Source organism: Strigops habroptila, chromosome 13 (genome assembly GCF_004027225.2).
Source record: "Strigops habroptila isolate Jane chromosome 13, bStrHab1.2.pri, whole genome shotgun sequence".
NCBI lineage: Eukaryota > Metazoa > Chordata > Aves > Psittaciformes > Psittacidae > Strigops > Strigops habroptila.
The window spans coordinates 14,797,542-14,932,490 of NC_044289.2; the positions used below are offsets into that span (position 1 = coordinate 14,797,542).

Consider the following 134,949-nt stretch of genomic DNA (forward strand, 5'->3'; position numbering starts at 1 on the left):
GCTGGATACGGTAGGATGGTGTCCGCTGGTCCCCGGGCTAGATCCGGGGGGATGATGCTGTAGCCCCCGGGCAGGAATCCGGGGGGATGGTCGGTGCATCCCCTGGGCAAGGATCCGGAATCATACCCGGTGTTCCCGGGCTGGATCCGGGATGATGCCCGGTGTCCCCCCGGGCTGGATGCGGGGTAATGCCCGGTGCATTCCCGGGCTAGATCCGGGGTGATGCTCGGTGTCCCACGGGCAGGGATCCCGGGTGATGCTCGGTGCATCCACGGGGCGGGCTGGCGGAGCGGCGGGCGGAGCGCCTGGGGGTTGAGGAGCGCGGCGCCGCCCCCGGCGCGGGTACCGGGGCGGGGCGGGGCGGGCCGGGAGCGCCCGGTGCCGGCGGCGGCGCTGGGGGGCGCGGGGCTCGGTCCCCGCCCGAGCGCGGCCCCGCTGCGCGGAGGATGAGCTGCGGCCGGCCCAAGGACATGGAAGGTACCGGGCGCGGGCGGGGCGGGCTCAGGTGCGCGGCGGGACGCTGCGGGCACGTCCCCGGGGTCTGCCCCTGCATCCCCCGGTGCTGTCCTCTCCATCCCGGGGGTCTTCCTTCCATCCTCCCTCCGGTGCTGTCCCCTCCATCCCCGGGATCTGCCCCCTCCACATCCCCCTTTGCTGCCCTCAACATCCCGAGGGTCTGTTCCCATTCCCTACCCTCAGTATTATGGGGTACTGGTGAAATGGATTGGGAAACGTGTCTGGAATGATGGGGTGCAAGTGTGAGGTTCTGGAGTGTGGCAGGACCCCAGGGAGAGCATGTCAAGGTGGAAAGGGGCTTGTTGCAGGCAGCGGAGTCCATGCCTGTGGGCTCCCTGCCCAGAGCCACCCCAAGGTCCTGCCTGCTGCCCTCACCTCAACCCTAAAGGCATCCCTGCCCATGGATGCTCAGGGACCTCCCGGCAGTACCCACTGCGGGCTCAGGAGCACAGACACCCCCAAACACAAGCACAGTCCCCCCAGAGGCTGTGCCCCAGGGACCCTCGGTGCAGGCAGGCAGCACCCAGGCACCCTCCCCTGGTGGGCACCCAGGGCACGGTGCTGCACGGGGAGGATGGAAAAGGGCATCTGCCTTTTGTTCCCTTCCTCCTCCTTCCTCGGAAGGCACCAGCCCTAGTGAGCAGCCACCAGCCTGAGCTCCATCCCTGTGCGGGGCTCCCGTCTCACCTCCACAAGGGAACTGCTGGGACAATGCTCATTGCATCCAGAGCCTGGGACAAGTGCCCCCAGGAGAACCTGGAGAAGCTTGAGGGGTATCAGTCATCTCTGAATATGGTCTTGGAGGCAGTAGGTCTTAGGGAATGGCTTAGGGAAGGATTTGGTCCATAAGGACATCCTATGGGTATGGCTTCAAGGATTATATGCATTGGGGGCTCCCGGAGAGCATCACTGTCTCCCTGGGGGCTCTGCCCCGCACCAGGGTGAAGCCACATGGAAGGGACAGAGGGGACCAGGACAATGGCAATGCCTCTGGGCTCGTGGGCTCATGCGGATGCCGCTAAAAGAGAGATGAATCCCTCACAAAGCTGCTCCATGAAAGGAGTGGATTCCCTGTCCTTGGAGTCCCCGGAGAGTTCTGGTCTCATCCAGCTTCCCAGGAACCCTGCTCCAGTGTAGGCAAATCTCTCGCTCCATTTGATGCTCAACGTCTCCTTCCCTCCCAGGCACCAGGAGCCCGGCAAACCAACAGAGGGATTTCGTTCTTTGTGAAGCTTGTTCCAAGCTTCTCCCAGGGTCTGTTGTTAATCCCGGGAAGCCTGGCTGATCCCAGGAAGCCTGGCTGCCCCCGTGGCAGCTGCCTGCAGACACACCGCTGGCAGGAGGGCAGGTTTATGGGATACCCATGAGTGTGATACAGGGACATCCCCAAAGCTATGCTGGGAAGCGGTGGCAGAGCAGGGATCTGGGTGCTGGGATCTGGGTCCAGGCGCTGGGCTCCCCTCTCCGTGCCCCTGCCTGCTCCTCCTGCAGCTTAGCTGCCACCGCTTCCCACAGGGCATGTCCTGGTCACCACCAAGCAGGAATGTCAGCTCAAAGCCTGCTTGTTAGTAGGGATCAGCTCCTGCCCACCTGAGGACCGACCAAGGGATGCTTTCGCTGGTTCATGCTGCCACATCCTGCCCCGAGGTCTCCATCCCTGGCAGGTTTCCATCCCTCTCCCCAGCAGCGCCTGCTGCTGCTCTGAGCCTCTCCAGAGCTCACGTTCCACCAGCCATAAAAGTGTCTGGAGAAGGAAAGGGAGCGGCGGCGAGAAAATGAGCCAGCAGCAATTCCCGAGCCCGGGAGCAGGCTTCGGGGTGTCCATCGCATGGGGCTGACAGACGAGGGGCAGGGACCATGGACCAGCTCACAGGGACCTGGAAAGATGGGGGCACAGTGGCTCTTTGGGGACCACAACCGAGTGCTTCCATCCCCGCTTCAACTCGGGCTCAGACAGCCTGAAGGCTCCTGCAGTCCCATTTCAGGGTTCAGCACAGGGTTTGTTGTGGGCACCCCTCTTCTACCCAGACCCCAAATGTGGCCATAACCATGATGTCTTTGGCTGGGTGCAGAAGCAGACCATGCTGAGCCCCAAACCCCCTGCCTGGAAGGATGCTCATCACCACGCTCCCTCCTTTCTTCTCCTCCTGCATCCCAAATGCTCCAACCCACCGGTGACCCCGGTGCTGCCACATTTGAGTTTGTCACTGCTCTGCTCAGCCCCTGGGGTGCTTTGATGCCTGGCGGTCTGGCACCCCCCGCAGCAGCCCCCCAAGCTTCCCATCCATCCTGGTGCCAGCTGGCCCTGCCGTGGGATTAAGCAGGAGCATGTGGGGAAAACACGGAGCATCCCTCCGGATCAAACGCCCACAGGGCAGCAGGGAGGGGGGTGTAATTCATCCGGCACCGGAGCCAGGGCGAGCACGGAGACGCTGTTTGTGGGCTATAGGAGGGAGATCGGGGGAGTCAGTCAGGTGAGGACGAGGTATGAGGAGAGGCAGGGATGGAGCCGCGCTCGTGACAGCCGGTGCCGAGCGCTCGCGCGCATCCTCCTCCCGCCGAGATGCAGCAGGGCCGACCATCGCTCTGCTGCATCTCCACCATCCGCAGCTCGCAGGGACCACCCGAGCCAGGTGAGGGGGGCTGCAGGGCACAGCTGGGGGGCTGTGGGGCCAGTGGGGCCAGGGGGAGATGCTCCATGTGCAGCCCTGTGCGGTGCAGGAGCAGCGGAGGGGATGGAGGGTGGTTGGGTGCTTGTGGTGTTGCTGCGGCTGCTCCTGTGCAGGGCATGGGAAGGAGAGGAGACGGGTTGGAGACCATCCCCATGTCCCTGAGTGGAGCCTGCTGTGGGGCTCCTCTGTCCCCCTCCTTCCCTCGCTCCAAAATGCTCCGTTATGCTCAGCACCCCCTACCCTCACCCATGCTGAGTGCTGCTGGGTGATGGGGAAGTTGGGACCGAAGGGCTGTAATTGGGAGAGCAGGAGGCTGTGGAGGAGCTGCCAAGGGGCTGCCGGGGGCTCTGGGCTCCAGGGCAGCAGCTGCCCATTCCTGATAGGAGCAATGCCACCAGTGCTCCGGGTCCTGCCTTTCTTCTTGGCTTGTTTTCCACTTCGCTTTTCCCTCTCTTTCCCATCTGTTCTCGCTCCGGCTCCCTCTCCCCAAGCTGTGTTTGCTGAGCACCACAGATGCCCCTGTCCTGTTGATGGTGGCAGATGCTTTATAGCCCCCTATGGATACAGGTCCTGATGATGACCAGAGCCCCTTCCCCACTGCTCCCTAACGTGAGCCTTTCTGCAGCGAGCCCTGGGGAAGCTCCGGCACAGCCAAAGGACACGGCTCTGGCACCAGCCCCTCTGGACCTGCCGGGTCCGTATCTGCCCCCAGTGCCCAGCTCAGGGGTATCCCAGCATGGCTGTGGTGGGATGGGTGCTGGGGGTGCTGGGGAGAGGACAGTCATGGACATCTCCAGCATCCATGGTTGGAGGCAGCACAACCCACCCCACAGGGTGTCTGAGGGGGTAGGAAACCATCAGAGACATCCCCATCATGAGACAGGCACAGAGACAGCCCCTGCCAGCCTCTGCTCAACCCCGAGCCTCCATGGATTTCCCTTCAGATTGTTTCCCATAAAATCCCTTCCTCATGCATCGGTCTCAGTTCCCTGCCTCAGTTTCCCCATGGCAGCGCTTGTCGCTGCGTACGTTTAAGGACCAATGTGGTGTGATGTGGTCTGGGGAACCCAGGACACATGGACACACTGACAACTGTTTCCTGCTCCAGTTTGACTTCTTTTGGCCATTTGGCCTCCTATTGCATGACGGTGTGCTCCAGAGGTCTCTGAAACCTCTTCCCTCAATTAGGACAATGATCTGGAGCAGGTTTTCTTCAGCCATTCCACTCTCCCAGGGAGGGTTATCCCCAGAGGTGGATCTCCTTTGGGTGCTGCTCTGCTTTCAGTGCTGCTTTGGGACTTGTCTGTGGTGGGAGAAGGTGAGCTGGGGGATGCTCTGGGCTTTGCTTCTGCAGATCAGCGCTGCTTGTGTCAAGCCACCAAAGGAAAGCTTTGCTCCGTCCTTGCATCCCAACTATCCCCAGTGTATTAAAACACATGGAGTGAGGGATAAAAACTACTTGTTGTGGGTAAATTGGTCTTTGTGGGTTATCACTGCTGGACCGGTGTGTGTCTGGCCATCACTGGGGTCTGCATATTTGTGCTCCTGCAGGGCAGCACCCACCCCCAAGCACCCGTTATATGTGCTGGAGGGACCAACCTGCATCCCCTTCTCCATCAGGCTGCCCATGATGGGGTTTATCTGCTCTCCATCCCTCAGTGGCAGCACCTTAATGTCAGCCTGGTCCATAGAAACCAGCTCTCCCCCTCTGCCCCATGCCGTGTCTCTCTCAGCAGAACAGGGGGTTCTAGACATGCAGAGACGATTGCTGCGGGTCCCCACGTCTGCTCTGCAGGCGGGTGTCAAAACAAGCATCGCTCCAAGGGCTTTGTGTGGGCAAACATCTTGTCGGCGTCTGCCGGTTCCCAGCTCCAGCTGGCGGGTTTGTGGGATGATGGGTTTTCTTCCTGGCAATGGGAAGGGAAGGCGGGAGAGGGAAGATTTCAGTGGTGATGGCGATGGGCAAAGCTCAGCAGGTCCCATGGGGTAGAAGAGGTGTTTATGGGTGCCCAAGCAGGGGGTTGATGGGCCCCACGACCATCTCTCACCCTCCTCATCCCTCCGCAGCCGCTGCCGCTCACTTCAGCTTCTGCCGCAGCCTCCTGGAGCACACGGTGTCGGCCGAGAACCTGAGCTACCGCCTGCAGAGGACGGCGGGCAGCAGCCTCACGTGGCACGACGGCCGGAGCCAGCGGCCTGACGGCGGCCGCACCGTCAAGCTCCTGCGGCAGCCGGGCACCGAGGGCTCGCAGGTACCCCCCAGGCTCCTCTGCACCCCCTGGACCCTGCCCTGGACCCCCGGAATCTGTTCCCATGGGGGAATGCGGCTCCTCAGGCCCCCATCCCATCAATTCCCTACAGGAGCATCTCCTCTTTCCCTGCAGGATCAGGCCTGCAGATCCCATATTGTTGGAAGCTCTCATGATTGTTGGGTATTTAATGACAGTAATATATATAAATAAAATGATTTCATTATTATTACAGTGCCAGGGATGGGGCAGCCATAGCTTCTCTGTGCCAGCGCCTCAGCACCCTCACAGGGAAGAGCTTATGCTTAAGAGCTCATCTCAGTCTCCCCTCTGGCAGGTTAAAGCCATTCCCCTTGGCCTGTCCCTACAGGCCCTTGTCCAAAGCCCCTCTCCAGGTTTCCTGGAGCCCCTTTAGGCACTGGAGCTGCTCTAAGGTCTCCCCTTCAGGAGCCTTCTCTTCTCCAGGGTGCCCCAGCCCAGCTCTCTCAGCCTGGCTCCAGAGCAGAGCTGCTCCAGCCCTCGCAGCATCTTTGTGTCCATCATGGCTCTCCCTCTTCTGCCTCTACATTGCTCCCAGGGGGATTTGGTGAGGAGAAAGGCTTTAATTGTGCCATAAGCAAGGAAAAACACCCAAGAGAAGGGAGGTGATTTGAGCTGCTCCCAGCAGTGGCTCCCACCACGCAGCCACCTCCTGCCTCCATGCAGGAGCAGCCTCTGAGCCCTCCTGCTGCTCTCCTTGACACCAGCGCTCGGTATTCACGGCTGAGAGTTTATCAGAGAGACAGTGATGCTCAGCCGGCTGGAAACTGAGCCTGGGATGCTCTACACCCCCCTGCCCACCCGGGAGCATGGGAGCTCGCTTGGGGACCCGCTGGAGGGGAGGAGGATGCGCCCCGAGCCGGCATCGCAGGGCTTAGGGATGCTGTCCTCAGGGATGCTTAGAGATGGGTCCCCAGCACGGGGCTGTGTCTGAAGGGTGAAGCACTTGCAGAGATGAGCAAGGGAAACTGCAGGTTGTTTGTCACCTCTTCTCCCGTGCCTCGGAGGGTTAGTTGGATAATAGCTGCGGGAAGCCCATGGGAAGCTCGTGGGAAGCTCGCGGGAAGCTGGCTGTTACTTCCCCCAGCCCCGCTGCCTCTCGTCATTGCTCCTTAGTGAATCCAGATCCAATCGCCTCCTCCTCCCGTCAGCACGCTCAGCCGAGTGTGAAGGAGCTGGCAGCTCCCGGGATGCTTCTGGAGGGGATGGAACTGCCGAGGGTTCCCCCAGAGGTGAGGGTTTGCTTTGGAAAACAAATCGTGTGCATTGTCTATCACGTTCCCCATCTGCTTTGGAGATGGATTCCTTGGTTGTGATTTACAATCTCCCCACTTTGCCTTCATCCCTCTCACTCAGATGATCCCAGATGTTGCAGGCAAGCTCTCCTTGAGGAAAAGTCCCATTCCAGGCCCAAATGCTCCTCTGGGCGCAGGCAGCAGCCAGGCTCCATGGGGTGACCAGAGCCCTGCATGGGACCAGAAGGGACATCCCCAACCCTGCTGCCTTCTCTCTGGCATCTTTCAGGAACGTGTCATTAGTTTCAATAACCACGGGATGTCTGGAGTCCCTGTTACACTAATTATCTCTGCTCCTCGATTAGACATGCTTAATTAGCCAGTGTTCACACACGGAGGTTGATGTTGCCACACTGCGGTCCAAGCGCTGCCGACCTTTCCCATGCTGGCGTGTCCCCGCGTTGGCTGCTCCTGCGGTGCCCCTGCCGTGTCCTGGATGTGGGTCAGGACCATGTTGGCAGAGGCCATGGCAACCCGGTCCCCCTGTGTTGTGGGGACCCCTTTTCCATCCCCATTTGCCCTTGGTCCAGCCCAGCCCAGTCCTGGCAGCTCGGGTGCAGGGAGCTGCTTTGGAGGAGCGATGTTTGCTGGTCAAGGGGGTGAAGTCCTGGCATCGCCGGCAGCAGGGAGCTCACCGGTCTCCCTTGGGTGCTAAAACAAGGAAACAGTGGATTTCCAGCCCCATTTCCAAGCCAGCTTTGAGGATTCCCCTGGGAGAAGCAGGCTCATCCCCCTGTGTTGTTACTGCTCCGTACCAAGGTAAATCCTTGGTGCCAGAGTCGCTGTTCTCTGGGTGAGGGAATGGAGGCATGGAGCAGCTTGAAGGGAGACCGGCCGCTCCAATGAGCAGCTTGGAGGTGGCTTTAGATGCCCATGAAGCTGCAGGACCTCATTGTGGCTGGTCAGCTCAGGGCTGAAGGAGGCTGAGATGGAGAGAAAGGGATAATCCCTCCTGCTCCAGGGCACCCGCTGGCTGCCGGCTGCTTCCATGGTGGGGTTCCAATGCGGATGGCTTTGCACTGGTACCCACTGCCCCCAAGGACCTCACTGGCTCCATCCCTATGGAAGCCACCAACAAGTGCCCTTCTCTGACCGGAGGGTGGGGGGGGCCTGGGGACCCCCAGGTTGTCTCCTGTGGGATCTATATAGGGAAGGACCCTCATTTCGGCCTCCCATTCCCACTCCCCCATCTTACAGACCAGTTCTGGTGCTGCTGTTTCATGGTAAATCCAGAGGCTCCAGAGGATGCAGGTCACTGCTGTCCTGTGCCACCAAGCTGCACCTCCCCATCCCCATGGGCTGAGCTCCCCTCAGTGGTTGAATCCCACTGATCCTCTCTGCTCCCGCTTCCCGCAGGGCCGTGCCTGTGACCACTATGGCATCTACCACACCAGCCCCACGCTGGGCAGCCTGGCCAAGCCGGTGGTGCTGTGGACCCAGCAGGATGTGTGCAAATGGCTGAAGAAGCACTGCCCACACAACTATCTTATCTACGTGGAGGCCTTCTCCCACCACGCCATCACAGGTACATTCATACCCTGATTAACAGCCAGGTACTAATCACCATTAGCATGTGGGAAATCGCTGTCGGGAGGTTCATGGTCCAGAAGACAGATGTACCCCCCATTTCTGTCCCTTATCCCCATGGAGATGCAGCCAGGGGAGAGCTGCCCTATGGTATCAGGCATGGGGACATCCCTCCTTGGTGGGCAGGAGGCATCTGCCACTGGGGTGAGCGCCAGGGGAGGATGGAGGATGTTTGAAATGAGCATAAATTGCTCAAGGGAGATGGTGGTTTATAAGATGGGGAAGAATCTTCTCTTATATTTAAGAATAATAATATTTTTATGGTTCTTTATATACTGAACATTTTTATGGAAGAGGAAAGATCCCTGCCTAGCTGAAATCCAAGTTCCAAATGTCTTCATCTCAATCTGAATCCAACTCCTAGCCAAATCCTTGGAGGAGGCTTACCCCTAGGACCTGCTCCCTCCCCTTTCCCCCTGGGTACAGTGGCTTTGATTTCTATATATGAACATCATCCTGGTACAACACGCATGTGGCCGGGGAGAGCTCAGCCAGGGCCAGGAGAAAGCAGCAGGAAGGGAGCACTGGAGCTGCCCGGGAGGGATGCGGAGCCCTAATGCAAGAGCTCAGGCAGCCCTCGCATGGGAAACAAAGGCAGCATTAGCAAATGTAGGCTGAGGACAGAGGACAAAAACTCTAATAGCCCCCGGAGCAGAGGAGAGTGGCCGGGGACGGTGCTGGCAACACTAATGTGTTCTGATGGGTACCCGCATTCCCCCTGCATGCCCAGAGAGTGCACTCGGAAAAGCATCCCCTGATGCAGGAGGTGGAGCGGAGAAACGGAAAGCTCCTGCCTGAGGGGATGTGTTATGTGGTTGCTGGAGCACGGACCTGTCCTGGGGCCGGGCACCTCGAGCTCTCCAAAACCAGGGCCACTTGCCCGGCTTCTCCATCCTGGCTGGTGAAGGAGCATTTTAGGATCACTTCCCTTTCCCTGCTCCTCATTCCCGCATGAAGACAGGCTCCCATTGAGCGGGTGTCCTGGCAATGCTGTGCTGGTGCTGAGCGGTGCCCGTTGGCAGGTCGGGCGCTGCTGCGGCTGAACGGGGAGAAGCTGCAGCGCATGGGCATCGCTCCCGAGGCGCAGCGCCAGGAGGTCCTGCAGCAGGTCCTGCAGCTCCAAGTGCGCGAGGAGGTCCGGAACCTGCAGCTGCTCAGCCAAGGTAGGGACGATGCGAGGACAAGAGGCTGCAAAGCCCCATCCCGGGGTGGTTGTGCCCATCCTGCTGCCATCGGGACAAGAAGAGAGGCAGAGACACCAACCTGCATGGCACTGGTGCAGATGCGGCACACGGTGCTGGGTTGGGGTGCGTGGAGAGGGGTTGTGGTGCGCAGGTTGAGGTTCACACGTGGTGAACTTGGGTGGCTTTTGGTGCACAGGTTTTGGTGCACAAGGATGGGCTATAATGTACAGGGACAGGCTGTGGTGCACAGGGAGGGTTGTGGTGTATGGGTTGTGGTGTATAGGTTGTGGTGCACAGAGATGGGCTACAGTGCATGAGGACACGCTGTGGTGCACTGGTGGTGGTGCACAGGGACAAGGTGCAGTGCACAGGTTACAATGCCCTGGAACGGGCTGTGGTGCACAACCCAAAACCCACCAGTGGTGCTTTGCACGGCAGGGCTGGGATGCTCCGTGGCCGGCAGCGGGTGCGCTGGACCGTGCCACCCCGCAGGCTGTTTATTCCTTCCTCTCCTGCCTTGTTCCAGCTTCTTTTGGAAATGTCTCCTAGCTGCTCCGTCTGTTTGGCAGATTGCACCAACACTGTGACCCAGGCGCCGCTGGGATGGGCTGTGCAGCGCCGGCACCAGACCTGAGCCACGTGCCTGGAATACCAAGAGGCAGCTTCCCACCCGCTCCGGGCCTTCTCCTCCTTCTGCTTTCTCTTTCTTTGGCACAAACACATTTCGGTGCAGAGATGGAAGGTTTCCTCCAGCAGGATGTTGGCTGGAGCAGAATCAGCCAAACTGCCATTGGGACAAACTTTTGCCCATCTGAGGTGGATGGATCACATGGAAAGAGATGGGAAAGAGGAGATGATGACAGGCAGGGCTCAGCATCATGGACAACCCGAGTATGGATGTTCCAGGCGTGGCTCAGAGCCATACACAGGACTGTGAAGCATTATGCACATATCCCAGCGCCCGGTGGCTCGTGTCCATACCTCGGAGCTTATTTAGGGAGCTTTAGTTTTCTCTTCTGGGCTGCCTTCCAGCGTCCTAGGAGGTAACTTATCAGTAGCAGATGAGATGACAGGACCAGCCACCAGCGCCCAGCTCCCCCTGGGGAGTTGGAAAGGGACCTGAGCCATCGGAGCTGGAAAACCCAGGAGCAAAAGCAGAATGGATGCCAGGAGCTCGCCCTTCATCTGGCCTCATGTGCGGGCAGATGCGGGGTGAAAATGTAGGGGTTGGGTGTTTGGGGGTGAGGTTGGGGTGCCAGGTCCCTCTGGGTCCCGATGTCCAGTCATGCTCCATCCCGCACCCTCTGTGCTTCCAACAGCTCTCTGCAGAGCTCTGCTCCTCCAGGCATTTGCAATGTTCATCCCAACACCCAGGAGCTGGTGATGGTGCCACTGAACAGGCACCATCCCAATGACCCACCTCATCATTAAGGTGAAGCAGCGTTTGCTGTTACACCCCATCACCACCCAAACCCCCATGTCCGGAGCCACAGACCGCTCGCACGGGCAGGTAAGGAACAAGGATGTGTAAATCCAAGGGTTTGGGGCAAGGTGGATGCTGCCACCTCCCCATGTTCCCCCCCCAATGCTGAAGGCAGGGCTGGGGGATCCTGAAACAGCAGCACCCCGAAGCCCCTGGGGCATGGGAGCTGGCAGGGTATCAGAGGCAGGTCACCACCCGCCTGCTGCTCTGCTGGGAATACAATAAAAGACTGTTATTTTAACTTCTGCTCTCCTGACTCTTCCCACCCCTGAACCTGATCCCTCCAGCCCTTCCCAGGGATGCTCAGGAGATGTCCACAGCCCAAAATCCCCCTGGAAAAGCACCTCCATGGGGCTAACAAGTGCTGAGTGGGATGGGAGAGCACAGAGCTGCAGGCAGAGCAGTGTTATCCCAGCATCATCCCTGTTCCATCGCTGTCCCATCACAGTGACACTGCCCCTCAGTGATGGAGCTGGGAGATTTCCTTTGGGGTGGGATCAAAAAGAAGCTGAAAATGAGTTGTTTGCCCACACTATTAAAAATTGGGGTTGTAACCAAAGGGGCTTTGTCTCCCCTTCTGAAATCCCCAAGGAGAGCTGTCCCCAGAGCCCTCCAGGTCTCATGGTATCAGTGGGGCAGGAGGAGATGCAATGCCTCAGGGATTTTCCTCCCAGATTTGAAGGGCAGGAACCCCCCAGCACTGACTGAGGCTGGATGTGAGTTTCAAGCCAGCACTGGGCTCAGGGAAGGACATGGTGGGGCCTAGGCAGGATGCAGGATGCGAGGAGCATCCTTGGGCTCCATCTGCACTGGATCCCCGCGAGAGGAGTTGTACAAGGTCCAGATGATGGAAAGGTCTCAGAAGCAAAATGTGGTTCTCAAACCCTTTCAGTTTGGGTAAGAGATTCACCAAACAGTGCTCAGATCCAAGCAGGTGGATTTTCCCTCCTGCACCAGGGTGATTCCCACAACATGGGCATTGCCCAAGTTTACAGCTCACATCTGTCACAGCAAAGGTTGGTGCTGGGCTGAAGGCAAAGCCTCCAAGTTTCCCAAATCCAAATTTCCTCCAGCTCAAGAGGAAGGCATCTCCTGGTCGATGCCTTCAATGGAGTGACCTGGACCACAGCGGCCTCCCTCTCCCATCTCTGATTATGGGTCAGCTCATCCGGACCTCACCAGCAGGTAATTCCCATCTGAGCTCTGCTGTCGTGGGGGCAAAGGGGAGCTGTGACCCCCGGCTCCATCTGCAGGGAACCAGCTTCAGGGCTTCGCTGTGTGCAGCCCCCAGGACACAGAAATCAGAGTTTCCTCTACTGCCCAAACTGACCTTCTCAAAAATGCAGCAGAATTGGCTCATCTCAGCTCATCAAAACCTCACAGGCAACAACGCAGCCAGAATTGGGTGAGTTTTAGGCTAAGAAAGAAAACAACCAGGAAAAAGCCCCATCTTCTCTGCAGCAGTGGTCAGTGGTGGTCTCAGCCATGGGTTCTGCACTGGCAGCCACAGTGGAGCCACGCACCCATCCCAACCAGTGCAAGATCCATGCCTGCTCCTTGTTAACCCTTACATGGAGAGCAGGATGAAGCCCCATCCATCCTGATGCAGCCCCATAGGAAACTATTAAACCCACAAGCCTGGATGGATCAGAGCTAAGCAAAGCCCAAGCAAGAAGATCTGTGACCAAGAGCTGGGTTAGTCCCCCACCATGGGTTTGGCATCAGCACTGATTGTGGGTGCTGGGGGGAGCAGGAGCGGTGCTGAGGGCACCCAGGCTGTGGGGTGTTCAGGGAGGGAGCAGCACCCCAAGGGCAGACGGTGGCTGCTGGTGCCCGGCTGCGGGTGAGGAGCATCGTTAGAGGGAGATGCTGAGCTTCGCTCCCGAGCCGCGGAGCCGCACAGGGCACGATCGGCTGCTCCAGGCTCCGGGGCTGCGCTCACGCTGCAGGTCGATGGTGGCTCTGATGGAAACGCTGCTGGGGTGCATGGAGGGGCGCAAGGGCTGCCCTCACACCCTGCAAAGGCAGGTCCCCCCCGGGTCCTGCCCCACAGCCCGGCTGCTCCTCACTGTGGTCCCCCCATGAGGGATGTCCACCCGTGCCCGGCTGTGCTCTGGCTCCCTCTGGCTCCTCATCCGCACAGAAGAGGCACAGAGGAAAGCAGAATCCCAGCCTTCCAGTGCCTAAAGGGGCTCCAGGAAACCTGGAGAGGGGCTTTGGACAAGGGCCTGTAGGGACAGGCCAAGGGGAATGGCTTTAACCTGCCAGAGGGGAGATTGAGATGAGCTCTGAGGCAGAAGCTCTTCCCTGTGAGGGTGCTGAGGCGCTGGCACAGGGTGCCCAGAGAAGCTGTGGCTGCCCCATCCCTGGCAGTGTTCAAGGCCAGGTTGGACACAGGGGCTTGGAGCAACCTGCTCTAGTGGAAGGTGTCCCTGCCCGTGGCAGGGGTTGGAGCTGGAGGAGCTTTAAGGTCCCCTCCAACACAAACCAGGCTGGGATGTTATGATTCTATGGACCCCACCAGTGCACTCAGCCAGAGCCCAAAGCATTGCTCCTTTTCCAGTGTCCCTCTGAGACCCACCCGGACTTGCCGAGAACCATCAGGACAGGGCTGGAGGAGCCGGGTGAAATGATGGTCATAGGGCAGGCAGGAGGGTCCCATCCTGCCCCCCAGCCCCTGCCCTGGCAGGGTCTGTGCCGGCTGCCTCTTCATCCCAGCGAGGATGGTGATGTTGAGAGCAGAGCATCCTTCCAGGCTGGCTCTGGACCAGTGTCTGGTGCCATCTAATGGCTTTGGCTTGTTCTAGGGGCACCCAGGGCATGGCTTTGCCTTCGCTGGCTCTGGGCATGCAGCAAAATCCATCTGCACATCAGCACCATGGATGCGCCATCCTCCCCTTGGGCTCCTTTGCAATCACCTTGGCTGGTGGGTGCTGCCCCAGGACCCCTGGGTGCTGGAAGGAGACGGGTGCTCAGGCTCCTCTCTGGACCAAGGGAACAGCTCGATCATTCCTCAGCTCTTCCCAAGCAAGAAAAATACCTTCTATTTATCTATCACTTATCTGCCAGTGGAATTCCAGGCACTGCCCCAAAACAAACAGCGCCAGACAATGAAAGGCAGATGAATCGGGCACAGATTCATGCAATATTAAAACTAGACAGCAATTAGACAGAAAACACCAACAAGCAGAAGCAAACCCCATGCAGCAGGCAGGAGGAGGTGGGCAGCAGCACCGGGGCGAAGGGGCAGATGATGGCAACTATCAGAGAGCATCCGATGTCGCCTCTGATCCACTTTGCTCGGGGCAATGTTTTGCAGGATGATGCTTTGCTGGCATCAGAAATAGCGTTCAGCACCTTCTGGTCTTATAAAGGGAAAACCCAGCAATGCCTTCGCAGGGTAAAGGCAGTTTGCAGAGTCTAGCAAGGTTTTCACGCAGGAAAGAAGAACGCCAACACAGTTGCACATAGAAAATGCCTGTCTAATTTGTCCAAGTAATTACTGAGCCCGGCTTGATGATACAGATACCTCCAGCTCTGAAGCACTGCTGATTGTGCCTCTGATTCAGGAAACGACCCCTGTTCCCCTGACATTGAAATTCATGCTGGGCTATGAACACAGGCTGTGATTTCCTGGCTGTCTGGGGCTCAAGGACATGACTTGCTGAGCAGAAAGGGATGGCAGCACCTGGATGGGCTCTGTTGAGCTGGAACCAGCTTGATTCTCAAGCATCAGTCCTCAGTAGATTACACACTTGATCTAATTAGGACCTTGTCCTCCCATCAGGTTACAAACCACCCCAAATCACTGCAGTTTTGGTGCTCTCAGGCAGCTCAGGATGGGTTTTATTTGCACTGGAAACCTGCAGGCACAGCAGGAATAAAGGAGAAATCCCAGTCACTGGTGGCACGTGCCATGTGTGGGGCCTCACAAGCCCCAAGGAATCATAGAATCATAGAATAGTTTGGGTTGGAAGGGACCTTCAAAGGTCATCTAGTCCAAAGCCCTGTGTGAGTGCTGGCATAAATCAGAGCATCCCAGGGGGTGCTGGGGGAGATGCCGGGATACAGCGAAACAGGCTGCTCCTGGGATGCTCCAGCAGCCACATCCCAGTGCTGGCAAACATCCGGCTGCCTTATCCCAGAGCCCTGGTCCCCATTCCTGCTGCCTGGTGCTGGAGGATAAGCCAGGACTTGGGGACATGCAGAGTCCCGCAGTGATGCCGGCAGAAGCTTCCGCCCCAGCATGCCCTCGCTGCACGCCCAGCACTAATCAATCTTGATTCATTGCTAATGAACTTGAGAGCAGTGTTGGGATGGATCAGGTGCCACTCAGGGTGAGATGGATAATATAATTAAGGTTTCCTCAAAGGTCCCGTTTTTCTTACCTTGTTAATTAAGCTGATGTGGGGCCCTCCATGCAGAATGCATAATGAGAGCCTGCCGGAGCTGGAGCTGGCTGTTAGTGGGAGGGGATGCTGGGGAAAACACTGACCTTAACCATGGGAATGGGGATGTTTTGACAACTCTTTGTGGGTTTGGTTCACCCAGAGCATCCAAGACCTGATCTCTGCTGAGAAATCACCGCATCCTTTGCACCACACATGTATTGGACAGGGCAGACCGCACAGGCACAGGGGTGCAGGTGCAGAGGGAGATGATGGGCTCATCCCTGCCCTCATAAGCACCACGGCAGAGCTTACAGCTTCCCAAAGCACCAGCCACAGTGCAGGGAGCAGGACATCGCTTCCAGAAAGCTGGAGAAGCCCCATGGCCTTGGGGAGCAGCACAGGAAAGAGGGATGCTGCTCCACTCCCATGGCCCAGGCACATCTTTGGTACTTGTGTACTCTAGTAAGTACTTTGGTACTTGCACTCTAGTGGTGACTTATGACAATGAATTAATGGCCTCTTAATAAGGGTGACAGTTCCCTTAATTAGAAAGTATCAGAGCAGGGATAATTGCTTCATTTCATTTTTTTATCCTATATTACTTCCTTCATATTCAGGTCCTCATCCTCAGCTCCTGGATGCCTGCTGGCAGCCCTGCGTCCCTGGAGCCAGAAACGCTCCTAGATCCAGTGAGCCAGGAAGGATGGAGAGGGGTACGGCTGCAGCGCTGGGTTTGCAGCAATGCCGGGCACTGGCAGCACTGGGATAGGGTCGGAGCAGGTCCCTTTGGCAGCACACAGGGTGCTGGAGGAAGGGGGAGATGGCATTTGCAGGCTGGGAGCTCCCAACCTCTTGAAGCTCAGCCCAGGGCTGAGATAAGTCATTTGTCCCAAAATGGGTATCATTTTGGTCCATCAGAGCTGTTCCCCAGCCTGGCTGCATGAGTAGCTCTGCTGCAAAACACCAACCCTGAAGAAACACGTTGAATCATCCACAGCATTTCACTTGGGCCTTTTTAGGAAGAGAAAGTTCTGGGCTTGGTTTTGACACATTCCCAAGCTGTGTGTTTGCACGGGCTGTTAGTGGGGGGCTCCAGCAGAAACCTTCAAGCCCCCGACTAAAATGAGCCTCTTCCTGTCAGAGGATGTGTGGTTTAAAACTAGGGAGGATTCGAGGGGTTGTGTGGTGGTTTTACAGCTTCATCATCAAGCCTGAGGTCCCCTGATCCTGTCCCATTCCCCGGCATCTCCATATGGCTGTGGGTGCCCCAGGGACCCAACCCAATGCCTTGGGACTGGTTCCCTGCAGGGGGTGCCCCCAGTGCCAACATACACCCCTGTAAATAACAAAGAGCAGCCTCAGGGCTGCTGGGAGCTTCACTTCTCTCTGCAGGAAGGAGCGTTTCCTCCGTTAACGTTCCCTTTTTGCACTGCAGCCATTCTGCTTTTCGCCATATCTGAAATTAAATCTGTTTGGATTTTCTCTCTTTCTCTTTTTTTTTTTTCCTCCCTTTTGCTTATATTTGCTGAGTGCATTCAAGCACAGGGAGGGGAAAGAAAGAAATAATAAACCAAGCCATCAGCATCATTCACAGCTCGCAGCCATCGCGGGCTCCGGTTTCCAATCAGAGGCCCGGGCTGCGGAGGCAGCGTGCCGGGGAGGAGGCTGGGGCTGGCCCGGATGCTGCTCCACAAACCAGCAGCGATGCTCTCTTTGTTCTGGGATCGCTCTGCTCCAGCCAAAGCAGCCACTGCTCAGCCCATCCTGGGGATGCAGGAGGGTGGAGATGGTCCAAGGGGCTTTGTCCATCCCTTACTCCGAGGATAACAAGGGATGCAGGATGCTGAGCGGGTTGCAGGCTCCAGACCTGGCTGTGATCCTTTATCCCAGGATAAAGCTCTGGGAGACATGGAAGTGCCAGGTCCCACACTCTAGCATCGTGTCGAGCCCTTCCCCTCGCCTGTCTTTGCGCCTGGTACATGAGGCTCAGCACAAACGGGATGAAGTCTGAGCTTCCAGTCTCTCCCAGTCCCTTCCAGTCCCATGCATTGGGCATCCCATCACCGTCCCAGCAGAGATGCTGGTGCTGGTCCATGGGGAAGACACTCTGCAAAGCCAGCATCCATTGTATTCTAACCCAGTTACCAGCCTGAAGGCGCTGCTGGGGCCAGCTGGGTTAATATGTGTTCTAAAGTTACTCTCTGTGTAAGTGCCCCATGGGTCTGCCCCAATCTGGGTGAGAGGCACAGTCCTGGCTTTTGGTCCCAACACCCCGGGAGATCTGCAGCCAGAAGATCGGATTTTTCCCTGCGTGTCCTGTAAGAGTATCCACACCAAGGAACCAGCCTCTGTGGGAAGCCAGGATCCATCTGATGCCGGCTGTATAATTGCTTCTCCCCCTTCTCGTCTTCTTGGGGTCCGTGTCAATTTAATTTGCATGCTCAATGGCTTGGACCGCTTCATCTCCGCTGCCAAGCACCTTCTCCAGCATTTATGGCTACGACATGTGCCGTGTGCCTCTCCTCTGCCCTCTCCTGCTCCTGCCTTGTGCAGTGGGAATGGTGGGAATGGTGGGATTAGAGACCCAGGGGCTGGAGCACTGGGAGCTCCTGCATATGTGTGCTCCTGCAGCTGCCATGGCGTCAGGCTGGTCTATGAGGATGATGCCACGATGCAAGAGGAGATGTGATGGTTTTCCATAAGCACATAAAGGCAGCACCCTTTTCCTTGCCTCTCTTCCTCTCATCTTCCCCCTCTTCCCAGCACAGCTCTTCCACATCGCCACGACTCTGCACGTGAAACAAAACACTCCTCAGCATCTGTTCAACATTTGCTGTTCTTTTCAAGTCCGTTCCTTGGCTCCCTCTGCTCAGCGTGGCCTGAAAATAGCAGCTGTGGTTGCCTTTATATTGCATTACTTCAGAGCTTCTATACCTCAACCGGCTGCCGGCTGCTCTCCAAGCCCCTGTATGACCCCACGGGTGGCCGGGCTCTGAGCATCACCCTCTCCTCCTCAAGACACCAAACTGTGCTTTGAAGATGCAGAAACACGGTGGCACTTCCACACACGTGTGTGCGCACATGCAGGGAGCATGGGGTGACCATTGGGATGCTGCAGCCGAGGCGACTGGGCACCGTTTGCAGCCCTGTAGCAAGGAGGAGACTTGGAAGGTGCTGAGGATGCTGCCAGGTCCCACATGAAGCTGCCTGACGGCCCCAGCAGGCAGCTGCCTCGCTGCCTGCTGCAGGTTAACAGCTCTCCCGGCAGGCAGCTCGTTGGCTGGGAAGCAAAACCGCCTCGGATATGCCTCATTTTATACAAAGAAGGTGGGTTGTGCCTGTCCCTCCCACCCCGCTGATCACCCTCCGTTCCACAGATAATAATACCCAGCAATTACACAAAGCTTTCCCTGCTCTCCACAGACATTAATTAAGCTCTTTCCCCACGGTGGAGACAAAGAGGGGAACCGCAGGGAAACTTCCAACTTGGATCAGGGTCGGGGTTTTTGGCTTTGCTTTTGCGTGGCTGCACCATGGGGCCTCCCAGATCCCAGCAGCACCGTATGAGCAACGCTATGGTGGTGCTGGGTGGCCCTGAGAGTAATGGTTGTGCTGGATTTTGCTCTCCCATGGCAGAATTTGTCTGGTTTTCCCTGTTTTCCGGGCTGCTCTAGGCACTCGGATGGCAGTGCTAGATCCCAGTGTTCCCAGTGATCCAGCTGAGCATTCCCGATGCCAGTAACCAAGGCTGGCTCTGCCCTGTGGCAGCTTCCCGGGTGACACCCCGAGACCAGGAGATGGGAAAACCAGACTGTTCTATGTGCACTGCATCGGCCTCGTATCCAGCCTCATTCCCAGGAGCCAAGGTAGCTCCGCAAGGAGACCTGGAGCCTCCTGGAAGCTGCCTGCACCCCGGGGTTAGAGCAGGGATGGATGGGCAGAGCATCCTTGCAGCACCCTGGGAGGCAGGATGATGGGCAGGACACCCTGGAGGGGAAGATGATGGGCAGGACACCCTGCCTGCATCCTGGAGGGCAGGAAGATGGGCAGAGCATCCTGCCAGCACCATGGGAGGCAGGATGATGGGCAGGACACCCTGCAGGGTAAGATGACAGGCACGACACCCTGCCTAGATGCTGGAGAGTGTGAAACAAGCAGGGCACCCTGGAGGAGCGGACAACAGGCAGGACACCCTGCCTGCATCCTGGATGCTGGAAAGATGGGAAGAGCATCCTGCCTGCACCCTGGATGGGCAGAGCACCCTGGATGATGACAGATGACAGGCAGGACACTCTGCTTGCACTACGGAGGGTGCGATGACAGGCGGGACGCCCTGGAGGAGCGGACAACAAGGCTGGGCATCCTGCCGGCATCCTGGAGGGCAGGATAACGGGCGGGACAGCCGGCAGGGACAGGATAACGGGCGGGATACCCGGCGGGGCAGGGTAACGGGCAGGAGAGCGCTGCTGCAGCCTGGAGGGGTGGGAAAGGCACCGGACCCGCCCCGCCTCGCCCTGCCCTGCCCTGCCCGCACCTGCCCGGGTCAGCCCGCGCCCGCCCCGCTCCGCTCCGAGCCCCGACCCCGGTGCCGGTCGCTCGTCGGAGCCACGCGAGATCGTTGCGGCGCGGGGCCGGTGCTGGGCGCGGGGCGGGCCGGGCCGGGCGGGGCGGGCCGGGGAGCGCGCATGAGCCGCGGCGGCGGCTGCGGCGGGCGGGAGCGCGGCAGCGGAGCGCGGCGCTGCCGCGGGTGTGGGCGCGCCGGGGAGCCCCGCACGGCGGCCCGCAGCCGGGGGCGGCGGGGGGTGGCACCGCCTCGCCGGCCGGCGGTCGGGGGGGCGCCCGGCCCTGCGCGCCCCGCACCGCGGCCCGCCGCCGCCGCCGCCGCCGCCGAGGTAAGCACCGAGCTGCGGCCCGGCCCGGCCCCGCCGCCGTTACCGACACCCCTCCCGCAACCCCCCGTCCCGCCGCGGCGGGGACACCACCACCACCACCACCCCCCTTCCGCCGCCCCGTCCACAGCGCCCCGCTCCGCTCCGCCCGCCGCCGCGTCGCCATTTTGCCGCTCGGCTCTTCCCCTCCCGGCGGCGCGGCCGGGCCGGGCCCTTCTCTCCCCGCTGGGCCCCGGCCCCAAGCCCGCGGAGCCCCGGCAGGCCGCGGGCAGGCGGCCCCCGCCGAGGTGACAGGCCCCGCGGCGGCCCCGCTGCACCGGGACGGGCGGGACGGGGACGGCACGGCCAGGCCCCGGGTGGGTGACAGCAGCGCCCGTGTCCGCTCGGCCCCCGGGGCTGCGGGGCAGCCGGTGCCCGCCTCGGCGCGGCGAGGTCTCATTGTCCGGCGGGTGTGTGCGGGTGCTCTTTCCCCTTTGCTTTTGTGCCCGGGGCCGGGAGAACGGGAGGGATTGGCCATAACGTGCTTCCGACAGAAACTTTACACCATCCAGAAGCCTTTCCCGAGCCCGGAGCGGGAGTTGTTCCCTCCGGGAGAGCCTCCGTCCCGGGGATGGAGAAGGGGCTGCCCGGTCGCCAGCCTGGGCACGGCTTGTAGGGCTTCAGCAGCACCTCGGTCCCTCCACGGGAAGCCTCCAGCGAGGGCAGTTCCGATCCTTCCCAAGGAAGCATCTCCCACCGCTCCATCGGCTTCATTCCCGGGAAGTTTCTCCCAGCGCATGGCCACGGCTCCGGTTTGGCAATGGAGTTCCAGAAGCAAAGGCAGCGTCCTTTGGTGTCCGTCATCTGCGTTGGCCTTGTCACATCCCTGCTTGCATCCTGCCTGGCGCAATGCTTGTTCTATGGCACCGTGGGCAGGGCCAGCAGCTCGCTCGGCTTTGGCATTGCCTGTATCTGGAGTTGTTGGTAAATTGGAGCAGGTCAATGGGTGACCAGGTCGGGTCTGGAGCATCCAGAGCAATGGGACTGGGTTGGGATACCCAGCAGGAGAATTAGTGGTCAGCACCCATGGGTGACGTTCCCCCTTGAGCCATGAGGACGTCGTGGAGCTGGGAGGGTCACGAGCATCCCTGGCTGTGTTTGCACTCCTGCGGACCCTATCCAAGGTCACAGACAGGCATTTATACATGGAATTGTCTCTCCTTTTCCACTTTATTCCCAATTTCCAGGCTGCACAGGAGGGACCCGTCACGGAGGGAAAGAGCCTGTTGGGGCTGTGAGTGGCAGGGACGTTGCTGCCCCTTGTCAAACCCAGCGGAGGAGCACGTGGCCATGCTGGTGGCTCCGGAGCGGTGCCTTTGGCATGGCAGGTTCCCAACCTTCTCTCCCTCTTTCCTGTGGCCACGGGCTTCCTTCTCACCCCTGCTCTCAGCATCACCAACTCAGCCTCCACTTACCCTGCACTGGTTCCTGTGTTGACACAGGAATTCTTTTCTGGAGCTGGAGTGGGACACTTGGAAAATGCTGCTGCAAACTTCTGACAAGTTACCTGAGAAGAGCTGGAGGCTTCACCAGTGAGGATGCTGCTATTCCCAGGCTTCCCATGTGCTCACCCTGCTCGCAGGCAGGACCTGCCGGTACCTTCTCCCTTTGCTGGCTGCAAAAGGGTTTTCACCATAACAGAAGCAGGGAAGGGCAAGGGCTGGTGCCCAGTTTCAGCACGTCTTACCCATAAAGGTGTGAGAAGTTTGGACATCACAAAGAAGGAACCAACAATGGGCTGATTTTTGCTGTCTGGCTCCAGGGCAGTTCCTCTGGGATCTCTGGGGTTGTATCAAGAGGCCAGGAAGCAGAGTTTGGCTCTAAGTGGTTTATGGGATTTTTACTTTTCATTTAGCCAAAAAAAAAGTAGGAAGGGGGTTGAAATTCAAAGTGTTTGGTATGGAAAACCAGAAGATGTTCAGAACCTCTTCAGCTGGACGGAAAGGATCCATTTGAGGGGATAGATGTGTTAAGGGGCATGAGAAGAGTCCAGTCCCAGAGCTGGGCACCTCATGGTGATGGTTTTGGGAAGGCAGCGTTGGAGGTGCTGCTGTGGCTCTGGTGCTTTGCTGTGCGCTGCCATGGGGAGTTCAGGGCACTTGGCCATCGCTGGGCTCTGCCCTGCGTGTCCCCCTTTGCAAGTGCTCCTCGAGCTGCCCGGCGAGGTGGACACGGAGGTTTCGTGGTCCAACAGCAGCCCTGCTCCGGGGTGTCTCACTGCTTGGTGTGCTGGTCACCACCACTTGGTGTGTGTGGGGTCCTGCTCAGCCTTCACCCCAGCGCTCACGAGGGGCACGGTTGCATTTCGGCACTAGCCCAGGTTGGGCAGACGTGTGGGCTGTGTGGGTTTCCGCCTGGTTTGCACCCTGTTGTACAGCACTGAGGTCTTGTTTCAGCTTTCAGCTCACTGGTCTTTCCTGCGTCTTTCTTCTTTGAGCAACTTGACTGAGGATCTCTTCAGAGGAGCCAGGAGACGGCACAGGAAGGAAGGGACTGGCATGTTCATCCATGGAGGATCAGGAATGGTCTCACGCAAGTGGGAGTGGAGCCACGATTTGGGAAGAGGCCACAGGGATCCCTCTCTGGACACCAGCATCCCCAGGAAGAAACCAGGGGCAGTCAGGCTGCAGCTCCTACCCAGGTCTCCCATCAAAAGACTCCAAATTAGCTGAATAAACACTCCCTGTGTTCACCAGCAAATGCCAGGGAACCTGTTGCCAAGGCTGGAATGTCTCACTTGATCCGATTAACCTTTGTGTCCATGCAACCACATACGTGTCACCAGCCAAACACGTGCTGGAAGCTTTTGCCAGTTCTTGGAGCATCTGGGCTGCATGTGATGTGCAGTGCCTGATCCCACATGGAAAATCCCTGGGGCACCTCAGAAAGGGCTGTTGGACCTTTGTGTCTGACATGTTGATGGCGTGGCCGATGATCTGGGATGCTCTCCTGACCTCTGCCATCCCTCTGGGCACAAGGAGAGGCAGGATGAGGCGGGATGCTCAGGGCATCCACTCCATTGAGTTAAATGTGATCTCGTTGGAGGAGTTTGGGATGAGGAGTAAAACCTCTGTGTGTGTGAGAGAGAACTGTTGAGCAGAGGTGAAGAAGACACTAGTTGGCACTTCCCATAGTTAGCGCTGCCGGTGCCTGGCTGAGCATCAGCATCACATCCCATCCGAGGTCTCAAAGCCGTGGTGGTCCAGGGAATCGCATCCCAAGGTGCTGATGCTCCCGATGCAGCCCCATCCTCAGACGTGTCTTTGCTTGTGCTGTCGGGAAGGGAGGAAGATGCTTGAATCCACACCAGGACACTGCCAAAGCAGAGGGGTGTCCTGCTGCCCGCTCCCATCGGGAGCAGGCATGGGGCCTTGTGCGATAATTCCCGATGTTCATTATTTATAGAGCAGCCAAATTGAATTATTAATACGGAAAATTCAGATAACGTTCCCAATCCTCAGTTTGTAACAGTTTCCCATTAATAAGGAAAATTGGAAATTTATCACTACATCAGCTCATTAAAACTCACTCTGGTTTTCTTTTTCTTTGGGTGTCTTAAATGAAAGCCGAGGAATAAACGACGAGGAAAAGCCATTTATTCCCTGCTTCTCGGGGCAAAGGCAGCCCAGCATTTCTAATAAAGTCTTTGCTGTTGGATGTGGAGGGGAAACCAGCCTATAATGAAGCAGCTTTTCAGCCATGTCCGTTGTGGCGTTGCTCGGCTCTAGAACAAATCCTGGGAATCACGTCCTGCTGCTTCTCTTTGTGGGACTCTTTAAGCTGTGGGGTAGATTCCGGCTTTCCCTCCCTCCCCAGCAGCTCTCCTTGCTTTCAGCATGTGTTGCTCCCGGCTCCAAGGAGTGAATTTTAATGCCTCCCCTGCTTCTTTCAGAGATGGCGGATTCCTATACCTGTAAAGGTGGAAGGAAAACTGCAGGCTCTCACAAACCCACTGCCAGCAAGGAAAGCAGGACAGAGACAAGGATAAACCCGCCGGCAGAACTGCCTAAGCTTGGTAAGGAGCTGGTTTTCCTTTCCATGGAGGTGGATGGGGCAGAGGGGATGAACCTGGGGGCAGGATTGGGGGGTGGCTGCCGACATGAGGGTGTGTGAGTGCATCTTTGCTTTAATCCGGTGGGGAGGGCTGTGCTGGTCCAGAAAAGCCCCTTGGAGCTGCAGAGAGCCGGTCCCTGGGAATGGGAGGGAGGGATGGAGCCGGTGTCTCCCTTCCTGGCTTAACGAGATGGGTGTCTCGCCGCTATTTATCGTGCTGGTAGCTAAGTGGTACATCAAAGGAGGGAAAGGCTTAAATGAGTTCAGACCATCTGCTGTCTCCTGTGTCGTGGCCCCCGGGATGGAGGTTTGTGAGTGTATGAGCCCCGGGGGAGCCACTTGCCAAGGGCTGTCACTCTGATGGATGGCTGATTGCTCTATCCAGGAATCTCCAGGCCCAAGGAGATTTGTTTCCTCCTGTCTGCTTACACTGGGCTGATCCCCTCTGTGCGCACGGAGGGGCTCTCACTGCCTTTACCTTGCAGGTTGGACACAGGGGCTTGGAGCAACCTGTTCTAGTGGAAGGTGTCCCTGCCCGTGGCAGGGGCTTGGAGCTGGATGAGCTTTAAGGTCCCTTCCAACCCAAACCACCGTGATTCTATGGTTCTGTGATGGTGAGGGTCAGATCCCAGTGATGTAGGTCAGACCAGGCACCCAAAATCAGCAGCTTCACAGGGAAATGCCTGTCCCCTAAATGGTTCCCAAATGTCCCTCTTCCCTTGAGGGGGTTGAAGCTGTAATTGCTAACAGAGGGCTGTAACTTATTACTGATGGGAATGAGCTCCAGCTGTCCTCAGTATGAGTATACCTGTGTTCAGGAGTGGTTTTCCCTGTGCCACATCTTATCAGCTCTTTAGAAGTGGAAAAGCCCTTTTTTTAGCCCTTGCTTCTGGCTTAGATGGACTGAATGTGATGAGGTGGAGTGAAGGACACTTTGTGGTAAAGATATTTCATTGCTGTCACTGGGAAAGTGCTGGAGGTGGAAATACCTGACAGGGTTCATGTCATCGGGATGAATTAAGCTTGATGCAGTCTCTTTGCTGGCCCCCTTTGGATGCAGCAGCCTGGTTGGCGCAGGAAACATCCTTTCCAAGGCAGGTCTTGGTCCAGAGAAGCCTCAAGTCCTCAGGAGGCCATCCCTGGTCCCTGTTTGTGCAGAACACAGCGTTTCCACCCGGCTGATTGACCCAAAGCAGCGGTGACCTGCTGCAGGAACACACAGCCACTGTGCCAGCCTTAACACTGAGCAGCACCAGGGTTGTGTCTCCTGTGAGTGCCTGTAAGGGTCAGGGTGTAGCACAGCCAGTCACTGGTAGCCAGGAGTGGGATTTTGGGAGAGGAGATGTGTTTTCCCCTCCTGTCTTTGCCCCCACAGCCATCCTCATCCCTGCTGCTCATCACATCCCCATGGCCAGTGTGCTCCTGAAGCGCTGGGGTTGCTCAGCCACACTGACTGTGCAGCAGGGATGGGATTTCTGTGCTCGACAGCCTGCTCAGACACAGATTTCCTTTGCTAAGTAGCATATTGTTGAAGGATTTCTTCCGATCCAAGTGGAAGGATGGATTCCAAAGCACAGCCCAGCTGTGCTGAGGCTGCTCTGTGTGAATGAAAGGAGACGGATCAGCGGATAGCAGAAGCCGCTGCCTCCTGCGCAGGTATCTGCGGGTGTAGGTGCAGAGGAGCTGGCGTTGCCTTCCAAAGGAGCATCTCCATCCCTGCCAGGGCAGGGACACTCAGCCCAGAGCCCAGGCAGGCTGTGTGGAGTGAGGGAAGCGGGATTGCCAGGGCAGCAGTGGGTGATGTGCACTGCCTCTGTTTGCAGGGAATGCAACCAGTGACAAAACCGAAGGCAGGAAGAAAGGACGACCCAAGGCTGAGAACCAGGCACTGAAAGACATCCCTGTAAGACCCCAGACCCTCAGCTCCCTCATGCCCTCCCTCACTTGCCCTCCACATCTTCCTGCACCGCATGTTCCAACCAGCCCCATTCCAAGGTTAAACCTGCCCTTCCCAGAGGCTTAATCCTCAGAGCAGCCTTGTCCTCGGCATGGCAAGATCTTGCCCTCTCCATCCTCTCCATGCAGGCATCCAGCATCCTCCAAAACCTTGGTTAGGGAACACTAACCCCCTCCAGCCTGCCCTTCCCAGGGCCATGCCCAGATGAGCTGGATTCTTTCACAGACACGTCAGGTTTGGCTGATGATCCGGCAAAGAGGTGATTTATTCCCCGTGGAGTTGTGCAGTTTAATTCCCGCACAGCAGCGTGGACAACACACAGAGCAGTTTGTCATGAGAGCATGGGCATGGGGTGATTTACTGCCTACCTGAAATATGGGGTGATTAAATCACTTAGGTGGCTTCTGGCCTGATTTATTCCCCAGCCTGGCTGGGAACGTGCTGTGCTTGGGGAGGCACATTAACCTGTAGAGCCTGCAGCATCCATCCCAGCACCTCTTGCTGGAGGGAGCATCACTGCACTGAAACACAGCCCTGGGGTCCCCTTTGTGGCTGGAAGGGTTGGACAGGAATGTTTAGAAGTCCCCTTGCCCCCTTGGGATGCAGCTGAACACATGCTCTTTGCTTACCAATGTGTCTTGCCTCTCCTGTTCCCAGCTCCCCCTGATGAACCAGTGGAAGGACGAATTCAAAGCCCACTCCAGGGTGAAATGTCCCAATGCAGGCTGCTGGCTGGAGTTCCCCAGCATTTATGGCTTGAAGTACCACTATCAGCGCTGCCAAGGGGTAAGGAGGCTGGAGAGGGCTGGCTGTGCCCTCCAGTGGCCTGCTCTTACCTTACCATCTACAGGGCAAAGCCCCTCTTGGGCCTTAAACCCCCAGGAGAAACATGACATTCAAATGGGGAGGGCATGGATGGGCCAGGGGTGGTTCATGAGGTGTGTACAAGAGGGATTGGGGTCCCTCCAGCTCAGTGTGAGGTCTGGCGTGGGGGGATCGTGGGCTGTTGGTAACCATTTGGAGGGGCAGAAGGGTGTTAAATATGATTTGTGTGCATGCCTGCATCAGAAAAAGCCTGTCCCTTTCATGGTCTAACATCCCTGCTCCTCTGTCTCTCCCTGCTCCACACAGGGTGCAATCTCAGAGAAGCTGACATACTCGTGCTCGTACTGCGAAGCTGCCTTCACCTCCAAAACCCAGCTGGAAAAGCATCGGCTCTGGAACCACTTGGACCGGCCAGTGCCAACCAGCAAAGCAGAAAACAAAGTGCCCAAGGCCATTGGGAAGAGCAGTGGCAAGAAAAGGTACCAGGCTGTGGCTGGGCTGCATGATAGTTGCATAGGGATGGCTGGGAGAAGGGGAATGTGCCCACCTCTATTCCCACGATCCGGGCTGGTGAGGGGGGAGAGGTGTCAGGACATTTGTGTAACAAGCCCTCTTTAAACAAGCCCTCTGTGCTTTGCCCTAGAGCTGCTGAGAGTTCAGCTTGCCCCACCATCCATCCCAAACAGGCAAAGACGGACAAAGCCGTGGCCCAGGACCACGCGGAGAATGGCGAGTGCCTGGCGGAGAGCCGGGAGAGCAAGGAATTCCACATCGCCGGAGCCGAGGCCATGGCAGCCGCCACCCCCACAGCCAAGTCCTCCAGTGGCAAGGACACCATGCAGCAGGGGGGCAGCCAGGCCTCGCTGCAGGAGGAAGACCCCGAGAGGATGAAGCACAGTAAGATTAGAGCCCGGGGCTACGCTGCTTCCAGAGCCTAGAGAGGGGTGTCCTGGGAGAAGGGGCTCTGCTCCGAGAATGTTCCCAAGTTTCAGCATCCTGATAACTTGCCCCCCAACACAGTTTCTTGTGGCTCCACTGGGAGTTAAAGCCTGGTGCTGGCTGTGGGAGAGGTGTGGGGGGCTCTGGGGCCACCAACATGAGAGGGATGTGGAGCTGTTGGAGTGAGGCCAGAGGAGGCCCCGGAGCTGCTGCGAGGGCTGGAGCAGCTCTGCTCTGGAGCCAGGCTGAGAGAGCTGGGCTGGGGCAGCCTGGAGAAGAGAAGGCTCCTGAAGGGGAGACCTTAGAGCAGCTCCAGTGCCTAAAGGGGCTCCAGGAAACCTGGAGAGGGGCTTTGGACAAGGGCCTGTAGGGACAGGACAAGGGGAATGGCTTTAACCTGCCAGAGGGGAGATGAGCTGCTGAGGCTGTGGAAGCCACATGGCTTTTGGCACTAGACAGAGCCACCACTTCCACTCTTTGAATTAACCCTGGATGCGCTATTTCTCCTGGGGTTTTGGGGTGGGAAGCAGCATCCTGATACTGGTTGGTGGGTGGCGTCATGCAACAGCCCCATGTTTCACAGTGGTAAAGGCCTCCTCAAGGTGACCTGCTCCTGACATGGAGTGTGTGCCCACCCCATGCCCTGGAACTGCTGAACCCCCCCTGGCAGTACAGTTATTTGACCAAATCTCTCTCTCTGTTTCTCTCTTTTGAGTCAGGAAGGAAACAGAAAACTCCTAAGAAGTTTACGGGGGAGCAGCCGTCCATCTCGGGCACATTTGGACTGAAAGGTAATAGAGGGATGACTCTGGTCAGCTATAGGGTTGTAGCTTCATCCTGGGGCAAGAGCAGGTGGAGATATGTGACAGACACCAGGAGCATGGGGACATCATGCTGGAGGAGCTGGTGCCTTTTACCATAGGAGTTTTGTAAAGGGAATTGGAGGCAGCAGCAGAGCTGGCACTGATAACAGCCCTGGCTGCTCTGCTTGGGAGCCTGTCGCTGGGAAATGAGGGAAGAGAGGAAAGGATCCGGGTATGTCCAGCTGTATCAGAAGAATAACGAGCTGCTGACACAAGCAAGGCACGAGAAACACCACCTCATCATCATCATCCCACCAGCCTGGGATGTCACAGCATTTCCAATGGCATCGAGGAGGATTTCTGTGCCTGGGAAAGCTGCGTGACGCATCCATCCCTCAGATGATGCTCCGGTGCTGGTCGCCCACAGTCAAGAAGAAGATGAATTCAAGGGAGAAGAGACGTGCTGCTGGGATGTTTTCTGAGAGGAGGCTCTGGAGTTGCTGCTTCAGCCTGACAAAGCAAGTGGGACTGTGCTCATGCTCCAGAAGTATACCCAACTGGGATGGAAAGGAGGGAGGAAACGGGAGCATCCCTGGTACGAGAGCAACTGGATTCAGATTGACTATGAAATATGCTTGATCAGGGAAACAACAAGTGGATTTCCAGGCAGGAGGCAGCACCTTCCAGCACAAGAGGCACTCGGGGGAGAGGCACTAATGGCTTTGAAGGACTTAAACACGTATTGACGAGCAGTCTGCATGTGGTCCCTGCGACTGCCTTTCCCCTGGCTCCTGGCAAGTCTGGGGTTGTTCCCCTTAACTGCCCCATAGAGGCACTGCCACAGACTGAAACATCTGCTGTGGGTTCCTCAGGAATAAGCTGGTCCCCCAGTGGCTGCCTCAGATGGAGAGTGAAGATCAGGCAGGCGTTTGCCTCCTTCCACTGGGCTCAACAGGGCAGTTCACTCCCCAAAGACAAGGGTGCCACCAGCCTGTCGTGGGTGCTGTCTGCATTCAGACCTGGGGTTTGCAGGAGTCACAACCCACGCTTACAGAGGGATGTGGACCCTCGTGGGGCAGGTGTGGATCTCACCCTGTCACTCACATTTTCCATTTGGATATGCCAAAGGAGTCTATGGACAGAGCAGGATCGGGCAGCACTGCTCCTGCTGGCGCGTTCTCGCCATGTGCTGACCCTCCTCCTGCTCACTTCACCCTGCTTGGTGCAGGGATGGTGCTTTGGTGGTTGGCAGCGATGCCTGTGGCAGGCTGAATGGGAAGGACATACTTTGCCCATGCAGCAAGGCAGGGATGAGGCACAGACAAGGTGGGAGAGTGGATGTGTTTTGGGGAAGCTGGCTGGGAGCCTGGCACCCTGTGGGCACAGAGAGCCCTGCCTTCAGTGCCGGTCACCAGCAACCCAGGGAGCTGGGCCATGTTTCCTCTTCCCCGTGTGCCTGTTGCCTGGTCATCCCTCCCTCCTCTTCTGGTCCTTCCTGAGCCTTCCCAGCACCCGTTGGGATGGGGAGAGACCTGTGCGCATCATGACAGTGCATATAGATCCGGGGGCAAAAGGTCCTGCAGGATCCGGTGTCTGGGATCCCAGAGTTTACCCAGTTTTCTAAGAGGGACCCCAATTCCTTGGCATAACCAGTTAGAGCAGTGCAGGAGCATCAGCGGGAACATTGCTTTTATATCCTGAGTTTGCTGTTTCAATTCCCCATTTCAGTTTCAAAGGGCCCTTCTGCCTCCTCCTGCCTTTCTCACAGTCTGCCTTTCCAGCAGCACCCTACCCCACTTTGCCGTGGTGTTTCCCCAGTTCATAAACTGTCTGGGTTGGGGGAAATGATTCTGTTTCTAAAACACCACAAGCTGTTATGATATTGCTTGTCATAACTATGGACCCGATCCTACACACACCTCCTTGGCAGAGCTACAGCCAGTTTGGTGTCTCTGCATTAGCAAAAGACATTTTTTACCTGCTGAATGTGACTTGGTCTGAGGGTATTAAAGCGAGTACTGAATAAAAGTCCTTTTTCTCTACAGGGCTTGTCAAAGCAGAGGACAAGGCAAAAGCTCATCGAGCCAAGAAGTTGGAGGGGAACACCAACATGGAGGAGCTGAAAAAGAAACCTCTAGGAGCTGGTGTGAAGAAGGAGACGGCTGTGCATCTACCAGCAGGTGAGGCTGGTGGAGGCAAAGCAAGGGAGCAGCTCTGTTAGCTCTTAGCTGCTTATCCTGTGCTCTGCTCCAAGCCTGCATGGTCCCCACCTTCACCCCATGGTCCCCACCTTCACCCACAGGCAGTGGTCCCACATCCCTTCTGGCCCAGCGGGCTCTTTGCTGGGGGAGTTTTACAACAGGTTTGCAAGCAGAAGCAGTGCAAAATCAGGCTATTTCCACCTGGCTTCCCTGTGGCCACACTTTGGGTCAGCGTGTGGGATAATGGCATTTTCCTGCCATCATCTCCACGAATGCTGGCAGTGCATAGCTCCAAGCATGCTTATGTCTTCTCCGAGGCGCATCCTACATCCTAGCGCAGGTTGCTGACTTGCCTGGGGAGCTGTGACAGCAGGAGGAACGCAGGATGTGCGAGATAAACACAGCTGCAGTGCCTTGCACTGCTTTCAGATTCAAACAAACCACTCGGAGATCTCAGAGCTGTGCAAAAGCATCCAAATAAACAGACTTGGTGGGTTTGATTCGGGCCGGGCTTCCCTTGCTGGAAGCCCAACACCGCTGTGCTGAGAATCAGCATCAGCTCTGGACGTGGGAGCAGGTTTTGGCCCCACGTATCTCTTGTTTTGGGTGGGTTTTAAGCCAGGCACAGACATTTATATAAACAGATGCTAGCACTCCTCTTGCTGCCTGTGTGTCTGCTGGGAAGAGGATTGCCAGGGAAGCTTCCCAGGAACACATCCAGATGGAGCCAAGATGCTCACCTTAGTTTCACTCCTGCTCGTTGTTTCATGTGGCGAGGGGCAGTTATTCCACACAGGGCAAGATCAGGTAGCCAAGGCTATCATCATGTTTTAACTCCCAGCGTGCAGGATATAGTTGGGCTGGAAAGGTGGTGAACCTCCTTGTCCCCATCAGATGCCAGCAGGTCAGATAACTCCGTGTGAAGTGGCCCAGTTGCCTCCGTTTGCTCAGGCGGCTGCAGGAGCTGTGGGGCAGGCAGAGCTGCCTGGTTTGTGTCTGGTTTTGGGCTTGATCTATGCCTGGGAGAGTGTTTCTTCTGTAACATCAGGAACTTTCCCCACTTTGGTGCTTTCAAGAGGTAAACAAGGCTTAAACAGGGTTATCCTCAGCCCAGGCAGGTTGAGGGCTCTGTGGCTGGATGTAACATCTCTCTCCTCTCCCTCACCAGCAAACCCTGAGGACCAGTGGCAACGGGAGATCAGTGAGAAGGGAGAAGTCGCCTGTCCAACCTGCAGTGTTATAACCAGGAAAACTATCGTGGGGCTCAAAAAGCACATGGATGTCTGCCAGAAAGTAAGGATTTGCTTTATCCAATCACCCACTTAGGGATTTTGGAGGGGAATGGGTGCATATGTGTGCCACTCGTAAATGTGTACTGGTGCTCTGGGCTGGGCTTGATAAAACAGGTCATTTTCAGAGAGCTGCCTGCCTCGCATTGATTTAGGGGGATTTGGACACCTCATTCCCTGGAAGTGTTCAAAAAACATGTAGATGGAGGCCCTTAGTGACATGATTTAGTGGTTTTACTGGGGTAAAGGTTGGACGTGATGATCTTAAAGGTCTTTCCCAACCCAGCTGATTCTATGATTCTCAGAGATGCTGAATCCCTTTGTGGTCTGAGGCCCTGGCCCCAGTGTCTCCAGCAGAGTTTAATATTTCTAGTAGCTAAATGAATAGTTTTAAGGCTGGAGGGATTGTTGGAGCTGTCTCTAATGTGGCCTCCTCCTGAGTCCTGGCTGTGGGATTTCACTGTCCCGTGCCTTGCATCAGGCCAGATAAATTGCGGTTGAATGAGAGCACGTCTCGGGGAGGCATCGTGCTTGGATGTGCTCAGGCAGGCTGTCAGGAGCAGGCGTTCAGTAATGGCGCAGTGAGAAACTGTCCCTGTGCCACACCACCATCCATCAGAGCCGAGGATTACGTCCTCATCCGTCACCTGGCGCGGTGCAGAGCCATCACCACAGAAAGCCAACGCGGGATCGATGCCTCCTGCTTTGAAAATATGTGGCTCGGCTTTGATTCCACATCCATTTTCTCTAAATGCCTCCTCAGCCTTTGCCTCTCTATTTATACAGCAGTGGGAGGCTGCTCTCCCTTTCAAACCCTGCACTGCATCAATGCTGGGCAGAATCCTGCCTGCTCTGGTGTCCTCGTGGCTTCGGTGGAGTGGGGATCTTGGCCATCACTGCTCCTATCTCCTGTGCTTTGGGGCATCTCCCCAGCCAGGCAGGCTCTGTGCAGGCCTGGGGCTTCATCCCTTGAAGTGAATGTTTTGTCACCCTTGAAGCGGGTGTTTTGTCACCCTTCCCTGGGAGGGACAGTCCTTGCTGGGGCTGGGATGCTTTGCAGAATCCCTGCCAGAGCAGCCTATGGTCCATGGAGGACAGTCCCCAAGCTCTGGGTGTGTGACCACAGGTCCAGCTCTCAGCATTTCACCTCCAAGATGAACCTATGGCACATCCTTCGGGAGGTCTCACTGCTACAGGCATGTGGTATCCCCACCAGAAGTGACCCTGGAGCAGAGGCACCCTCTCAGCTTGCTCTCTGCTTTCATGACTGAAGTATTTCTTAGCTGGACAATGGGAAGAGAATGTGCAGGCTCCCAAAACTCTTATAAACCAACGGAAATTGGTTTCTCCATTCCTTGCTTGTCACCGAGCAGTCTGCTCTGTTTCCTTTGGCTTTGGAAAGGAAATAAGGGATGGGGACAGTGGCAACATGCTGGGGCCTGAAGGAGGTGAGAGCAGGTATATCCTCCCAGTGTCCTGGCTTGTTGGAATATGGACATGGCATATTGGTCAGTGTGGACAAGAGGAGTAAACCCCAAATTGGGTGGCATTGGTATCTGATGAGTCAAGGAGCTTTTAGCATCCACCTTGTTAGGATCAAGCACTTGGGTCTGTGCTTAGGACCACAGGTACAAGTGGGTCGTTCCCTGGCTCTATGAGTTTATTCTTCATCTTCCCAGAGCTCCAGGATGAGGAGGGATTTGCAGCTCCATCTTCATTCCCTTCCCAGCTGCTAGTCCAGGTTCGATTGAAGGGGAAGTGGTGAAGGTGAAGCATCAGCCAGGCAGGAGGAGCAGGAGCGGCTGCAGCCACCCAGGCACCAGCTCCCTGTCGAGACATCCTGTCTCTTAGTGTCCAGAACATTCACCTCTTGAGTCAATACAGCCTGGTACCTGCCCCAGCACAAGTCATGTTCTGCTTATTCACTTTGCAAGTTCCCCTTCTACGTCGGTGTGTGCATTTAATGCATCTCCCCAGTCACTCGGGAGGCCAAGTCAGGTCAAAAGCAGAGCAACAGGAGGTGGGAAATACTCTGCTGTGATCGTGTCCAGCAGCATCTTAATTTCAAGCAGCCCAGGCACCCAGAAAGCATTTTGTACACCAGCATCTGTTGTAGTTAATAGCGCTGCAGAGCACAGTCCACTAACATATTGGTAGATCAAAGCTGCTTCTCTGTGCTAACCCTTTAACAGGAAAACTCAGATACCAGCTCCAGATGTTTGCAGCCAGCGGGGCTTTAAATCTACATCCAAAATGGAATGTCTTCCAAAAATTGGGGCATGTGGGTTTGATAAGAGTATCCAGGACAACAGAGAGAAAACTCCTGAGCTGCAGGCCGTGACTGGGATGGGGGACACGGCCGCTGTGTTGCCTGCTGGGTGCTGCTGCCCATGGGGCTTACAGACAAGCAGCAACAGTCCTTTGGAAGAGTGAACAGTGACCCCCGTGGTGACTTGTCTGTAATTCCTTCAGCTGCAGGATGCCTTGAAGTGTCAGCACTGCAAAAAGCAGTTCAAGTCCAAAGCTGGGCTGAATTACCACACCATGGCTGAACACGTCAGCAAGGTAAGAGCTGGGCTGCTCTCCTCCCGTGCCTTGTTTCTCGATGCAGAAGATGAAGCTCTCAGCAGTCTCTTTCCTTTGTCTCTGCAAAGGAAGGATTCACAGCACCATCTTTGCAGCATTTCACATGCTGCTCAGTCCAGACAGTGGCCAAGCAAAGCCATTCCTACCCTGGCAGCTAGTTCGACTCGTGTTGATCCTGGGAGTAGAGCAAAAAGTAAACCAGGATTTCAACTCCCAGGATGGGGAAGATCCAGTGAGTACAGGGAGGTGGATTTTGGGTGGCAAAGCTCTGCCTCCAAAACTGTGCCTCAGACCTGGGACTGATGGGTTCTGCCTTGCACAAATCTCTAAATCCAGTCTTTAGCTCTAAGAAATAGCCCCAAATTTATCATGAAGAAAATCTGGCAGGTACCAATTTAGATGCTGTTCTTAAAAATCTGGTTATTTACACTTCCAAGATACCGGGGCAAGGCATAACCTCATCTCTATGTGTCCCGTGCTTACCAGTTGTGACTTGTCTTTTACCTGTGCATTAATCTCCTGCTCTTCAGTCTGGCTGGTGGATCCTCTGTGCAGGAACTGCTCCTGGGTTTCTCAGCTGGCTTTTGGGTGCCAATGCAGGAAAGGCATGAGCAGATCTGGCACATAACGGAGAAGGTGTTGGTGTGTGGTGAAGCAGGGGGAGATCCAGCTCTTCTCAGGCAGACGTTTACCACCCACTCCTGGCACAGAGGACATGAGTAAATGGTTGACTCTGTCGCTTCTGTTACTTCCTTGTTTCCAGCCTGTTCCTGTGGAAACCGCTGGACTTGGTGAACAGGAAGAGCGGGAAAGGCTGAGGAAAGTGCTAAAGCAGATGGGAAAACTGAAATGCCCCAATGAGGTACGAGAACAATTCCTGTTTCTCGTTCTGTGAAAGGGTAGGAGGGATGTGCACTCTCCAGGCATCCCTTGGCACACACTTGGCTTCTCCACCTTAGCTCAGCCATCCCGATCCCCATCCCGCTGGCTCCGTGGGCCTTCCTGGCAGGAGGGTGGGTTGAGCAGCACCGAAGGGCAGGTTCTGCTTCCTGAGCTCAGGAAGAGGCACAGCACAGCGTAAAACTAAACCAAACCACACTGAAAACGGTGGTGAGCTGGTTGCAGACAAGTCACCAACAGGTAACGGGGCGTGTGGCAGAGGTTTGTCCCTGTGGGTGCTTGACTCTGTGCAGGCAGTGCCTCCCAGTGCCTGTGTGTCTGTCTGGAGAGCTCTGATGGTGTGTTGGGGCAGGTAGAGCCAGGGGCAGGGGCTGCTCCCTCCATCCTGCACTGTCGTGGCTCTTTGGGAGTGAGGGGTTGGCTGGTGATGCCATCACTCCACGGGGATGGGTTGGTGGAGCTGCTCTGTGGAGGGGGCTCCTTGGGATGTATTCCTCCCTGGAGCAACAGCACCCGGACTGCTTTATCTTAGGCACAATCCCCAGCCCTCCTTAACCCTCCCCTTGTCCCCATCCCTGCAGGGCTGCGTGGCCAACTTCTCCAGCCTGATGGGCTACCAGTACCACCAGAAGCGGTGTGGGAAGCAGCTCGCCGAGGCCGACAAGCCCGTGTTCAGCTGCCCACACTGCAGCAAGAAGTACAAATCCAAGGCTGGCCACGACTACCACGTGCGGTCAGAACACACGGCCTCGGTGAGCCCCCCGGACACCTCCACAGCCCGAGGAGCGGGGCCATCCCCCCCCGGGGGGGACTGCAGAGCTGCAGAGCCTCTGGGCAGGACAGAGCCGGGCAGGGCCGGGCCGGGCAAGGCAGGTGCAGATGTTGGACCGATGTTGTTTTCTCTTTCACATCACTGTGCACGTGTGTGTTGTACCATGCGGTGTCGGGGGGGGTGTGTGTGGAATGAGCTACAGCCCCCTCCTAAAAAGCAGGATGCTGTTTATGGGAGCAGAGCGCTCAGCAGTGTTCCCTTTCCCTGGTGCCCACAGGGCTGTGCTCCAGCCCACCCTGCATCCATGCTGTGCAGGGAAGAAAAGCAAAGCTCAGGCCACTCCTGCAGCAGCAAGCAAGCGCCGGCTGCTTGCCAGCACCGGGGTGGCAGGATCGATCCCTGGGGAATATCCTTTTCTGTTCTCTTGATCCTTACTGACAGTGCATCCGACGCTGATAACTCCCTGACTCTAATAAATGGAGACGTTTATACACGTGGGAGCACGAAAGGACACAGTCACTCTAATGCTGGTGCCTCTTCAGCCCCCCCTGCATGAAGCAGATCTGCCAATGCAGAGCCCAAACCCCAGTATCCCATCGCAGAGGACTCCTCTTCTCCCCTCGTCATCCCCATCCTGACTCTGTCTCTTTGCAGCCTCCGGAGGAGCCAGAGGTGAAGCCGGAGCCTGGTCCCATCGAAGATTTCGAAAGGACCCCGAGCGGCCGCATCCGTCGGACGTCGGCCCAAGTGGCTGTTTTCCACCTTCAGGAGATAGCAGAGGATGAGCTCGCCAAGGACTGGACCAAGCGGAGGATGAAGGATGACCTGGTGCCTGAAACAAAGCGGGTGAGGAGCCTTCCTTTCTCCTCTTCTCTTGCACTAGCTGTGTGTGGAGATCCGGGGAGGCAGCGTGGCTCCAGCTGGCTGAGGGCTCACGTGTCTCGTTTCTGTGCCTTAAATCAATTAGTTGTGATGGCAAAACTATTGCTAAAGAGCCCACCCAGCCTCAGCAGTCTGGAGGCTCTATAAAAGCCTGGCAGCAGGCAGCTTTGCCTTTTGCACTGCCAGGACTCAAATCTAAATGGAGCAAAAGGTGGTGCTTTGTGGGCAGTGGAGAGACCAGTGGGTGTTGTGGAGGGAGGTCAGCTCTGAGCCGTGCTCAGCAGTGAATCAGGGGCTGGCAGCCAAGAGGAGCACATGAAGAGAGCAGAGGTGGGCTGTGAAACGGTCTCCCTTGCACTGTCAGAGAGCAAAGATGCCCCAGGCGGAATTTCTTCCCTTCCACGCCTCTTCCTTAATTTCTGGGAGGTGATTCCCAATGTAAAGGGCAAGCAGAGGAAGCTGGAGCGTGGAGGCAGGGCTGACCCCGCGGTCCCCAGCAGCACTGCACACATTGTCTGGTGCTGTGGGATCTGTGGCAAAGTCAGTGCTCTGGTAGAATTGAGCTTCATGGAGGCATCAGAGTAACATGGTTAAACCAAACAGCCCTCCTGGCTGTGGGAGGAGGTGATTCCTGGGAACTGAGCTGAAATTCCCTCCAGGACCGCTCCTTCTGGATTGTAAAGGGAATGAAGCAGCAGCAAGTCATAAACCTGTTTGGTGTAAGAGGGAAAAAAGAGGAGTTGGAGGTTTTGAATCCTGTGGTCGATACTTTTTGGTGAGCACCAGGATTCAACCCAGAGCCACCTCTGCACAAGCTGCAGCCTTTTTCCTGCAGTTAGGTGCCAGGTCTTTTCCTTGCTCTGAACAGTTGGGCATCTCTTGTCCAGTGCTCTGAAATTCACCCTGGATATCGGGTGCATTGCAAAGATGGGAGTGAGGAGCAGAGGGCAGCACATTAAAGCTTTGCTGCAGCAGGAGAGCATGGCAGTGCCTCTGGCATGAGCACACCGAGTGCAGGACAGCCCCAGCCCAAAGGATGGAAGCAAGGAACAGAGCCCAAGTCCCAGAGCCAGCCTGGAGCAGCGATCCGCAGGGAAACCGTGTGGCACAACAGCAGAGCTTCCACCAAAACGCCTTCCTGACGTGCAGCCTGTCCCCCTCTGTCCTGACCCGTGTGTGTTCCCAGCAGAAGGGCCACCCCATCATCCTGCACAGAGCTGGAGGAGCTCAGCCTGGCTCAGCTCCCAGCCTGCACACAGTGGGCAGGTGAAAACCAGCACAGAAACAAACCAGCATCTCCTTTACCCTCCTTTACTCTCCTTTACCCTTACCCTCTGCATCCCGCTGCAGAAGGGCATCCAGGCACGATGCTGCCATCCACCCTGGAGCAGAGCTGAGGCTTTAGGGCCAGAACTGATGCAAACCCTTTATTTCCTCAGTGCTTGGGGTGTCGTTGCTGCTTTCCAGATGACTTCAGCTGCAGGGCATTCATAACGTTCAAAACTCAAGCCCAAAGTAGCTGTTTCATTTCACATACAGTGAGAGGGGAGGTGTGGTTGACCTCTTCCCCCCCTTCCAGCCTCAGCACTTGCATTCCTCTTTCCTCCTTGAATTGCTCCCCTTAGTCTTGACTTTGGGTGTTTGCTGTTTGAATAGAGGGAGTACCAGAAGTCCCAGGCCTGGACAAGGGGCCCATGTGCAAGCTGACATGCAAAGGCATCATAAATGAGCTGCTGACATAATGCTCTGTGAAATGCTCTTTCTGGTGGTGGTTTTTAGGAGACATTGCTTGTGGTTTTTAAGTTTAGTTGAGCCCCATCTCAGCACTAAAACCCAAAGAGAGTTGCTGTGAGGTTGGAGGAAGCAGGTTGGCATTGAAGGTAGGCAAGGGGGGAGCTGGACCAGCTCCCAGGTGGCAAAACAAGGCTCTTGGGTGGCTGGATTTCGGAGGAGGTCAGTGCAGTGGGAGCTGCACGTGTGGAGCAGTGGGTGAGCCTGCAGGTACGTCTTGCAGTGACTGTCACGTTCCCTTGACAACACTCTAACAGAATCTGTTCGGTCTATGACATTCTTTCCCGACGAGTGATGCTGAAGGAGGTGGGAGGCAGGATTTGCCTGGGAAGGCTGTGGGAGCTCGCTGTCTTCAGCAGGCTTTGTGCTGCTCTGCTGAGCCGTGTCTTGCACTGCTCAGGACCAGTTTGGAGTTACAAGTTGCTTCAGATCAGGGTCTGCAGACCCCTTCCTGGCTTGGGACCTGGGGGGAGGTGAGATGTCAGGGATCAGGGGCAGATTTCAACTGCTCTTGCACCATCTCAGCAAGACCTGGATTGCTCCAGAGACCCGGAGGGATGGATGCTTCCCAGCTGTGGTCTGTGACCAGTGATGGCTGGATGCACCCAGACTCGCTGCAGCACAGGACATGCTCCATCCCCAAGCTCTCCAGTTACCCACCGCAATCCCAGCAGTCAACATGGATTTCAAGGGAGCCGATGAAGAAATCCACCCCTCCTCTCCATCCCTTTGCCAAGCAACAAAGCTTTTCCCTAGGGAGAGGCAAACAGCTCCTCAGCAAGCCGATGGGATAGAGGGGTTCCCAGCCCCACTGCAGCCCCCACTGCACCGTGCTGTGCCCTCGTGGCCACGTTGCAGCCAGTGCTGGCCAGGGAGAGGGCCGCTGGGTTCGGATCCCGTTGGTGGCCCGTGGTGGGATGCGTTTGCCTTTCCCCTGGAGGATGGATTCCTTCACACCAAAGCGATGGCATTAGAATAAACGATTGCTGCTCCATCCCAGGCCCTGCGCTGCTCCATTCTGCACTAACCAAATCCAGCATTTCTAAATATACACTGGAGCCTTATTTTCTCGCTCGCATCTTTATTTGCCTCTGGATAAGCTGAAACAGATGGGGTGTTTCACAACGGCCGCTTGCTGGGGATGTCAGATGGGGAAGGGCACACCCCTGCTGCTTTTCTGGGAAAAATCCCCTTTCCAGAAGCTCCGTGAATATGCTGCTGATCCTCTGACCCTCCTCTGGCCTTCGCTGGGGCCACGGCCTGCCCATGAGCATCTCGGGGCTGCTGCAGAAGGAGCAAGAGGCCGGCAGGTTCCTGGCTTGGTGGTGCAGGCAGGCACTGGTGGCATCTGGGGGATGATGCCCTTACCCATTTTGGAGAGAAACAGTCTCCTTGAGCAGGGGGAAGAGGCATTGAAGAGGCAAGAGGGGAGAAAACACCATGGAAATCCCACAGCTTGGTTGTGTGGTGCTTTCCCTTGCAGAGCTCAAGGTGGGGTTGCTTGTTTCGAGGTGCTGTGAGCTTTGTGCTGGAGATGGTGATGGCTCCTGCAGCCCAGGCAGCTGCTGTGTTGCAGAGGGAAGGATGCAGAGCTCTTCTGTGGGTGCAAGGGCACCCCATTCATCTCCCCACAGCTTGGGTCTGGGTGTTGCTGCAGCAGCCTTGGAGGCTGCACATCGCTGTGGAGCTGGGTGCTGTGTTGTGGGGTAATGGGGGTCCGGAGCAAAGGGCTGTCGTAAAACCGAAGGGGAGAACTCACATCCATGCTTGAGCTGCTAAGAAACCCCCTCCTGGCAGCAGGCTGCATTCCAGAGCAGAAGAGCCTGGCTCGGGTTTGTCCCCCAAAACAATGGCCCTGTGATCTGGGCAGGAGCCAGGCTGAGCCCTGCGGACTCATGTCACTGGTGGGCTAAACCGGACCCCAGCTCGGTGGGGACCAGTCCATCCCTCCTCCTCCTGCTCGTGGGGTGACCCGGCGGCCCGGACCCCGCAGGGGACCCGGCTGGCAGCCAGCACCCCCGGGTGAGCTCTGGCTTCCCCTCCAGGACAGCATCACCGCAGTTTCCATGGGGTGATGCGAGAGCCTCGCGCTGGGGACCTCGGAAAGGCTTCCAGGGGCGCGTGTTGGCCGGGGCCGAGGCAGCTGCATGGTTCTCATTTACTGCTCGGTATTTAGGGGAAGGGGAGAGCTGTCTAGGGAGAGAGGAGAGGGTTGAAATATGAAAGTTAATTAAATAAACCCATCAGTCAAAGAAAACAAGCCCTTCCCAGCCCAGCATCCTTCGACTGTTCACAAGAGATGGGCCGCAGCCAAAACCGGTTGTAGTCGTTTAATGATTTGGCCATGAAGATTTTCACTTACAGGCTGTTTGAGGAAAAATAAATGGGGGGGTGGGGGGGAAGGGATTTAAATATTCCATGCCTGGGGCTCCTTCTTAATAGAGACATAAAGATGACTTGTGACATTCCCAGAACCGCAGCGCCCCGGGAAGACATGGGATTTGCATGTTATTGTACAGGCCTGTTGGAGGAGAGCAGGGAGGGATTTTTCTTCTCCGGAGTGAGAAGCTGGAGCAGCAGAGTCCACATCTCTGAACATCCCCCCTTGCCTCCTCCCCGGGGACGTGCAGAGGGAGAGGTTGTTGCTGGGGCTGTGTGCGGTTCGTGTTTGCTCATTCGGGGGGTTGATTGGCTTTTAATTGAGGAGGCCGTTTGGCTCTCGGTATCAATGACAAAAAGGGACTCCTGTGCTCTCCCTTGGAGGTGGCATTGCCTTCCCCGGGCCGGGGACCAAGCGGTTGGTGCATGCACCATCCCAGAGCTTCAAAGAGCTGTGCTGGCATCTCCCCCCGCTGCGGAGCACGACACAAGAGCAGCATGTTGGGGCTTGGGGGATCTTTCCCCATCCGCCCTCACCAGTGCTTGTGGCACCATGGCACAAGGCCCTTTGCCCCTCACACCGAGCCTGGCTCTCCTCAGGCTCCCTCCTCCGTGGCCATGTCCCGCCACGTGCCGAGGTGGAGGCTTGTGCATCACTGAGGTTGAAGTGGAGGTGAGTGGTTGGTGCCTGAGCCCGCGGTGAGAGCTCCTCTTCGCAGGGAGGTTTGGGAGCAGCCTGGCTGGGGAGCTGCACAAGGGTAAATGTGCAGCTTTATCAGCACATTCCAGAAAGTCTCAGGTGGAAAAGAACTCCGGCTGCCTCCCTGCTGCATCAGAGCCTGGGGGTATGTTTCAGAAACAGAGGTTTGCACCTCTGAGTGCTGTTTGTGCATCCTTCTTGGCCAGCGTGGATGTATTGAGCTCAGAGGTGCCCATGCTCTGAAGTCCATCACTGTGCAATGCCATGGGCAAGCTCTCCCAGCCCTGCTCTGGTTTGGGGCAAGTTTTGGGCTCGAGACCCAAAAACCATCCATCCTAGAGCTCTCTAGAGCTGGGAGACCTGGTTGTGCAGCAGGCAGGCAGCTCAGGCTGCAGGCAGAGCAGCTCGGTGTCCCCTGTTGATGGTGACACGGTGACAGGCAGAGACCAGCCCCATAGGTAGGACTGAGCACAGTGTTCGGGAGGCACAGAGATGCCAGAGCCACCTTTGCTCATGCTGAACATGCAGAAGTGGGGCTGGGAAGGCCGAGGCGCTGTGCTGAACCTCCGAGTCGCTAATAAAGCAGTAATTAAAAGCACTTGGAAAGAGCAGCCCTGCCAGAAGGAGAGGCAGAGACACAAGAGCCTTGCATTGTTTCGCAGTTGTGCCCATTCATGGGTGGAAAGCAGCCACGGAGGCTCTTGGTGTCCATCCCCTCTGCCCAGCGTGCAGGGCTGTTTGTTCTCCCTGTTACAAAACGTGGCAGAAGGGTCATGCTGACACGATGCACCAAAACCACCAGGTCTGGCCCTGCAATGGGGCACGGACCCAGGAGCGGGAGCAGGATTGTCCCCTCTCCTGTTTGCCATCACATGGAGGTGGCTGCAGCACCAGGGGCTCCTGCTCTGCACTGCCAAGGGGGAGATGACATCTCTGGGGGAAGCCTCCAACTCATTTTCAGCTCAGATTCGCTTCTCCTGGGGGGAGGCAAGACCCATGTGAAGAGCAGGGACTCCACCAAGGCACGCACTGGTGTGTGCAGCTCTGCTCACTGTCTTCTATTGTTTGCAGCTCAATTACACCCGACCGGGGCTTCCAAAGCTCAACCCAAGGCTGCTGGAGAACTGGAAGAATGAAGTGAAGGAAAAGGGCCGCATCAACTGTCCCAACAACGTAAGGACCCGGCTCTGTTCATCTCCGGGCTGGCTGGTCTCAGTCCGCAGGAGGAAGGGGGAGGTTTTAGGGCAGAAACCCACCAAAGCCGGGTTCTGTTGGGCCTCGGATGAAGCTGGCAGGGACCCTCATTTCACCTCATCTCCCTGAGGTTGCTGCTGTGCCTGGTTGAAGCATATCCCACCTTTGGCACCCTCCTGGTGTGCTCAAGCCACTGGGTTTGGGGATCAGGCCACACTCTCCCCTGGTACCCTTGTGCTGATGGTTTAGCATCACCCAATTCAGGCTCTGGAGCTGCCTTTGGGAAGCTCCCAGGATCCAGACAGGGTGAAGCCTGCGCATTCTGTGCTCTAGAGCCTTCTTATGCAGAGAACCTGCTTTTCCCAACGTAAAGCTGGGGCTGGTTTGAAGCCATTTCAATTTGAAGCCCTGTGACAGGCAAAGACCTCGGGGACGTGGTGCGTGCGCTTCACCCTGCTGTGAAGCACAGCCCTGGCCTGAGCTGGCGGGGAGGTAAACTCCACCCTGGTGCTGGGCCCTTGATTTATCACCTCAAACAAAGCCTCGCTAGGGGGGGTTCTGGAGGAGGAGGCTGTTCCCACGAGGCCGGGGGGACGCGTTGGCTAATGAATGTCATACACAGGCACTTTGAAACTGGTCATGCCGCTGCCCGGGTGATTTCTGTCCTCCGTTAAGCATCTGCTGTGGCTCCAAGAGCTCCTGTAGCCCAGCAGGACCCTCCCGACCGCTCACAAATGGACGTTTTCCATGGAGACATTGAAAGGAGACATTTTTCATCCCGTTGCAGAGGGATGTGGCCACATGACTCCCATTAGCACTAATAGGAAACGTGTGACCAGAGCCCTCCGCGTCTCACAGAGCATTAACCTCACGCTGCTCAGCCTGGACCGGTGGCCTTGCTGGCACAGCAGGCTCCTGGCCCCGGCACAGAGGAAGGCACGGAGACGAAGGGGAACCATGGCAAACCTACTTTCTTTCTTCCTGCAGTGCTGTGAAGCCATTTACTCCAGTGTCTCGGGGCTGAAAGCTCACCTGGCCAACTGCAACAAGGTGGGTCCTTCTGCTGACAGCTTTGGTGGGGTTGGGGTTTGGGTTTTGATCCCCCCCAGCGTGTTTGGAAGCAACAGGCCAAGGGGCAAGGCACAGGTTAAAGGACTGTGGTCATTGGGAGGGCTGGCTGAGCAATGCTGCTGCCCATTGAGTTGTCACCACTCAGCCCGTTGTTGCACCATCCCTATCCAGCTGCTCACCCTCAGCACTGTCCTCATGGGCAGGATCAAACCCACAGATGAAGGCAGAGACGCTGGAGCTGAGAAGTGATGGAGGGGATTTAACCACCACCCCAGCCTTGGAGGAGAGGGCTTGCAGCACAGATACCTCACCCAAGAGTCCAGAGCTCTGACAACACTGAGTGCCTTGGGGACGGGCAGCATCCTCCTGCCTCAGCATCCTCATCCCGCAGCAGCTCCTGCTGGGTTCCTGCAGCCCCCAAGCCTGTGGCTACCCAGTGTGACCGCAGCAGCTCAGAGCCAGGGAGCTGGGCACTGGAAGCTGAACCTTCCCGAGGCAGATGGGAATCAGGAGTCCTTCTCCGCAGCCCTGCAGCCCCTCTGGAAGCCCAGCGGCTTGCCCAGCCGGAGGGATGCTGGTGTGGTCCCTGCTGGGGATGGAGCCGAGGCCGAAGAGGCGGCTGGTCCGTGCGGGGATGAGCAGCAGCGGTGTGAGCTCCGGTGGCCTGCAGCCACCACAGGGGAGGGATGCGGAGCTCAGCGTAGGTCCCTCAAATTGGAACTGAGTAAGAGCTGGTAAAGCTTCAAGCATGAAACACTTCCAGCTGCAGCTTCCATTGAATGGAGCTTCCAGGAGGCAGCTCCAATCCATAGCCCGTGGTTATTAAAAACACAAACTCCAGCGCTAGCTGGAACATCAGCCCCTAATGAGATCATTTAGAAAATGGGCTGCAGAGATCCGGCAGAAGAGGCTGTGTTTGTGCAGGATAAAAGTGCAAGGAGAGGAGGGCAGTTCCTTTGCTGGCCTGCAGCACCAGGCAGCCCACCAGCAAACGGGGCCATTTCCTGGCTGGTTCTGTGCACGGAACACACTGTTGTCAGCAGGACTCTGCCCTTAACAGAGGATTTAGTTTGGCAAAGGATGCACACCCCACCAAATCTGCCGTAAATCACAGCCCCTCCAGAGCTGGGCTGTGATTCCTGCTCTAAAATCCTGCAGAATTGGTTGAAATACACCAAGAGCCTTACTGAGAACAGAGGATGCTCCCGGGCAGCACCCCGTCCTCAGCGGGGATGGATGCTCCAAGCTGATGACTCTTTCTGAAGGCAGCCTGCAGCAGGGCCAGGCCTGCCCGCATCCTGCCGGCTCCTGAAATAAAAGACCTGTCTAACTCCAGATTTACAGCATGGAGGAATTCCCAGGGAGCTTATATATCGCCTGGAGGGGCCCATCCATAAACCCCTCGTCAATAGAGAGCACATTATCTCCCCGGTGCTGTGAACTGCGGCAGAGCAGGAGATCAGTCATCCCCACAAGGGCTCTAATGACAGGAATCCAGCAGTGGCTGCATCTCCGGCAGCCTCAGAGGAAAATGAGGTGAGTCTGTTGGACATTAATTAGGTGGTGGTTCAGCCCCAGGAGATCACAGATCTGCTGATGGAGAGGAAATGGGGCAATCGGCCCCGGCAGCCTCCTGCACAGCCAGGGACACGCACACGGTGTCAGTGGTAACGTGGCAATTGGTGCTGGGGACACACAGGCAGCAAAACCTGCAACGAGCGTTTCTTTTATGTTGCTTTCAGGTTTAAGCATCAACCTCCCCTCAAAGAGGGGGAGCAGGATGGGGGGGTCGCCCCTCCAGGGTGTTTTTGGCTCTGCATAGGGCTGCAGGAGGATGCTCTTGTCTTGCAGGGGGACCACTCGGTGGGCAAGTACCGCTGCCTCCTGTGCCAGAAGGAGTTCAGCTCCGAGAGCGGCGTCAAGTACCACATCATCAAGGCTCACTCAGAGGTAAGGAGGTGGATGGGGATGCTCCGGGCTGGTCCCTGCTCCATCACACCCATCCTCGGGCTGCCCTGCTCCATCCATCCCTGTCTCCCAAGAGCAGAGACAGCAGCAGCAGCAGCGCTGTGACAGTCTGGGAGGGACATCCCTGTCCCCCTTTGGGTCCCTGTCACCCCCAGGGCCCGTTGTGGCTGTTCAGCACTGGGCAGCTTGTCCTGGGGGAGGTGATGCTAGCGGGGATGGGGTGGTCCATGCACAGGCTGTGTATGATGCTGATAGCCCCAGGATGGTCACTAACCCCCGTGTCACCCCGTGGACACAGAACTGGTTCCGAACCTCCTCAGAGGCCAGCCGGAAAAAGAAAAACAGGGAACAGCTTTCTTCCAGCAAAGAGGAGAAGAAGAAAAGCACAAACGGGAAGAAAAGGGGAAGGAAACCCAAGGAGAGGCCTCCGGAAACGTCCCCGAAGGGCAGAGAGAACGTGGCAGCAAAGACTAATCACAAGAAAACCCCCGAGCACTGGGAAGGCTCCAGAGGCAGCCCCGAGGGGGACGAGCGTGTCCCCAAGCCCCCGAGCCAGCGCAAGGCAGGAGCCAGTAAGATGCCTGAGAAATGAGCAGCTCAGAGACTCGTCTCCGAGGATTCGTTTACAGCCCAGGGTAACAGGGTGGGGGGCTCCCGCTTTTCTGTGTCCCCCCCCCATCCCACCTCCCCCCCCACCCCCATCCCACCACTCACCCCCTTTTTACAAAAAAAAAGAAAGAAAAGCAAAAAAAAAAAAAGACAGAAAATCCCATTTAACCACTTTGAGCAAGTCACGGACCTTGTTTCACACTGGAAAAACAACAGGATCAAGCAAGCTGGACCGTTCTCCACCCCCTGCCCATGTACATACCCCCCTGCCCGGCCCTTCCCTCCCTATTCCCTGACTTCCCTCCCTATTCCCTGACTTCCCTCCTTGCTCCCTGCGCCAAACTGGTGACGCTTGAGTGAAAGAAAAGTGCAATAGCAGCGGGACCCCCATGTCCGGGGTCTCTCTGGCTGCATGTGCTGGGCTGGGGGCTGTGCAGACAGGCTCCAGGCTGCATCCCAGCTCCCAGGGTGATGTTTCCAAAGATGTTTGACCCGTGTGTGCAGACAGACAGGGGCAGAGGGGTGGCAGGAGGGTGCTGGGGGGGATCTGGTGGTGCTTTCCTTGGGGTGCTTCAGCAGGGACCTGCTCTGTGGCGTGTTGGCTTTGTGGCTCGGTGCAGGGGGTTGTTCCAGGCACAGGGCTGGCAGAGCATCATCCTGACACAGTGGGGCTGGATGTGGTTGTGGAGGGGATGCAGGAGGTGTGAGCATCCTTGGGAGTCAGTGGGAGAGGGGGATGCTGTAGGGTGGTGGGTCAGGTTGGAGGGTTTAACTGAATGTTTTGGGGATGGTGTGAGCGGGGTGATGGAGGAGCTGTGCCCTGGTGCTCACGTTGTCTTGGCAGATGGAAGAGCTGCAGTGGCAGCGCTGTGGTGGCTGCACCACGTCAGGGTGAGCCACAGAGGGGAGCAGCTGATGGAAAGGGTGACCCAGGGTCCCCATCCCAAAGGTGCTGATTGTCCAGGAGGGAGGAATTGGGGTCCCTTTGCCCAGCTGCAGCCGCAGGAGGTGTGTGACGGGCACAGGGGGGCAGCACCAAGTGACAATCATGGGTCCTGCTTTTGGGTGAGCCCCAACCGCTGCCCAGGCTCCTTCCACTCGCCTTGTCCATGGGGCTGGGACCCTTCATGGGTGATCTTGGCTCCCCCAACCTCCTTCCTTGGGGATGGAGAGCCCCTGCCCATGCTCTGTTCTCTGCTTGCTCATTTCCCCTCCAGTTTTCCTTTGCATCTGTACTAACACCATTGTCCCACCTCGCTCCAGCCTGGAGGGCAGCATCCCTGGAGCGGGATGTGTCTGTCTCCAGACAAAACCAGGCTACCTCGCTCCTTGGGAAACGGGCCCGTTTCCTCACAGTAATGGAACAGAAATCCTTAGTTTGATTTTGGTGCAGAGCTGGGAAGGTGGCATTGAGGGAGGGGGAGCTTCAGAGCTCCTGCTTTAATCAGTTACAACCTCAACCCTCGGGTTCCTTCAGTGCTCTTCACTCACGGGGGGCTTGGAATCATTTCCCTGCTCCAAGGAGCTGCTGGGTTATAACTAACATCCTTCTCCACTGGCAGGTTGGCACAGCATGGAATCATAGAGTCATGGAATGGTTTGGGTTGGAAGGGACCTTAAAGCTCCTCCAGCTCCAACCCCCTGCCACGGGCAGGGACACCTTCCACTAGAGCAGGTTGCTCCAAGCCCCTGTGTCCAACCTGCCCTTGAACACTGCCAGGGATGGGGCAGCCACAGAGGGAAGCAGAGGATGGATGTTGTGTTTGAAGCCAGGGCTCTTCCCACGGGAGCCGGTGCTGCTGCTTCAACCACAGAGCAATTAGTGAGGAAGCTTCGTTAGTTGCTTTGCTGCTTGTGCATCATCCGATCTGTTTTGGGGGTGATGCTGGTACCAATCCTGCCCCGCTGGGAAGGGAGCGGAGCCTCGGGAGCAGCAGGACCCGTGTTCTCAGGGCTGTGTCGGTCCTTGTCACAGTGGGGACGTGGTGACACTGTCCTGGGCTGTGCCAGAGCAGTGACTGCAGGTGCGAGGGACCCGAGGAGGGGCTCGGGGTGCACGCTGTTGGGGTTTAGGCAGTGCAGGAAGGGGGGAACAGGCAGAGGCGGGGACCAGGCATGGAGCTGGGCACTGAAACCTCCACGGAGGGCTGGAAGGAGCCGCTGCATCCCAAACCCATGTCCCACCATGGGAGAAAGCCCCCGGCAAAGCTCCATGCCCTGCCCTGGCTAGCTCAGGCTGCAGGTTTGGATGTTCCCCTTATAATCCATCCCCATCACCTCCCACTGGGGCCAGCACAGGACTCAGTTCCCATGAACATGCCATTAGTTGGCAGTGGGAATGGTGGTCCCGGTGCAGACGCTGTCCCCATCACCTCGGAGCTGGGGATGCTCCTCAGCCCCTTGTGGTCAAACGGGAGCTTTTAGGAGGAAGTGAAATCTTCAGGGTATATTTTTCCCCTTAAAAGGTGTTTTTCCCCCATCACGCACAGAGGAATGTGTTCTCCCACCGCCGCCTTTCCATGGGACACCCTTTGCTCTCCTGCTTGGCCATGGAAGGCTCCAGAGCGATGCTGGGAATACCCATCCCATGGCATAGAGCAGGCAGGGATGTGGCATCAGTGGCTTGTGCCCATTCGGGTGCTCCCAGTGAGGCAGCGACCACGGGGAGAACCTCACCTCAATCCAGAGGGACAAACACATCCTTCCCCTTCCATCCCCTTGTCCATGGAGACCCTGGGGTCCAGCCCCCCCCTGCCCTCAGTGCCATGGGGTTACTGTAGAGCCAACGAGGGTAGAGGGATGCTGGGGAGGGCAGCGTGGTGGAACCCATGGGGTCGGTCACGGTAAGTAAATGGGGGACAGAGACCCCTCAGCACCCCCTGGCACGGGCAGCCCCGGGCAGGGAGCGAGGCTGGAGCTGCCCCATCCCGGAGCATCGCATCCAGGAGCGTTGGGAGCATTTTGGGAGCGTTTTGTTCTTTTCTTTCCCTCCTGGAGCCACCCGTCCCACGGCACAGCCGGATGTCTCTCGTCGGTGCCAGTTATTAGTGCATAAGTGTATTTTGGGGGGGGTTTGGGGGTGGGGGGGGGAGGAAGGGAGGAAAAGGCAAAAAAAACCTAGGGAAAAAAAAAAAATCCAATTTATCACTTGTAACCATATATATAAATATATAAATATATATATTAAAAGAAAAAAAAAAGTGTTTATTTGCAAAAAGATGGAATTGTTTTAACAGTAAAAAGTATCTTATACGAACCTCCCCGTTTGTGACGCTCTGTTTTTGGACACCTCCTCAGGCCCGTGCGGCCGCGGGGCTGGATGTATTAAACAGCTCCCTCAATAAATGGGTATGGATTTTGGATACCGGCAGCAGTGTTCTTGTGCAGGTCAAGGGGAGGGTTGGATGTGGGATCCCAGGGCTTTCGCCTCCCTTTGGGCTGGCTGAGGGAACATCCCGGTGCATCCCGAAACGGGGATGGGGTGCTCGCGACAGGCCGCGTTTCCCATGTGGACAGCACCCAGTTCAATGGCAGAACCCCCCAAATCTGTACCCAAGCAGCACCCAGCACATCTCAGTTCTGCCCCTCTCTTTCCCAGGGCACCCCCTGAGCACCCCCAAAGTGGGAATTAATCCACCTCCACTTCCTAATATCTGTTTTGGCACCGGATCCAGGTGAGAACCAGGTTCAGGCCAAGCTCAGCCCATGTTTCCCCACGGGTGGCCACGGCTCCCCGAGGGTGATGGGGATCATGGGCCCACCCATGCACACACACAAACACACACACAGCATCCACCTGTGGCCCAGAGCACCCACCTACAGCCCACAGCACCCATCCATGCCCATAGCACCCACTGTGCCCACAGCATCCACCAGCATCCTACAGCACCCATCCATGCCCAAAGCACCCCTTGTGCCCACAGCATCCACCTGCATCCTACAGCACCCATCCATGCCCAAAGCACCCACTGTGCCCACAGCATCCACCTGCATCCTACAGCACCCACCCATACCCACAGCATCCACCTGCATCCTACAGCACCCACATATGCCCCACAGCACCCACCTGCACCCAACAGCACCTACCTATGCCCACAGCACCCATCTGCATCCTACAGCACCCACACATGCCCTCATCATCTACTCACACCCTACAGCACCTATCTGCATCCTGCAGCACCCAAACATGCCCACAGCATCTACTTGCACCCCACAGCATCCATCAGCGTCCTACAGCACCCATCTGCACCCTACAGCACCCAAACATGCCCAAAGCACCCATCTGCATCCAACAGCACCCACTTATGCCCACAGCATCCGCTTGCACCCAACACCACCCATCCATATCCAAAGCACCCAGTGATGCCCACAGCACCCCCCCACATCCAAAGCACCCATGTGCACCCTTCAGCACCCATTTGCACCCTACAGCACCCATCTGCATCCTACAGCACCCAAACACGCCCAAAGCACCCATCTCCATCCTACAGCACCCATTTGCACCCAACAGCAACCATCCATACCCAAAGCACCCAGTGATGCCCAAAGCACCTCCAAAGCACCCATCTGCACCCCACAGCACCCCTCCACGCCCACAACACCCCTTTACACCCCATAACACCCCCTTATCACCCCTCTCCCACCCCAGTCCCGCGTCCCCATCCCCGCACTACAAATCCCGCACATCCCCGCGGCAGCTCCGCCTCCGGCCGCCCCGATCCCGCCCATCCCCGCAGCGCCATGGCCGCGGCCCCGGTGGCCGAAGGGGCTCCAGCGGAGCCGCACGATAGGTAAGAACCCGAACCCGAACCCGTTACAAGCGTTTGGGGACGGGACCGCGATCGCAACGCCCCGGAGCCGCCGGTCCGGCGGCTCCGGGGCGTTACGATCGCGGTCCCTGTCCGCCGATGCTACTTCCGCGAGTGGGGCCTCCCCATCCCATCGCTGCTTCCTTTTCCCACCCGAAACCCCCTTCTCCTTCTTCCCCACCCATTAATTCCCCCCAATCCCGGTTTATTTCCTTGTTCCTTAGTGATTTTATAGGCGTTTTCCCGCTGGGTTTTGGTGGCACATGCATTGGGTGCAACAAACACGAGGTGCTGCTGGAGGAGCTGAAAGTGCAGGTTTTCCACCCAAAAAACATCATATAAGCAAGTGATGTGTATATGGGGTGAAGTGGGAGGACTGGGAGCTGTGTTGGATGGGGTTGGAGCATTGGCTTGGCACCATGGGGCAACTGGGCAGCACCTTGGAGTTAATGGCTGTGGAGTGGTAGGCAGGTCACTCCATCCCATGGCTGTGTTCCTCCATCCCATGGTTGTTCTTCCACCCCATGGCTGTGTTCCTCCATCCCATGGCTGTGTTCCTCCATGCCATGGCTGTGTTCCTCCATCCCATGGTTGTTCTTCCACCCCATGGCTGTGTTCCTCCATCCCGTGGCTGTGTTTCTCCATCCCATGGCTGTGTTTCTCCATCCCATGGCTGTGTTCCTCCATCCCAAAGCTTGGTTTCTCCATCCCACAACTCAGTTTCTCCATCCCTTGGGTAGATTCCCCATGCTTTGGATGGGTTTCTTCGTTCCATGGCTGTGTTCCTCCATCCCATGGCAGTGTTTCTCCATCCCTTGGGCAGGTTCCCCATGCCTTGGATGGGTTTTTCCATCCCATGGCTGTGTTTCTCCATCCCACAGCCCGGTTTCTCCATCCCACAGCTCAGTTTCTTCATCCCATGGCTGTGTTCCTCCATCCCTTAGATGGGTTTCTCCATCCCACAGCTCGGTTCCTCTATCCCTTGGGCAGATTCCCTATCCCACAGCTCAGTTTCTCCATCCCATGGCTGTGTTCCTCCATCCCATGACTGTGTTTCTCCATCCCTTGGGTGGGTTCTTCCATCCCATGACTCTGTTCCTCCATCCCATTGCTCTGTTTCTCCATCCCTTGGGCAGATTCCCCATCTCTTGGATGGGTTCCTCCATCCCACACCCCAGTTTCTCCATCCCATGACTGTGTCCCTCCATCCCTTGGGCAGGTTCCTCCATCCCAACGCTTAGGGCTTCCTAAAGCCTTTCCTTATCGACTCCCTGCACATCATCCTCTCCGGCCTGGCTTGCTCACAGGGTGCTGGGATCCAGCCCTGTCTCACCCAGATCCCTACAGGGGATGTTCCTGGTTTGGTACCACCAACAATATGTGGGTTGTAGGGACCAAAATGATCCTCAAATCCCAAGGAAAGCCCAGTGAGCAGCTTCCCATCACCTTAAGGAAAAGAGGACCCAGCCTTTGTACCAGCTTTCCTGTTTCTCCCAATTTTAAGCCCAGTTCCTGGAGGTTCTGATTAGAGAGGACAGATTCATGCTTAAAAATCATTTAGAAGGAAAAACATCCCAAAACCAGGAATTTCAGCCTGTGCAAGAGCTCAGAGATGGGGAAGGGAATTGGGAAGCAGAGATTTGCGGATGAGTGCGTGCCAGGAGGAAGGCTCGGTCACAGCTGGGGTTTGGAGCCAGTGCGGGTGATTCCCATCCGTGTCTGGGATGTTGGGTGAGCCGCTGGGAATGCTGCTCCCGTCGCTGGGAGCTTTGAAACAAAAGCAGGAAAAATGGCACCGGGGAGCGTGCGATAAGGAACAATGTCTCCTTGGGAAGGGCTCCCGGCCACCAGGCTCCTTGTCCCTTGTCTTTTGCTTCTTCCGTGAGAAGGAATAGGGATTGCTGCGCAAGGGAATTGTGGTTTTAAACTTCTGAAGGAGCTTTTTCAGGGAAAGGGGAGCCCGAGTGAAATCATGGGTGGGAAAAGGTTCCCTTGATCTTTGCTCACTTCACTCCTCCCATCCTCATCCCGCTCCTCCTGCAGCCCCTGCTGAGGAACCAGCCCCTTGGCCCTGCTTTCCATCAGCGCTGTGTCGCTCCAGATGTGTTCTGGGGTGACATTCTCCCCTTTAGGTCCTGTTGCTGGGCAGGAGCAGGAGGGAGCTGGTGCCCCCCATGTTCAGTGGGGGTTTGCTGATGACACCGGGATGCAGCATGTATTCCTGGCCTCTGGAACACGAGGAGGAGGAGGAGGAAGAGGAGGAAGGGGTCTTCTCCTCATCTTTAGCCCCATCTCCAGGCATTCAGCCCTGCTTGATGCTGAGGGTGGGGAGCATCCTGCCCATACCCCCTCATGGTGGGTGCGCTGGAGCTGAGCTCTCATCTCACTGTGCCAGGGCTCATTCGGTGACTGAAGGACCTTGTTGTGATGTTTTGGTGCGTCCTTCACCATCTCCTTCCTCTCCCATCAGCCAAGCGCTCCGTGGTGGCTGCTGCTCTGCCCCAGGACCCTCTGCAAATAGAATCCCAGCCTGGTTTGGGTTGAAGGGACCTTAAAGCTCATCCAGCTCCAACCCCTGCCACGGGCAGGGACACCTTCCACTAGAGCAGGTTGCTCCAAGCCCCTGTGTCCAACCTGGCCTTGAACACTGCCAGGGATGGGGCAGCCACAGCTTCTCTGGGCACCCTGTGCCAGCGCCTCAGCACCCTCACAGGGAAGAGCTTCTGCCTCAGAGCTCATCTCAATCTCCCCTCTGGCAGGTTAAAGCCATTCCCCTTGTCCTGTCCCTACAGGGGTGCCCATCCCCACCCTCGCTGTGTGTCCAGCCCTCCGGGTGCTGCTGGCGCTGGGTGCTGGGCTCCCTGCCCTGCCTGGCACAGGGAGAGGAGCCCGGGGGGGGCCGGGGGGAGCAGCCTGCAGGGCTCAGCACCCAGCGGGACGTTATTCTTAGCCCGGGAGTGTTGAGTTTCACCCGCTTGTTTATCCCAGGGACGAGGGGACGTGTGGGGCAGCTCTTCCCTGGGGACCTCAGCACCAGGGGGGGGGGGTCCCAGGTGGATCTCCCACTGCTGGGGTCTATGGGAGTGGGATAAACCCTGCACCAAACCCCCCCCCCAGCAGCACCCTGAGCCTCATCCGGCTCCATTGGCTGGATGTGGGGTGCTGGTGGGGTTCCCCCTCCATCCCCACCCCGCGCTGTTTGCCCCTTCACCCTCCTCTTCCTCACCACTCCCCATGGCCATGCACTTACCGGTTGGGGGGCAGCGATGTCCCCACAGTGCCCCGGAGCCCCCCACATCCAAAGGGAGCTGCGCGAGCCCCGTGCCCTGTGCAAAGGGCAGCGAGGGGAGGTGTCAGCTCACCCCCCACCCCCCCGCTTTGTCTTTAATCAAGCCAGTGCTATTAATATCAGGTAATGAACGTAATCTCGGGGTTAAGCTATCCTCTTATGAGCACTGACCACTCCACAGCCACAGCGGAGACACTCCCCCCGCAGGGCTCCTTCCTCCTCCATCTTCCAGCCCCAAACCCCCCCTCCGGAGCTGCTGGGGGGTCCCTGTGCCTTGGGGACGCTCCTGTGCATGGCTCCAGGCACCGAGGTTCACCCGCTGTCCCCTCGCCACGGCACCAGCAGGAGGTTGGGGGACAGGGGGTGATACCCTCAAGCCCCGCTTGGGACATGAGCAGCCCCCCAGCCTTCTCCAGTGTCCGCATATCGGGCTGCTGGGCGCTGGGCACGGATGGTGGGTGAGTTCCTGCTTTGGTTTTGGGGGGGTCTCTGCTGGGGTTTCACCTCGTTGCTTTCGGTCCCTGCGTGCTGGAGCCAAGCCTGGTGTCCTGGTCCCGCTTCCCTGCAGGCAGCAGCCAGGGGAAGGATCAGCTTCCCATGGGACACGGGCTGCAGGGGCTCGTGGGGGGTTTGGAGGGGTGGGTGCGTGGTTGGTTGGTGTTCATGGGGTGCAGAGCTGAGGATGTGCTTTCCTGTTTGCTTCCGAGCTCACGTCTGGGGCTTTGCCATTTTCCCTGTGGGATCTGTTGGGACATGCTGCATTTCCCCTCCTACCCAGCATGGATCCGGAATGGACAGGGTTGGAGGGTGGTGGGATGCAGGGAGACTTAGCATGGAGGGCACGGGAATGGGAGTGGCGGTGGGGAAGGGAGAGGGGTGCTCCTCTCACTCCAATAAATCCATGTTTGGGATAAATGGGAGCAAAATGCTTCCTTTAGACCCCATTGCTGAGCATCCCATGGGGTCAGGCTTCCTCCTGGCACCCTCCAGCAGCTGTAGGGAAGGCAAAGTGTCCCCAAAAGCTGGGGACAGTCTGTGGGGAGCTGGTGTCAGCCAGGAAGGCTTCTTAGGAGAGGGGTTACCAAGCCCAGGGAGATGTTTGCTTCATATTCACCTTGCTAGTATGGTGCTGCTGGTACCCAGGGGGAGCACTCTGCTTGGGAAGGGTCTGCGTGGAACAGGGACTGTCTTTTGGGTAGAACAGCATTAACTTCACCTATAAGTAGTGAGTCCCTTCCTCTGGGGGCTTTACTTGCAGGTAGGGGCATTGCGTGGGCTTTGTTGCTTATAAAGCGACAGGAAGAAATGGCCAAGCGAGATGGTGGGATGAGCCGTTCCTTCGGAGGCGGGGAGAGGCCCTTCCTGGCAAAGGCAGGCACAGAAAACATGTACAACGCTTCGAGTGTAACGTTAGGAGAAAGTGCATGACCTTTGCAGAGCTGCAGGGCAGCCCCACAGCCTCCCCACGGCCCGGCTGGTCTGCCATAGATCATGGGAAAGGCTGCTTGGGGCGGTGCTGAGTATCCACCTCTTGTATAGAGAGAGATGGTGCGGATAGACATCCGTAGAACCAGGAGCTGGGTGGAAGTCGTGAAGTGTTTGGATGAGAAGAGGCAAAGCAGGTCAGCTCTTGGGACAGGGAAGAGCAGAGATTGAGATGAGCTCTGAGGCAGAAGCTCTTCCCTGTGAGGGTGCTGAGGCGCTGGCACAGGGTGCCCAGAGAAGCTGTGGCTGCCCCATCCCTGGCAGTGTTCAAGGCCAGGTTGGACACAGGGGCTTGGAGCAACCTGCTCTAGTGGAAGGTGTCCCTGCCCGTGGCAGGGGTTGGAGCTGGATGAGCTTGAAGGTCCCTTCAACCCAAACCAGTCTCTGATTCTATGGCTTTAAAAAGCACCATGAGGAGGTGAGACCGTCAGGAAGCCTCCTGGGGTTTGTCTCTGTGCAGAGGTGGCAGGAGGAGCAAACCCAGACGGGGTGTTTCAGTCTCCCCCCAGCAGCAATGAGCCACCGTTCGCTATTCCCAGCGCGGGGCTGGCATCAGCCGCCGGTGCATAAACAAATCATCTTGGCTCGGTAAAAGCAAAGGTGACAAAAACACAGTTGTTTACCAGGAAATAAACCGTCTCCTTTCATCTGTGTCCCAGCCCCTCTCCTGGGACTGCGCTTACTCCAGAGCCCGGGGCTGCTCGGCCGGTTTTCCTCTGGGAATGCCGCCGGTCTCCATGCGACAGGCGAGCGCTGCGGGAGGCTCTGCTCTCCCGAGTAAGCACTGCCAGGGATGGGGCAGCCACAGCTTCTCTGGGCACCCTGTGCCAGCGCCTCAGCACCCTCACAGGGAAGAGCTTCTGCCTCAGAGCTCATCTCAATCTCCCCTCTGGCAGGTTAAAGCCATTCCGCCTTGTCCTGTCCCTCCATCCCTTGTCCAAAGCCCCTCTCCAGGTTTCCTGGAGCCCCTTTAGGCGCTGGAGCTGCTCTAAGGTCTCCCCTTCAGGAGCCTTCTCTTCTCCAGGCTGCCCCAGCCCAGCTCTCTCAGCCTGGCTCCAGAGCAGAGCTGCTCCAGCCCTCGCAGCATCTTCATGGCTTCCTCTGAACTGGCTCAAGCAGGTCCATGTCCCTCTAAAGTGATGGTTGGGGTGCCCAGCACGGGGGTAGGAGCTCAGCAAATCCCAGCAACTCCCTGTCTCCATGCTGGGGATGTGCTGGTGCAGGAGATGGGCATCGCGTGCCGGGGGATCCCGCTCGGTCACTTTCTGTACAGATGGCTGCTCTCAAATGTTCAGCTTTATCTGAAATCATCCTAAAAAAGGCTGGGGGGGGGGGAAGGGAATTAACCTTCATACCAAAACAGCTTAAAACCAACCCAAAATCTGTAAAGCCCTGCACTTTAAGCCCTTTTAAGAGCAAAAAGCCCCATAGAGCTGTACCAGCCCATGCTGGGTTTGAAGCGTGTAATGCCCCTGCTCTGACCTTGCAGAGGGTTCATTTCCAGCCCCGTCACGGATGGACAGAGGAACTGCATGACCAGGGAGAGCCCTTTGCACCTTCTCATGGGGAGGAGGCATCCCTCGGAGGTGGTGAACAGGGGAGGAGCAGGAGCTGGTATAAATAATCCTCCCCATGCCCATGCGTGCGGCTTATCTCCTGGCCAGGGGCCACTTATCGCCTCCCAGCCGCTGCTCTCCCGCTGCCAAGCTGGAACGGGCTCCGGAGGGTGGTTTGTTCCCGGGGCTGTGGTGGGAGGGGAGATAAGAGGGAGGCATTTAGTAGCTTCAAGGCCCCGGCGTGCTCGGTGCTCGCTCAGGAAGCACAGCAAAGCAGATGTGAAGGGCTTGGCAGCCCCAGGGGTTTCAGGCCTGAAGTGTGGAGAACTAGAGGTTTGGGTGGGAACGGAGTGCTCGAAGTGGGGAGAGGAAAGGGATTGTGCATGGGGGGGTGAGGGTGGTTGAGCTGTAGCTCATGTGTTTGGCTTCCATCCCCCAGGAAGGTCCCTTGGCACATCAGGACAGGTTATTGCCCTTTGTAATAACATCCCTCCATGCTTTTGAGAGCTTGCTGGCGTGTTCATTTGATGGAGACATTGCCCAGGCAGTAGGGCTGTAAGAAGTGATGCTTGTGTTGAGCCTTTTCCAGGTTCAAATTGGTCCCGTGTGAGAATTCCTTGGTGTTTGCCATGGGGTCGCAGAGGGGTGGGTGCTGGCAGTGCTGCAGCAGCGCTGTGGTTGCTTCTCCCCCTTTTCCATTGCATCCCTCACCCATGCAGGGTGCAATCCCATGAAGACCCCACTTCCACACACCAGGAGCGCAGCCCCTTCCCCATCACTGGTGACTGAGCTCTTTCCTCTCTCCATCCCCAGCAACAGCAGCGCTGAGTCCCTGGACCGGCTGTACCCGGCAGTGGGCTCCACGAAGCCACCTCGGAAGCGGACCACGAGCCAGTGCAAGTCGGAGCCACCGCTGCTGCGGACCAGCAAGAGGACCATCTACACGGCTGGGCGGCCACCGTGGTACAACGAGCATGGCACACAGTCCAAAGAGGCCTTCGTCATAGGTAGGCAGAGGCAGCGTGTGGGGATTCCTGCCCCGCAACCTCCTTGGAAAACAGGAGGTTGGCTCCAGGTTCCAGGCTGTGAGTTGCTCAGAGAGGAGCAGGGAGAGTCCCCATGGTTAGTGCAGCGTTGAGGGTGAGCTGTGGGATTGGGCAGAAACTGAGAGCTTGCAGATGGGGGTGATGGATTATAGCAGGCACTGGGCAGACCACAATCTGTGCTTGTTGTTCCCTTCACTCTTGTTGCCTGGGTTGTTATGAGTTCCCAGGGATTTGGTCTGGGCTGGTTCTCATGCCAGCTCTCCTCCTGTTACACAACCCTCCAATGAAAGGTTTCCCAGCTTTTGCTGTGCACATTGCTGGCAGTTACAGCTTGTGCCACTCGACATTTTCAAGGATAATCTCTTTTTTGTTGATCTCCCTCTTTGGATGTTCTTCCAACTTAGTGCAGCAGAGCAGGACCAGGGCTCTAGCCCCTGCTTGCAGAGGCAGACTGTGGGGTTGGTGACTTCATCCCCTTTTCCCTGGCAGGCCTGGGAGGAGGCAGTGCCTCTGGGAAGACCACGGTGGCCACCATGATCATTGAGGCTCTTGATGTCCCTTGGGTGGTTCTGCTGTCCATGGACTCCTTCTACAAGGTGAGGCTGCGCGTTGTCCTGCCCGGACTCCTTGGGCTGATCCTGCTGGGAAACAAGGTGTGGGTTTAGTGTCGGCCTCATGTTTTCCCATTCAGATGGTTCTTGGGACACGGGGAGAGGTTGCTGGGGATGGTGGTGGGAAGGGAAGGCTGCTGGTGGGGATGACCAAGCGCACTTACCTCTCCTCTATGGGCAGGTATTAACCAAGCAGCAGCAGGAGCAGGCAGCCAGCAATGACTTCAACTTTGACCACCCCGACGCCTTCGACTTCGACCTCATCATCGCCACCCTGAAGAAGCTGAAGCAAGGCAAGAGCGTGAAGATCCCCATCTACGACTTCACCACCCACAGCCGGAAGAAGGAATGGGTACGGGATGCAGAGAGGGTGGGACAAGGGGGACAACTGAACCCCTCCAGCCCTGGTTTTTGTGGCCAGACTCGCCCTCTGCTCCTTGCCTGGCTCAAGGGTGCATTTTTGGGGTGAGCTGTTGCAGTCACTAACAACCAGGAGAGATTCCCAGGACGGGATATCTCAGAACACTTGTTCTGTGTCTGACCACAACCATTTTGACTCCACAGAAAACCCTGTATGGTGCCAACGTGATTATCTTTGAAGGCATCATGGCATTTGCAGACAAGGAGCTCCTGAAGGTGAGGAAGGGTTTGGAGTTGGTTCTGGGGAAGCCTGACAGGCCCAAGTGCTTCAGCCCCTTGTTCTGCAGCCTTATATCACAGCACAAAGGGAGTCCCAGGAGACCTTGGTCTCAGCCATTCATTCCTGGGTCCTAGGAGCCGAGTGGTCCCTGGCAGTGGTGGGGCAGAGACTGGAAGGAGCCCACCTCCATGCTGCATGCATTCACAGCCAGAAGCAAAGCCTGCTGTCCTGCTGCACAAAGCCTGGTGTTCCTAGCAGGGCCTCATCCAGCACGTCAGGCTTTCTTGGGAATTATTTGGATACATGAGAAGTGCTGCAGGAGACAGGGAGCAACGCACAGACTTGGCCACGCTCAGCCTAGAAACTTTCCTTCTTTCCAAGTGAGAGGCTGGGTTGCACTTTCCTGGAGCAAGGATGACCTCCAGTGGACAGCTGGGTAAATCCCCCCGGAATTCCCAAGAGCATCCCTGCTCTTGTCTCACAATTAAGGGCAGCATCAGGAGCTGACCTGCGGTGCTTGGCTCCCTCCCAGCGTTACAAGCCAGCGCTCCTGAGTTAAGCCAAGGATTAAATGTGCCGCTGGTGTTAAATTCTCTTGTCTCCTCCTTGCTCTTTAATAACATCCAGCCGAAGTGTGGGAGCTGCTTAAATATAGAGATGGGGTTTGGAGGTGAACAGGTCTCAGGGGCATGAGAGCAAGGGGCACATGGCAGCCAGGTTCAGGGGCTGCAGAGACAGAGCTCCCTCAAAGGCGATGCAGAGCTGAGCTGAGCTCTGTTAAACTGGTGCTGTGCTGTGCGCAGGGCTCAGCGCTCAGGTTGCGGCTGGTGGAGAAGGTCTGGTTGAGTTACACACTGAACCTGGTGGGGTCTGTTCCCTCCCGTCTCGTTTCAGCTCCTCGATCTGAAGATCTTTGTGGACACGGACTCGGACATCCGCTTGGTGCGCCGCCTGCGCAGGGACATCAGCGAGCGCGGCCGCGACATCGAGGGGGTCATCAAGCAGTACAACAAGTTTGTGAAGCCCGCCTTCGACCAGTACATCCAGCCCACCATGCGCCTGGCCGACATCGTCGTCCCACGAGGTACTGCCTCGTGCCTCCATCCTCAGTGGGACTGAGACACCCCGTCCCTCTGCCCGCAGCTCTGCTGGCCTGGTGAGGACAGGGCAGTGGCTGTCCCATGCCAAAGTGAAGGTTCCTCCAGCCAAGTGGCTCCAAACACTGGCCAAAAGCAGGTTGCAAGGGGAGAATCTGTGCTTTTCCCTCGCCAGTCTCCTGCCCTACCACCTTTAAGAGCTAGAGGTGACTTGTAGCTGTTCAATAATAGATTGCTAAATAAGAATTTAATAAAAGCAGGAATGTGTCCTGCTTTTCCAGGGAAGGGTTGTTCGGGGTACACCCTGTTTCTAAACACAGTGTGGAACTTCTTAGAATCATAGGATCATAAATGGTTTGGGTTTAAGGGACCTTAAAGCTCATCCAGTCCCACGGGCAGGGACACCTTCCACTAGAGCTGGTTGCTCCAAGCCCCTGTGTCCAACCTGGCCTTGAACACTGCCAGGGATGGGGCAGCCACAGCTTCTCTGGGCACCCTGTGCCAGCGCCTCAGCACCCTCACAGGGAAGAGCTTCTGCCTTAATGTCTAATCTAAACTTGTGGAAGAAACCCGTTCTGGGCACTGCTGGCACCGTGTCCTGACCAGGCTGTGTCTCTTTTGCTTTTGGTTCCCCCCAGGGAGTGGAAACGCGGTGGCGATCGACCTGATTGTTCAGCACGTCCACAGCCAGCTGGAGGAGGTAAGATGCGCCTGGTCCTGTGGGTGCTAACAGTGGTGGCATTGCAGGAGGCAGTGCTCTGGGTGCCACGGTCACGGCCTGCCTTCCCCCCGTGCTCCAGGCATGTCCCCATGAACTCCTCCCAGCCCTGCTCCCTCTGTTTCGGGGAAGGAGACTGCCTTCTCCTTGTGCTGGGGTTAGTGCAGGGCTCCTCTGATCCAGCAGCAGCTTCCTTCCCTCCCTTTGAGAGCAGGTCATCTGGGGACAATCCAGCCATCCTCCCGTGATGTGCCCTCCCTGCGTGCAGCCCTCCCAGGGCCAGCATCACCCCAAACCCTGCAGTACTTCAGCTCTCTGGCTTCTCTTCACCCCATTGCAGACACTGCTGCAGTCTTGCCAGCCAAGAGCCCACTTTCCCACTTCTACATTGGGTGCAGCCCATAGGTTTCAAACCCCAAAGTCTTGTCATATTTGACACTCAGCCTGAGCCCTGATCCATCAGTGGCTTTAACAAGTCTTCTGGGTGTCCTGGGCCAGTCCTGACCAGTGGGACGCTTGGTTAAATGATGTGGTTGTGAGTTGCTGTTCCCTGAGCAGCAAAACCTCCTACCCCATGTTTGTAGCTTGGATGTTTCAGTGGTGGAGATGCTCAGAGTGATGGAAGGAGTGTGACCTGAGGTTGGATGCACCTGAAAGGAAAGGGCCTGATTCCTGCAGGGCTTTCTGAGCCCCCAGACAGCAGGAGCTGCTTGGCCCCTGGATGGGAGCTGGCAATGACAGCATCGTGCCTCCCAATGCCTCAGGGAGGGACCGCTCTTAGGCAAAGGCATCTTGGCAGGACCCCATCCTGGAGCATCCCGCTCTCCGTAGGGCTGCAGTCAGGATCTTCTGACTGCCCGGACTTATAGCACTAAGTGCTGGCTGGTTGGGAAGTTGGCTTTGAAACTCTAGGTCATGGGAGCATGGATCAAAGTCCTGGTGTCATTGTTAGCACTGGGCTGAGGAGGGCACGGGCCAGGAGATGATGGGAAATGGATGTTTCACCCATCCTCTGGGATCTGGCCAGGAAAACTCATGGCTGGACACTGCAGCCAGCAAACACAGCAGCTCCTCCCCAGGGTGCTGCTGTGAGGGGCTGGCTTGGGGGGGGCTTTCATTTACCTGGGGAGGGGAAGAAGGGGAAAAGGCTACATGTGAATGCAGGAAAATATTCCTATTTCTCCTTTTCTTTTATCTTGAATCGACCCTGGTGTTGACAATGCTTAATACCGGTTGCATTGTGTCTTTGTGTTGCTGCCGCAGCGTGAACTCAGTGTCAGGTAAGAGCCCCTAACTCTGTCCTGTCTGTGCAGCCAGAGGCATTTCCAATGCCAGGCACTGCTTGGCCTAACCCTGACCTGCAGTCGAGACAGAAGCTGATGAACAGCCGCCTTGTCCTTGTCTTTGGGACCAGCAGGGATAAGGCTGCTCCCCAGGGATGTATTCGTCCTGTGAGGGTTGAGCCCTGAAGCTGGGACAGGGCCAGGTTTGTGAGCTGGGGACCCCCAGGAAGGGAGGTTTGCATCCTGGGGTTCGCTTTTATTTCCCATCATCCTCTAAGATGAACAGTTGTTCGGAGCCACTCTCCATCCCTGAGGATTAACCATCATTAAACATCTGTTAATAGCTTAACCAACGTGGCTCGAGGGTGATGGGCGCCCTGGATCCCTCCCTGTGTGCAGAGGTGCTCAGCTCCAGGTCTGATGACACCCAGCTTCAGTGTGGAGAGAGGTACCCACTTCCCTGCAGTGTCTAAAGGCCACGCAGCAACTGCTTGGGGTCTAAGAAAACACTTGTGCCCTGATCCAGCAGGATTCTAGTTTGGCAGTGCCTGCGGGTATAAAGTACACATTGATTTACTCAGCCTCTTCAGCGTGTGGATCCAGATGGGATTTCAGCTCTCTTGCTTCCAGGTATTTTTGTAGGAAGCAGAGGGGATGCATTCCTGCAAATGGGTTTCCATTTAGATCTCCATCGCTGCACAGAGACACTTAAGTAACCCTAAAATTTACATTTGCCATACAAGAAGCTTTTCAAATACCTAAGATGAGCAGGAGGGGCCTTGACTTACTTCTGCTCGAGCCATTCATGTCCTAGAGCAGGCAACTGGGTGCTTTATTTTACTGCTGTTGGCTTGTCTAACACCAACATGGGGCCTGACACTTCCATACAGACAGTGAGAGCTTCCCTGTGTGTCTGCAGGTCCAGGTGGGAAGGTGCTTTTTAGTGTGGAAAAGAGTCTGTTCCTTTAAAATTACAGGAATAACACGAAGAGGGTAGACTAACGTGTGTGTGTATGTATATATGTATATATACTCATGTTGTATATATACACACATATATAAAATTCCTTTCTCTCCAGTGATTCTCCTCTTTAATCAAAGTGCACTCAGTACAGGTGACCTTTTGGTGCACCTTAAATCAGGTATTTAATAACATGTCAAGTAAGGATTGGTAGTTTCAGGATAGCGAGTTTGGAATGGGAACTCTGACCTCCAGAAATAACTCTGTGATAATCACAGCCACTGTTTTTATATTCTAAGGCTCATGGTTTCTATTTATGCGTCTGCCAGAAAGTCTGGGAGAAAAATCCCTGCAAAACAGTCTGTTTTCACTCCTGGAGCAGCTTTTACTGCTGCTGTGGTTTCCCATCAGTTCCTCTCTGCTCCCAAGAGGAGCAAGGTGGATGGAGACGCATGTGAAGTGAGATGTGCTTGGCAAACGTGGGCCTTTTCATCTAGAACAATTCCCTGTCCTCTTGTCTTGAATGGCTCCATCTAAATGTCAGGGTTGTTGTTCTGATGTCACCGCCTTTTGGTGGCCCTGGGGACGCAGCGAGGCCTTTGTAGCTGGTAGAATAAAACCTGGATGCTTGGATCTGATCCCAGTCTGAGGTGCTTCTCTGGTCCTTGTGCTCCTGGCTGCCTCTCCTGACCCGGAGCATGGCTGGGACAGGCAGGGAGCTCCTCTCCCTCATTCCCAGCTGATCAAATGGGTGAATTCTGAGGAGTTTAAAGAAAGTGATGCCATTCCCTGGATCTGCAGCCTTGTTCTCCTCCTGTAACTGCTGGCTGCTGGGGAGCATCCTTGCCTTCCTCTGTATTCCCTCGGGACACAGGTCAGACCTTAGTGTCCTGGCAGTTGGGATATTTCTTTCCCAGCTTCCCACATGTTTACCCATGTAATTATGATGTAATTACGTGCAGACATTCCCTCTCCATCCATGCCCAGGTGAGTGTTTGTCCTGGAGCAGCCCAGCCAGCGGGACACAGCGCTCCCAGCCTGGTTCCATGCCTCCTGCACTATTGCAGCAGCCAGCCCAGCCCCCGGAGCCAGAGCTCCTTTCAGCCCATTCCCCTCTCCCATCACTCTTCCCCCCCCCCCCCCCAAAGTCTGGATCAGCTTGGCATGCCCTTTGCCAATTGTGTCTTTAAATATCAACCCGTGGCGCAGTTTAACAGCCCTTGTTTGAAATGTCAGCCCTGAAAGCCAGCCGCTGTACGTGTTTGAAATGCCTTGACTGCATTAGCTCCTTTGTAGCTGGTTGTCTCTTGTCTGCTTCCTGCTTGATAGCATGCTCAACAAAGAGCTGAGGATGTTCCCGAAGCCTTCCTGAGAGATGGTCACCCCTTTCTCTCTTCTATATTTCTTTCTTTCTTCTTCTATTTTTTTTTTCCTTCAAAGCTTTTGTTCTGGGGGGGGAAAAATAAGTTTCCGAAGTGAAACGTATTCTTGACGTGCTCAGTGCTGCCCAGCTGAACTTTCCGTCACGGTCCTGCCGGGCAGGGGTGGGGACAGGAAGCATCACTCTCAAACCAGACTGCCTGCAGGTCGTGGTGGCAGCGACCTGCTCCCTCCATCCCTCCCTCCAGCACAGCTGGACATGGGGTGTCACCACAGGCAACACGGCTGTAATGGCGTGACTGAGCTCTTCTCTCTGCCTCAACCATCTCCAAGGGATGGTGATCCCAGGCAGGCACTCAGGGGAAGGAAGGTTTTCCTTCCCTGTTCAGAGCCGGGTTTCTCCCCGTGTTCCTAGTGCTCTCGGCTCTGAGGCCGGAGCAGATCCTGTCTCCAGGAGGTGGGCACCCACAAGTGGTTTGGATGGGTGCAGGGCAGGTTGGATGAAGGTTTTGCAAGCTTGGCCTTGAGCGCCCGTGGTTGCTCTGGGATTGCAGCACTTCCCTCCTGGCTCCGAGAGCTGCAGCTGGGGTTGCAGGGATGGGACAATGTCCCTGCCAGGACTCCAGGGTGGTGAGAGCGGATGGAGCCGGGAGCGGAGCCATGGAGAGCAGCCGTGACATGACTTGGTCACCAAGGGAGGAGCGCTGGGGTCTGTGCGGCGATGAGGAAGGTCCAGGAGCCATAGATCAGTTGGGGCTTTTTTTCCCCCCTTTGACTAATGACAGTGCTTTTTCCTCTGTTTTATGTCATGTTTGTCCCTCTCCCCTTAAACTCTCGTGTCTCCTGTCTTGTGTCTCTTGAACATCCCTCCCACCTGGTGACCAGAGGAAGCTGCGCTGGGATATGTGAGGAGACAAACGCTAACGGCAGTGTTTTGGTTGTGACACTAACACCAGGAATGGGGACGAGGGCTGTGAACCGCGGCACTAACCCGGGCAGATGCCTCACAGGGTCCTGCTTTGCTGGGGCTGTGCAGTCCAAACCAGGGTGGGGGGACGGGACAGAGCATCTTTATCCCAACCCCAACAATGGGACCTGCTGCTGTTCCCCCGTGGGGATGCCCACAGCACTAAGTGCTTCCCTGCTGTCAGGGGCAGGGGGTTGCATCCAGACCTCCCCATCCCTGCACTGAGCACCAGCCCCTGCGTGGGTGTCACAGGAAGGGGTGGAAAGCTGGGTGACAGTGTTCCCGAGGGGGCTGTTGGCAGCTCGGGGTGCAGGAGAGGTGTTCCCAAGCACCCAGGGTTGCTCTCAGAGCAGGGAGCGCTTACTGGCATCAGCAGCAAGGAGCAGGAGTTGGTCACATCATGTCTCACCTGAAGCACCACAGAGCAGAGCAGGAGAGGGGCTCTGGTGTGGTGGGATGCTGTGACATGGACCTGGCGGTGATGGAGGGAAAGGTACCCATGGGAAGCTCAGGGCTGTGATGGGTGGGAGACAATCCCGTGGGCTACAACCCTACAGCTCCTCTAGTTTGGGCAAGAGCGCTTTGTCACCTTGGCAAACCCATCAGGGCCACGAGTGTGTGGCTCTGTGTTGGGGGGTCAATCTCTGCTCCACTAGAAGCAGGCAGCCCCTGTGCAGGCTCCATCCTCTACCAAAGGCAGGGCTCATGTCCTCACCCGCCGCATGGTTCTGCATCCCTGGGGTGTGTTTAGGCAGGGCTGTGCCCCAGGTCTGGCAGAGGGAAGGCAGGAGGGCTGCCAGCAGCACATCCCTGGCGCGGGAGCATCTCTGAGGGCAGCTAACCCGGGTTGTGGTGACTAACAGTGAGCTCGCTCCACCGGCAGCAGGTCCAGGGCCTTGAGGGCTGCTTGTCCCAAACAGGCGGTGGGGTCTGCGGGCAGCGGGAGCCTGTGTTGGGAACACAACCCATCCCATGCCATGAGCTGCCACGGCTCTCAGGAGCGTTCCCTGCATAGAGGCTCTTTGATGCCACGCAGGACCAGAGCTGGCAAAAGCAAGGAGCCCTTAAGTACCCACAGGCCTTGGGAATGTCTCGTTTGGTGTTGGTTGGCCAAGACCAGGAGATGGCTATGTGGATGGAGGCCTCAAGTCATCCAGCTCTGCCCTCCTCCATTCCTACCAGTCATCTTCTCTGTCTTCTTCTCCGCTTGTGTGCCTCTGTGTGTGTGCAATTAATCCAGGTTTCTGCTTGATTTGAATCTTAATCACCTGGTGCTTTCGTCTGTTTGCTCCCTTCTCCTCCCCAACATCTCTCTGACCGGGATGCAGCCGCTGGCACGTGTGTGAGCTGACGTGTGGCTTTCGGACCCCAGCCCTCCTCCCAGACAAGGTTGCTCGTCCATCCTGCCCAGCCCTGTAGAAGCCAAATAGATGTGACCTTCATCTCATTACAGCCTCTCTCAAAGAGAGAGGTGACTAATGGGGCTCCATTGTGCGCTTCCCCATGAATGGTGTTCCCTTGATCCAAGAATAGCTCCACTATTAGTTATGTGGCGATGAGTCACACAGAGCCAGCCCTGGCCAGCAGTAAAGTCTTGAAGCTGTTCCTAATTTGGTGTCAGTTCTGTCCCTGAATGGACCAGGCGCTCTCTGCAGTGGTCTCATTCCTGGCTCCACGTTGAGCCATGTGCCAGCGCCGTGGGCCCGGCTCCTGTCCTGTTCCTGGTGAGACTTGTAGGACAGAGACAACCACAGCAGCTCCTCCTCACCCCACCAGTTCAGGACCCACCACCAGATGTAACTCTGGAGCCAGGAGAAGGGTTTGATTTTACTTTCCACTTTCTTCCCAGCCAGTGGAAACCACGATGGGTCACAACTGCCCAGCAGGAAGGGCAGGTCCTTGGTCCACAGGGTCCCTCTGGCTCCACCGACCACCCGCTGCCTTCACAGGAGCAGGTCCCTTCGCCATCGCAGGGGGCCGGGCAGGGCTGGATGGCCTTGGTGTGCGTTTGCAGTGTGAGATGACATCTGGGAGGATGGCTCCGGCCGTGTGCTGTGCTCCAGCCTTCCCCAGGCCCCTTCTGACCGTGTGTTTGGTTTTCAGGGCCGCCCTGGCCTCTGCCCACCAGTGCCACCCCCTTCCTCAGACCCTCAGCGTGCTGAAGAGCACCCCTCAGGTGAGGGGCATGCACACCATCATCAGGTAAAGCCCCCGTCACCGTGGCCGCCTGGGGTGGGATGGGGCTGGGCTTTGGACTCCCAAATCCACCTTGTGCAGCTTGAGGACAGGGCAGATGGTGGTGACCCCTAAGTGATGGAGCTGTGCCGAGACTGCTCCATGGCCTTGCCAACAACTTTTCTGCTTTCTACCTTAAAACTGCCACCCCAGTTCCCAGGGGTGCCGTGCAAACAAGACACTGGGAGCCAGACAACACAGGGGTTGCCCTCGTCCACCGAGCCTCTGACCTCTGTCAGCATCTCCTGGGCCACACTTTGGTCCACAGCTTACGGTGCCTTTCCCTCCCCTCTAGGAACAAGGAGACCAGCAGAGACGAGTTCATCTTCTACTCCAAGCGGTTGATGCGGTTGCTGATCGAGCACGCGCTCTCCTTGCTCCCGTTCCAGGTGGGTTCAGGGCTGTACCTGGGAGGCACCAGGTGCTGTGATTCCTCTCCCAACCCTAACCCATAACTGTCAAGGAGCTGGGACTGTCCTGGTGCTTCTCCTCCAACCTTACCCATGTACCAGCCCTTTCCTCATGGACTGGAAACAGGCTCCCTTATGCTGTGGAGCCAAGGCATGGCTCTGGTAACACATCAGAGCCCCTGGTAACACTTCTCACATGGTTTTTGTAGAGCTGCACAGTCCAGACCCCTCAGGGACAGGACTACGAAGGGAGGACATACAGTGGGAAGCAAGTAAGTGGAAGCAAAAAGTACTATTTAGACCAAAAAGTAGTATTTCAGACCACCTTTTGTTTGAGATGTTGGAACTAGATCTTTAAGGTCCTTTCCAACCCAAACCATTCTGTGATGCTATGATGATACCTTGTGGGGTTGCATTGAAAGCCCTGTGGATGCAGGGGAAGGACAGCCCTGGCTTCTTGGGGCTTCCATCAGGCCTGGGTTTGGTGCCTGCTGTCATGAGTATGATACAGGTTGGTGGCCAAGGTGCCATCAGCAGTGTCCTTGTGCCACTGTTGGCTTCCTACTGAGGGAGGGAGCCTGAACCGGGAGCGACACAACCCTCTTGGAGGGGATGTGCTTTGGGGTTGCCCGTGACATCCCCCAGTGCCATACTGGTGCTGTGCAGCTCCCACACCATCCCAGTGACCTCTGCGTGTGCTGCAGATCACCGGGGTGTCCATCCTGCGCGCGGGTGAGACCATGGAGCCGGCGCTGCGCGCGGTGTGCAAGGACGTCCGCATCGGGACCATCCTCATCCAGACCAACTGCAACACGGGCGAGCCAGAGGTAAAGCCCTGGGGTGCCATGGGCAGCTCCTGGCATTGTTCTGCGTGCCAGGGGTGACTCAGGGATTTCCTGAGAGCTCTTGAGTGATCTGAGTGTTGGTCCTGGCAGGGGGTGAGTGCTTTGAAAGCTTCTGAAGTGGGCTTTGCCAGCATGGTTGTGCATGCAGGGGCTGGTTTGTTGTCCAAGTGTTTGCACCAGCGCCTGGCTCCAAGCTGACAGCTGGGGTCTGAGAGATGGAGATGCAGGAAAGAGCCTTCACCCCTCCAAGAGAAGGGCTCGGGTTGTTCCATTCGCCTGCAGCCTCTAAGCTGCTCTTTTCCCCCTGCCCAGCTCCACTACCTGCGGCTGCCGAAGGACATCAGTGAAGACCACGTCATCCTGATGGACTGCACGGTGTCCACGGGCGCAGCGGCTATGATGGCAGTGCGGGTGCTGCTGGTATGGAGAGCATCGGGAACGCTGCAGGGAAAGGGGGGTTTGTTCCCAAGTAACGTGCAAAACACCAGCCACAGCCATGCTGAGGGGCTGTGGGATGAAACTGGCTCTGCCATGGGAAGGAGGGTGTGATGGGGGACAGCGCAAGCTGGGGTGACTCTGTAACCATGTGCTGACCAAGTCACCCCTTCCTTGTGTAGTAACAGATGGGATTTAGTTGGTTTCTTGGTCCTGTGGCCAGTAACCCCGGCTGGCCACAGAGGGGAGGAGAAGATGTGGCTCCAGGAAGACCATTGAGTGCTTGAGTGCTGCTCACTGGAGGAATGGGCCATGAAGTTCCTAAAATACCCCTACCCCAACGTGTCTCTGTCTTGATATAGGATCATGATGTCCCAGAAGACAAGATCTTCCTCCTCTCTCTGCTGATGGCGGAGATGGGTGTCCACTCAGTCGCCTATGCTTTTCCCCGGGTGAAGATCATCACCACTGCTGTGGACAAGAAGGTGAATGACCTATTCCGAATAATCCCCGGCATCGGTGAGTATCTGGGGAGGAATGACCTGTTTCGGGAGGGGTTTGGTGCTTCTGGCCCACTCACCAAAGGAGGTGAAGCCCTGGTTGTCAGCAGCAGCTTAAGCCTGGCCTTATTTGACCCAGGGACCCATTGTCTCTTCTGGGTCCTGCTGCCTTGTGGGTGTTGGGATCGATGCAGCCGTAGCCTTGTTGTCAGAGGGAGCTGATCCACGTGGGCCTCCCCCAGCCCCAGATGGAGAAGCCGTGCTGGGACATCTGGAGCAGACCTGTGCCCACCTCATTCCTTAAGCTGCCACCTTCAACAAGCTCCTCCAAAACGAGCTCGCTGTGTTCTTCTGTCCTCACCTCCGCTGTGCCAGGAAACACCCCTGCCAACGGGTGCTAACACAGCCCCCCGGGCTGCTCCAGTTCTGCTGCTACACCAGCTCTGGTGCTGCTCAAGCTGTCAGATAAACCTGCTCTTGTTTCGCTGCCTGCTGGGGCACGGACACGCTGGAGGATGGGTCCCGGGGCTCCCTGCGCTGTGACTGCATCTCCCTTCCTCCCCACAGGGAACTTTGGTGATCGGTACTTCGGCACGGATGCTCCTCCGGACTGGAGCGACGATGAAGATGCTCTTAGCACTTAGCTGGACGTGGAGATGCCACATGGGCCAGGCAGCTTCAGCACCGCACCTTAACCCCTTCAGTCTATTGCAGAGTTCTCCTCCCTCCTCACCAAGCATAGATATTTTTTTCAGATCTTACATTGGAGATGTAGGGCCTATTTTTTCAGAGAAACACAAATCTTAGTTTGACTTCGTGTCCCAGCATAGAGCGGAGGTAATTTATTTTAATTTAAATACTTGCCTATATATAACTTATTGCAGAGATTTTATAAAGGAAAAGAATAAATTTTTTTTCTCTGGTTTTTCTTGAATGGAGCCATTCCTCGTCATTTCCATGAAGGATTCACAGCCCTTTTGCCCTGGGAGGGGAGATGCTGCGGGCGGTGGTGGGAGGTTGGAACGGTTCTCACTGCTCAGTCTTTGTGCTGCTGACAGGCAGCTGCTGGTTGTTTCTCCTCGGTGACCACTGAAGCTCTTACACCCCAGGGACAGCCTGTCTTTGGGATGTGCTGGCTCTGGCTGATGCTACCAAGGCAGGAAGGGAGCCTCCTCCTCATGGAAGCTGGTGGGGACAGAGAGCTCCCTGCCACCCCTCTGCAATGGTAGGGTAACCCCCCTCAAAACCCTCAAAACACTCTCATTCCCCACCTCCCTCCTCTCGCTGCCATGCACCAGGGAGGAAATATCATGCCCTAGATCCAAGTGCAGGGCTGGTACCAGTTCTTCATGGCTGCAAGGAAGCTGAAGTTCAGCTCAGATCACATCACTCTTTCACTTAAGCAGCACCAAGCCCCTGTTTCAGTTCAGCATCCAAAGTGAAACGCAGCTCACCCCAACACCAGCTTGTTTCTGAACCAGAGCTGCCCAATACATGGTGAGGAGCAGGAGCAGGTCTCCTAATGGTCTCCAGGAAGCTGTAAGCAGGCTCGAGTAACCTCAGCCCCAATAGGTGGATTTAGTCAGAGGAGCCTGTGACCCCTGTAGTTGATCACAGAGTGTTTTCCTTCCCTGCATGATTCAAAGGACCAACGCAGCATCCTTGTGCTGGAGATGGCCAAGAGGAACAAACCTCCCCCTGTGCTCGGAGCTGGCAGCAGGAGAGCAGGGCCAGGAGGGCGATGTTCTCCCTGCCCATATGCAGAGTGACTCCGTGGTACCTCAGTGTGGGCTCAGGTGCGATGAGCTCGGAATAGCCGGCTGGATACATCCTCAAGTGGATTGAGAAGCCAGCACAGACCCGGGTTCCTGCGGGCACTCAGCTTAAAGCCACGCTCGGAGCCAGCCCTGATGCTCCATCAGCACCTGCTAAATGTAGTGCCTGGCATAGGTGGCAGGAGAGCTCCTGAGCACAGACACAGCAGGAGCGGCAGGCACTGGGGTCTGGGCTGGGGCACAGGGGGAGCAGCCATGGGACTATGGGCAGCAGCACCACCAGGCCCATGGAGGAGCATGGCTGTGCCCAGTGCTGGAGGGGCTGGTGGCTTCTTTCTACACCGTGCTCAAGCCGCCATCATCCTTCATGCATAAAGCTCCAGCAGACGTTGTTTGAGCAGTGCTGTCAGTATCCTTGAGGGAGACAAGACCATGTGTGGGTCTTGAGGAGGGTTTGCCCCCAGGTTCTGCTATGGGGGTGAAGATCCCACAAGACTTCCTTGGAGGGAGAATGGAGCAAAGCAACATCCTCCATCCCAATCCACACACTCAAACTCCTTCAAACATCATGGATGCAGCCCTTCATAACAGCCCTCCGTTCTTCCTCAGCAGATCTGCATCTTTCCACAGTAGATTCCTATTTATCTCTGAAGTTCTGCACTTCCCCTCAGCATACGATGATTTTCCTCAGTAGATCCATGTATTCCCTCAGCAGATCTCTGTTTTCCTTCAGCACACCCATATTTCCCCTCTGCAAATCCACATTTCACCCCAGGTTTGGCCACCACGCAGCCATGTTCTACGTCAGCAAACCCAACCACATGCCCACACCAACACGTCCCCTATGGCCGGCTGCTCCCACCACTTGAGAACATGGCACCTTCCCTTCCCTCCTTCTCTGTACCCTGCTTAAGGTGTCAATGGCCACTTTAGCAGCAAACCCTGTGGCTGGTGGCCTTGGCCCACCACCACCGTCACCATTGCCTTCATCCCCAGGAACCACCTTGGCTCCCTTCAACCATGGTCTGGAGAGTCCACCACGTCCTTCTCCCCCACCCCACCATAACCAGCGCTGTGAGATTGAATCTCTTGTGTTTGTGACACAGCGCTGGCAGCAAAACACCACGTCGGAAACACTGTGTGGGAGGGAGGCGGGTGCGCTCCCCGCGCCGGCCATGCTGCCCGCTCGTGACAGCGACAAAACACGCTCCTTTCTTGCCAAGATACCGATCTAAGGCCGCCCAGGCCATGGGGCTCCATCACACCGGGGCCACCGGTGCTGCCCACGGGGGTCGCGATATGTATTTCAGTGGAAAATGAGAGTAAACGGGGTGGTTTGTTGAGCTGTGACATGATGCTTGGTCCCTACACCCTGGTTGGAGACACGCGCCCCACTCTCGTTGCGCTCCCAGGCAATGCCACCCTTCCAGCTCTCCCGTTAAAGTAGCCAAGAAAACCTCCCAAAGGCATTTGGTGTGAGGGTGCTGAGGTGCAGGGTGCCCAGAGAAGCTGTGGCTGCCCCATCCCTGGCAGTGTTCAAGGCCAGGTTGGACACAGGGGCTTGGAGCAACCTGCTCTAGTGGAAGGCATCTCTGCCCGTGGGACACTGGATGAGCTTTAAGGTCCCTTTCAACCCAAATCATTCCATGATTCTATGATTTCTTGCCCATTGGCTCAGCTACACCCCCCCACCACAGTTGGGGGTCACCCCACCAGAGCAGGACCCCTGGTCTCATCATCACCTACAGACGAAGGACGGGCTTTGTTTGACTTCCTGCCCAGCATCTGGAGCAACCCAAACCACATCTGATCTGACCGGCAGCAGAGACTCTTCAACACCATCCCCTCATCACTAAAAATAGATCGGAGCGGTTAAAAAGAAGAAAGACCAAAAAAAGAGAGAGAACAATATCTGCTTGACCATCAAAGAGACAACACACTCATTCTGAGGCGGGAGCACCCGAGAGGAGAACTTTCGGGTTGTATTTTCTCTTTCTGCAGCAGGTGGGTTTGGTTTTCTTTGAAATAGATGAAACATCCCCTCGCCACCAGCCCGAGGTAACTGCCTGAAGCATCTCCATTGCTGGTGGCTGCCCCATTCGTGGGGCTGGAAAGCAACCCAGCGCTCAATCAGGTCAGAATAAACGACTCATCTTCCTTTCGAGCTTGTTTCCTATTTGTACAGAAAGAGGCAGAGCTCGTGGGCTGAAGCCTGCACGCTCGCCCCACCACTCATCTGAGAACCCAGCCATTCATTGCAGGAGTGGGCTGTGCTGCTGCCTTCCAGCAAAGCAGCGTGTGGGTCTGGACCTGGCATCTCCAACCCACCTCTCTGCAAGGTACAAATCTTGGCCAGTTGTTAAACAAAAGCTTATTTTCTAGGTATTGTAAAGTAAGAAATGAACTACAAGGCGAGGCTTGCATTAAAAACACTGATCTGCTCACAGAGGTAGTTCTTCAGAAGTCGCTACCAAACCAGCAGCGGAAAATGGGGTATTTTGAAGCTGTCGCACGAGGAGTGTTTGAGCAGGGTGCTCACACCACACACCCAGCACATCACGCACTGACGTGTTCACCTGGTGCTGCTGGAAACTTCTTCACCAGCACCTTAAGTTAATTCATGCTCTTTGTTGCTGAAAACAACTGCGGGTCAAGCTCATGGAGGCACTTGTGAAAACCAGAGACACTTAAAAGACTTTATTTGACCTCAGCACACACACGCTGAAGGTTCATTTGACCCCAGTGGCCCCTGAACTGAATAACTGCAGCATGAAGAGAAAGGGTTGGAAAAGAGCTCAAGGAAGTGATCCGAAGTGCAGGAGAAACCTGGGGTCTGCTGCAATGGCCATGGCTTAAGCTTCCAGCATTTGGGATTTCAAGGGAGGGGGCACTTTGGGAAGCTTCTCCTTGTTTTGGGACATTACTCCCTGTTTTGGGATGCTTCTCCCTGTTTTGGAACACTCTTCCCAGTTTTGGGATGCTTCTCCTTGTTTTGGGACATTTCTCCCTGTTTTGGGATGCTTCTCGCTGTTTTGAGACATTAGTCCCTATTTTGGGATGCTTCTCCTTATTTTGGGACATTTCTCCCTGTTTTGGGACATTTCTCCCTGTTTTGGGATGCTTCTCCCTGTTTTGGGATGCTTCTCCTTGTTTTGGGAGCCCTTCACAAGCCCCACATGTACGGAGGTCTCAGTCGTGCTTCGAGCATGGCTGTGCAGATGCTCTGCTCTTCCCGCTGGCCTTGTGCAGCGGAGAGCAAGACCTGGGGACCAAAATGCTCAGTGCCAAATATCAGCCACAGTCACAGCACCACGGCGGGTCCATACTGACCTGGGGCTGGTTGTGCTGGGCTGGGCAGTGCAGGAGTTCAGTTAACACAGAGTTTTGCACACAGGTATTCAGCAGCTTTCAGCAGCCACTCCCAGCTCCTCTGTCATTCGTTTCTATCCTTATCCCTCGTGTTTTATCTGGTTCATTAGCCACTAAAATTACAAGATGCTTTGAAACTCGGTGCAGCATCCCTGAACAGCAGCAGCAATGGCTGCAGGGGGTTTTCAGGTGCTGTTTCATTTCCCAGTGCCCAGCAAACACGGTAGAAAAATTGCCCTATTTCATCTACCTTCCTTGCTGCTGTTTTAATATTAATTCATGGGGAATAACATCGTGTTATCAGTAACTTGCCAAGTCTCAGGTACAAAGCAGCAGCATGCTTACACACCAAGCTGGGAAGACAGACAGTTACCGAGAGTCACGTTATTTGACTTTTTAACCATCATTTCTGTTCCCAGCTGTGTTGAGGAAGGGCATATTTAGCATGGAGCACCCATGGGTGCAGGCTGCAGACATGGGGTTCCCCGCTGGGTAGTAGCAGGTAGGCTCATACCAAGGGCACAGGTCTCTGCCGTACATCCCACCACTGTTCACCTCTAAGGGAGATAGCTGGGCTCTGGGAAAAGCTTAGGCATTAAACACATAGGCAGAGCAGAGGAAGAACGCCTGGGTCCTGCATATTCCTTCTCTGCTTTTAATAAGCTGAAAGAAACAGCAAAGAACATCAAGTGCCCCCTCCCTTCCTTTCTCATGCGAACAATAGGTGTGGGGACAGAGAGGAGGGTTTGAGCAGCGCAGCCTTCCTCTGAGCCATGTGGGAGGGTTCGGTACAGGGACAGCTCGGTCCCTGGGCAGCCCAGGCTGGGGAAAACTTCCTCATCTGACCCAAAAAGGGAGGAAAACCAAAGCCCTGCAAGACGAGGCTGCAGGGCAGGGACGGACACGGGCTGGCAGCTTCCCTGTGGGCATCCATGCCCAGGGACCACGGGAGAGCCCAAGCTGGGGGCACAGGATGGAGAACTCCACGTGCTCCAGCAGGACCCTGAGCCTGCTGCACCCGGGAGCTGCTCTGACACCGGGACCTCCACTGGGGTGGCTGAAGGATGTGACTCAGTGGCTAAATATACCCTTCCATGGCCAGCACTGACCACTGGTGCTGGTACCGCGGCAGTTCCCGCGCTCAACACAGCCTTTGCTGGTGCAGAGGGACACACGTGCACCGAGGCCACAGCGAGCTCCCCGTGATGCAGCTTTGCCCAGGGATAACACAGCATTTACACACAGAGCTCGGGAAGAGCTGGGCTGCAGCTCCACAGCCCCTCTGCCACCGGGCAGGGTCTCCCCTTGGAAAGGGACATTGAGGAAGGCAGCAAAGCAACCACAGGTCCTCAAGGCAAACCACCTCCTTCCACCGACACCACTGCTCACCCCTGCAGCCCCATTTCAGCTCGGAAAGCAGCACCTGGGGTGTTTTATACCCCCTAAAAAGCCAGACCTGGCACAGAGCAGGGTGAGACAGGAGCAACCCAGGGCGCTGGTGAGACTGAGGGGGAAACATGGGCTGGAGCAGACCAGCAGCTATTGGAGACTCCACAATGGCTGATGGAAACCTTCCTTTGCAGAGGCAGCAGGAGCACAGCTTGTTCCTGTGTACATGCACTGCTCCAGCCCCACAGAAATGTGCTGTGCCCTCCAGACCATGGATGCTGCTCCACATGTTCCTGGACGCTTTGGTAGCATCTGTATTTTCATGGCAGGTAGTTTTCCACCTTTTCCTTTTCTAATCTCTGTTCTACAACTAAAACAGCTCTTCGGGCACGCTAAGGATAAATGAAAGATCCAAACACATCGAACCCCTCCAGATCTGCTCTCTTAAAGCCACGAGCCACACGAGCTGCTCTCCACTCCGGGTTTGGCCTCCTCGCAGGGTCTGCTGGCCGAGCTGCAGTGGCTTTAGGGTGGAAAGGGTGCAGACACACACCGCAGGGCAGGATGGAGCTTTGCCTTGTGCTCTGGCTCCATTCAAAGAGGCAGCATTTAGGAAACACACTTTTTATTGATTGGTGGGGTAGAAATGAGGCTCTTGAGGTTGTTGAGCTGAGGAACGGGACCTCTCTGTCCCCTAAGGACCAGGGAGAGGGGACCCAGAGCAGCCTCATGCCCAGGCTGGACCCAGGCACTGGAGGATGCTCTGCATCTCCCGCAGCCAGGGCACCCCTCCTCACCTACCTAACAGCCACCGAGCACTTTCTCAGTTTGAAACGAGTTGAAGGAACCCCTAAAGCACAGACCTGGGCTGGGGTTTGGCTGCTTTGGGGGTTTTGTTGCTTCCCTTCTCTTTGCCGCGCTGCCTGTCCAGCGTGTAATGGAAATTTTACCACAGGCGCTCGCGCTGAACAAACAGGAAGCCAGCAGAAAGCGTGGCAATTCGCTGCAGCCCGGCTCAACCCAGCTGAGTGACAAGAAAGGCCATAAAAGCCACCGTGGGGGTGGCAGGGTGCAGGAGAGGGGACGAGAGGGGACACAAGAGGATGAAGAGGGAGCTGGCCTCTGCCTCCCCTCCTGGACTGTGCTCGCAGGTAAGGCAGGCGCTGCCCTGCACCTTCTTTATCTCCCTTCTGCTGAAGTGATTTCTAATGATTCTTTCAAGTCTTTACCACGTTCCTATTTGGCTCCTTGCTACATTAGAAATGCTCCTTCCATTTCTAAATTCCCAGACAAAAAGCCCTTGGAAGCATCTCGCTTCTATGAGGTTACTCTCTGCTGGCTGGGTTTGAAAGCGCCTGCAGCAAGTACCCAAAACTGCACCAGCCATTGACTAACGGCTCCTAAACCTCCATGGTAATTAACCCATGTGCTTTCCTTCCCACCAAATCCACGCGCAGAAAACCTGCTCTCAGGTTTGCTTTTACTTCTGGCAAGTATGATCCTTAAGGAAAGCTGCGAAGATTTCTTAATGGTGGTAAAACACTGAGAGGTGGTGGATGCCCCATCCCTGGAGACATCCAAGGCTGGATGTGGTTCTGAGCAACCTGATCTAGCTGAAGATGTCCCTTCTCATTGCAGGGGGTTGGACGAGATGAGCTTTGAAGGTCCCTTCCAACCTAAACCATTCTATGACTCTAACAAGGGAGGTCAGGAGGAATCTGCTGCTGCTCCATTGATCTGCCCCCGCTTTGTTAAACCTTAACCTTGCTCAAAGAAACTTAACTCTATTTGTCTTTCCCTCTTTTTTTGGTCTCTGTAAGCCCATACAAAGCTCAAACACCCCCAAAAACCCATCACAGATTTCCAATAGAGGTATTAGAGAAGCTAAAGCTGTGCTGTGGCTCTGCATCCCCTTAGTTCCTGCCTGATTCCTCTTTCCTTTGCTCCCGAGCAAATCCATTGAAATAGCCTTGGGGTACCTCGAGGTGCATCCAGCTCAGTCCATACGGCACACGTGGGAATGTGTTAGGACCCAAACAAAGCAAGAAATCCAGAAAGGGGCTAAAAACGGATCACAGATTCCTCTGTGCCTCTCGCTGACAGCTTTCTAACGCCGCTCACGTCTTGCATGGAGCTTGTCAGCACTGAGCCTGAAACATCCTCCCCTCTGATTTTGTACTTAGTGCACTCGTTTTAATTGATGAGCTTTTAACAGTCATTTTTCCACACTTACGGCAAATCACTCTGCCAGAAACAGCAGCCAGAGATCCCCTTCCCCAGAGAAGCCATTTTCAGCATCCCATAGCGTGAAGAAGCCAAACTGGGACTCCAGCTCTTACCTGCAGAGACAGGCAGAAGATTCCTGTGTTCCTCATTCCCAAATCCAGGGCAGCCCCCGCAGAACCTGCTCTGCTGCTCACATAAAGGGGGGGAGATCTGCTTTTCCCTGCCTGGAGTGATGGCCCAACGAATGGCAGCAAGGGACATGCATTAGGCGTGAAGACAGTTTGAAGATAAGGAGGTGCTAGAGGGGTTCCTGGGGTGCAGGCAGACTCTCCATCAGTGGTGCTTCCAGCTCTCTATAATGATTAGGGCAGAGTTAACCCTCAGCCCATGTCTGAGCCCTTTTGGTCCCCCGCAGCCCCACACATGGTTCTGCCTAAGCCCTGGTGCCCCAGTTTGACAGCGGCACTGGGTGATTTCAGCCCCTCCATGCTCACAGAGCTGATGCTCTGCCCCATGCAGCCGGATGCAGAGCTCTGTGCCACTGAGCCCGGCTGCTCCGTGTGCTCCTCTCCGAGACTCATCACCTGTGGTGGAGTGCAGCCGATGCCTTCAAGCTCCATACGGCCCCATCGTGTGCTGACCAAGAGCGTGCCCAGGGATCCTGGCTTTTAAGGAAATAAACCCACACAGGTGAGAAGTAAGGCCAGGATTTTGAATGGCTCGCACTCGTGTGCTTACCTTTCTCCCTGCTCCCATTAAAGTGAAGGCAAAGTTTTCCTCCAGGGCTGACGATATTAGGAGGATCGTTTAGGATCCACTGGCAACTCCACCACGAAACCAGAGTCCCAGTACCTGATAACAGAGAGAACATCCACCGCTGGCTGTTAAACACAGACACAGCCATTGAGCTGCCATGTGGCTGCACATCCTCAGCCCAGGGCGGGACACATCCCTTCTCCTGCCTCTCTCAGCACATGCCTCGGGATGCTGAGCCCAGGAACATCCCTGCGTTCTGCTGTGAGATGTGCAGTGATGGGAACAGCAATGAAGGGGGAAGCAGGGGTTCAGCCCTGCCAGACACCCCTTTGCCCTGCAACAGCCTTGGATCCATGCACTGAGGCTGCCGGAGGGAAAACAGCGTCTCACCAGCATCCCTTTTGGGAAGGGGCTGTTACATGCATGGCCCAGGAACAGAGACGACCTGAAGTGGAAGAACCAAGGGGCTGCTCCTCTGCTTTCTCTTCCAAATGCCTCAGAGGCTGCAGGGTCCGGGCGAGCATGTGGCGTGGGGCACGGGATGTGGGGCGCAGGGTGTGGGGTTCGGCGGCTGCCCAAGCGAGGGGCACCTCGAGGACTGTCTAACCTGAGAATGGTGAAACATAAGGGTCAATCTCAGGTTCGTCAGCCCATGAGATGCCTTCTCCAGAGCGGGACGGGCAGCGCCGGATCCCCACCAGCACCGCGGCCGTTCCCGACACACAGAGGATGGATGGCAGGGAGCAGGGGGGGTTCATACACATGTGAACCCTGGTTTGTGACGATGGGGAAGGACCAGGGTGGGTGTCAAGGAGCAAAGTGGCTGGCAAATCCCACCCGTTCCTTAGGAGAAGCTGCTGGAAGCTTGGCCACGCTTCAGCACGGAAGCTGCCACGGTCGGCGAAGCTCCGGGTGCTAAAAGCTCCTAATTGGGAACCTCTCTGACTCCCAGCAGCTCCGGAGCCGGCGCGCGGCTGAGGCGGGAGTTTGGCATCCCTAAAGCATCATTAACACGTCGCTCCACGCGCTCCTGACTGCAGGAAGAGACAGTGACATCCCGAAGAGTGACGATAATGAGTCCCCAGGCAGCGGCGGGGCCCTTCAGCGCTGGATGTGTCAGTAACTGATGAAGGGAGCAGAGAAAGGAACGTATACCTTCTTATTTTTTCCATTTTCCAAGTTGAGCTTCCTAAAGAAAACACGAGCACGAGACACACTTGTGGGATTCGGCATCTTCCCTACAATTAAATGACTAATCCTAAAGCGAGTGGACTGAAAGGAAAACTGGCTAAAGCATCACCAGCCCCAGCGCTGGCCATGGGGGTGAGGGATGAACCGAGCTGCATCTCCCCATGTTCGCTCTCGGCCATGAGGGTGTCAGTGCAGGAGCAGCTCTCCCTGCACAGAGGGACCAGCTCGCTCCTCTGGAGCCGGAGTGGTCCCCAAAGCCCCGCGGGTGATGCTCCGGGCATCAGCCCCTCCTGCCGCAGCTCCTGGTCCTCCCAAGTGCTGGTTCTGCAGAGCAGCCCCAGAGACGAGGCTCCTCCAGCTCCAACCCCTGCCACGGGCAGGGACACCTTCCACTAGAGCAGGTTGCTCCAAGCCCCTGTGTCCAACCTGCCCTTGAACACTGCCAGGGATGGGGCAGCCACAGCTTCTCTGGGCACCCTGTGCCAGCGCCTCAGCACCCTCACAGGGAAGAGCTTCTGCCTCAGAGCTCATCTCAATCTCCCCTCTGGCAGGTTAAAGCCATTCCCGGCCCTTGTCCAAAGCCCCTCTCCAGGTTTCCTGCAGCCCCTTTAGGCACTGGAGCTGCTCTAAGGTCTCCCCTTCAGGAGCCTTCTCTTCTCCAGGCTGAGAAGGGCGGCCGCAGGTGGGGACAGGAAATTGCAGCGGTTCTTGATGATTCAGTGAAGAAAAGGACTCACAGATCATGCTGGGCACAAAGCAAGGGGGAGGTGGATGCTCCCCCCCCTTCCCACTGCTTGGCTGCTGCATTGAGGGGTGCAGGGGACCCCCAAGCCCCCTCAGCCCTTTGCAGTGACCCTCCAGGAAGCAGCGCCCTTGTTTCGGGGGTGGCTCCTGACCTGGAGGAAGATGTGGAGGCTCTTGCCATTCATTCAGGTTCTATTTAACGTGGGTTGTTTGGGGTTTGGGGTGATTTTTTTCCCCTTCTGAAACGTTTATTCCTCATGAGGGAATCTTAATTTTAGAGACAGCGGCACTTCTGCACGATGAAGTGATTGCTGAGCTCCAAGTGCCCGATGATGGAAGCTCCAGCAGGGAGGGAGGGAAAGGCAAATGGATCCCTTAGACCCCGGGTTGTGTGCAGGAGGTGTGGGGTGACCAGGCCAGGGAGAAGATGCAGTTTTTGTGCTCTGACAAAGGGGAAAACTGGGCTCCAGAAGCACGTTTATGCTTCTAAGTGAAGTTTTCTCTGTGATAGCAGAGGATGAATCACTCGGCGGAGCTGAGGCGCCTTTGCCAGGCAAATTCCAAAGGAGCTGCTGATACTGGTGAGGAAAAAGCTTTCGCTGTGAAGCGCTGCAGAGCCCAGGGCTGACCCCGCACGTGTGTGTGCACCCTGGACCGTGATGCTCCACAGGGGCATCTGGGGCCATGAAGGGGGATCCATGTCTGAGCGCATGGGAACACACCTATGGGAATGGGGGGCTCGGGTGCTGGCCCTGCGGCACCTCTGTTGCACACGGAGGGTCCGTCCTGTACATGCATGTACACACATGCACATACATGCACACACAGTTACCCCCTAGCTCCTGAGCACCCCCACCCCTCTGAGACACACACCTCAAACCGTGTGTGCCCCACACACCCCCATAGACCCCCATATAGCCCCCAAAACACTCACCCCTTGCCCCCCATGTACCCCTAGGCTCACATGCCCATGAACCCCCATATCCCTCCCCTAGACTCTCATTCCCACTCACCCCCCACGATCCCTCGTGCCCCCCCCAGACTCTTACCCCCATGTATCCCCATGAACCCCTAGTCCCCCATTCCCTCCCCTGACACGCACCCCCATGTGCCCCCCAGACCCTCACCTTTACGTTCCCCCATGGGCTTCCCCAGACCCTCCCCCTTTAACCCCCACAACACCCCATGTCCCCCCAACTGCCCCCCCACGATCCCCTATATACCTCCATGTGCTCCCCCAGACTCTCCCCCCGCCACATACCCCCGTGTCCCCCCAAATGTCCCCCCCCCGGCTCCCCGGGTCCCCCCGCCCTCCCGTTCAGCACCGCGGACAGCTGCCGTCAATGGTGCGGGGGGTACCGGGGGGGTGGGGGGGGGTCCGGTTATAGCGCCGTCACGTGGGTCCCGCCGCCGCCCCTATATAGCGCGGTGCCGGGCGGGCGGCGCGGAGCGGAGCGGAGCCGGGGGGAGCGGCGGCAGCGGTGAGCACGGCGGGTACCCCCCATTACCCCCCATTGCCCCCCATGGGCCGAGCGGTGGGCACAGCACCGGGGATCTGGTCCTGGGGAGATGAGGAGGGTCCCATGTCCGGGGGGGGGGGGGGGGTGTATCCCATCACCGGGGGTCTTAAGTCCCAAATCCCAGGGGGGCCCATATCCCGGGGGGGGTCCCATGCCCGGGTGTGGGGGGAAACCAATCCCAGGAGCAGGGGTGTCCCATCCCCGGGTCGGGGGGTCCTGTCCCCAGTAGGGTCCTTTCCCAAGGGAGAAGGGAGGGGGGTGCCTATATAGGGCTGGGGTCCGATCCCGAGGGGCTCTATCTCCATCCCTAGGGTGGGGTGTCGTCCCCCCCCATGGTGTGAAGCCCCCCGGGTGCCCCCTGACCGCAGCGATGGGGGGGATGTGGGGGTCCGGGGTAGGGGGGGCTCTTACAGGCGGCAGCGATGCGGGTCAGGATGATTTCAGCCGCCTCCGTCCTCGTCCTGCTCTTCCTGCCCTCGGAGACCTGCTCACCCCTGCAGCGGCCGTGGGGCCCGGCCCCCCAACCCACCTGGGAGCCTTGGCCGGGACCCCCTCGCCCCACCGCCGGCCCCTTGCCCCATAGACTGTGTCAACGGCGGGGGGCAGAGCCCAGCGCGAACCCCCGCGCCCCGCGGGCCCCGCAGCAAGGCGGCAGGAGGCGGGACAGCAAACCCAACTCGCTGGACCTCACCTTCCACCTCCTGCGCGAGTTCCTGGAGATGTCCCGAGAGGAGAGACTGGCGCAGAAGGCGCTGAGCAACAAGCTCCTGCTGCAGAGTATAGGGAAATGAGGGGCGGACCGGCCCCGGAGCGAGCGGCCGCGGCAGAGCAGGGAAGGGGCTGATGCTGCTCCAGCGGGTCCCCGTCGCTGCGCCCCGTGTGTTGATCGCGCTGTTGATGCATTAAAGTCGCCCTCGCACCTGCCCCGCTGCCGTGCTGGTCGCTTCCCCTGGCAAAGGTGGCTCTTTCCTCCCTTTCCCGGGAGATATCCCTGATGCTGAGCCCGCTGCATCCGTCCCCTTTGCAGACACGGGGTGTGGGAATGGTTTGGCATAGCGATCTTGCAGCAGCCGTGGGTACCGAGCATCCTCTCACCAACCAGGGCTGCTCGGTCCCTCCCACCACCCATGGACACAAACTGGGTCTTCCCAAAAACACTGAAGTGATCCCTGATGCATCCCTGGGTGAGAAGTGACAGCATAAAGTGCTGTGAGTGCTGCTGCCTGCGCCTCTCCCTGCACCATTCAGCAGCCATGGGGACATGGGATGCACATGCAAGGGGACACAAACACACGTGGACACACACGCATGTACACGCGTGTGAAAACCCAGGATCAGCTGCTCAGTAAGAAGTGAGGTGGCACAAACAGCTCCCGACAACAGGACGGGGCAGAACGTGCTGTAAAAGGGGCTCGGGGCTGGTTGGGATGTGACGCTGGTGGTTGTGTCCCAGCACAGCCCATGAGCAGCCTGTGAGCGATCACCATGAGCCCATCACCATCACCCATGAATGATCACCATCACCCATGCAGCCACACACCAGCATCCCACAGGGACCTGAAGGTCCCTCATCCTCCTCCCAGGGCTGCACTAAGCAGCAGCTCCGGTACCAACAGCCAAAAACACCCCAGAGAGCAGCCTCAGGGCTCTCAACCCCAGTTTGATCTGCTCTGAAGCTGGTGGTTGCACAGGATGAAGCTGCTCCTCGCGCTGCTGAGGCACCGGGGGCTGGTTTTTATTGGGAAGGTGTGTTTTCTCCCATTGTAAGAAAGGTGAGGACGGAGTGAGGGCCATGGAACGGCCGGGAGAGGGAGGAACAGCTTGTTAAAACAGAGGCAGTGACACCAGCCTGGAGCAGCTCAGAAGCACTTTTAATCCTCTGGGGAGCTGGGGCAGGATGGGGGGGTCTGGGACCGGCTCAGCTGAGACCCCCGGGCCTGGTCAGGAGGAGGAGGGTGAGGAAGAAGAAGAGAAGGGTTCTGCTGCTTGCAGGGCGCTGGGAGCAGCCCGAGGCAGGACAAGGTGCCCCAGGACCTGGGTGTGGGACAGGCAGGTGTTGGGTCCATCCATGGGGGCCAAAGGGGATGTTTCTATCAGGGACCCCCCAGGGCAGCCCCGGCTTCTACAAACAGGGCTCACTCAAAGCCCAAAACTGGGACCTGCACCCCGAGACCCGGACAGGGCTTCTCCTCCTCCAGTGATGCTGTGAGCGACCCCGAGAGCTGCTGCTCCCCAGCCCCACAGTGAGTCTGTGCCTCCAAGTGCCACAGTGTGGGACAAGGTGTAATGAAATCAGGTTGGACACAGCGGCTTGGAGCAACCTGCTCCAGTGGAAGGTGTCCCTGCCCATGGCAGGGGTTGGAGCTGGATGAGCTTTAAGGTCCCTTCAACCCAAACCAGGCTGGGGTTCTATGAAGCCTCAGCTTGGAAGATGAGCATCGTTGCTCACCGTGCATCAGCCCCATAAAGGGGTTCTGGCCTCCTTGGGAAGGCTCCGAGGCACAGACCATTGTGGTGGGAAGGAGGGAAAGCCTTGGATAACCCACAGCAGGGACGGGGCGAGGGGAGTTCTGTGCTCACCTCCTTCCATCCAATGTGGATGAACCTCTGCAGGACGAGTGATCCCAGGGAAGCCATCAGGGGTGACAGAAGCCGCTGGTGATCCCGTGCAATTCATGCCCATGGACTCAGATTTACGCTGCCTCAGCCGGAAACAAATCTCTCAGCAGCCTCCAGCACATCTTCACTCATCTTTACTCCTGTCTCTCCACTGGCACCTCCAGGAAGGAGCAAAACCAGCCTCAAACAACATGAGCTGCTCCACAGAAGGGTTTTTATTGCCCACAGACCAACCTCCAGCAAGGCTGGAGCAACCAACCCCTTCCCAACACCCTGCAACCACCCCTCGCACCTATAACCTGTATGGACACCCCAGTCCCTGCCATTGCCCAGTGTCCTGTAAAGATCTTTGGCTACTGATGCTCAAAGTCTGCCACAGAGCCCATGGTGGGTACAAGCAGGAACAGAAGGAAGGAGATAGAGGCCCTGCCAGGGGGACTTTGCACCTCAGCACACACCGAGCCAAGGAGCATCCTTGGACCACAGGAGCCAGGGGATCCCTCCACATCCCCCCCAACCCCACACCAGGATCCATCCATCCTCCTTCCCTCAGGAAAGAAAAAGGCCGCTGCTCGTTTCTGCCTTGAAAACATTTATTTTACAACAGTGGTTTCAGATAACTTAGCAATCTTTATTTTAGTTCTATTCGGACATACGATACACGAATTACCATGCTAGAACAGAAAATACCTCCTCCTCCTCCTCTCCTCACAGCGTGTATGTACAGGAGCTCAGTAGTATCGAGTGTTACAACCCACAGAGTTCAGACAGCCACAGCTACTTACATACAAGTCAAAGTATGGTCCTTTAGTAACATAACAAAATATATATATGTCTATATTATAATTGCTTTGTCAGATGCATTTATAACTTCCATTGTGGGGTGGGGGGGGGTATTTTTACAGGCTTTTCTCTCGGTTAGAGACGGGCTCCCCCCATCCCAGAGGTGAAGAGCAACCGCAGAGCGTGTCCTCAGCGTCCTCAAGAGGCCAACACGGCCAGAGCACGAGGAGTGAGTGAGTGCAGGGCCTTGTCACATGCAGGATGAGCACAAACAGCCTCGGAGGTCTGTGACAGCATGAACCAAACATCCACACCCAGAGAGGGGTGACGGTGGGAAGGGTGAAGGGGGATGATGGTGATGGAAGGCTCCATCCGTGATGGACACACAGGGAACTTCAAATGCGTCAGCAATAAAGGAATCGCCCCCAAACATTCCCCTATTTCTGCCAGGATGCAGAATCCCCCCCGTATTTCATCTGCCAGCCCTAAAATATGAGGTCCAGGGATGCGGCTTGACCCACCGCAATGAGTGACCCGGCGCCTTTACACAGATCTCCACCTAACTTCAGCTTTACAACTCGTAGTAACTCCGGGTCCTCATGATCCCAACCTGCAAACACTGCAGGCTGGGTCGCTGGACCACACAGTGCAAACACACCACACTGCTCAGCACCAACTCGCTCGAGTAAGGAGGGAGTAGACAATTGCATCCCCTTTTTACACCACAGCTCTCCCCTGTACTACCCATTTACAACAGGATCCTTCCACCGCCTCCTTCACTGGTTTAACCCAACAGATTTGGTTTGGTTTTATCCTGCAGCTGAGAGGAGAAAGCACGATTCTGGCCAAAGCTCCCCCTTCCCCTTGTCCCTGCGGGATCTCACAGCACGGCTCAGAGCCAGAATCCAGGGATTTACCACCAAAGGAAACCAGCAGCAAGCACCAGGTGCACCCACTCTATTACTATATACATCTGGGCATATATACATACATACACACACGATGTTCAACCCAAAGCCCACAGCGCGGGTTCAGACCTTGCTCTGGAGCTTTGCACTTCGTTGGAGAGTGCAACGTGGTGAAAACTGGGAGGAAACCCCCCAAATTGCCATGTTCTAGCCCACCTCCAGCCAGCAGCACATCGAGCACATCTCCAACACAAGTCCAAGGCATTCCAGAGCAGGTCCCTGCCCTCCATGGGGTTCCCATCCTTCCTCCAAAGGGAAGCTGGAGCAGAGGGGCAGCTCACAGAGTTCAAGTAGATCCTTCTGGTTTGGAAGGGGATGAGAAGCAAACGCTACAGACTGGCACAGAAGGGAGCAGAGAACACAACAGCACTCAAGGACAAGTGGCCATTTCATAGAAGAGCTTCCTCTACACATATACATATATATAGAGATATATATATAACTCCCAGAAATTCCCAGCATTTACCCTTTAACACCATGCATGGAACGTTGGCATTTGATTTCCCAATGAAGGTTTTCTCTTCCAGGTTTGGCTTGTGCACAGCTCACAGACAGAGCACTTCCCTCGTGTGGCTTCTTCTCCTCAAGGAAGCATCTTCTTGGAAAGGGGAATTTCACTCTTGCCGAGTCCCAAGTAACACTTCCTCCTCATGGAGCAGGACACGAACGCTGACCAGTACCCTGACACTGTGTTAGCTATCACTTAATGTTCCTTTCAAGCTATTTGAAGCAGCTGTTGGTGTGATGATATGCTGTAAACTAGATGATTTCCACTATAAGACAGAGAAGCAGCATCAGATGATGAAGCACGTTAAGTTCGCACCGACCTCACACTGAACACTTGCTCTGGGGGGGTTACGTTTCAGTGCTCTAGGATTAATGTCTCTGTAAACAGCATCTGGGATTAAGAACTTGAGGTGGGGCTGCAAAAACCCGGCAGGAGTCTCCGGGTTAAACGCGACACCAACATCCACCTGCATCGGGTACAAATAAACCTGCAGCACAAATCCATTTCCAAATCACCCGGGAACATCCGAAGGGCACAAAGTAGCTGAGAGAAGCCTCTCCCAAGGAAACCCTCTGATATAACCCCCCAAAACTCACTGGTGTCACTCCAACATGACCGCTTTCTGGATGGGACAGGACTATCTGCTCCATGCAGCTCCTGTAGCATTTAGATGACACAAAGGGGGTTGAAGACTCTATGGCTGCAGGACTTGGGGTTCCTCTGAGCCTTCCTCCTCAGGCTGTGCTCCCCCAGCCTCAAAGAGCATCACGTTTGAAGCACTATGAGCACTAATATCTAAAGCAGTTTAAAGAAAGATGACATCTAAAAAGAAGACTCAAAAGGTGACGTGGCTCTAACACATCTCTGCGTGGAACCTACACCCTACGGACGCCACTGAGGTTGACGTGGATTTATATACAGATAAATATATACGAATCTCCTACAAACATCACTAACAAAATGAAACTGGCATTTAAGGGCTGCAATGCCCCTTATTTCACTTCAAGTGAAGCAGACAATTGAGGATGAGGATGGCACAGCAGGTCCAGCACCACCTCCTGAACCAGGAGGGGTGGCACCTGAGCATCCTGCAGTGAGGCAGCCCCTTTCCCTGCTCACCCTAAGCTATGAATGGCTCTTCACACAACACAGCTCAGGAATAACACCAGTGGTCCTTAACACCAGCCAGCAGAAGCTCCTCACATCAGGCTCACTCCAACAAGCGCTGGGAAACTGGTGCTGAAGAGGTTCCATGAGCTGGATGGAGGTCCCAGGCAACTTGTAAAACACAGGATATAAAACACATGATCCAACTTTGAAGAAACGAAAAAGACCCCAACCCAGACATCAAAGCTCAAGTTTTAGTTGTGGCCACGCTCTGAGCAGGGATCAGCAGAGCTCAGGTTCGGCTGGAAGGACACATTCTGCGGGTAAGCCAGGTAACGGGATGCTGCAGCTCTGGGGATGCTGCAGCTCCATCCACTCCAGCTCAGAACTGCAGGCGAGCTCCTGCACCAGGCTTTTAACCATCATTCCCAACACACTTTGCATTTCCCAGGGTTCAGCCTGGCCATTCTGAAGTGCAGCTCAGGCTAGAGCCCGGGATGCTCTTGCACATCACCTACAAGAGCAGCGTAAGAGTGGGCATTACCCTATTCACACACCATTCTTGTTTTAAAGAGCTTTCTTCTATCACTCAAGAACCACATTAATACACAATAATAAATTCAGAGATTACAGACGAACATGGGCAAACTTAAAACAGTTTCAACCCCATGAATATTCATCTAGAACCGTCATTCCCTGTAACTGGGATCTCAGAGTAGCTTCTCTTGGAGCACCTCCCATCACTCTGGCATGCAGCAGCACTCAGGCTCATTTACCATTCACCCACAGACACAACTGACAGGAAAGCTGCCTCTCAGACTCACGCCTTGCTAAGCCAAGAGCTAAACCAGTGCATTTATCCTGGATTCATCCTTCCCAGAGTGGTACAAAACACACGTTGCTTCTAATCCTCATCTGCTGCCCACGTTTCGGTTCTGATGGCCCATTGTACCTCCCACCAGCCTCCCTAGGACAGTGCAAGTAGCCCAGAGGGGTTAAGAAACAACAAGATTATTCCAAATGAACACCAACAATCAGCCCCCAGGGTCAGGAGCAACAATCAGAACAACAGGCTTTGTGTTCCCCATCCAGATGAACACGGGGCCATGGAGCATAACAAACTACAGCACGCAGGGAAACAGCCTCTACTGAGCCACTCTGAGCAACGGTGCTCCTTCACAAAGCCAAAACCCCCCAAACACTTCACCTCTTTTTAACCAAGGACATAATTTGCACAGATAAAGGCAATTTTAACCAGTGAGTGTTCAGGGGATATTCAGATATTCAAGCATATTCCAGCGTGCAAGAACAGGCTCAGCAAGAACAGCCTCAGGCAGAATCTACGAGGACAGCCGAAAGGACACGAGGTTTTTGAAGCCTAAACATCACTTTTCATTCCAAGGGGTCAAACAAAGACTTGAATTAAATAAGGACCTCAAACCACATCAGACACAACTGTCCTCAAGGCCACCCGAGAGAGTTTTCCAGACAGAGAAAGCATCTTCCAAGTCATGTTCTTTCTGAACATTAGGGACCTGATGTGGTATCAAAAGCATGCAACGAGCTGACGTGCAGCCAACAAACATGTGCTCGTACCACCAGCTACAGCAAAGCCTGATTCTGCAAACATCCCTCACTCAGCATGGTGTGAAGAACGTTTTCTTCTACCCAACCATGCCTGACATGGTCTCGTGGCAGGTTTTACATGCTCCATCACCTTCAATCATGCAAAGAGGGGGTGAAAATACGTCCCCTTCCTTGTCTGGTGGTTTTCCTGCTCTCAACAGGTGAAAAATGAGAAGGGGAGATGAGGGGTACAAAGGGCAGTAGAGACGTTGTGATATAAACCCATGAAGATGGAAATGAAAGAGGCTGTGATCAACCACTCAAAGTGCCAAGTGGAGGTTGCCTGGGAGCTGTTCCAGACCCCAAATCTGCCTCATCCAAAGCAGGATTATTAACAACAAAAACAGACCAGCAATCCAGGAGCTGCCTAAAACGCCCTTTTAGCGGTTAAATCTCAACAACCCACAGTTTCTAGAGCAGTATTCAAGCATGATTTGGTACAGAGAACTTTTCAATGGTTTCCCCATAGCTGTTCTGAGGAAAAGAAGAACACTGTGTAAACAAATGGAGACACGAGACAATGTGCAAATTATACAATACAAACATAAAAGTGGTTTTGCTCTTAAAAACCCATTTCAGTGATCCACCAAGGTGCTCATGAGAAAATTAAAGGGCTGGTGTTGTTATAAAAGCTTTAAAATGACACGTAATATCCCATTTGTCTATTAAAATCTCCAATTATTAGGACAAATCATTAACCCCCCCCTATTTTTTAAAACATTTAAGCTGTTACCTACTGTCTGCATTTCACTCAGTGCAAACCAGTTCACCAGTTGGCTTTAAGATTCTCATGCACTCCCAAAGAAGCTGCACTATTTGGTCTTCAGCATTCCAAGACAAGACTGAACTCAAAGCAGACCTGACTTGTGCTTGAGGTGCCAGTCCCACCGCCGCCACCAAAGGAGCCCGTTCCCAGTTGGGTTTGTGGCAAACCGGAGTTTGGGGGTTACACTGTCACCGGAGGTCGCCTCGCACGTACAGAGCTGTTCATCAATGTGTGGGTCACAGACTGCAAACTCTCCCCTTTGCATTTGTCAAGGTAGGTTTATTTAAGCTGAGAACCAGCATTAGAGTGAGCTCCAGCTCTGCAGGACTGGCATTTTTTGGTTCTTGGCTTTGTAAACGTGCTTGGGGAACAACGCAGGAATGGAAGGAGGAATAAAAGAATTGGCTTGTTGCACTCAAATGAAAATCATGAGCTTTGAAAGGTCTTCGACAGCGCAGCTGTACAGAAGAGTGGTGGCTTCTGCTTAAATCTCATTTTTAGGCCAGTACCACTGCTTAAAATGCAGAATGTCTCCATCACACTTATATCGTGACAACTCAATACATTACACCACAGACATTTAACGTAACTCCATACATGCTATAAAAAACCAAAAAAACAGGGGAAGAGAAAAAGAAAAAAAGAAAGGAAGGAAACCAGTAAGACCGTAGCTAAACTGCTTTAAATACTGCATGCTACAGCACTCCACGTGTCATCCAGATACGACACTGAAAGGTGACAAAAGGCTGAAGGGATTACAAAATCTTGCCGGCAGGTTGGAAAGCTGCCTTCTTACTGTGGCAGAATTATTCCCCCTCCCCATTCTCTACTTCTAATGTTCATGATTCTAGTGTTGAGTTGGCCATGTATATATATATATATTTTCTTTTTAATCCATTCTAATTACAGGGTTTCCTTAACTTAATTAAATCCATCGGTGTGGTAGCTGGGGTGAGAGTCAGCTGTGAGCTGGGTTGTCTCTGTGGCTGATGCTGGCTGTATCACAATAGGTGCGTCTGAGGCCTCTGCAAAGTGAAGGCAAAAGGTTTAAGCACACCGAGGGGATGAAAACAGCATCATTACGCTTTGGTAAGTGAAAGATACATCTCCTTACGACACACTGATCACACAATTTTATACTCCTTTAGGAGCATGATGGTAATTTAGTGTTTTGCAGCCTGCACATAATGTCCTTCAACTCAAATCTACATGTGGAACCACTTAATGTATTTCCCTGTTCATGTAAGAGCAGCTGATCCTCACCCACCACTCAGCAATGCCCCTTATAAACATGACCAGAGCATACACAAGACTCCACAATTGTTTTAATGATCAGTTTAATTCGACAGAAATAGCATTATCTCTTCATAAGCTGTATTACCAGGGTAGCAGTCTCACTTCCTTCACGCCTGACGCAGTTAATGCTGCCTTGACACCCTCATCCTTTGGGGTAAAAGCCCCTTTTTACAGTCACACGTGTCTGGCTGAGATGTGACTCCTGCAACGGGAGAAGGTAGCTGAATGATGGTCACCTCCTGCTCTGAAGCTGACCCCACAACGTCAGTGAAGACCCTTTGAGTTTTCAGCACTCTATCTCTGGTGTTAGCGTTACGCACGTAACTCTGGTGCCACGAGTATTCCCTGATCAGCATAAAGTGGTTCAGGTTGGAAGGGACCCTAAAGCTCCTCCAGCTCCAACCCCTGCCACGGGCAGGGACACCTTCCACTAGAGCAGGTTGCTCCAAGCCCCTGTGTCCAGCCTGGCCTTGAACACTGCCAGGGATGGGGCAGCCACAGCTTCTCTGGGCACCCTGTGCCAGCGCCTCAGCACCCTCACAGGGAAGAGCTTCTGCCCAATGTCTCATCTCAATCTCCCCTCTGGCAGGGAGGGGAGTCTCACCAGAGTGGAGCAGAGGGGAAGAAAACCATCTATGATCATCTACAACCTGTGTCCTGGGCTGATCTCTACTAAGCAAGTGCTGCTCCTCAACCAGTGCACTGAGCACTTTGGCAGAGACCAATGGCCATTTGACATATCTCGCAGCGGTTTCACCTACCCCGTTCATCTGACTGCAACTGTGCCTCCAAGTCCTCTGGAGAGACGTAGTATTCCTGCTCTTCACCTTCAGGAGGTTTAGGTTTACACTTCCCACAGCAACAATTACAGCAGCAGCACAGACAGCAACAGCAATAGCAGCCCGTGATGAGGCCGCAGAACACGAACAAGGCCTGCAGAGGACAGGAGGCAAAGAAATATCCATAACCTGTGCCTAGAACACTGCAACCACCACGTTTGTGAGGCTCAGATATGGAAACCAGAGACCAAATTCACAGTCATGTGGAGACAGAACTTACTAGCTACAGTTTTATACTCCATCAACAATATATATATATAAATAAAAGTAAGTACAAAACTGGCTACGGCTCTCAACATTTTACACCAAGGTGAATACTGCCCACCTGGTTTACTTGAATTCCTACAATTTAGGTTTAAGTGGGCTACTCTGCTACATCTGGAAGAAGATACAGGTCTAAGAAGTGTATCTGTATTAAAATCCAGAGGTACAATAGCTTAGGACAGATTGTAGCTTGCATAAGCGACCCTGGGCAAGATTTACACTGGGTAGTTGACACACAGGTTGTGATGTACCTACACAGGGACTTCAACCTGCCCAAGGCTGTAGGCAAAGCTGCAGGGCTCACTGTAACTAGATGTGGGACACGGAGATGAGATGCTACCAAAAAACTATTTTAAAGATAGCAAACCAGCACAGTGATACAACTTACTGCAGGGGGCTCAAGAGATGGAGACAATGCTGGCAACAGGTAGGAAAATGAACCCATCACATGAAATGCCAAATACTGGCAGAAGACTCCCAGAAGGCATCTCTACAACAACTGTAACATCTACTCCATGCACACAAGGCTTTCAAAGAGATTTTTGTGTGCTTTTAAGAGGAAACTTGAGCTTAAAGCATAGTTTTGGTATATTGATGATACTCCTGCTGCTGAAGGATGGGCAAGTGAACAAATAACCTGGAGCCTCTCAAATCAGAGAGGAACTGAAGAATGACATTTGCTCACAGAAACCCCTGAGTAAGCCTGTAGGCATAGTTCTGACCAGGATCTCTTGTCTGAGCTCAAGTCACAGCCAGGACTTGTTCTGCAAAATCAGGTAGCAGCTATTACCAAAGAGAATACCCCAAAATCCTCATCACTTTAAATCCACTAGGAGTGTCCAAGTTTCTCTTAGTCTTGCTTTTTAGGCTTGTATCACTGAAAGATAATAGAAAACTACTTCTGAACTGACTGCAACACAGTAAAAGAAAGGTTTATCACCAGCTCTCAGAAATTCAGCAACTCCCCAAAGCAAAACCAAACGCAGTTATCCAATGGTGCTCTTTAAGAGTTTTAAATGCCAACCCAGAACAACTTCCCTTCGCACTTTTACTTACCTTTGCCCACCAGCTGGACAGCACGAAGTATGTGTTCACATTTTCTTCACCAAACTGCTCTGCTACATAGAGACCCAGAGACCCATACTTATCATAGATGTTCCTCTTGGTGGCATCCGTCAGGATGGCGTGTGCGTTATTGATCTCTTTAAACTTCTCTGCTGCCTCGGGGTTATCAGGGTTTTTATCAGGATGATATTTCAATGCCAGTTTCCTGCAGAAAATAGAAAGAGATTGTAATAGATTAAAAACTGGGATTTGGGTTCCTGGGGTTTGATATTTATTTATTTCATTCCATAGCCTGTCACTCAAGGAAGACTTTCAAGTTCCAGTTGGTTTCCTTCGTCTGTGAGTCAACTTCCCTGATGATTCTTCCTTAGATGATAACAAAAGGCTGCAGCAGTGTCCAGCTTAGTTCACAGGCTTGACTTCAGACTGTTGGATTCAACCCTCAGAAATCCAATGCTAAAAAAAGAGACACTGAAGAAAAGCAGCCCTCTTTGCGGGGGGAAGGTGGGTTTACCCCTCAGCTCCAGCAATTTCCACCAGGAAGTTTTGCTCCTGCTAAAGCAAAGACCAAGCTAACGGCAAAAAGACACCATTTGTCTAAGACATAGTACCAAAGGCTAAATAAAAGCAAGCTGCCACAGGTGATCTGCAGCGCCTGAACACAAAAATAGAACAGACAATTGCTTGTGGTTAATTCACCAATTCCTGTGCAGGAACAAAGTACCCTCACTTCAAGGCTTGCTAGAATAGAAATTGCTCCAGAGTTTAAAGCTATCAGGAAATCACAATGTACCTTTCTTAACCACTATAGATCCCTTACGACTAAGCGACAGCCCTTTACAGTCCCCAGAGGTGTCCAAATTTAGCACTAAAAATTAGATTAAGCATTGATAAATTTGCTAGTTCTGAGATGGCTCAGGCTACTTATAGAAATCAGTAGAAATAACTGAGCAAACACCTCCTACCAACACAAAAGTGTGCTCCCAAGTAGAGAAATGACACAGAATTGTATGCTAAGAGTTCTCCTCCACCATGAAAAGTACTTGTCCTCCTACAGAAATACACCCCAAAGTCCCACATCTGAGGAACACAGTAGAACCTGCAGAGGTTGACACATGTCAATTCTGCAGTGGGGAAATGTTTAGACAAACATATAATAAGGATCTGTGCAAGCACACATGTGGATGTGCATGAAAGTGTATCCCAGCATCCAACAATAAACTGAGTGTGCACTTGAAACACTCAATCTGTAAATGATGCTGCTCAGGGTAAACAATGTCCTGATGTAACCTCAGTGAGGACTGAAATTATCACAGTTTTTATCAGAAGAGGGAAGTCAGATAAACCTGGACAGGGCTTTGCTATTATCAGGCTGCCACAGATAAGTGGTTTTCATTTCCCATTTCCTACAAACCCCACAGCCCAGCAAAGGATGTTCGAGTGGAGTGAAAACAAGGGGTGGTCAGTCCTTTTGTAAAGGAGCAGCAGAGAAAACAAGATTAGGGGAAGGCTCAGGTGGGTATGAACCAGCTACATTTCACCCTGGGATGTAGTTGGGTTGTTCCTCCAAAGGGAAAACTTGCAGGTTTGCCCCCAGGAAGGTAAAACTATTTTCCAGTTGCTAAGGCTTGACCATTACTGATTCAAACTTCCACTTTTAGGAAGACACAGCTAGTTTTTGAGACCCAGTTTCTTCGCAGACTTCACCATGTGGCTGCCAGCAGGATTAAAATGTAACTTTGAAAGGGAAGAAGTTTTGGTAAATGTTAAAGACTAAAAGAAAACCACTCTGAAAAGGAGTATCCTCATGTAAAGGTTACTGCTGACCCCTAGTGTAACGTTAAATACATTGCCACTTGTCAAACCCTGTACAAGACCACAGCTCATGCCTGAGGTGAGGAAGCAATTGCATTTAAGCAGGTTTTGGGGGAATGTGGAAAGGGAGGATGTTACAGGACTCTTTTCTTGTTTTGATTTGGTTTTATTTGGTCAATATGAAGCCATTTCACGTGTCTAAGAAAAGAAATAAAGAAAAAAATCCTCTTTTAAAATAGGACCTCCACATAGAATGAGAAAATTTGAATGGATTTTTAGAAGAAAAGCCATTGCTGATACTCATTGCTGATAGTTTTCATCCTTATTTGCATCTTTCATTGATACCTCACTGTGCCAGAGTTGGAATTGATGGACAAAAGGGCTGCACTGCACATCTGTGGCTCTTGTAAGCCAGACACGTAACATGAAGACTTTAACTCTGATCACAGTCTTAAAACTCCATTCAACTTTATCTACACACCTTTCAGAATGATACCTGAGAGTCCGACTTACTAGAGATAAGATGTGAAAACTTAACATTAAGCACTTACACAAATCCTAGGCGTGTTTCACACTGATTTCTGCAAGAGGAAACTGTGTTTTCACATGGGTTTCTTCCACATTTTTCTTGCAAAAGGTGTAAATAAACCAACTCCAGCCTATACATGAATAGGCCATTGTTGGACACTTCTTTGTGCTATTGGGCACCAGGTGTAGAACTCAAAGCTTTACCTGTATGACTTTTTGATATCATCTGAAGTGGCATTCTTGTCCAAGCCCAGCACGTGGTATAGTGATTCTCCAGAGGTAGAGAGCGAGCGTTGCCGCTGGTCTGCCATCTCGAGCTACCCTCAAGAGAGAATTGGTCCCTGCCAAAGAGACAAAGAAATGCTTAAACAAAGAACACCGCAGCCCTCATGAATCAAATCATCCTTAAAACCAGAGTTTGAGCGTGAAAAATACATCTTTTATAAGGTTTAAATGTGCTTGGGAAAGGCTCTTAACATCATGTGGAAGTTGAAAAGTTACTCAGTGAATTATCAGCGAAAACAACTATTATGCTTTCAACCCAACAGCAGGCACCCTGCAATCACTACTGCATGTTCTCAACTCTCCTTTCCAAAAACCCCAAATCAACAGCTGAGGATAGCTATAGATAGGAACTATATAACATCCCTAAAGCTACTTCACTTCTTTCTTAGTCTTACTATTAATCTCTTCATGATAATACATGTAAAAACAACAACAGAGAGGTTGCTATTACGTTGAGGCTCCCTTTCTGCACCACGTTTGCTATGGGGTGATTTGGTTTGCATTTTCAATTGCAGATAATTCTGTTGCACTGAAATAAAATCAAACCAAACCTCCCTGACACCAGCTTGAGCAGAAGCCTTTAGTCAAATCCAGTTTGACTGGGCCTGTGCATCCCACTAGGAAAGAGGGAATGCCTGCCCACTTAGAGAGGGGATCTCCTCCCTCATAAAGTTGTGGCTCAAACATTTAACACATATTCAACTCACACTTCTTGAGCATGGATTAACCTCCTGCTCCAAATTCAACTGTGAAGGACCCCAGAGGCTTCCCCCATGCCATGCCATGGGCAGGCATGGTTATGTCCTCTAACATCCTGAGGAGATTAGCATTTGCTGTTCCTTAGCTGCAGAACTGCTGCAAGGATGAGCATCGAAGAGGAGGCTACCGGCTATTTTTGGATTATGTCATTACAGTTAGCCTACACCAGATTATGTAGCCTTTGAAAAAAGATATTTAAAGCACTGGACTTTTCTAATTTAACCCTTTACCTTATATAACAAAGGTAAGAATGTCAGCTTTTAAAAGCTACCTGGAAGGAATACTCCTGGACACCCCATCTTGTCCTGCCGGGTTCCTGGAGTGACCTCACAGTGTGGATATGCTTCACAAAGCCACAGTTCTGCATCCTCCAGCTCATGGTACCATCACGCCTGAGCAAGTGTCACCACGTGGCAAGGATGTGGATAGAGACATTACATCTTCCTTGTTCATCTCGGAGCCTGCTGTACTCCTCTGCATTTGGTCTCTCCAACTTTACATTAGTTCAACACTGGGTCCAGTTTGACTGGAATACACCAGCTAAACAGCAAAACCTCACCTAATTTCCTTCCAGAAGTCTCTGGCAGCCCTGGTAAACTGAATTAAAAGCTACCTAACAAAGAAGCTATAAATTATTATTAATAAAAAGGTCTAAACACTAATGCTTTGGCTAAGAATTCAAAATACACCCCAATTCTGGAAAGTGAATGTGTGAGTAGGGAGAGAAAAATCTTTTCAAGGATACTGTTCAGCTCCCAACAGCTTTCTGTACAAGAGGAAAATTACTGAGTGCTGCAAGACACAACACAACCAACTCATTTATTTGGGCACAAATTGATTCAGTGAAAGGGAAAAAAAAAAGACTTCAGGAAAGAAATCCCACATCTGGGAATACACCAGGAACAACCCTCCTGTTCTCATCCACAGGCTTCCACCCCCTCCAGCCCAAGTGAGGTCAAAGGCTGATGATCCTGACGTCTCTCTGGTAATCTGGCTAATCCCACCGGCCTGCTCCGACTGCTGCCCTGCCTCTCCTGCTCTCCCACCACATCGCTGCCTCCCAGCTCTCCCAGGAACTTCTCCTGCAGCTCCACTCCACCAGTCACCCACTGGCAGCATCCAGAGTGTGTCTATCACTACTGCTCTTTGCCAGGGACCTGTGGGATTAATCTGAAGTCATGGGGGTGGAAAAAAAGCATCCTGGTTGAGATGCTACATGTTAATTTACTCCTTCCAAACAGGTATTGCTTCAAACTGGAGCATCGAGAGCATTATGAACATCTGTGTTGCTTAAAAGTCTGTAGCTCTACTTAAGCTTAATAAGTTTCCTTTAACATATAACATATCCTGTAGTGACAGGACAAGGGATGATGGGTTTAAACTTAAACAGGGGAAGTTCAGGTTAGACATAAGGAAGTTCTTCCCTGTGAGGGTGCTGAGGCGCTGGCACAGGGTGCCCAGAGAAGCTGTGGCTGCCCCATCCCTGGCAGTGTTCAAGGCCAGGTTGGACACAGGGGCTTGGAGCAACCTGCTCTAGTGGAAGGTGTCCCTGCCCGTGGCAGGGGGCTGGAACTGGATGATCTTAAGGTCCCTTCAACCCAAACCAGTCTGGGATTCTATGAACATGAATCCAATGCACACAGATGCTGCAGATCATGGGTATACACCATGTTCTGCTTAATAAAATCTCCACTGTTAAATTAGGATCAATTTGTTTAATAGAAATGAATCCAACTTGAGGCAGGCGTATTTGTCTGCAGGCTGCCTGTCAACAGCAAAGGCACAGGAAGAAAATGCCACATCCCTGCAATCTTTAATCACTTCAGTGTGAACAGCTCAGGGTATGTGGAGTTCAGCGCAAGGGGGTGTTTGCATTTATCTTTCAAGACTGGTATGAAATGGACACCTTGGCCTTCGGAGAGCAGAGGACAAGGCGGTAACAGGAATTCATCTGGGAAGCTTGTTATTTAAGGGAAGAGTATCGTAAGTCGGAACGCAACCTTTGGCTTTCCAAATGTGAAACAGACAATAAAGGTGCAAGTTATTTAAGTTCAGAGGACCTCACAAACCAGGACGCTATCTGTCCTACTGTTTTTACAAGTGGTTCTAATTCACAGTACTGAAAACCGCTCTGTGCCTTTACAAAGTGTTGTATTCAGCAGCAACAAGCCATCTGCTGCACATTCTACCCAAGCAGGATGCCCTGAAGAGGTTTCTCTCTGAAGAAAGGTAATCCCCTGGATTAAACAGCCCAGTTTTTAACCCTCTGTGTACCTGAATATCCTCCCTTAGTCAGCTTTGCCAGCAAAAGCAACTGTTTCAGCATGACTAGGTCAGTATAATCGGTACCACCTTGCTGAAAAGGCTCAGATTAAACCCCACAGGTTATCTATGGGAGCCAGCATTAACCTTTTAAATACATCAATGGCAAATTGAACCTTAGAAAGACTGATTTTCCAAAAGAATCCTACCACATCTCAAGCAGTATTTACCAGTAAAAGTCTAATAAAAACACCAAGCCAGAAAGCACTTTAGTAAATATTGATTTATCACAACAATGGAATAGCACCAGTGGCCTCTGCATCCTGTCCATCTGCCCTGGATTCATTCAGACTCATCCTCACAAGCTGCTGTTTTATGAGGGTGAAAAAACAACATTTTTAAAGGGGAGAGGAAACACATTCAAGATTGGATTTTCAAGAAGAATGAGGTGTTTTAAGCATGGCTTTGTGAGGTATTAGAGATTCCTACAGGAAACTTTGCATTTTGTTTCCTCAGGGTTACTTTGCATTTCAATGAGTAGCTACAAGAGATCCAAAAATACAGGCCTTACCTGGTGTCTGGTTTGAATACTTAAAGGAAGGTGGTAACAGCCTCCACACGGCTCTAAAACTCCTGCAGACAAAACAGAAGCAAATCCATTGGTCACCAACTCTGAGTCTCCACAGTGTAAATGCTTACCTTTAGAATTGATTACCTGTCAAAGTCAGTTAGAAATAGCTTAAAGTATAGATTCGAGGACTCCATACTCTTATCTGTAGCTTCAGCCCCTTTCCCCAAACCTTTTGCCATGTGAAAGACACCCACTTAGCTAAAATAAAGCCACCAGTCACTCAGAAATTCCATTATCCGTTTAAGACTTTGGACTTTTTCTACTTAGACTTTTGTGACATACCTGTACTTGGAGCACAAGCAGTTTGGGTTTCAAGTCTTGGTCATCTGTAATATTGTCAGACACTGCTTTAGCTCAGTAACGCAGCAGGTCAGTGGTGTCCCAGCGCCTTCATGACAAATAAACCTCACTTTTTAAGATGTCCATAGAAATCAGCATTGTCTGCACAGCACAAGGTATCAACAGCACTGCCACCAAGCTGAGGGAGATGTGTGGAGCAGCTGAAGGCCACTACATCATTCCTAATGCCACTCTACCTGCATCAACATTGGTTCATGGGCTTAAACTGTAGAGCAACACCAACTCATTTTGCCAGGGCAAGTTTCCAGCAAGAAAACCACAGCTTTATCCTACCCACATCCCATCATCCTGAAGCAGAGGATCATTTTTAAGGCAATCCTTAGAAAGCTGAGGATGGTTTATGGGGTCAGCAACCAGAAACATGGCTCTTGGGACCGGAACAGGCTTATTCAGAGGGACAAGACCACCAGTTCTGTCTGTGGTTGCTGCAGATCTTCTCTGTCCATCACTGCCTAGCAGATATAAGTCAATTTCTATCATTTTTTCCCCTAAATAAGCTCTGTCTTCATACCTGGGTGAAGACCATCTTTAAACTTACCACTAACTCGGTTTCAGACAGCAACCTAAGCTTCTGAAACGTTGACAGTCAAGCTGAAAAGCAGCTGCAGCACGCTCAGTTTAGGGATGCACACAGCTGGAATCTGGGAGCGGAACAGAAGAAAGCAAAGTCCAAATGCACTTTGGAGATTTGATTGTACTTGCTTGCCTTTCTCAAAATGAGCTTCCCAGCTAAAGGCAGCGTTTGGCACGTAATGAAGTAAATGAAAATATAGTGATGTGTGGGTAGAGGCTTCAAGTAGTTCCAGTGCACGATTCCAGCCCAGGCCTCATCACACTCACTCCATCAGAAGAAAATTTGTTGTTTTTTACAGCACACATACATAATGGCAAGCCAGAGACAGAACCCAGAATATAAAGTATTTTTAACTCACTATAGAGCAGCAATATTCCCTCCAGTCTCTCAGCTACACCAACACAAAGTCCCATTAAGAGCAGAAAGCCTGATGGACAGCTGGAAATACTCAAACAAGCCCAAAATAAACCCCAAAGGAAAGTACTTCTTACAAAAATCAAAGCACAAGAGAAACCCATGCCAGGTATTTCACATCATCTCTTCCTCAGCACATTCTCTGCGCGCCTTTCCGCGGCTCCTGTTGCAACGGGTGATTCCAGGTTGGTGACTCGGGAATGTTTTGATCTATCCATGCAATCTCATTATTCAGCAGGCCATATCCACTGACCCAGAGCTCCACATAATACCCTGCTCGGAATTACTTGGAAGTATCTCCCCCTCCTTGCTACATGGTATTCACAGTGTAAATAAAAGGAAAGCAAATGAAAGGGCAGATGCCAGAAAAGAAATGGAAGCATTTAAACAGTGAGATCAATGAGGGTTACCCATTTCAAAACACACAAAAACTCAAAGAAAATAAGTCTACGGAAGGGAATAATTGTTTAAGAGGCAGAAAATACATATACCAGTCTGGAAATCAGAAGAAAAGCTTAAAGAATGCTGAAGATAAGGAAAGCAAAGCTACACGAATGCAAACTGAATTCAGCAACATACTAAATTGTGGTAAGTTCTGTAACAAATGAAGCAGCACACTTAGGAATTTGCCTCTTCTCTTTGCTCATACCCAAGCCAGCTCTTCCAGCTTTCCAGATTTGAATCTGATTTATCTAATATTGTCTTTTCCCCATAATGGTGCTCAGCACCTTTTCTTGCTCTCGGCAATACATACAGACAATCTTTTCCTTACAGAACTCAGACATCTATTCGTTTTGATATAAAGCCTCTCCGTTTCTTCTGTCTGCCTCAACCTGCTCTGACAGACGCAGAACCATTTCTATTTAACAGTTCTATTAACAGGATGGTCATCATCCTGCTCCCTGTGCTGCTAACAGAGAGAGGTACCTCTAAAAATACCCTACAATACCCTGATTTATCACCCAGCTCCACTACACACGTGAGCTACATCAGGGTTATATTATAGCATTTAAAGAAACAATGCTGTAATTAAGGTAAATTAAAAACCAATCATAAAAATCAACAGACAAAATAGAAGCTCCCAAGTCTTCATCTGAACACATCACTCGCAAAACACATCAGTATTGGAAAAGCCATGTGAAAAGGCTGAAGGTAAAGCAAACTCGCTATAAATGCACTCAAGAATAGCACTGTTTTAAAGTACTCTCTGTGAACACTCCCCTAGTTGTCTTGAAATAGTAATTTTTAACCTATTAATGGAAGCACTAACTTTAATATTCATTAATGCACCCAAAAGTGAGGGTTTTGGTGTTACTTGTATTTGTATATCCCAGCACAAAAGCTTTTCTGCTGGATTTTGTTATTCAGTTTGGAGCCTTTTCCTAAAGGTCCCATGAGAAATTTCATATCCATAAAGATATTCTGCTGTAACATACAAACCCTGATGTAAAACTAACCTCATACCCAGAGAATTCATTCAAATGCATAGAGGCTTCTCCCAAGAGAAAAGAACCTTACTGTGGCCAAATTACTTTGCCTTGGGAACAGAAGATAGGTCTGCAACAGTAAGAGATTGCTAAAACCTTCATTAAATTCTCTTCAATGGGAGGGTTTTGGGGTTTTTAATAGAAGCCCAGAGCTTTTAAAGAAATGAAATCTGGGACAACACAACTTCTCTGCCAAATTCAAGCCTAAACTGCTGGAACGTCCATCATTAACGACTAAAAGAGGCTGCACTGAAAGTTGGGGCAAACTTAACTACAATGATACAAGTGTTGTATCTCTAATAAGCTTAGCAGATTAAAACGTAGCCAGTTAAGTCTGATTGACCAACCTGTTATAAAGACTCGTGACCTTGTACCCTACACAAGAGGAAGGTCCAAACCTACCAAAGAAGGTTTTCCATGTTAGGGGTTAAAAATGTAAAGTATTAGGTTCATATTTTCTATCCTCTCCCCTCAAGTAAAGGAATTCCTCTGTAAAACCCTGGGGTTTTAGTGGATTCCCTACTCCAGGTTTCATTGCTCTTGTTTAATCCTTCAGCAAAAGTAAATTATTCTTTATGGCATTACAGCAGTTTATATGGCAGAGGCCAAATGTCACCAACTGCACATGACTATAAAAACCCCTACATCTGCTTACTCAGCTCTTTTAAATGTATGAGGAAACAGTAGTTCTGTCTCCCTGCCCCATTCTTACACCTCATTCTCTCTATATATAAACCTGTGCAGTGCTTGAGTCACTGTAACTACTCATAGCATGCAAGTCCCATAGAACAAATCATAACCCCACAGCATTCACTTCAGTGGGTGGAGTGATACTGATGCCATTTATTTCTTCTAGAGAAGAAACATCTTCAAGTTCTCCAAAAGCATCAGTGCAGAGGTACAGCTCCATCTGTGTGAGGTGGGTTGAATTAACTGCATCAATTTAAAGAATCATATTACTAATGACTGTATCAATGTAGTAAAAGCCTTTAAAACACAGAAGTAGTCCTGGAACAAACAGATGGGTTTACTCACATCAAACTGGGATCTACACCATTATGTCCCACCCGTAAATAAGACAAATAAAGGTTTTTAAGCAGCAATGAAAGAAAAAATGGTTCAGCAGATGGAATGATCTAACATGATCAAGTCTGGTGTTCCCCTGGGAGAAACATTACTGCTTTCAGGTTATTCATCTCGGTCATTCAGGTCTGTAACAGTTGGCTCTTCCCCCACCAAGCATACAAATATTCCTCTTAAAAGTTATGAATAAAAAGAGAAAAATAAGCAGAACTTATAAATCAGCAGAATTTATGAAGCCAAGTTTCTAGACACAACCACCCATCAAGCCAGGAAAAGAAAAACTAAAGTGTCTTTATACCACCAGCAGGAATCCATGTAAGTCTCCCTGTAATGTCAAAGCCTTTCTCTCTGTTTCACAGGGGAACCAGTTTTTAGTCATCTACAAGATTTTACTCCAAAATTAACCTTATGTATTTAATAATACAGGAAGAAAAGGAACTTCTTCCTCTGACTTACTTATTCCTCATGTATCTGATCAGGTCCTCCCAGGCTAAGATGATACATAATTCCTGAAGCAGCACCAGCATCCTCTCGGTTAAGTTGGGAACACTTTACTGCCAAAGATTTCTTCTTTTGCAAAGTTTAAAAGTTTTATCTACAAATCCTTCACATTAGTTAATTAATTAATCCTTCACTCTCCTCATTAATTAGTTAATTAATTAATCCTTCACTCTCCTCATTGTTCAACTGTATCTCCCCAGTTTCTGTGAAGCGTGGGGAGGAGACTTCGCTATTTTATTATTTCACTTCCTCACAGAAACTGCCAGGGAACATTCTAATTTCCTCCTGTGAAAAACAGAAAACATTCAAAGACTTCTTTATTAGATCATAAAGAGACCAAGGCAAAAACAGAGGTCTTTTCAGGTAGGATTGAATATTAGAGATTCATATCACAGACTGGTTTGTGTTGGAAGGGACTTTAAAGCTCATCCAGTTCCAACCTGGCCTTGAACACTGCCAGGGATGGGGCAGCCACAGCTTCTCTGGGCACCCTGTGCCAGCGCCTCAGCACCCTCACAGGGAAGAGCTTCTGCCTCAGAGCTCATCTCAATCTCCCCTCTGGCAGGTTAAAGCCATTCCCCTTGCCCTGTCCCTGATAAAAGTGATAGAAACAAAAAATACATGTATGTAATTTTGGACGTTCTTCAGTCATTTTCATACCACAGATTCCTCCTCACTGGACAGTGTCAGATGTCCCATAAGGAACATCTTTCTTTCCTAAATTCCATAAAGAACCATAAAGAAAATGGATTGAGAGGCACAAGGAGATGAGTTTTGTACCTGCCCCACCCAACTCCCCAGCGCATGGATATTTAGGAGCATAAAAGGAGTTAAGTCTTCAGATTTTCACAATAAAATCTGAAGTGAGCAGCACAGTTTGCATCACTCAAACCTTTACTTGGTGCTTTGGCAGGAAAATACAACAAAATTCCTTTTCTCTTGAAGGCTGGGCTGGAGGGACATGTCTTCATTGCAAATATTTGTTTCTTCTTAGGTCAAGTAAAACAGAGCCCATGTCCAGAGGTAAACACACAGCAAACAGCACCTTGGGGTAGATGACACATTCATTCCCTGATCCAAAAGTCTTCACAGCCCTGAAGAAAGTCCCTGTGAATGCTCTGCTCATGTAACTATGTTTTTATAACGCATTACCCAGTACACAACTCACAGGTTTGAGTCAGTCCAGACTGGGAGGTGCTCAGGTCCTCAGGCCTTGCACGTTGCCTCCACTCAGCTCATTTAGCTGGGAATATCCAAACAAATCACAGGGTTGGATTAAAACTGGTTTTAAATTAAACTGACATTTTCCTGCAGGAGAGAAACTCCTTGGGATTTCCTATACAGCGTGGTTTCACCAACAACATATTTATCTGCTATTTCTATTGCTCCTACAGAACCCATACTGATATTTACTTCCACCATTCTCTTATTGTGCACATATTTAGTCTGCAAACTGTGGGATGAAGTGTCTCAGGGCCACCATTCAGCCTGGAAACAGCATTTTGTGGCTGCTTAAAAAACAACACAAAAACCAGCCCATAATTTAGAAATAATAAAGCAACTGAACATGGTTTAGTCCTACTGGTGTTCCCACTCACTCACTAGTGATTAAGCAGAAAAGACACAGCTTGAATTTCAGACTGTGAACTTAAGTTTGCAAACCTGGCGCTGAAGGAAAAACCATGTTCTAGACTTTAATTGTAACTGAGTTTTCTAACGTTGTAACTGGGCTAAGAAACAGAACATTAAATGCATACAGATTTTATAAGGTATGTTTTCACACCAGATTCACACTTCAGAGGACTTGGAATAAAAAGGCCACTCTTACACTGATGCATAATTTAAGCACTGCCATTCCCAATGCACATACCTGGTAGTTTCAGTGTAAAGCACAGAATTACCACATTTAGTCTTTTTTCCACCTAAATAACTGAGAACAAAGCCAGAAAACCCTGTAAGTTTTGTGATTATGATGCTTTCATTCCTCCCTCTGATCTAAACTAACACCAGAGCATGACAGGCCTCTTCAGTCTGCCTGTACACAACAGTCAATGCAATGTTCGACTGGTGTTACTCTTACACATATTCCCCAACCCAAGAGTAGGTGTTCCTGAAGATCCTTAACAGGAACATAATCAGTTGCAAAAGAGCATCCTTCCTCATTTAGGGTTATTTTTAAATAACATTTTATACATCTACACATTTAAGCAGCCTCAAAACAGCACAGAAGGAAGCATGAAAGTCATCATAGATAATTTTTAACACGCCAGAGGAACTAACTGGGGTTTATATGGAAGAGTCAACAGAAGAAGTCACTGGAAGAGATGTGGGTTTAAGACAACATCCTGGTTTCAGGACTTAAACCACGACGGAAAAGACACAGGAAACCAAGGTAAGGACTTGTGCATAACAGGAAAGCCAAGGAAGATGCTGGGTTTTAATCATCCAAGGTATTTCATCCAACACGTACCCCATTTCAGGACCAGTAACACAAAATAAAGTCATGTTGACTGTTGCCCCTGTTATCCAAACCACTCAGCGAAGCAGTGAGGTACACTTGAGATTGTGACTACACACCTTCCAAACACCTTGGATTAACTCTGGTTTTCCTTAATTGTGAAGAAGTTAATTGTGAAGAGCCAACATTGTGCCAAGTGCAACAAGAACAAAGTGAGTGAGTGGAAGTTGGAAACTTTGCAGGAAAACAAGGAAAGAGTGACACAGTTATTAAGGAAGATGGATATTTTCACTCCTTGCCATCCAGGCAAAATATTTCTGTGCAACACGCATTTATTTTGCTCTGTGATGAAAACAGTTTACTCAAAGCAAGAGCCTTATTTCCCAGGATTAACCTTGGCGCCTTCAGCAGAATGACTGACCGGTGGGTTGTCAAACCAACCCAACAATGACAGAAGAAATCTTCTAAACAAAAGACATGGTTCATACGCTGTTTTCCTTCATCACTCAGCTCACAACAGCTCAAGAGACACATCAGAATCGTACACATGTGGAGAAGCAGCATCTCCCTGCAACAGAGCTCCTTAGTTATCAGGTGGAAAATATTCCCAAAGTTCACAAAGAACAGCAACTCAGAATGAACCTGGAACTTAAATCAACGCATTGCTCTGCACAGTAACTGAATTCTATTCTTTAACACAATTTAGAACAGAAAATATGTCTGGTTATAGCTTCCGAGAAACAGGCCACAGCTCACAATGGAGGCACCAAGCAATTTCCTGGCCCCTTCCCTCCTCCTCAGCTCTCTCTGTCTCCATAGAGGTGCTCCAGCCCTTGGAGCATCTTTGTGACCTCCTCCGGACTTGCTCCAACAGCTCCACATCCCTCTCGTGTTGTTGCCCCCCAGAGCTGAATAATATCAGGGGAGACAAATATCTCCCTTGATGCAACCTCCTCTGGGTAAGATGATTTTCCTGCACTGGCATACTCAAGATTACTGCAGACATTGTGACTAGTAACTGCCCACAGAAACATCCAGAGTCTGGCTCCCAAGTCCCCCTCCTCCCTACAAGCAGCTTTAAACCTAATTATGTTTTTCCAGTAAGTGTTCCTAAATCCTGATGCCATAAGAAGCAGATTCATAAGGAAAACTCTTTCCTGGCTGACCCAGTACAGGCCAAGACCCGCATTACACAGCACGCACTGGAAGCATGACTCAAAGTTACAAACTATTTCTGAGCATAAATGAAATTGCCAAGATCTGACCATCACAGTAACAGAAACTCCTGCTAAGACATAAAATATGTAATGACAGATGGAAGGGAAAAGATTCTTTTCAGCTGAAATACAGCCAAAAACTTAAAGACATAAAAGGGGAAAAGCAAACAGAGAACCTATGCGAGGTTCTGCTTTTTGTAACTGGCTCTGCACTGGCACCAGTAAACTTTGGGCTTCTCCCATCCACACTGCAAAAGCTCACCAGCCTATAGGGATTATACACTCACCTTTCCTACAGATTGTTCTGTCAAAGCCACAACCATTCCAGAATCCTGCTGCCACCTAACACAACCTCAGCAAGCCACTGCTGAAGCCAAGCAAGGACTGCCTGTCCCATGGGACAAAAGCAGAAGTAGGATGCTGTAAGTCAGCGTTCCCAGGACAAACAGTAAGAACCTTGACAGATATATAAATATATATTCTCAGAGGGAAGAGGAATCCCCAAAGGCAGGCAGGGAAGCAGGAAGTGCTGGCTGGATCTCTGGTTTGTGCTCTGCCCATGGCAGGGGGTTGGAACTGGGTGAGCTTTAAGGTCTCTTCCACCCTAAACCAGGCTGGGATTCTATGATAAACCCATCAAAAGAGGGAAATACCCAATTGTCACAGGCCAGTTACAGCACCGTTATTGTATGTTGTATCATTCAATAGGCCCATTTGCAGGGCCACCTCCCTGTCTTCAATTGTGCCACTCTCCCAGAGAGGATATTCTGGCAACTGAATTAATAAATTACAAACACAGAGCTACAGCAGCAACTTTTACATTCAACCTAACCCATGGTTTCTTAAGGCAGGTATGCTTCCCTTAGTATTCACCATCAAAATGCTTAAACCCAGCCAAAAATCCTTCTTGAAGCTGACAAAGAGAAGAAATATGATGATTAACAGCACCACTGCTGACAACCACCAGCTCTCTAACAGCATCACCTGCAAATGAGGCCAGAAGGCTCAAAATCAGTGCTCGTACCATTGGGTTCCACTTTTTCCAGCATATGATGATCCAAACTCTGCCACTGACTCAAGAGATGCCTTCATACCATTGTATGCATACTTCATATCATATCACCACTGTATTTCAACCCCTGCTCTGATCATCCAGTGCAGAACAGCCTCTGGAAAGCTCCAACCACCTTGAGCTGGTTCATCCCCAAAGTCAGGCTGGTGACGGTGCCACAACCCACATAACTCACCAGAACCCACCTGCAAAACAAGGCACCAGCTGACCAGGATTGCTGGCATTTGGGGAAGATTAGGAGTGTTTGTACTTCTTGGGAATAATGAGCATGGATGCAAGGAACAAGGAGACAAAACATGCTACAAAGACATGACTTTGTTTTCAGACACTGACTGATAACAGGTTAAATATAGCACACAGCCACCCTGTGAAGGTGGGACACCTCTGGTTTCCCCAACACTCTGAACTGGCAATTTAGCAGTAGAAAACATCAAAAATTTAGGAGGAAGATGACCACACCGCAGCATGTCCCCTTTCATTTAAATGCCATGGACAATCACTAAGATGATATAAAGGAGGACGGAAAGAAGCATTTATTAATGCTTATAACAAGCTGTTTGGCTGAAAATCTCATCTCCAGACTTGGGGTTACCCTCAAAGCAGGTTCTGCACGGCCAGCATCAGGCCAAGTCTCTCCAAAGCCCTTAGAGCACCACCAGAAAACCCCAATAAAAACAAACCGGTTTTCATCCTACACTTTAGATATTAAAGTCAATCTCTCTTTGAGTCCAGCTTTTGCTTCCCCCCTTTTCTCCCTCCCAGAGCACAGTGTACTTGAATTATGAGAGGTAATTCATTACTGCAAACGATTTTGGCATCCATTCCTCAGCATGTCTCCAGCAGATCAGGATCCTCTCCTCTTCCATCACAAACAAAAACACACACACTGATCCCAAACAGCCTGAAACCAACAGATGCCTCAGAACTGGACAATGCCCCTACAGAAATCATGGTCAAAAGACTAAATTCCCCTAAATTCCTGGCTGATGCTCTATGAGAAGTGAAACAGGCCCAATCCTGATGCATTCCAAAAGGAAACCCTTTCGGATGTGCAGACTCTAAATAGCTTCATTTACCAAGAAACGGGTGAAACACCCCAGCCAGCCACTGGGTGATGGAGGCCTGCAAGTTCCTGCTTCGACAGCAGCAAACTAATACAGCCTTTAAGCACACAAATAACATTGTCGTTTCCTTACGATAAGCCAGCAGGCAGACAGCAGCCAGGAGAACATCATTCCAGACCGGTGTAACATGATGTACCCGGTTTATGCCCTTTATTTTCTGAAGCCTTACTGCAGGAGAGGGACTATTCAGCATCGCAGCTCTACAGCAACGCCTCGCAGCGCATGAGAATTAATACCCCGATAAAAACAAGCCTAAAAGATATAAAACCATCTGGATTTCCTTTCTGTGCCACAGGGCAGGGACGGCTTTCACCTTCTCTGCAAGGGAGAAACGGCTCCACCGCTGTAATAAAGCCAACGACGCTGCTGAGAGATATCGACAAAGCATCAAAGCAAAGGTGTTATCACTGAACCCGTGTCACCAGAATTACCTGACCCGAATCCTTAATTCCAGCGCCAGGAGACACTGTATGAACAAACACAGCGCTGCCTTTGCGAGTTTCGGATGGTAGAGGCTGGATTTACTCCCCGACACGTCATTCCTCAGGCACACAAGCACCGGAGCGTTTTATAAACGACAAAACCAAGCGGAACAACGTGAGGAAGGGGAAGGGAAAACCACCGCGGCTCCCCTCGCTGCCACCCCCGTCACGGCGCATCGCGGCCCGCACCGGCCTCCCCGCAGGATTCACCCTTCCAGGCCCTTCTCCCTTCATCCCCCGCAGGATGAGGCCCCTCAGCGCACCCGGGGTCCCCGCACCCGCGGCGGGCCCCGCCGGCTCCCCCCGCGCCGGCAGCACCAGCTCCATCTTGGCCTCCGCCCGCGGGGCCGGGCCCGCCGCGGCCCAGCCCCGCATCCCCGCCGCGCTCACCTGCGGCCCGCGGGGGGCCGGGGCAGCCCCGGGCTGGGGGGGGCGGCTCCTCGGGCTGGGCCCCGGTGGCGGCGCCGCTTCCCTCAGCCCGAGCCGCCACCGCCGCCACACACCGAGCGGGACCCGGCGACGCCGACGGCGGGGAGGGAAGGAGGGAGGGATGGGGAGGAGCCACCGCAGCGCTCATGCGCACCGCGGCACGCAGCGGCACCGCGCACTGCCCCCCTCCGCCGCCGCGGGATGGCGGGTGCGTGAGCGGGTGCGTGCGGGGAGGAGGGACGGGGGGAAAGGAGGCGGCGAAAAGACAGCAGCGAGCGGCAAAAGGCAAACTTCCCTGACCGGGAATCGAACCCGGGCCGCGGCGGTGAGAGCGCCGAATCCTAACCACTAGACCACCAGGGAGCGATGAGAGTGATTTTCGCCCGCTGGTGTTCGGGCGCTGCCATCGGGGCTGAGGAGGAGATGGGGAGAACAGGGGATGGGGAGGCTGCAGAGGGGATGGGGGGGCTGCAGGGGGGCTGCAGAGGGGATGGGGGTTCAGGGGGAATGGGTGAAGAGGGTCTTGGGGCTGCAGCGGCGATGGGGGGATGCTGGAGGAATGCAGAGGGGCTCCAGAGGGGATGGGGGGGCTGCAAAGGGGCTGCAGAGGTGATGGGGGGCTGCAGAGGGGCTGCAGAGGGGATGAGGAGGCTGCAGATGGGCTGCAGAGGTGATGGGAGAGCTGCAGCGGAGCTAGGGGGAGGTTGGGGGGCTGCAGAGGGGTTGCAGAGGGGATGGGGGGGCTGCAGAGGGGATGGGGAGAGCTGCAGAGGGTCTGGGGGGGCTGCAGACAGTCTGGGGGGTGCTGCAGTGGGACTAGGGGAGGCTGCAGAGGGGCTCGGGGTGGCTGCAGTGGGGCTGGGGGGGGCTGCAGTGGGGCTGGGGGGGCTGCAGCAGGTAGGGGCACAGGACCAGCACATCACCTTTGGGCTGCAGTGCAGCGAGTTTGCTGCCTTTCCGGGTGGTGGTCGGGGTGCTCAGCACCCAGTGCTCCTGCACATCGACCCTGGGGGTTAAACAAGGTCTGTGCAGCACCCTCACGCTGCAGTTTCTCTTGGGTGCTGCACCCGGCTCTCGCGTGCCCCAGGAGCACGGTGCTCTTTGTTCACTTATACACAGATCCTTGTAATGAACAAACGAGCACTTACAATTAGAGCGAAACAGGGTTTTTAAGCCCATGAGTCTGTTTTTCCCAGTTGCTCATGTTTCCTGGCACTCCCGGCTGCTCCCTGGGGAACGCTGCTGCTTCCCACCATGGCTGAAAGCCCCATTTCCCCCTATGCAGCATGTCTCGGAACCAGTGACCCCGGTGCCAGTGTGGGAATGCTGCTGCAGCTCACCCCGGGAGCAGCCCCCCCCCAAGCGGATCCAATGGCCATTCCCATTCCTGCCTCTGACTCACAGTCTGAAGCAACAAACGATGATGAATCCCATTTACCAATGGAGTCATCACCACTCATCACGCACCATCTCCTTGCTCCAGCCCCGGCTTCCTTTGAGTCCCCATCCCCAGCTCTGGAGGACACTCGGTACCTGTCCCCCTCTAAAACCCCGTCCGGGCTCCCCCAGCACTGACCTTGCACAAAGCCTGCACACAAGAAAAGATGCTGAGCCCACCCCAGCACCCACAGGCCAGCCCTGGCTGCTTGCACCCACAAGGATACAGTGAGCATTAATGGCTTGCCCCAAGCAGCTCCTTCCCACCGAGCCAGGCATCCATCCTTCCTCTGAAAACACAGCACACCGAGCAGCCACAGAGCTCCACTGGCCTATGTGTGTTTAAGAGCAGCTCCCAACTCCATACATTCACCATTCCCCCTGCATCCTGCTGCTTAAATCAGTAGAAACTGGTTTAGCTTCCAAGAAACCAATTCCCTGAGGCATCACACCATCAACCGGAGCCAGGGCCACAGCTGCTGCTCCTCCACAGCAGCCCCCGCTGCCAAGGTTACTGCTGGGACCCCAGTCCCACGCTCCGAGCACAGGGAAGCAGCGTGAGGAAGCTGGAGGCTTCACCAGCAGGAAAGGCAGCAGTGGAGAAACAGGGGCTTGGAGCTCCTCAGCCTGGGGTTGAGCGCAGGTATGGATCGGGAAGCAGTTGGCATTCAGCATCTTGAAAAGGAAACATCAGACTGTGTTATTCAGTGCATCCCTTCCCTAGAAAGCATCCAGAGGACAAACACACGGGCTGGAGGATGGAGTATTTCAGTTCCTTCTCATCTCAAGCTGCTGCCAGCAGTTATTTGCTCAACACACTCATAACGCACACCCAAGAGCAGAGTTCACTACAGTTAGACAGAACAAGACAAGAACATTCACCCCATTTTCTCCCAAAGGAATGCTTTATTGACAAGTTTCCTCAATCTTTATCTATAAAGAGAAACAGTTCAACACCCAACTCCAGCAGTCCCGGTTCCACCGGCTCCGTTCCTCACAGGGTCAGTCAAACAGGGAGCACCAGTGAATCCAACCACCACCCAGTACATCCACCTCCCAGGCTTCCATCCTGCGTCCCCAGGGCTGCAGAGGGGAGGGAGCAGGGGTGGGGGGAACATTAATCAGCAGGTAAGCGTCAAAACTTGCTTCTCTAAAGGGTCAGAGACTGTTCAGTCCCTCCGGGGTGATAAACCACTAACGCTACGCAGATATGTACATCAACAAGCCTAAAGACCTGAGTAAGTCCCACTTCGCCTCTAAGGCACAGAATTGCTCACTCTAGGTATTTCTACGTGGAGGCACCTTGCCTAGAATAAGATCAGGCCTCTAGAAGAAAACTCGGATATTTTGCAGCTCCTGAGCAAGGAAGCTGGACATGAACAGAGCAAAACACACAGCGCCTGGGGCGCTGGTTGAGCTCCATCACTCTCTGCCAGTTCTGTAAACCAAGATGAGAGCTGGGGCTTTCAACCGAAAAACCCGTCCAGTCGTGGTGGGATGTACCAGTTGGAGGAGCCCTCAGAGAGCAGAGTCCTCCAACAGCATCCGTAGTGCTAGAGACAGCCTTTGTAACCAGCAGCCTTCAGGAATTCCTCCTCCAAGAGCAAAGGCATCAGCTGAGAAGGGAGAAGCAAGTTTCATACACTCAGCAAAACGGAGTGCACCACTGAGTTTAACACAAGGACTGGCTGATAAGCATGCTGCTACTGTTAGGATGCAAAACTCCAGTGCTCAACATCCAGCTTTATTCCCCTTGCAGTCTTCTCTATAGAAATAAAACCATGAACAAGTAAAGCAGGTGGTGATGTAAGGCTTGCGAGGCAGTCTGAGGCCAAGGGAGCGGTTCCCTAACACGATGCCAAAGCTTCTGATTGACTTTTTTTTTTTTTTCCTCCTTTTAAGCTTTATTTCTTTAAAGTTTTGTTGCATTTAAAAATAAAGATTTTTAGTTCAGTTAAAGCTAGAGCATTAGTGTAACAACGAGGCAGCTGCTGAGTGAAGTTTCCCTTTTGGGAGCCCAGAAAAGAACCCAACTGTTGACCCCATTTACCAGACTACTCCAATAAGAGCCGAGGAAGCAGTAACAGGAGAAGCCTGGGAGCTCCGAGGAGCTGTGTGACACGAGGAGCTGCGTGACAGAGGACACAGCCAGAAGCTGAAGCTAAGCTACCCATGCGCTTGGTTTCTCCAATAACTGCCCTCCTCACGCTGCAAGTTATACCAGACAAGGGAAAACCGCTTTTATCTATGCCAGTGGCATTTCTGAGCTACTCTAAGGAAACTCCACCTTCCACGCTCTCCCAAAAGGACAGCAGTGATACATTTAACCTACAAACTTTAGTGTAAAATATTATTTGTGTACAAAACTTTGCATTCTCTTTATTTGACTTGGATCCGGCAGCAGTGTCTATGAATGAACGATGGATCTCTCCAAAACTGGCGCTCGGCCCCTTCTTGGAGGCGCATGTTGTTGCTGTTGTGAAGGGTTGGGAGGGAGGAGGTGGCTCGTACAGTCGTGCACAGCCGTGCAAAGCCACATCGTGGGTCTAGAAAGGAGCGTTGTCTTGTGGAGGTTTGTCCCCAGCTCCCGAGGGGGAGTGGAGGCCGTCCGTGCTGTTTTCCCTGCTGCCCACCATCCTGGACTGAAAGGAGAGGAGAGAGTCAGGACAAGAAGAAAGCAGCACTGAGAATATCACTTCCCCCCCGCCAAGGTCACCTTCTGTAGCAAAGACTTCACATATCTGAGAGGCCATTTGCCTGAATACAAGAAAAACATTGCAGAAATTAAAGCTTCTGCATAAGGCTTCACGCTATATGTTTACAAGACAAAGCAGATTGTTACCTTTATGGTTCCAACTCTATCTTCAAATGACTTGAAGGTTGCAGAATTCCTTGAAGAAAGGAGGGGGGGGGGGGGAAAGAATAAATCAAGACGAGTTACTTCTTAACTAAATCAAATCACACAGTGTGAATGGCTCTGGCCATTCCCATGCAGGGACAACAGCACCCAGAGCACCCCAGTTCCACCCAGAGCATCCCCCCAGCTCCACTCAGCCTTGGGCACAAATCTCAGGCACACTAGACAAGAACACAACATACAAACTTCAAAGGAGAACATTTATGCCACTGCTCAAGTTAAAATGTTGAAGGAAACAAGTCCTAGGCCACTAGAGAATCAATGCATGACACGTCGAGAAGAACTAGCTCTTGGTTTTACAGGTTTCCAACTAAAAGCAAACTGTCTTAAATAACAGAAAGGAAAAGCTGGAAAGGGGTTAAAACAAAGACTTCAGTTTCCCATATTGCATCCCATGGGCAGGAAGGGGAAGGGCCCTGTGCCTGTACCTGTGGGGAGTTTTATTACTACAGGAGTGACAGTTTGCATCAGGAAAAGCTCATAAAACTCACAGTGTAATAAATTAATCAGAGGATTTTGTATCTCGAGCACAGAAAACCAGGTCAGTGGTTTGACAACCTAACAAGCTGCTTTGCTTGTGAACAATTCCAGTGGAGTGCTCTGTATGGAGCATTCGGATCAGGCAATTACTCATCCAGAGCTGCTCTCCCCAGGCCAGGCTGCGGGAGCCTCATCTCAGATATTTCTTTTCCAAAGAATCACTTCACATTTGCACCCATAAAATAACGTCCATCCATCTGGAATGAGGATGGACAGAGAGAGGGTTTCTGTGGGCCTCATCCAGCCCTGGCACATGTTTCTCCTGCAAGACCACCACCTAAAGCACCCCAAAGGCATGCTGAGAAGGGTGCTGAGCTTCCAGACTGGAGACAGAGGGTTGAGTTCAGATTCATCTTGGTATTAGCAATGACCATGGTGTATATTGTGAGGGGAAGACTAATCCCTGCCCTTCAGGGACCTCTGAGAGCTGAGAATTTCAACTAGACTTTGGAAGAGTTACAACACTGCACTTAGTGCAAGGTGCTAATAGCCATAGAAAAGAGATTGGGTAAAAACCTACCCTGGGTTACTCAACCTGCAGGACGTGGTTACCCCATAATCAAGCGGGGTTTGCTTAAGAAGGGAACCAGCTGTAAAATCAGAACAAAACCCCCAATAATGAGAGACCCGGCTGCATTCTCCCACCAATCCCACTCTGGAAAGACAGGGAGTTGCTACGTTACCTCATGGCTGGCATACTGATGGAGTGGCGAATGGAGTAACTGCTACTCGGAAGCATTAGAAGAAGGAGGGAAAAGTTAAACGACAGATTTAGACTGACACGGCGCAAAAGCAGGTTCTGAAGCACCTTCTGTCCACACACAGGCTGCTGTGGACAACCCAAGTGATAAAATCCAGCCCTCTCTCCCCTTATTTTGCAGCCCAGAGCTTAGTTTTCCAGACACAGGGCAGTAAGCACGAGTATTTAACTGCAAACTGCAACTGTGATACAAAAGTCAATTACAGGGCACTGGTTTGTGGTAGGTTTCTCAATCTGTGTTGAAAGCGCAGGCAAGGCTTAAATCATCAGCTTCCCCTTTAACGCCTGCAAAGGGCTGGCACAGAAACAAATGCTCTTTCCTGAGCCTTGAAGAGAATCTTACCTAAAGGAATTGGAGAAGGGGTGAGACCTGGGAGAAGCCACCGGCAGCAGAGAGAAAAGGGAAGCAACAGTCAGACACTTGTGCAGAGCTAAACACTCAATGCAGGGACACGGTCGCAGGATCATGGGACAGCAAGGTCAGCTGCCCAGGAGGAAGCCTCTCCAAATAAATCACAGAACAGGCAAAACCCCATTGCTTTTCATTAACTCAAGCCAAGCCAAGATGTTTTTCAGAGAACAATAACAGCACCTACAGCAACTCAAGAGCTGCGGTGCTGGGAAGGGCTGAGCGTACAAACCACAACACTTCACCCACCCCATGTCATTGCTCTCCTTGATTTTATGGTTTTTAAAGCATATTTTCCTAAATGGAGGCGTTTACCAAGGAATACAGACACCTCCTGCCCCCATTTCCCCCCACGAGCTCTCACACAAAGACAGCATTGCTAGGGACTTCTGGTGTAGAACTTGTGTAACTGGAACCTGTGCAGGATACCTGCACGTTACCTTGCCAAGCCTGCAGATGTCAAAGTTAGAGCTCAGAGAACAAACACATTCCGGTGTAATAAAGATAAGATATCGGGATATCTGGATAAAAGGCATCATATTTACTCCATAACCTGGTAGCCCATTTTTAGGTGTGAAGGCAAACTATTCCCCACCAGGTTACCAGATTTCCATGTGTGATTTTGCAGTACAGCAGCAGCTCTGTAGTCCAAAATAACAGACCAAGGTTTCCTACTTCTACTAGTACAATTAGCAGGATGCTCTAAGTGAGCTTTTCCTACCAGAAGCAGTGTTTTATTCCACTTAAATGTAATTTTTGTCTCTGCAGCAGGAAGCAGTCATGGCAAGCTGGATCTGAAGTACTTGGCAAGGAGCACAAGGGGCTTTTCCTGACAGTCAGAGCGAAGATGTTAGGCTTGGTGGTTTCATTTCCCCAAGCACCCAGGTCAGCTCTTTGGCAAGGTAGACTCCTTGAAATGCTGTCTTTGTGTGTGAAATAAATTAACTTTCCACTTACTCTTGCTTAAAGGAGAAGAACACAGATAACACATCCATGCACAGTGCTACTCTGTATGCAATACCACAAGCACCAGTTTGTTTGTTCAGTATCTTGGCCTCAACCTGGCAGTAATCCTTCTTCTTCCATGAGGATTTAAAGTTGACATAAATTCAGGAATTAGGGGCTCAGGCTACCATTTCCTAATGAATTTGCTTGTAGTATAATGCACAGCAGCAAACTTCAGGCAACACAAAGTGTATCGGTGGACACAAACCCACAAACAAGCTGTTCTCCACAAAAAGAAAACATTTCCCATTGTGCAGTTTACTGGGCTCAGTAAACAGAATGTCCAAAAGCCAATTTACTTCTTAACTGTAAGCGGAGATAGCAGAAAAAGCTGAAGTGGCCAAGATCTGATAATATCCCACCCACTAATTAAGCTCCTTTTTCTCCCCTCGCAGCAATCTAACAGAGCAACAGCATTAATGCAGTTACACATTAACTTCACAGTGTCTCCATACAATCCACACCTATAACATTTAAAATCATTTTGACCAGAACACAGTGACCCTGAAGATTTAACCCAGGGGCACATTACTTGTCTTTAACAGCATTTTGGTCCAAGGATTTTTAATGGAATTATGACTACGCCTTCCTTGCATTTATCAACCGGTGAAGGCTGACTAAACAAGGAAATCCCTTCTGTTATCTCCACACTTCCAGTGATGGAAAACAAACCTGCTTTACAAGTGAATTTGTAGTGCAAGAAGAAAACAAAGTACAGTAACAGAGGTTGCAGTGCAGGCTGTGATGACTGTAAGAGAGATTCTCTGGGCAGAGAGATCATCCCCACTCGGTCAGAGAAGTGATCACAACAATACAACAGACTTCACTCCTCATCAGCTCTGAGAACACATCAGAACACCAGACTTTCATCTGGTAAGGATAGAAAGTGGCACAGTTCCTGCAAGAACTTGTGCTCAGAGTTAAACCTTGTTCAGAATGAGGAATATCAAGACATGAATGCAGCACAGGAGACAGAAGTCTGTTCGTATACACACAGAAATACTGAAAGGAACAAAACCTCATTACTGTGTTCCCACACATATACGAAGCTGAGATAACTTTGGCAGGGATCCCCAAGCGATAAGGCAGAAGCTGCCTTTGTTTCCTAACACATCACCCAAGATATCAGCTATAAAAAGGAATGCAGATGTTTAAACTGGTGATTAATGCTGAGCAACACCACTGCTGCAAAGGTCTGCCTTGTCTGTAGGGCTGCTGATGACACAGGCAGTTGTCATCGTGGCCATGCCAGGCCAGCTCTGTCACCAGGAGCAACAGGAGCCCTCCCCACTCAGCCGTTCATCCCCTCCCTCCATCCCCTGGCCTTGGGATGGCACAAATATTCCTGTAGCTGTTTGGTGACCTGGGTTCTTCCAAGCAAAAGACAACAGGCAGGACCAAGCATGTTGAAAACGGCTGCTTCTGGTGGTAACACTGGTTCAGGAGTTCCCCATCTGCTCCAAAAAGCACAATTCTCATCCCACAACAGCCTGACCAGACCACAGAGATCAGGCACCAAACTGACTTCACTTACTGGTTTAGCAAAATGAATTACCACCTCGTCTTGCTCCAGTATCTGTAATCTACTGTGATTACATGAAAATCCCCCCTTCCAGCAGACGAGGTAGTTTCCAGGAAAGAAAAGTTCAACCTTGCATACTGGGAAGGGCAGGAAGCCAGCTTGTCCTCTGCCAAATTCAGAGAAGTGAGCTACTGAAAACACCAAAAAACACCCTGCAGGAACACAGTAAATAACTCACTGAGGACAGAACTAGAATAAATCAGTACTGTGTGATCAGAGGCCAACAAGTTCTTACCACTTGGATACTCCCAGCCACAGTGGAATGGGAAATTCCCTACAAAGAACGACAGCTACCCATTCAGTGCAAGGTCTGGTACATCACATTAAATACAAGCTCTAAGAAATACTTCCTTTGTAAGCTAGAGAGGTTGTCTATTCAGAATTAACTCTCAGTTCCAAGAAAAATGTGGTCAAGGTGTTCTGCACGAACCCCTGGATGTTGCCATCAACCAGGAAGCAATCCTTCACTTCAATTTCTGAAGATCAGGTAAACCAATGTAACCTTGAACTGTGTATGGCTGAGAAGCTCAGAGCAAGAACCTCAGCCATCAGCCACAGGAACCAGCCTCCACTTTCCAGCTCAGAGAGGTTTAAACTTGCAGTTACCTCAGTGGTGATCTGCTTAAGGAATCCAGACAACCACCGACCACAACAAAGAAGTTCTTAATGTTGTCATGATCGTCTGAATAAATTTATATCTTCCAATCAACATGACATTAACTGTGCCTGGAAGGCACACTGCCCTTCTCTGCAGAAAGTGAACACATGGGGCTTGAAACTGCATCAAATGCAGACTTTGCCTCATTTTAAAGCACTACAAAGCGATGAACATTTTCCTAAACAGTAACACTGAGAGAATGCACCTCCATAATCCAGGAACAGTATTAAAGGTAAACTTTAATACTAGTTTCTTCCATATGATGTAAAAGCTGCAGTGAAACCATATGACAGTAAAAGGGGGAAGGCTGCTAAAAACGCTCTGTCAGTTCTCCTAAGCAAAATCAAATTTAAATGCCTTAGAACAGGTTTTATCCCGTCAACAAGTCTTCAATAAGCATTTAATCTGTCCTAAACTATGTTATACAGGGCCACACAGAAGAAGGTAGTGCCCCAGCAGCAATGTGCTGCCAACTAAGCAGAAAACATGGAGAAAAGCCTGGTTATTGTCTAAAGTCTCATTACTGTTTGAAACCAAGATCAAAGCGCCAGAGCACAGCACAGAAATCTTACCTCATGTCACCAAGTTTCCTGCTGATAACAGAGCTTACGTTGGACAGGGCTGCTGAAGTCTTCTGGCCTGCCTGGGAAAGGGTTTCCTGGGTCTTCTTGTAACTAAATAGAAACAAAAATAAATCATATATTGAACTAATGAGTGGGATCAGAGAGCAAGAAGCATCCCCCCACTTTGAAAAAGGAGCCCGTATTAAAGGGGAGAAGCCAGGTTAGTGAGCAGCCCCAATCGCACTGAAAGAGCCCCTTCCAGTCTTGGATATGTTTTAAAAAAGCAGCAAGTGTAGGATTAACCTCTCCATACACTCGCTTCACCATTTTGACCGGATGTTCTTAAATCTGATAAATATTTGCAAACCCCCTCCCAAACCCAATTTTCCATGTGGTAACTCTAATACCATGGCATCGTACCCCAGTTGCTCTACAATTACCTTTTGGTCTCTTTAAGAAAATAAGTCTAGGAAGCTATTCCATAACAGCCTTGAAGCAGTTACAGTGCTTGTTGCAGGATTAGGTTATAGAGGAAAGAGGCAAGATTAACAGAAAGTAAAGAAATGCAGGAATCAGCATTACCTCTACAACTGCAGGTTAGAAATAAATTGGTAGAGAAGTTTCCTATCAGTTACCATTAACCACAGTACATAAGAGATCTGACAGCTTCTGTTTGTCAGCTGATTACATTTGAGTTCGCAGCAGAGCTGGAGCAGACAGACACTTGAGAACCTTTGTGTCCCTCAGGTGAGACTGATCTCAGGAACTAAGAGTCTTTGAGCCACTTTCATTAACTCTTTTCTCTAAGCTATTCCCCAGTTGGTGACTGACATCTATGCTTATGGCATTCCTCAAGTTATTTTCTAACCTGAGTCTTGTTTTTTATAAGTTCAACATTTAAGCCAAGCTTTCTCATCTGAAATATTTCATCTTGAGATTATTTGCTTTGCCTGACTAGGATGTTTAGGAGAAGGGCATTATAAATAGCCCAATGTTCTCTCTCACGCCTGAGCTCCCAAGGCTAAAAGCACCATGATAACAGCTGATTTAGTTGCACCTTATTCTCTCCAGACGGAAGCACAGGAGGCAGCACCTGAACTGGGTTCAAGCAATACCAATTACAACATGTTGGTTTGGTGGGTTTTTTTGTTTAAGACCACAGCCAAGTGTTTCTGAATCAAGAATGTACACGAGACTTAGACAGAACAGGGCAAAACCGCATCAACTTTACTTTCCATCTTCCTGCTCCTGAAAGAAGAGTCCTGGAACCTACACATTTTTCAGAGCAATTCCTCTTGAATCAGGGACTCCAGAATTACTTGAGTGTGCCCCAACAGCAAGGCCTCAATACTGCTTCTCCACAGCACAGTCTTCTGCAAGAAGGAGTCATCTCAGGACAATTTAGAAGTGAACGGGTCAGCATCAACGCTGCTTGCTCTTACACAGGTCTTCCTATCACACTGTGTTTGAACCCTAGGACTAAAGCTGCTTTGGAAGAGGAGGATCTCAGTCTCAATCCCTGCCTTCAGCACTCAGGCTCCTCCCCAGCTGGCTGAGTCCTGTCATGGGATTTGATTTACAGCTGCACAACAAACATTGAAGATCTCATGCTCACCGAAGTGTGTCGTGCTGACTCTACCCCTGCTTGGCACCCAACTCTGAGATGAGCACTGAGCACCAGAGCAGCAATGAGAGGAGTGGCTGCAGACTCAGAGGACACCATCACGCCACGCACACACTGCAAACTTCCAGGTATTATGTCTGGCTTCAGCAGATAAAGGCCAGAGATTTTCCAATTGTGTTTTCCACCCTTGACAGCAGTACTCTTAAGATAACTGAAGATCTCACACTCAAGTGCTGCTCCTTTATGATGCCAGCACTGCTGCTTGTGCTGACACAGAAATCTAGATCAAGGAAATGATCCAGTTGAAATACAAACTTGGAAGAACACAAAAGAGCAGCAGGCAGATCAGCTCCCCACCACACATACACACCTCCACCACTGCAACACAGGAGGCAGAGCCAGGGAGTGCAGCCGAGAAGCTCTTTAACCCAGAACTGCCACCAGACACACGTGTGGAACTGTGCCTGTGACAACCAGGGATGTGATTATACAAGACTTTAATGCAACTTAACTCCATCCAGCCCCGACCTAGAAGTCACAACAACTCTCCTGCATGTGACAGGGATGGGTTTGCCACGGCTTTAAATTCACACTCACTCACTTTCTTCCCTCAGCATCAGAACAAAGCACAATAATCCAGATCTGGGAGTAATAAATGTAAGCTCTGCTTAATACGTTGCTTTACTAATAGGCAACTGGCTCAGCAGAAGCCACAGAAGGGATCTCTACCTGGTGGTGTTCATCCTGTGGTATTCCAACATTTCATAGACCTATAAACCCTGATGGAAAGAAGCCAGACCTGCACCCTCAAATCCTCCTTTATCCATTAATACCGGTTTCCTCTCACTTGCTCTTCTCCAGCCAGCACTATTTGTGTTCTCTGGCCAAGCACACAAACCACCAAGTCATCTTGTGTCCTGGTTATGATGAAACTGGAGCTGGGGGCAGACTGGGCTGATTTGTGTCGGAGAACAAGCCTGTGGCCAGGAATGGCAATGGCCAGGAAATGCAGCAGTGCACAAAAGCAGCGACAGGTCACGAATCAGACCCAGTCCCAGTTCAGTCAGTTCTAATGCAGAGAAGCTCCAAAACAGGAAAGAGGATGCATTTGCATAAAAAACCCTCCAAAACGTATGAATAAAACCTCATCCTTGGATCTCTTGAACTCGACTCTTCACATTTACTGAGCTTTAGATAAAGGAAGTAGAAACTCCAATTATTTTCTGGAATGTTGCTGGAATCTTCCTTCAATCTCCCCTCACCTCTTCATTTTAACCAGCAACTACCTTGCTAGCATGAATTGTCACTCTGTCTAGTGCCAAAGCAAGCAGGAAAACTAGTGTGCCACAGCTATTCAGGCCTCAAGTGCTCCACAAAAGCGCGTTTCCGCCACATTCTGGCACCTATTAACTACAAGGAAACAGAACCAGAAGGTTTCTATTCTAACAGGCACACCCAGGCAGGAACTCTGATTAAACACTGCTGGAGTCGGTCTCACTGTCAGCAAGCAGAAAACCCAAGGTCATTCTATAGAGCAAGTGAAACAGTGACAATTTACACCTTCTTCATCTAGGAAACATAGCGGGAATGTTGAAGTAGACCTGCAACCTTGAAAGCTTTATTCTGATACTCCTACTTTTTATCTCTGCTCATCTTTCACCTGTCATAGGAAGAAAACCTTCTATTCACACACACTGCCAAGAACAAACCAGCTCAAAGGACTGAATTTCATACCCACTCCAGAGAACAGGAAAAGCTGGCTTGCCTCAGACCCACCTTCCATGGTTTAAATCAGTTGAGAAAACAACACTATCTACCTCCTCCCACTACACCACTGCAAAGGATTGTCCCATGTACTGTGGGAAAGATGCAGCGAGAAGGACAAAGGCCAACTTCCATAATTTAGTCCAGATAAGAACCGAATTCCAGGCATTTCATAAAAGCACAGCTAAGAGACCTTCACAGCCAACAAGTGGAGTGTAACTGCTGGGAGGTTTAAGCTGTTCAAGTCCATCTGGGGCCCCAACATGACAGAACATCTGCCTTGGACACTACAGCTCTGTTTGTTCTCATCAGGTAGCACAGCAAAGGGAAAAGCTCCTGCTCCCTGCAGAGCACACTGAGGGTAACAAGAAGAGGTCAGTCTGGCTATTCCACAGCTTGTCAGCTGAAGATACGTGTGATGTGCAGGTCTCAGCTACCCAGTGGGTTCCCTACTCGGACCACAATGAAATCATCCAAGTACTGACCTGAGGAAAAGCTCCCTCTCCCTGAAGAGACGTTTATTGGGTTAAAAAAAGCAAAAGCTAGAAGAGAGAAGTGTGTAAATAGATCTAGTCAAAGCAGAGGACTGTGAGCAGGGGCACAGAGCGTTAGGGGCAGCAGACTGTCATGAAAGCAGTTGTTAACACTCAAGGTTAAGACACTCACGCTTCTGATTGAGTTAATTTTTCATTCCAGTCCTCCAGTGTGCTGCTGGCTGAAAGATATCTACAAACACAATGGGGGTTAGATACAGAGCCAAGATCACTACAGATGCTGCTTCTGACACTTTCCACATCATTAGTGTCTCTTTACACTCACATTATCACAAGCTTTACTTCTCCAGCAACAGCTTCCCCCCTTCTCTGCTACAGCCAGAAGAGCTGCTGTGTGAGAGGCAGGGAGACAACAAAGCCCCAATTTCTTTGTTATTTAAGCACATCCAAACACGGCACAAAGAAACAAAGCCTGCAGCTCAGAGGTGTCAGGAATTGAAAGGCTCTGCATCTTCTGCTCCCTTCCTACATGCTGTGAGCAGTTATGCATTGCAAGCACAGAGCAGCAAACTGAGCTCAAGGCCAAAAAAAATGTCTGCCACACCCAAAGCTGCATTTTACTGATACAGAGTGACCTGGACAAACAGTTAAACTTCATTTCATAATCTTTAGACATCATGTTTCTCTACACACCAACCAGTATGGTGTGAGAATTATCACTGGAGGTACAGAACAGATACGAGTACTACAGGAAGCGTCTGATACCAGCTCAGACAATGCACAGAAGTGCTCAGAGGTGACATATCACAGGCAGTTCATGTCACCCACAAGTGTAACTCTCCCCAGTTAGATCACTGCCATCTTGCCTAATGATGGGATGCTCCCAATCCATGTGTTCCTTAGTGAAACAATCACCTCCTTCAGCACAAGACATAGAAGGGAGAGAATCTTCAGTGCAGAAAACATCCAAGGGCTCCCTTACAGGAGGAATCAAAATGATTCATGTCTAACATGACCAGAGGTCTGACATGATTAAACAGAAGTAGCCAGATGTTCTTCATCTGCATTTGTCACCTGCTTGTACATACAAAGACTAAAATTCACGGCTTTCTAGTGTTGACATCAGCAGAGGTTCACCCACATCAACGCAGAAGAGCCATTGTGTAGTGGCTTTCCAAAGTGAACATATGTACTTGCACAGCCCCTATTTCCAGCTGCAGGTCAATGCCTTCAGGCACCATCTCTCCCGGGTGGCTGTACAGAAAGGCAATAACCAGGCTGATTCCTACCACCTCTGATGAGAAGATAAATCATTTCACAGTAAAGATGAGGCTCACTAATAAGACACATTAACAGCAGGCTAACCTCCAGTAACCAGCTAAAGGGAAACTGTGGTTGATTTTTGTCCCCCCTTTTTGTTTTTATAAGATGTGGTCTGGTAACTGATTGGAATTTTTCTTCTGCAATAGCAAGCCCATGAGAGGGATGATGGCAGTAACGTTGACTCATCTCCTCTGCAAGGGAGGGATGCTTACAGCCAGAAGCCAGGCATGCTGCTAGGAACAGCCCTGCTTCACCATGCCCCCAGCTCCCACTGAACCCCTGAGGCTTGTGACAAGTGGCAGCAGTGAGGGGGAGTTGCTGAGGAGCCCGAGGCACTCACAAGTCAGACTGTGTCACTTTGTCATTCCACTCTCCAAGTTTCTCAGATGTTTTCACATAACTAGAAACAGAAAGTGTTAATGAATATAACTTTCATATTCATTTTTTTTTTTCCAGAAGACAACGACACAGATCTCAGTTACAAAGGAATAACAGAAATGTAGGGAAGTAGGAGGGAAAATGAGGAAAAGGGAGAGAATAAACAGTGAGATGAACAGCTCGATGATCTGCTGGGCAGTAGCACTGTCAGTAACTACAAGTTCCACACTGTCAGTAACTCCAAATTCCAACTAAGTTACACAAGACCTTTTAGACTGAACAGTATCTCCATGGGACTGAGAGTCCCTGGCACTCAGGCACAACTGCAGGGCCACACTTACCTCTCTGACTCTCCTTTCAGCACTGTCAAGCACTGCATTAACTGTGCCCTTACTGCCTGTTCAGGGTCAGTCTCATTTCACATCTTCTTTAGGCAGAGACGACTGCATAACACACACTAATATTACAGGTCTTTTTCCCCCTAGGAAGTGCAGGCTTTTGAATTCAAGCTGTATGACTCAGGCAACAGCTTCGGAGCCACAGCTCTGCACTGGAGCTTTGAGACTCCATGCACTTCTCTTTGAGCTTGGGTTCAGAACAGGGGAGCAGCTGCCTACACCTCAAACAACGGGCAGAAATGGGCAAACGGAACTGCCCAGCAGTGAGCTGGACATGATGGAAAAGGGCATCCAGCAGCAGTTTATCCCAATCACAGATATGAGAGTTCTGTTTACACTGACATAAAGACACTGACTTTAAAAACTTAAAAGATTTATTGCTCTTAAGTGCCTTTTACTCCATGTACCCATGAGAGCAAAAGCCTCCAGTTGCTTGGAAGAGCCCTGGAATATGCTGCTGGGAAATCATGATGAGAGAGTCACTTTTAAACACACAGGCATCACAGCAACACTTACGCATTGGAGACTTGGACATCGTGCCAGCTTTTAGACAGGTTTTGCTTCAGCCCATCCAGGGGAGTCAAGCCCAGCTTCCTCTTCAGCTCTCCACAGTGCCTCTCCTTAGCAGCCAGAACCTGCCTGAGAGTGCCAATCTCTTCTTCAACCTCAGGGAGAAGGAGAGGCTTGTTTTAAACCACAGATCAGTAAAATTCTGAGAGCTAAGCCAACCTTCTACCTCCCTCAAAGATGGCAAGATTTCAACTGACATGAGTTTGAAGAATTGGGAGGAATGTCGGGTACACGCAGCACAATTCAACAGCATATGAACGGTGCTGGAGCAGGAGATCTACAGCCCAGACTTCAACTGGGCAAACATCCATGGAAGTCACAGCACGGGCACCAAGATTAACAGAGCTCATTCCTAGTGTTGTAATTTCAACAGCACATAAACATCAGTTGCCAAACCTTATTAACGAAGGTTTCTGTCTTATGATTCTTTTCATGTCATTAAAGCAGAGGTTTTCCTGAGAGATCTTTCTTACGTTTTCACAGTACTCCAGAGTTATTTCCAGGTACAGAGGGTTCATTTCTACTTTAACAGCAGCTCACCAAGGTGTGTGTGAGCCCTCAGAGCAGCAAATTCCTCCTTTGCCATAACTTACAAGTCAAAGGCCCACCAGGAGATTCTTGGATGCTACAGAACAACTGCAATTATCTACAGCTGCATTTCAGATGGAGATTCTAAGCTGGCCTTTAAACCCCAAAAGGTGCCTGAAATTTAGGAGGTTGCTCTACAAACTCAGCTCTTCAGAAGCATACAGGCACCACAAATAGTTACCTACAAAGTGTAGTAAATATTTAAGAGAAAAAGATAGAAAAAGAAAGCACACGAAGTGCTCTGTTGTTTTCCTAAGAAAAAACGAGTTTCTGTTGCGCACCACTTGCCCAAAGTGTTTTCTCCCTTCAAATGGAGCTAAAAGCCTACATGAAACTCCTAGCATCAAAAGCCACTTATTTCCTCAGAGCTCTAAATCCAGCCATTCTGGGAAGGAGCACACAACACACCGCCACGTTTGAAGTCTCTGCCAGCTTTGTGCACTTTAACAATCAGCTGAGAGACGCAAAGGTAACACCACTGCAAAATTCAAGCGTATAACACCCAAACCCTGCTCCTGCGGCTCGTGTTTGCTCCTTCCCAGCAGAGCCCTGCTGACAAACAGGAGTTACCTTGGCGAGCTCAGACCTCAGCTCCTCCTCTTCAGCCAGGGTCAGCCCCTCGGGCGCAGCGGCTCTGGCCGAGGCCCCGCTATCCACGGGAACGTCCGTCATGGTATCCGACAGCAGACCTTTGTTGGGAGAGTTAAGGTTGATATCTGCCACAGACAAGGAGCAGAGGGCACACGGAGTAAGCAGCCAGCAAGCAGACAGCGTTACGCAAACCTCAGCAGCCTCACGGGGAAGGTGAAGACAAGAGAAAAGCGGAACAGAAACCTCCGGACTTTCCTCCAGCAGCATCCAGCACAAGCCCCGCGCTCTGCCCGTCCCGAACAGCCAGAACAGCCCCTCTGCCCCGCACCGGGCAGCGCAACACCCGCAGGGCCCACGCGTAGAGCGGGGAGGGACGAACCCGGAGGGGAGGGACCGGCCCGGGGAGGGGAGAGGAGACGAGCCGGGGGAGGCGGAGAGGAGAGGAGCCGAGACAAGCCGCCAGCGCCCTCCGTGGGTCCCTGTAACCGCGGCCGCAGCTGGGCCCCCACACACGGCACCCCCGGGGCCACCTCAGCACCCCCAGTGCCCGCCTCTCCGCTCACGGCATCAGCCCGCGGCTCCCCCCCTACCGAGCCCCCGGGGCCGTCTCCCCCCATTCAGGGCCGGCCGGTGCCCCCCGACGCACGCAGCCGGAGCCCGGTGCCGGCCGTACCCTGACTCGCGCTCTCCATCGCGGCGCCCGGACCCGTCCTGCCGCCGCCGCCTCCCGTGCTATGACGCTCCCAGCTCCGCGCCTCTTCCGGCGAGGGGAGATACCGTCACCGGGCGCGTTACCCACGGCAACAGCGCCACGTTCCGCTGCCGCCGCCTGCCCGCGCTGCAGCATCACCGGAACCGGGGGTGTCGCCACGGGGGTGCCGTGTGCCAGCGCGGACGGAGGGGGCAGCACCGGCACCGGGAGCCCGTCCATTAACACGTTCATTATCGCGTTCATTAACGCGTTCATTAACCCCGGTAATGAGCCGGGCGGCCGGTCCCCGCTCCCCGTCGATGGGCAGCCGCGGTCCGGTTTGAGAGCCTCTGTAGAGCCGGCGGCACCGGAGGCACCCGGATCCCTTCCCGGTACCGCGGGGAGGTGCCGGATCGGTGCCCGCAGCGCCCACAGCGGGACTCGGTGGCACCGGCTCCCTTCCCCTCCGCCCCGGGGATGTTGTGCCGGGGCCGGGAGCCAGAGCTCGGGTCCGCTCCTGCCCCGGGGCTGCGGCACCGGTAAGCGCGGGCGGCTCCGCTCACACCGGCTCCACAACCCGCCTGGGTGAAACCGTGCTTGCATGGAGCCTCCGTCCAGCTCCCGTCGTTTTCCAGCCTTTTCCATGCACAGAATCATGGATGGTTTGGGGTGGAGGGGACCTTAAAGCTCATCCAGCTCCAACCCCCTGCCACCCTCCACTAGCCCAAGCCTCTGGGTGAGGTGTGAAAAGGGAAGTGGATGTGAATGGGGAAATGGGAGTGAGTTTTCCAGAGCCCTTTCCAACAGCGCATCTCACGGAGGCAGCACCCGTGGAAATGCCCTCCCTGAAGCACGTCGCCAGGACCCGCTGCTGGTCCTGGGAAGGTTGGGAAACAAAAACAGCTCAGCTTTTGATCTGAGGAGGTTTTGGGGGGTTATTGCGGTGTTTGGAGCCTCGGCACACGTCTCATTTCGAAGCTGAGGTCAGTGGAAACCCGTGTGGAGTTTTCTAAGCCCAGCAGAGCCCGGATTCCTGCAAACCTGGCCCTGAGAGGTGGCTGCAGCAGGAGGAGCCGGGAATGCTGCGGCACGCAGGGAGCTGCAGTGTGAAGCCCCATTGCCAAGTCCAGCCTGGCCGGGCAGGCAGGGATCGGGCTGTGCCTCCATCACCCTCCAAACCCACTGCTCCAGCCCTGCCTTCAGCACTGGCTCTGAAATAAATGCATCATGCTGCCACCTCCATCCTTCCTTATCCCAAGCCCTGGAAGGGTGTTGGGAAGCAGAGAGCGATCCTGCATTTGGGAAGGGGGGGGGAAAGGAAAATCCCCTTTGCGGAGGGTTATTGCTTCTGTTCAAAGCTGCTCATTTGGGGGCAGAATGTCTGTGCCACCGCAGAGCCATTCCCTCGCCCCGGCAGCCGCAGCTTCCCCCTGGTTCCCCTTTTGCTGCCGTCGGGCTTCACTGGGGCTTTGGTTTGTTTCCATTAGCTGAGGAACACTGAAATGTCAGACCCGGGGCCGGTTCCCTTCCCTGATCCCTTCCAGCCCTGCGGAGGCGGCGGGGAGGGAAGAGTCCAGCTTTGCCGGGTGGAGAATGTCTCATCTGGGAGGCAAACGGCATCTCCCTGTGCCCGGCATCGCTCCGTGCCTCTGGAAAGCGCCTGTTCCCAGAGAACACGTTGTTTTCCAGCCCTGGCAGAGCCAGAGCTATAAATCCCGGCTGTTTCCCAGCAAAACAAGGAGTTGCCTGAGCGGCGGCGCAGGCGGGAAGCAGCACCCATGGGTGTCCTCACTGGGATGGGGATGAACACGGATGATTCCCGGTTGCCAGGCTCGGGCAGGCGCCGCTGCTCCGCTTGGAACCCGACACAATCTGGGCTCTGTGCCCCCTCTCACAGCCAGCCCTGACCTAGATTCCCTGCTCCATGAAGCCGCCTGGGCTCCGCTCTCCCTGCGCCTGGAAAGGGCCCAGCGGAGCCGCGCTGGCTCCGGCCCGTGACGCCAGTGGCTGATGGAGGCTGATGGAGCCCTGCTGCACTGTGCCAAGGGCAATTCCCAGGTCTGATGCTAATGGAGCATCCCCGGTGCAGGAAGAGCGGCTGGTGGGGCTCTCTCTGCTCTGCAGATGGGTGCCCAGACGCAGCGGTGATGACCCATGGCCCAGCCGTGGCCAGCTTCAGCCCAGAGCAGCGCTGCTGAGCCCCAGGCATGAACCATCCCATGGCCTGAGTGACATGGGGGGCACAGCATCAGCCAAGGGTGCAGCAGGGAGGGAGCATGGCTGGGTGGGCTCCATAGAAACGCAGAATCAGACTGGTTTGTGTTGGAAGGGACCTTAAAGCTCATCCAATTCCAACCCCCTGCCACGGGCAGGGACACCTTCCACTAGATGGATGGATCCATCCATCCATCTATCCATCCATCCATCCATCCATCCATCCATCCATCCATCCATCCATCCACAGCTCCCCAGCAGAACCAGGCTGCACTTGGGATCAGTCCCAACCCTGGGTGGCATTTACTGGGCACTGGTGGCAAAACACCCACTTAAGAGCAAAAATCAGCATTAAAATGGCATGTGCAGCCCCCCTTCCCGTGCTCCTGTGCTCTCAGGACACAAAGGCAGCATTTGGGAGCTGGGATCATTGGGGGGTCTCCCACAAGCATCATTCCCAATGCATCACACCAGGGGCTGCCCGAATCCCACCTTGTGTGCCCCAAAACCCCCTTCTCTGTTTCAGGTGAGATGGATCCTCTTTCCCCAGTGGGAGCGTGGGGCACGGCGCGGTGTTGATGTTCCTCTTTCCCGTCCACCACCATCCCCTGCGTGCTGCAGG

At 53.4% G+C, this 134,949-nt stretch overlaps 6 protein-coding genes and 1 non-coding gene across 59 annotated transcripts; 4 read left to right on the top strand and 3 right to left on the bottom strand.

Annotated features, from left to right (window-relative positions):
• Positions 1-363: 363 nt before the first annotated feature.
• Positions 364-11,266, top strand: SAMD10 (sterile alpha motif domain containing 10). 4 transcript variants are annotated; one of them, XM_030502837.2, is made up of 5 exons: positions 364-477; positions 5,256-5,440; positions 8,128-8,296; positions 9,381-9,521; positions 10,069-11,266. In XM_030502837.2, the coding sequence occupies exons 1-5, from the start codon at positions 447-449 to the stop codon at positions 10,089-10,091; spliced, it is 549 nt and encodes a 182-aa protein (XP_030358697.1). In that variant the 5' UTR covers positions 364-446; the 3' UTR covers positions 10,092-11,266. The 4 variants fall into 4 exon arrangements, with proteins under 4 accessions (XP_030358697.1, XP_030358695.1, XP_030358696.1 ...); XM_030502835.1 differs by having other exon boundaries at positions 397-477; positions 10,112-11,266; XM_030502836.1 differs by lacking the exon at positions 364-477 and having other exon boundaries at positions 5,170-5,440.
• An 8,804-nt stretch (positions 11,267-20,070) lies between these two features.
• ZNF512B (zinc finger protein 512B) lies at positions 20,071-50,625 on the top strand. Of its 10 annotated transcripts, none has more exons than XM_030502841.1 (18): positions 21,133-21,939; positions 22,741-22,985; positions 24,237-24,359; positions 26,221-26,300; positions 27,012-27,140; positions 27,486-27,658; positions 27,823-28,076; positions 28,838-28,909; positions 30,967-31,101; positions 32,291-32,415; positions 34,884-34,976; positions 35,761-35,859; positions 36,479-36,766; positions 37,324-37,515; positions 43,493-43,594; positions 44,603-44,665; positions 46,538-46,636; positions 46,953-50,625. In XM_030502841.1, the coding sequence occupies exons 2-18, from the start codon at positions 22,853-22,855 to the stop codon at positions 47,244-47,246; spliced, it is 2,454 nt and encodes an 817-aa protein (XP_030358701.1). In that variant the 5' UTR covers positions 21,133-21,939; positions 22,741-22,852; the 3' UTR covers positions 47,247-50,625. The 10 variants fall into 10 exon arrangements, with proteins under 10 accessions (XP_030358707.1, XP_030358705.1, XP_030358708.1 ...); XM_030502840.1 differs by having other exon boundaries at positions 22,782-22,985; XM_030502839.1 differs by having other exon boundaries at positions 21,133-21,672; positions 21,787-22,985.
• Positions 50,626-51,981: 1,356 nt separating this feature from the next.
• On the top strand, positions 51,982-72,461 carry UCKL1 (uridine-cytidine kinase 1 like 1). Of its 3 annotated transcripts, none has more exons than XM_030503352.1 (15): positions 51,982-52,053; positions 59,215-59,408; positions 59,937-60,043; positions 60,240-60,410; positions 60,623-60,694; positions 61,593-61,782; positions 62,434-62,495; positions 67,023-67,042; positions 69,208-69,306; positions 69,635-69,728; positions 69,959-70,021; positions 70,454-70,576; positions 70,907-71,014; positions 71,392-71,548; positions 72,097-72,461. In XM_030503352.1, the coding sequence occupies exons 1-15, from the start codon at positions 52,004-52,006 to the stop codon at positions 72,171-72,173; spliced, it is 1,587 nt and encodes a 528-aa protein (XP_030359212.1). In that variant the 5' UTR covers positions 51,982-52,003; the 3' UTR covers positions 72,174-72,461. The 3 variants fall into 3 exon arrangements, with proteins under 3 accessions (XP_030359212.1, XP_030359214.1, XP_030359215.1); XM_030503354.1 differs by lacking the exon at positions 67,023-67,042 and adding an exon at positions 63,777-63,793 and having other exon boundaries at positions 72,097-72,454; XM_030503355.1 differs by having other exon boundaries at positions 51,986-52,053; positions 59,218-59,408; positions 72,097-72,454.
• An 11,977-nt stretch (positions 72,462-84,438) lies between these two features.
• On the top strand, positions 84,439-85,325 carry LOC115615348 (corticoliberin-like). Its single transcript, XM_030503430.1, has 2 exons — positions 84,439-84,460; positions 84,898-85,325. Exon 2 carries the CDS (start codon positions 84,922-84,924, stop codon positions 85,288-85,290), a length of 369 nt encoding a protein of 122 aa, XP_030359290.1. The 5' UTR covers positions 84,439-84,460; positions 84,898-84,921; the 3' UTR covers positions 85,291-85,325.
• Positions 85,326-87,693: 2,368 nt separating this feature from the next.
• On the bottom strand, positions 87,694-113,963 carry DNAJC5 (DnaJ heat shock protein family (Hsp40) member C5). Of its 6 annotated transcripts, XM_032920272.1 has the most exons (7): positions 103,519-104,965; positions 102,903-103,008; positions 102,561-102,622; positions 98,888-99,024; positions 96,332-96,545; positions 94,934-95,105; positions 87,694-93,901 (listed from the first exon to the last, which is right to left on the bottom strand). In XM_032920272.1, the coding sequence occupies exons 4-7, from the start codon at positions 98,992-98,994 to the stop codon at positions 93,798-93,800; spliced, it is 597 nt and encodes a 198-aa protein (XP_032776163.1). In that variant the 5' UTR covers positions 98,995-99,024; positions 102,561-102,622; positions 102,903-103,008; positions 103,519-104,965; the 3' UTR covers positions 87,694-93,797. The 6 variants fall into 6 exon arrangements, with proteins under 6 accessions (XP_032776163.1, XP_030358575.1, XP_030358577.1 ...); XM_030502715.1 differs by lacking the exons at positions 102,903-103,008; positions 103,519-104,965 and adding an exon at positions 113,783-113,963; XM_030502717.1 differs by lacking the exons at positions 102,903-103,008; positions 103,519-104,965 and adding an exon at positions 113,342-113,587.
• A 149-nt stretch (positions 113,964-114,112) lies between these two features.
• Positions 114,113-114,184, bottom strand: TRNAE-CUC. The gene has a single exon. It is a non-coding gene; the product is annotated as a tRNA-Glu (tRNA).
• A 1,956-nt stretch (positions 114,185-116,140) lies between these two features.
• TPD52L2 (TPD52 like 2) lies at positions 116,141-132,264 on the bottom strand. 34 transcript variants are annotated; one of them, XM_030502722.1, is made up of 10 exons: positions 132,096-132,187; positions 131,402-131,547; positions 130,190-130,356; positions 129,238-129,297; positions 127,747-127,806; positions 123,702-123,803; positions 119,819-119,845; positions 119,399-119,440; positions 118,101-118,149; positions 116,141-117,900 (listed from the first exon to the last, which is right to left on the bottom strand). In XM_030502722.1, exons 1-10 carry the CDS (start codon positions 132,112-132,114, stop codon positions 117,805-117,807), a joined length of 768 nt encoding a protein of 255 aa, XP_030358582.1. In that variant the 5' UTR covers positions 132,115-132,187; the 3' UTR covers positions 116,141-117,804. The 34 variants fall into 34 exon arrangements, with proteins under 34 accessions (XP_030358582.1, XP_030358601.1, XP_030358598.1 ...); XM_030502725.1 differs by having other exon boundaries at positions 117,154-117,900; positions 130,190-130,338; XM_030502736.1 differs by lacking the exon at positions 127,747-127,806 and having other exon boundaries at positions 117,154-117,900; positions 130,190-130,338; positions 132,096-132,194.
• Positions 132,265-134,949: the final 2,685 nt, after the last annotated feature.

Coding starts and splice junctions, on each gene's coding strand:
- SAMD10 (XM_030502834.1), top strand. CDS start 5,213: ATGGGCCCCACGACCATCTCTCACCCTCCTCATCCCTCCGCAGCCGCT. Junction 8,297..9,380: donor CTCCCACCACGCCATCACAG/GTACATTCATAC, acceptor GCCCGTTGGCAG/GTCGGGCGCTGCTGCGGCTG. Junction 9,522..10,111: donor CCTGCAGCTGCTCAGCCAAG/GTAGGGACGATG, acceptor TCTGTTTGGCAG/ATTGCACCAACACTGTGACC.
- ZNF512B (XM_030502838.1), top strand. CDS start 22,853: ATGGAGGATCAGGAATGGTCTCACGCAAGTGGGAGTGGAGCCACGATT. Junction 35,860..36,478: donor AACTGAAATGCCCCAATGAG/GTACGAGAACAA, acceptor CCATCCCTGCAG/GGCTGCGTGGCCAACTTCTC. Junction 36,767..37,323: donor GCAGGGCCGGGCCGGGCAAG/GCAGGTGCAGAT, acceptor GTCTCTTTGCAG/CCTCCGGAGGAGCCAGAGGT.
- UCKL1 (XM_030503352.1), top strand. CDS start 52,004: ATGGCCGCGGCCCCGGTGGCCGAAGGGGCTCCAGCGGAGCCGCACGAT. Junction 60,695..61,592: donor CAGACAAGGAGCTCCTGAAG/GTGAGGAAGGGT, acceptor GTCTCGTTTCAG/CTCCTCGATCTGAAGATCTT. Junction 62,496..67,022: donor TCCACAGCCAGCTGGAGGAG/GTAAGATGCGCC, acceptor CCTGGTGACCAG/AGGAAGCTGCGCTGGGATAT.
- LOC115615348 (XM_030503430.1), top strand. CDS start 84,922: ATGCGGGTCAGGATGATTTCAGCCGCCTCCGTCCTCGTCCTGCTCTTC.
- DNAJC5 (XM_030502715.1), bottom strand. CDS start 98,994: ATGGCAGACCAGCGGCAACGCTCGCTCTCTACCTCTGGAGAATCACTA. Junction 96,546..98,887: donor GATATCAAAAAGTCATACAG/GTAAAGCTTTGA, acceptor TATTTTCTGCAG/GAAACTGGCATTGAAATATC. Junction 93,902..94,933: donor GTTGCAGTCAGATGAACGGG/GTAGGTGAAACC, acceptor TTCACTTTGCAG/AGGCCTCAGACGCACCTATT.
- TPD52L2 (XM_030502720.1), bottom strand. Junction 127,807..129,237: donor AAAGTGACACAGTCTGACTT/GTGAGTGCCTCG, acceptor TTGTGTTTGTAG/ATATCTTTCAGCCAGCAGCA. Junction 123,804..127,746: donor AAATTAACTCAATCAGAAGC/GTGAGTGTCTTA, acceptor GTTTCTATTTAG/TTACAAGAAGACCCAGGAAA.